The sequence below is a fragment of the Drosophila albomicans genome, chromosome 3 (assembly GCF_009650485.2).
Source record: "Drosophila albomicans strain 15112-1751.03 chromosome 3, ASM965048v2, whole genome shotgun sequence".
NCBI lineage: Eukaryota > Metazoa > Arthropoda > Insecta > Diptera > Drosophilidae > Drosophila > Drosophila albomicans.
Window position 1 is genome coordinate 14,522,195 of NC_047629.2, and position 113,806 is coordinate 14,636,000.

Genomic DNA, 113,806 nt, shown 5'->3' on the forward strand with positions numbered 1-113,806 from the left:
CCTGCTTTCCTGTTTCCCTCCCAACAAAAATCCACTCGTCATTTGTGAGTTTTCACACGCAAACAAACGTGCGTGCGTGTGTGTGTGTGTGTGTGGGCGTAGGAGTGTGCGTGTGTGTAAATTTGAAGTATAAAATAAGCAGACACGTGGCAAACGAAACCTATTGAATGATAAGCATGCAACTAAAAAGCTGCCATTCGAATGCTACACGGATCCGGATGCGCTACATGGCCGAATTAGGCGACGAGCGGTGAATGTGAAAGGCAATCCAGAGAAAGGAATGCGGATGGGAGACAGGAAGAGTCCCAAAAACGAGGAAAAAAAAAAAAAGAAAAACCGAAAAAGATGTACAAAAATCGAATTTCAAATATCAGAGAAACGAAATTTAAATATGCGAATACGAAAGGGATAAGCGCAACTTTTTATGCAAAATAGGAAAAACATTTTTGTGCAAGGGGCTTATAGCGGATTTATTTTGCCAACACACACACACACACACATAGTGCCCTCACTCTCTATCTCTCTCATTCTCCGTCCCTTTATCTCTGGCACTGTCTGTGCTTTGGCAAACCAATTCTGCACAGGAAACACAACCAGAAAACAAATACAAATACACGCAAACCAAATATTAACGTGCAGACTCTCAAATAGCAGATACAAATTCGCAAAAATACAAAAATACTCGTTGTGAGTTAGGACATCGGGATTCGGGATTTGGATATGGTTTGGTTGTGGTGCTGGGCACGTTAGACAGGAAGAGGGAATGTGATTGGATTGAAGGATGCGTGGCTCGATTGACAGGCTTAGACATGCACGGCAACAGCAACATAGCCACAGCCAGAGCAACAGCGACTCAACATCAAATACGCTGTGAGTCCTAAGCTGACATGGAAATGGGAACGCCAATGGGATTTCCATAGGACATCCAAATAGTTCCAGAAAACAGTACGAGGCATAAGTAAACTTTTTATGAAAGCAGCAACTTTAAAGAGGCAAGCGGAGTTTATAATTAATATAGATTTGATTCAAAAAACAAGTAAGAAAGCTACAGTCGAGTGTACTCGACTGTGAGATACTCGCTACCCATTTTGAATAAAAGCATTATATTTTGCGGTATTTTTCTCAAAATATACCGATTATACTACAAAAATACTAAAAATATACCAAATGGTATATTTGGTATATCGATATAGCACCGCATTCAAAATATACCATAGGCGGCACAATATACCAGATTGTTAGCCAAAGCAACAAGATACAAAAGTATTTCTTTAATAACTTCGACAATTTTTATCTGATCGCAACCCAATTTTCAGGTATTCATAACTACTATAGTAATTATTGTATATACCAAAATTCGAAACTTTAGCTTTAAAATTACGCTTGTGATTAGATTTTTTTGATTTGTGGGGGCGGAAGTGAGCGTGGCAAAAATTTGAAACAAACTTGATCTGCGTGCAAACATAACAAATGCTGTCAAAATTTATAGCTCTATCTCTTATAGTCTCTGAGATCCAGTGTTTCATACGGACAGACGGACAGACGGACATGGCTATATCGTCTCGGCTGTTGACGCTGATCAAGAATATATGTATATATTTTATAGGGTCGGAGATGCCTCCCTCTACCTGTTACATACATTTCCTGTCGGCACAAAGTTATAATACCCTTCTACCCTATGGGTAGCGGGTATATTTCCCAAAATATTCCGAAATAATATACAGCAAAATACTGAAATATACCAACGGCTATATTTGGTATTTTAACATACTGCGACATTTAAAATATAATATACCATGGCGTACAAAATATACCAGATTCCAGTCATTTTCACCCAGACAAAAGTATTTCTTTAATAACTTCGACAATTTTTATCTGATCGCAACCAAATTTCCAAGAATCACAAATACTATAGTTATTATTAACGAGTGTAGCAGAATGTAAAAAGCTAAAACAACTGGAATCACGTTTTGTTAAGAAAAACGTAATTAGTTTAATAAAGCCGTCGAAATAGAAGTTGGAATGCGAGCAAATCAAGAACCCAAGTAAAAAGATTACGCAACAAGTTTTGCAATGCACAACCGACAACTTTATTGTGTTTAGTCATTTTTACTTAGTGGTATCATTGAAAATATGCAGTGGTGAATTTTTTTGATATGCTGATAAGTTTCGGGAAGAATTTCTTTGACAAAATCCACGTAACATTGCGGATATTTCTTCTTGGAATTTTCATTCAATTCTATGAGAGCATCTTGAATATTCCCGCCATTTAATGGAAACATGAACGTATATATTCGTAGTGAAACGTCTGAACAAAGTAAACCCCTTTTGGCATTGCAACCCAGACTTAAACTTTCTGCCCATAAATATGTCATCAGTGGATATAAGTCATATACCAAATCTTCAACGTCGTTCTGAATAACGCATTTCAGGTGCTTCAGCCCTATTAGAAGTATTGTTCTTTTAAGATCCTCCGTTCTATTTAGCAGACATTCTTTGGGTCTGCCATGCTCTTGAAAATCCTTTAGCAAGCACTCAGGCGTGGGACGATTATAGCACTCTCTATCAAAGGCGTTTACAACAGTACTCCATAGAAGAACCGAAACAACACCGATTAACAATTTAATCCACATTTTAAAACTGGCAACTAGAATTAGATTTTTGAAATCTACTGTATTTATAGTCGTCTGGTTATACAATTCAATTTAGTTTCTTTACTGCATCAAATCTTATTAAGATTTTACGGATTAACACACATCGAATCACTTATTTGATTATTCACGTTATTATTCATTATTATTTACTCTAACATTTTATGGTTAAAAGAATTCAATTAGAATATATACAATAAAAAAATACAAATAGAATTTGGTCTTATTAAAATATAAACATTTGTTTGTGATTTACAAATGGTTTTCATCTATAAGTAAATATACTTTTTTTTAATTTATGTAAAATAAAATGAAATGCAGAAGAAACGATTTCTAAAGAAAATTCATGGTTAAAATTTCCAAAAAAAAAATATTTAAAATAATGTGAAATATTAAAGTACATAAACGATAAAAAAGATTATATTTACTCATCGTACTGTCTGCCTTAAAAAAAAAACTAGTAAGAAATCTACAGTCAAGTGCGCTCGACTGTGAGATACCCGCTTTTGAAAAAAATCCAAACAAAAATAGTTGTCAGCCAAAGCAACTAAGACCCCTAGGAATAGTAGTTTTTTTTCCATAGAATAGAATTTCTTAAAAAACTTCTAAAATTTTTATCAAAATTTTCTGGTATCATAAAAGTTATAGTTATATTTTGAAATTACAAAATAATAAATAAGAAATAATAATTTTATCGCAAAATATTTTATATTATATAAAATAATAAACATATCCAATTTAATATATTCCTACATCGAGTTTAATTTTAAAATCGGCAAAAGAAATCGTCATCTGCAACAACTTAAAGATTTCTCTTTCTGGTTTACCCCTTTTTGCTTTTTCTTCGAGCCTATTTGAACAGTTTAGTTAAGGACTTGACTGTTATGATTGTGATGTTGATGAAGTGCCACACAACAACAGGAAGCAACAACGAAAAAAGAAATGAAAATGAAAATGGTATGAATGTTTGAATGAGTGAGTGAGTCAGTGAGTGATGTGGCTGATGGATGGCAGACTTACTACTCCACTACGACTACTACACTATATATGGGGAGGTTACTCTATTTTCCCAATCGTAGGTGCTGTCTGCCACTCTCCCCATTTCCCATTTCCCACTCCCGCCCTTGGCATGTTCGATAAGTGTGCGGCCTCAGAGAAATTACACGCACACTTGCGCGTTTTGCTCCTCATGAAGTTGATGGATTGCCCTGGCGCGCGGCGGTCAACTGCCGACTGACCATAACTGGCAGTTAGTTCAGCCCACCCACAAGAGTTCTGCGCTCGCCCCTCCCCGCCCATTTCTGTCAGGCAGTTGGAGCAGTTTGGAACAGCGCCCATTGCTATGCACTTGATAAATGGTGGAACCATAATGAATGGTTGTCCTTTCATTCCTTGCCCAAATGTTTCAAATGTTTTCCAGCCAGATTAAAGTACATGAATATTTATGTATAAAATATGGTTAAGTTGCTTCACAACATCTATGGGGTATATACGGTGGATAAATAGTTACATTTCAAGTTTCGAAAATGATTCAAAATAATTTATAATTAAGAATATTCAGAAGTTGTTTTAAAAATCTTCGAGGCACATGCTATAATTTTATATTTTTTGAATTGCATATTTTGAATAATTCTGTTATAAAATTTACAATATAATACAATATTTGGAAAAGTCTTTGAATTCAGGGTATTGACAAATAAGTTATTTACATTTCTTTGAATATTCCATATTTCACGCGATGTATTACAGTTAATTTGATCACTAAGTTACATAAATATATTTGTTCTGATGAACATTTTACAACTAATTAAAAATTTCTACCAAGAGATAAAATTTTGACATTGTCTTATACTTCTTTTTGACATTTGGAATTGTTTTGCTTCATGAACGCCAATCAAATCTTCGGATATTAACTCATAATATACAGTAAAAAGAATTTTCAAAAAAAAATTTTCGGACAATATTTTTAATTAATTCATGTCATTAAAATTGTTGGTTGTGTAAATTTCTTAATGGGGAAAATAATTTAATTGAAAACCAAAAAAATGCTTCCATTTTAACTATGTATTTACTCTTAAGCTTATTTATGACATTTAAAAATTTGGTTAAATATGTTTTCGTTATGAAACCCAAAGAAATTCATTAAGCATTAACTCATAATGCAGAGCAAACTAGAAATTTCAGCTTGATTTATTCAAACACTTAGTGAGAGTCTTCTTCATTATAAGATACAATATCTTTGAGCTTCATGTGCTTGAACTTATTTGGTGGGAACAATTACATTAATGCTGTGCTCCACCACATGGCCCCCATGTTGCATCCCTTTCCCCTTTGCTTGTCCCCTTGTGGCACTTGTTGAGGGACTCGGCTACAAGTTGCAGCCAATGAATCGAATGCATTTTCATATTTTCGGTGCGCGGACGAGGCATGCAACATAATCGTAATTACTTAATGCGTCGAACAATGTTTTGCCACTAAATTTAAGTCGAAATGCATCATTAAATGGAACAGACGCTGCCCCAATATGCCCCCGTCTCGCATATTGTTGTTATTGTTGTTGTTTCCGAGCAAACATAGCAATGATTATGCTCTAAGTGAAAACATATGGATCGCAGATCGGTTCAGTTCAGTTCAGTTCGAAACAGAAAACGGGGACAGACAGAGAGAGAGAGAGAGAGAGAGAGAGAGAGAGAAACTCTCTCTCTCTCTCTCTCTCTGTGCGTTGCGTGACTCATAAGGCTGCCAGATGGTACAGCTGCCACGCCTGATCGCCGCTTGGCAACACGCACCATCGCCAGACTTGCCCCAAAACTCAAAAACAGCCCCAGCGAACTTAAAGTGTGGACAGAAGCGTCTCGAATGCACATGTCTAATTGATAGACTCTGCTCAGGTTATCCAATTACAATTGCGAATCTACACGTACAATTTCTTTCAATTCTCCATGCTAAATATAGTTTAGACAGCTGTATGAAATCTGTTATAAATCACTGAATTTTATTAGAAATTTAAAGGTGGCAGAACAAGCCCCTCCAGTCAGAATCTATAATATTGTCTAACTAACCCGTTTTGTGAGCTGTCAACAAAATATTGACACATAATTCGCTTACCTCTGCTGGTTATACTAGGTAAGCACATAATTTTCATAACATATAGATTACAGAGTTTCTAAGAAATGAGTTAAAAAATATATATTCAAATTTCAATTTCAAATAGTTCTAGGTTTTTATGTATATTGGTATCTATTCAAAGAAATTAATTGACACTTTTATAGAAAGTGTTAGAAAACATTTAAATATTTCTTATATTAGACAATTATGCATTTAAAAGATATATTTAGACTGTCAACTAATACTTTTATTTATACATATATTTAGTCTACATATAAACCAACAAAAACAAATGAGAATTAATTGCTAAGTATTCAAATGGAAGCTTTACTAATTGAACTTATCTAACTTTATTTAACAACCTCAGTCAAAACTTTCGTTTAACCAAGCTGAGTGTTGTGTTTATCTAAAATACATGCATAAACGAATAAACTTTAAATACTTTTTTTATGCTTTTTTGGTAAATGAGAATCTTAAATTCATGCTGAAGACAGTAGCCAAGATAAGTGGAAATTAATTGCACATGTTATTATTATCAAGAGCCGGAATAATTATGCAATTATGCCAGCCATTGGGTATGCACAACACCACACACCTATCGGGCTTTAGTGTGCGTGTGTGTGTGTGTGTATGTGTGTGTATCTTAGGTATTCATTCGAATATGTTATTAAAAATCCAAATTGGCTGTTATAAACGCGAGTCATGTGTGTGTATGGATATTACTATTATTATATTGTACCCAAAATGTGTATCTATAGACATCCAACTAAATGTTGACTATTCCATGCTTCTATTCCTAATTAATGGTAATGGTAAACAGAGCCAAACCCCACACAAAATTATGCAAATGCGATCCATTAGAGTGCCGCTCTTTATATGCAAATGAAAGCCGTGGAAATTTATATCTTTTTGTTGAAAATAATTAGGTTCATGTGTGAAGCGGCCACAATTAAGTGACCAGAGATGATGGCTACAACTGAAATCTATTATTAAAATTATATATAATTTCAACAAAATACAAAAGTGAAACAAAAAACAATGAAGAGACAAAATGCCCATCAATACAAATTACACAATGAAAAAAAAATAAAAATAAGAACTAACAGAAATTTAAATACTCTAAAACTAAACGCGTTAGCTTTGGAAATTTCCTTAGATATTTTTTATATTTGAAATATTCCCACAGCAAGAACTCTGCTATATTCTTATAGCCATAATAAATTCAGCGAATGTATAAAACGATTCGAGGCACGTTCTCAGCATGTTCTGGGACTAAATATTCCTCTTTTTTTTGCTTCATGTGATAGAGGTAATATAAATACCCCATTGAGAACTCCACCTTGCGACGTGTTAATTATATAATTGACAAATTAATTCGATTTTCGACTGGCGGCAACACAAACGTCTGTTGTGTATTAATTTGACGTGCAAATAACAATTCGATAAATTAAAAAGTAATTATCAATGAAAGGCCATCTAAGTGACTGTATAAAATGCCACGTGGAATATCACAAATGTTATTAGAAATTTAATTAAATGAAGAATTTTCAATGAACACATTTTCAGTTGACAAATTTATCAGATGGAATTTGTGTTTCGGTTTAATTTTAACGTGCAAATAGATAAGTAAATCTGTGTTCTGTTTGATCCAAATTAATTGTAATTGTGCAATCAATATGTTGATTATGATGTAAGATGTGAACCTAAAAAATTTGTTTAAATAATAATAACAAATTATATGATATATGATACTTACGTTTCATTTAATTATAAATTCAAAAGATAGAAAAATAAATTGTAATACAATACTAATTATTACTATAGTTTCGTGCATATCAGTTTCCATAACTGAGCTACTTATCTTATTTATTCTAAATATTTAAGAATGGGCAAAACAAATTTAAACTTTTATTATTTCTTTATTACAAAAATTATTTTATTACAAACTCAATCAGATATTAAATTGTAGTTTAGAAGCGTATTATAATTTTGTGCCTGCAGGAAATGCTATCAAATAGAAATGGTAGCAGTTATTAAAAAAATACTTTTGTATGAAAAAAAAACAACAACTTATTTGTTTTGGCTGAAAATCTGGTATATTTGAGTACTCTATGGTATACTTTGAATGTAGTACTATATCAATAAACCAATTTTATTTTTTATTTATATTTCCCAATAATTAATAAAATAAACAATGAAATATAATTCTTAAATTTCGTTATATTCACTTAATTATTATTCATAGATATTTATCACATTCTTAATATATTATTTAATTATCATTGTTCGTGTACTATTTCCCCAATTTTTGTATAGTATTTGTTATCGTATCGAAATTGTTGACGTCATTTAATTGATTTCGGCTAGTTAATTTCACTTAAGTAGCTTCACTTTAGAGCTGTCACATCTATCGCATTTGTCCCCTTCCCCGTCACTCTCCTCACACTCTCGGCTGCATTGCAAATCGAAAATATGAGAAGCGCTCGATTGCGGACCCATGGGGAAATCTGTTAAGCTGCGCCCAGTTTGCCACGCCCCCTCATCTGGCCCCATCCATGCTTTTATTGAGTTGCAGATGAAAATTGTGGGAACAAGCAACGAGGGAGTATAGGGGTAACATGGGGCATCTATTCGGTGATGGGAGAGGGATCGGAAAGGGGGAGGGGGAGAGTTGCAGACATAGAGGGTCTGCCAAATGGTGTTGCTGCTGCTGTTGCGGCTGTTGTTGTTGTTGTTGTTGGGATTAGTGTAGTGGGGTTTGCCATGCGATGCAATAAATTAAAATAATGTTTGCTCATTTAAAACTTAGGGGCTGCTGTTGCTTTAGAATTGCGGCATCGCAGATGGGGGAAGGGGACGAGGGGAATGAGGGGCTGCAGAGGGAACAAGTGTTTGCTTGTGCGCCGTTAATTTGTTTTTACGACACTTGTTGGTGTTTATTATTTCTGTTTGCAGCTCCCGCGGTGGCGGTTAGTCATTGGGGCGGATTGGGGCAGCATCAGAAACAACAACAACAATAACAACAACAACAGCAACAACAGCAGCGGGAGCAGCGGGAACTGCGATGGCAGAACAACAACTCCCAGGAGGCAAATGTGGTAGGGAGCTAGCTGCGTGGTCCGCATAAGTAGTAGAAACAACAGACAATTAGATAATAACAAATTTCAGTTCCATTGTTGACACTCATGAAATGTGAAACAAGAGATAAAAACTCAAAAGCCATTTAAGGTGGCACCAAGCACCAGCTAAGCATTATTTCCAGCAAACGCCATCGATGCCAACAGAGACTATGCTACGGATCTAGATATAACTTATGTTGCAAATGGGTTTTTCTATTTGTTTGAAATTGATTTTACTTCTCGAAAAGAACGAAGAAATATTCTAAATGTTCCTCGCCGTTTATTACAATGATGTTTTTGGTATTATAGCGATCGTAAATTATGATAGAAAAGTATACGAATTTTTATTGTCGAAAAATTTCATTCAAATATTATTATTTTATTGATCATTTGTTAAATATATTCGATATTTTATTAATTTCTTAAGAATATACTTCTGTTGTCAACATATAACTAAAATATTATTATTTTATGTTGCTTTCTTCTTACTTATATTATGTATTTTATTTCTTTTGTAATTATATAATTTAATCTGTTATTTCCAAAGATTATTTCTAGCAAAACACAGTTGATCAGAAAAAAATCACGATTTCACTTATGTTGCATCAGAGTAAAAAATGTTTTTAATGCTCTTCGCTTCTTATTACAATAATTTCTTAGTATGCTACGTCTTAGCAATTCTATTAATAATTATTATTATTTGCAGTATCTACATTAAGTATTCATTAGCAAACAATAGTCACTATAAGAAAATGTATATAATATTAATATTAACTAATATATTATAATCTTGAAGTCAAATTAAAGTCATATTCTTTTTTACTATTTACTTTTGTTTAATTTACATATTTTAATTCTGATATTTTATATTTTCATTTTATTTCAAACATAAATTTATTTTTTATTGTTTATCACCATATTATTTTTCAACGTTACTTTTTATTGCAGTAGTTGTGATCTAAGTGCAACTCTCTAATCGATTTCTTCATATTCCCGGTGGCATATTGAATACGTTCATTTATTGGTAGAATTTTAATTTGATAAAAGTTTGTGCAATTAAAAATTCACGCACGTCTATGTGAGAAAACAATTCCAATGTTTAATGTTTTCTCCGAGTGTATGGAAGTGGCAAAGAAGAAACTCATATATATACAATACAATACAATACAATACAATATAATGGGAATCCATCATCAACTGAAACTGGCTGTGGACTGACTAGTTAACTTGGCACTGGCCAAAGCCCAGCCACAGATTAACCCATCATGAATCTTAATTAGCAAAAGGAGAAAACAAAACAACAAAGCGACACACAGAGGGATAGAGAGAGAGAGAGGGGCAGAAAAAGAGGAAAAAAACAGAAAAGTAGAAAAACAGAAGGGCAACTTTGTCCCTGGTTGATCCCTTGATGGGGTTCTCAGCAATTGGGTAACTAGTTGATAGACAAAGCGGCACTCAAACTTATTACGCAAAAGCCCAGAGCATAGAATGCAGAGAGGCCAGAGTGGGCAACTGAATCCGTAGCCGAATCTGAATCTGAATCCGAATCCGAGACTGAACCTGAACTCTATCCCAAATCATACATACATATGTGTACAAAGCACAACAACATCAACAACTACAACAGCGACAACGAATAGAAGAATTAAAGAAAGAATAAAAGAACGAACGAACCAAAAAAAAATTGTTTTGCTTTTGTGGCACAAAGAACAACAACAATGGCAACTTGAAATAATAAAGCAAAGCCTAGCTAAAGGTCTCTTTTGGTCCGCAAGAGAGTGGAAGTGGAAGTGTGAGACGGAGACGGAGACCGACATGGAGATGGAGAGAGAGAGAGGGTTAAACCAGCAAACGCGACAGAGAGAAAGAGCGAGGGGAAGACAAAGACCAAACATTTAAAGACCGAACCGTGTACAAACAAACAAGGGCATCCAGTTTTTTTTATTTTTTTTTTTTATTTTTTGTATGTTTTTTTTTCCAGCCCAACCTTTTTGAAAAATCAAAACAAACGAGCGTGGAATGGAGGAAACAACGCTAAACGTAAACAACATAGAGCACACCCCGCAGCGGCAACAACAGCAACAGCGACAGCGGCAACAACAACAAGAGCAAAAGCTGTTGTTGTTGTTGAAGCTTAATCCAAGTCCACAACTCGCCAGCGGGAGTAGGTGTAACTCCGGTAGTTGCCTGGTCTGGCCTGACTTGACTTGACTTAGCTTTGCTTGGCCTGCTCTGCTCTGGCTCTGGCTCTGGCTATGACTCTGGCCTGGCCTCAAATATTCCTCAAAAGACAACGAGGAGAACCAGTTGGGCCAGTTCCAACTTGCCCACTTACCCTCTCTCTCACTCTCTCTCTCTCTCTCTTCCTCTCTTTGAGTCTTTTTGTGTTTTTTTGCTTTTTTGCATTTTTCATCATCATCATAATAATAATAATAATAAAAGAGCTTAAAGATCAACATGTGGCGATATCGCCGCACAAAATACGAGTATTCCTCCTCAACAACGACAACAATAGTAATGTTGCAATTTAGTTGTTGCTGTTGTGGCAAAGTTAACTGCACCGTCGATAAGCAACATCCACCTGGTTGTTGACTAGAAGAGCAGGTAAACATAACATCCACCACGGATGAGTCATGATTATGATCGTTTTGCTAGTTCGTGATCGTTCCGGAACTGCAAATAGTGCCCATAAATTGGCGCTAGTTTGATTTAGTATAAACAAGAACTGCGAATTTATAATTAAGATCTTAATTAAGCATAAACCATGAAACGCAGATCTTGTTTACTTTGACTTATGGAAACTTTTTTGGGCAACTATCAGCGGGAGTGGAGAAGAGAATGGTTAAAAGAGAACTACATAATAGATTTGCCGATTAGCTGTAATATTAATAAATCTCATACAAAGAGGTTGTTTTTATTTCAGAGATAATCACTCTTGTCATGCTGTCCAATCACTAGTTCAAACTAGTTATAAACTAGTGGGCAGCAGTTAGTAGTAATAGTTAATAATAGAGATAATTAAGAGAGTGCTTAATTTACATGTGAAATAACTAGTTTATTATTAGACACATGTTACTTTCATCACTAGATAAATATGAACACTATTGTAGGTAGTCTGAATTGATTAAATGAAAGCTTCCTTAATCACAGCACTTTAAACATTATAAAGTACGCTTGAAGAGAGTAGTAAACAAAACATTTGTGCGATATTTTATTAATTTCGGTCTTACATAATAATATTTACACTAAATTTAAGACCGTACTAAGATTTCTCCATTTGCAGCATAGTAAAATAGAATAAACCTAAAATCATGACTAATGCTTTCGAAATGCCGATTAGAATCTCACAAATGAAATAAGCCCAAAAACAACGAAGGATTCTTGAGTTGAAAAGGTCGAGGATAAGCCGAGATAAACATGGTAAGCTTAGGGAACAAACACCAATCACAATTATTGAGCGACTCGGCTCTCGCATAGTGCCAATATATCATTTAAGCAACAGAATGACCAACAGCGTTGTCAGCCGGGAAAATAGCAAGGCATGGAGAATCGAAGGGAAAGAGGAAAAGCGACAAAGCGGGAAAATTGGAATGGAAAAAATATCAAGCCCATGACCTCAGCTCGGTTAGCAACAGCGTCAAGCGGTCAAAGAGGCCTCAACGTCTCTGACGAGGGGTAACTGAGCGAAGCCCTACTACAGAATGTGTGTACGGTGGATAGGGGACAGGGGGACATCAGGGGGAGGTTGAGAATACATTGTAAGAATAACGAAAGCCGAAATGAAAATATTTCATCAAATGAAAGTTAATCATAGAAACGCATTCAGTAGATTTTACTGAGAAGCCCCACAATGCTATCAAAATAAGTAAAGCAAAAGACACCCACATCTTTGAAGCACTCCTCCCCCCCACCCCTCTCCCCACTTCGCACTGTTGTTGGTTTCTCTGCCATTCTATTCTTTAAACAATTTAACAAATGCCACAACGTCAATTGGAAGGCGTTCGAAGCACGTTCGTTAATTAAATTAATTGAAGCGTCGTTCCTAAGCGCGGGCGAAGCAACAACTTATGATGAGCCTCCCCACAAAGATCCAAAAGTGAAAAAGAAACAGAGAGAGAATGGAAGAGAGAGAGAGAGCGAGAGGGCTAGCTGAGTACTGACCTACAAGAGTCCGCCACATAGCAATGCACTCGCCTTTAAGCATTTTGTATCGAAAGCAATCGACAGAATCGTAACTGTCATCGTCATCGTTATTCGTTGATTTGCTCTAATGTTCGCCTAATGTTTGTCATAAAAAAGATAACAGCAGCGCCAATACAACTTCTTGGCAACATAAGGAGGATTAAATACCCTACAAATTTCAAGATTCATAATGTACGCAAATTGCCAGCAACTTTATTGAGTTTAAAGTTATAGATGCCTTTAGTAAAAGTTTATAAAAAACGAAAATATTTTTCCATTGTTAGTTTATAATTATTGTTGACATATGCTTTTATTCTATTTAAAAATTTTTATATTTTCCAAGACTCAATTTTCGAGATTTGTATTAAAAACTAATACTCTTGCTAGCAAAAATATCTGTAAATTTTTCATAATTATAATGCACAAATCCTAAAAATTGCATTTAAGATAAAAAATTAATTTCAAAGTTTTAAAATAAATACTTTAATTGACTAAATATTATTCTTTTGAATGTCATTAATAAATTAAGATTTGTCCTTTCTTTATTTTTTAACACGTTGCACCCTCTGTGTCAAGTTGTGCATACTCTTTGTTAGGGTATCTGAAGTAGCACAGTGCCAGTGCCAGATGACAGCTTCGTTGTTGCAAGCTGATGCTGAACGTTGATGTTGATGTTGAACGTTGATGTCGATGGCAATGTTGTTGTCGATGGCAGCATAAATTAGGCACAAACTAATTAAATGCGTTTCAATTGAAGTTGCAACTGACAGCAGACGCTGCCACATTTGCTGCCATCGGTGTTATTGCAGCTAAAGCTGTTATTGTCGGGCTTGAAATAATGAGCTGCGTACTCGCATGTATGTATCTGTATCTAGCAGATACACGTACTCAACGTCGCGACGGTCCAAACACGTTCAGGTTCTTGTCAATAAACTACAATTCGCCAGCCGCGCGAAGCACTCTTTCTTCCAGCCAATGAAAGATCGAGAATAAGCGAGGCAAAAGGTCTGAAAACTGTTTGTAATTATACCCTGTAAACATTAAAAAAGCGTCAATTAATGGGTGCTTAATAGCATAAGCTTTATCGATTTGCAAAACGCACATTATTAGTGGCCATTATTATTATTAAAGTAGAAATACACATGGCTTTAATGTTGATTAAACGCACTTGGAAAATATAAAAATAGATGTTTTGAATTGTTAAAAAATTACTTAAATATGCAAGAGTGGAAAATATATGAGTACATATTTAATAGATTGTGATTTATTGAAGCTCAAATACATCCCTATTTATAGTATGTATTCAAAGCGAAGATATTTGCTATCTCAGCAATTCTTAATCTCTTAGAAGTGCGAGATTACGAGCTGAAAACACTGCTCAAGTTTCATTTAATGATGCTGAATCACTTAACAATAAATTGATAGAATTAAAAGTATTCTCTAAAACATTTCTCTACTTAAACAACTAGGTTAAATACAATCGGATTGCAAGTCTTAATGCTCACTTAAGAGTAGATGTATTAGGTTTTTCCATATCTAGCTGTGTTTTTTTTGTTTTTGGGGAGGGAATTTATTAGTTAATTTCATTTGGCTGATTGTAAATTTTCCAAATGACTATTTCATTGCCTACTTTTCACTTGCAAAACTTTTCCGCTTTTGGCAACAATTAAAAGCGCTGACTCAGCCGTTGCAGTTGGTCTGCTACGAATTGCTTGGCAACAGTAGCAAGAGCAGCAGGGCCAAAGCGTCAAATCAAATATGGCCAAAACGGAAAGTCAGCCAAATGTCTCAGCCGGCTTGAGGGCCAACAAACTTTTACCCTAGAGCCGGCAAGTCTAGCAAGTCTCTCAAGTCTCTGCCTCTCATGCTCTCTCATTTATCTATCTCTGTCTCTGTTTATCTCTGTGTGTTTTGTGTGGATCATAATGACACACATATCGTCGGAGTGTACTCAAACGAGTAGAGACATAATTACCGAACCCAAAGCTGAACCCAAGCGACCAAAAATGATCTCCGGCTGACAGCTGACGCTGTTAGCCAGACCGTTGACTGATTTATGAAAGACACTTTTGCAAGTCGCCCAACTTGATTTTCGAGAAACCGTTACGGGCCTCTGCGCTCAAAACAAGTGTCTCCGTCTGTCCGTCTGTCCGTCCGTCTGTCTATCTGTCTGTCTCTCTATCTATCTATCTCTTTGCCTATCCGTCTAACTGTCCAACTGTCAGCAAATCTTTTGTCTGTCTGCATGCTCTTTCCTAGGCTATTTGCACAGTGCTGTCATAAGTATTTTGACAGCTATTCATATAGAAATACTATAATGATCTATTGTTTGTTTGCAAATTTAATGCAACTGCCTTTGCCATTTTTCTTTTTGTTATATTTTTCTTTATTTCAACTAAAGTTTGCGTTGTGCTTGAAATGTGTTAGAGTATTCAAAGTGCGATGTCCGTTGTTGGCTTCGCTTAGTTAAAGGTTTTTCTCAATTTGGTCTATTACACGACGACGAATTGAAGTGTTTTGTTGTCTTTTTGAGCCATGTTTGTTGCCAAGCGCACAAATGGCTCATACACAGACACAAGACTCAAGACTCAGAGTATCTGTGTATACGCTTACTTATACATCCGCCTCAACTCGCCTTCTCTTACGTCTGAGCTTGGGCTTTAGCTTTTGCTGGTGTCTGGCCAGACCGGTCGTCTCTCTGGCTGGCTGGCTGGCTGATTGTTCAGTTGCTCAGTTTGTTTGGTAATCACGATCGCCTGATCTTTCAGCTGCTTTCAAAGAGTGGCCCAGTTGCTGCCTCTTGTTGCCGCTTGTTCGCCGTTGGCTGCCGGCTTTCCGCGCAAGTCTAAACTTAATTGTCGGCCTAATGGCAATCTCTGTCTCTGTCTCTCTCTTGCTTTTGCTCTTTCCCTCCTTTGGCCCCCCTCGAGAAAACAGCTGATGACTGTTGCCTGATGACTGCTGTCTGATAATGATGAGTAAGCGCTTTTAATGCCAGCAAAGTAACGCTTTGAAAGACCAGAAAACAACCGCAGACACTATTTGAATTCATGTGGCGTTTCTTTACCAAAGCATATAATTATTTGCAGACAGAGCGACTATCACATCTAATAGACTCTATAAAACTCTCGCAATAGAACTCTCGACACTGGCAGTCAAATCTTTAATATTTCAAAACTGTTTGGAATACCTGATTCGCTTTGAGTTTACGGTTTATTCTGACTAATGCTGACATCAATTAGAAAGCATATAAGCATTGTTCAACAACTAAAACAAAACAACTAATTTCCTTATATGTATTAATTATTAATGTTCAATATCTTTATAGAGAATTATTCCATGTAAAGTTTTGCAAGTATATTTTAACGAATCGGAATTTTAATATCAAAAGTTTTCTCATCTGTATCAGCAACTAACCACTGAAGTCCAAAGTATTGAAAAGTAATAGCTTCATTCTAGCTTCAGAATGTTTTTTAGACAGATGAATAAAAAAACACTCAACTTATGAAGCTAAAACTCTGATTTAGAATAAACAAAATACTGCCAGTGTTTGAGACTTTACATTTATTTTGAAAAAAAACTCAACTTGCTAAATTAATTGCCCAACTTTTATTTAACCAAACTAAATTGAAATTGACTGTGGCAATTTATTTTCCACTATGCAAAGAGGCGCTTGGCCAAAAAAGCCAATGACAACGTCCAGCACTCTGCATCCTGGCGATGCTGCTGACGCAAAGAATCCTAAAAAATGTGGAATCCTGCAAAGCACACGTTGTCGCTCCTACAGAGAGCAGCTGCGGAGCACGCAGCGAATGAATATTATACATGGTTTCTTGGTCCTCGCGGCAGCAGCGACAGTGTTGGGAGTGCTATTCTTTCACGGCATGGAGCCGGCATTCGGCAGTGAGATGACTCAGTTGCCACTTGAAGGTGTCACGCTGCAGTCGCTGTGGCTTGGAGTTGTTGGTTTGCTGGGACTGAGTGGCAAGCTGGAGTCTGAGCAGGAAGATACAATGCGTGCCTTCTACTGCGAGCAGCAGCTAGACACGAAAAGAATCTTTCGCCAGATTGCCAGGCAGGTGCTCAACCAGGAGCATGCTCTGGCTCGCTTGGAGCGACTCGTCCAGAGTCCAAGGAACTTTAAGGCTGTGGCGCTGCTTGGGCCACCGGGAGTGGGCAAGAGTTTGACGGCCATGGGACTGCGACAACAGTTCCCCTGGCAGGAGAACGTCCACACCTATTCGTGGAGTACGTATGTGCCAGATGGAGTCAAGAAATTTCACATGATTCGCAACTTTATGGATCTTCTAAAAGATTGTGGACAAAACCTGATCATCATCGACAATCTGTCCGCCTGCGATTATGGCATCGTGCCCATTTACAACAAGGTGTTGCAGAAACGAGAGGGCGATCTCAATGCGGCAGCTAATCAGACTGTGCTTGTCGTCTACATCTTCGATCTGGAGATGGAATTCTACTGGCAACAGTATGAGCTGCTGCATCAGCTGCCCGTTGATGTGACCATTGTAAACTATCAACCCTTTGGACGCCAAGAGTTATCGGATTGCCTGCACCAAGAGATGCGCCTCGAGCAGCGTACTTTAGATAAGCGAAGAGTCTTCCAAATCCTAGATGATGCTATGATGAATGTCCAGTGCAATGGCTGCAAGGGACTGCGTGAAAGTGTCCTTCAATATGGTCAACACAACGAAACATGACTTTGGATGTTGCTCTTGATTTCTCCTTGTTTCAAAAATCAACTGAGTGTTATTAATCAACATACTCTACAGATAGATAATTGATAATAGATAGTATATAATAGATAATAGATAATAGATAATAGATAATAGATAATAAATAATAGATAATAGATAATAGATAATAGATAATAGATAATAGATAATAGATAATATATAATATATAATAGATAATAGATAATAGATAATAGATAATAGAAAATAGAAAATAGAAAATAGAAAATAGAAAATAGAAAATAGATAATAGATAATAGATAATAGATAATAGATAATAGATAATAGATAATAGATAATAGATAATAGATAATAGATAATAGATAATAGATACTAGATACTAGATACTAGATAATAGATAATAGATAATAGATAATAGATAATAGATAATAGATAATATATAATAGATAATAGATAATAGATAATAGATAATAGAAAATAGATAATAGATAATAGATAATAGATAATAGATAATAGATAATACATGGTCTATCCATTTGAATGGATTAATCTAATTCAAGGAAAAGTATACTCATATTTGCGGTCTGTACACCTTTCGTCTTTCGTCTCTAGAATAAACGATGCATGCTTCGGCCTTAATGAAGTTTCTGCTTCTTCTTCTTCCACACTCTTATTCAGCTTATTCCGATGGCTCGGATCTTGAGTGAAGAGCAACGCAGCTGTTGGGCGAACTGAAGTGGCAAAGTGAAGTGTGGCCCATGCAAATGACAAGAAACGAGCACTGTGTGATCTGAGAGGGGATTGCTGGGTGCAGGGTATTCTGAAAGGGTGTGCAGAGCGCTTACATTACGCACAGTTCAAGTACTGAAGCTGCTTAGAAATATTTGTCTATCACTCGAAATTCGGAGGTTGCTTCATCATCATCATCAACAGCAGCAGCAGCAGCAGTACATCACGGTTTCAAGTGCAGGAAAAGTGCCTTGGTTTTGTTTTGGTTTGTAACAAAAGTGAGACATCGTTCGATGATAATGATAATGATGACGATGACGATGTCGATAATGATGAGCATAATAATAGTGATTACTTATACTACATATTATATGAATTGTAAGGTCGTCTGCTTATCAACTATCGAACAGCTGTGAGTACTTTAGAAACCTCTTCACAAAATATATTATGGATAAAAACACAACTCAAAGTTGCTGTAATGAAAAGCAAAAGTCAACAATTGAATGTGCTAATTGAATGCAGTTTAATTTCAGCAATACATATTTTCACTCCTTTATTTAGCACAATTGTAATTAAATTCAAGTGGAAGTCGAATTGAATTGAATTGAATGAATACAACGTAGTGCTAATATGATAATTTTGATTGATTTGAAATTAAATTAGAATTGAATTGAATGAAAACGACGCATAGAAAAGTAGCAAAAAATAAGAAAAAATCAACTATATGTATATTTTTTCGATTAAATAGTTAAAAATAATGGTCAAGAAATTACAAATGAATCGATAATTGAATAACAAATTAAATACGTTTAAAATTAAAAATAAATATATGTTTTAAAATTTTAGTAATTTATATTTCTCAATTTAAATGCCATTCATTTAGCAGTCAATAATTTACGCTATAAATAATTAAAATTCTATGAAAATAAATTAAACAGATTTCATTAGCCATAAATTCAATGGTTGCACATACAAAAAAAAGTCACTGTAAAGAGTTGATCAGCTTGCGACAAAGCTCCCCAACAGATGCCCTCTATATGTCATTTTGTATCTGTGTATCTATTGCAATTGCACTGAGAGTATCTGCAAGTTGCGTACGTATCTTGAAGAGTAAGGCAAAGTGCATACACGTTTTTTTGGGCGCAGTGCTGTGCGTTGTGTTGTGTTGTGTTTGTGCATCCGTCAGATATGGCAAAGCCCAAGAGCCAACAACCGCATCGAGGACAGACCCCACCGTACCGCCGTCCCCCTCCCTCCTTCAGTCGACTGCCAATTTGCAGTCGAATGCAAAGCGAAAACGCAGCCAGCGGCGTTTGTAGTTCATGAACGGCCAGCGAACTCAGCGCGAGTGCAGCGCAAGTTGATAATAAGATACAACTATACGACTACGAATACGAATACGTACCATATAAACGAATACGAATGCGAATACGAATAGTTTGTTGTGGATGAGACGATTGCGGGGACTGCGCCTATCGACAGCTTGCAACATGCACCGGTAATTTTTATACCCTGCACGCATTAAGTGGCCTCAATTGGGTATGCCACAATCGCGATCATTTAATCAAATTGATCACTTTAAAAAGATAAAATTTGGATTGAAAAGATCATTGCAAAATTGAAGTGTTGTCTTCTGTTATAATTACAGGGTATCTTTTCCATCATCCAATGCCCTGTTCATTTCTTGTTTTTTAGTTTTCATTTTATTTTTGTTTTTGGTTTTGTTTGCGATTTTTTTACTGACTGAGATTGAGTCGTTCGGCTGGTCACGTAAGCACCGATTCCAACTGCGATTTGCCCAATGTTGTTTTTGTTGTGCACTTTTTGTTTTTCGGTTGTTTGTTGTTGCTGCTGTTGCTGGGCCAGTTGCATAAGCCCCTCAATTTGATTTTGGCAACGCGGAAGATACGAGAGCCTGAGCCTCAGCTTCAGCGACAGCCTCAGCCTCAGCCTCAGCCTCTGCCTCAGCCGCAACCAAAGCCAAAGCCAGAGAGTTAGCATCTAAACGATTTTGAAACCATTTTGCGTTTTGCTTTGCCATTCGGTTTAACAATGCAATTGCACGCTGCCTTTCAGGAAAATGGAAAATGCCAGTCTGTCGGAGGCCTACAGGGATCTCCACGCGAAACGTAATTTTCGTTGTAATATTTGTTAGAACTATTGAACGAATAAACAACCTTAACTAGCAAACATTTTAGCATTCCTAAAAGTTTAGTAAGTAGGTAATGTTCGAATAAAACGATGTAGTAGTTTCATAGTCATGGTAGATAACCTGAGATAAGAATCTGAACTGCTATTTAAGTGTTTTCAATGCAAGTGTAGGTCAGATCATCAAAATGGGTTGAATGCTTATACTATATAGTGTTGTCTTATTTTTATTTGTTTCATCTTTATTTACTCAACTCGAGTTTCTCAACAGGTAATAATCCATATTGGTTTATTGAAAATAATCTGTATTTATTATGGAGCAGTCAATCGATTTTGAGACTTATTTATTTTTTCATTTCCAGTCTTATTAATAACACCATTAAGTTCAATGAACTTTCAATATTTCATTAAATAAATTTACACCATATTTATTCTTCATTTTTTAGTACATTCGTAAATTGTATATTTTTTAAAGTAACATATAACATTTGTTTATAGTAATAAATTTTAATTTTTTTTTATAATTACTCTCTTAATAAAATTTTTGATTAGAACCATTTTTGCTGACAATGTGATATACATATTTTGTACTCTATAGTATATTTCAAGTGTAGTACAATGTAAATATACCAAATATAGCCTTTGTGATATTTTGGTATATTTGGCTATATAAATTTGGTATATTTTAATAATAATAACGCACTTTATTTGGTTTTATTTAAAATCAGAAGCGGGTATCTATTTCCTACTTATGAAATACATATTTAAGTTACTTTTAGTTACATATAAAATTTAATTTTAATTTTCTCAAACATATCTAAGACATAATTATTGGCTAATTTTGAAGATAACTTGAAATAAATTTCGAATTTATTTAAAAAGACTACAGATACTTTCCTTATTATGTAGATCTCTTCTTATTCTTCTTTGGAGCTAGTTAAAAAATACACAATTGACAAATAGTTCATTTCATGTTTATCATTGATTGGTTATCAGAGAAACAAATGCAGCTTAGCGATAGACTTTGTCATCTAGCGAAGTATAGCGAGGCATAGCTAAAGCGAAGCCGTTGTTTTCCCATAGAATTACCACCAAATGGAAGTCACTTTTAGCATATAAAATACATCAATTGTGGCCTCTGTGTGCCACTATTAACTTGTCTTCGGAGGGGGACTTTCAATATCTGCTAAACTGCCGCTTGGCGTGCAGATCTCTTAACTTATTTTCAATGCTTGCTGCAAATGTTGCGACTGCAACTGCGACAGCGATTGTGACTGCGAATGCGAGTGCGAGTGGAAAGTGGAGCAAACGGTTTCCTTTATGGACGAGCATATAAAATTTTATGAACCATTTATGGCAAAGCGAAAAGGAAAGAAATAATAGACAGAAAGAGAGAGGGAGCAGAGCAGAGCAGAGCAGAGCAGAGCACATACAAAATGAAATCAAAGAAACACATAATAGTAAAGTAGCAAAAGGAAAAGAGCAGAAGACGTCGAAGCGGAATAATAATGCGATGACAACAGACTCGGAGTCAGAGTCAGAGTCAAAGCTTTGGAGTGAGAGTCACAATAAGAGACTGAGTCCAAGGCAGCGGCAGAGAAGTCTCAGAGTCATAGTTAGAGTCATCCAGTCATGCCGTCTCCAGTCTACAGTCGAATCGACCAAATGGACGCAGCATTGCAAAAATATTATTATGATTGCAACTGCAGTTCCATCTGGATTGAGAAGACAAAACACGAGACCGGAGAGAGAGAGAGAGAGAGAGGGGAGGGGGGATAAAATGGTAAAATGGGGGCTTCGGTCAGCATAAACAATCACACGCTGAGTGCGTCGATGTTGCCGCTCCACAAAATGCCATAAATAATGAAAGGAAGCTGCAACGCAGCAAGCGCTGGGTTGCGCCACGAACCCGGGGGCAAGTATAGTTTTCGAATGATTTGAAATGAATGAAATAAATTGGTTGCCACGCTGCCATGTTGCCACGTTGCAAGTTACTAGTTGCAAGTGTGCACAGAGCGACAGTAAATGCCACATACACTTGCTGCCACAATTCTCTGCTCTGCTGTGCTGTGCTCTGTGCCACAAGCTGCCGCAACACCAGAATGTGTGGCATGACTCTTCCTAATGCCTAGTCATTGGCCACAAATCAAAGTAGCAAGCTGTCGCACTCAAAGCGCTGCGTATTTGCATGCCAAAGTATGCTTATAGTCGACGAGTAGATACTCTGTAAGCGTTCGGCAACAAAAAGCTATGTTATAAATTATTCATTTCATTAAATATGGAATAATTGTTAATTATGTAAGGCATTATTGAAAACTAAAGCTCACTTTATACCAGCTTAATATCAAAGGGTAATTTTAAGGTTAATGTTATTTACTGTAAAAGTTGCAAATGAAAAAGTTGCTGATGAATGTTTTTTCACTTTATAAGTCAAAAAGCATAAAAAGAAAATGTTTCAAATTTTGCAACTAAACTGAATTTATTTGAAAATACATTTCCCCTTTATTAGTATGCATCTCATCAGCCTCATTTAAAATTATGTTGTGAGACAATGTACAAAATTAAATGTTACAATATTCATTTAAAACATAAAAATGGATTATTGTTAAATATTTTCTACATAGTTTCTTTATTTAAAATATGCTACCTTCTTAGTAACTTCCTTAATACTTATTTTCTTCACATCATTATATTATATTTTTAATATATTAAAATATCACTCTACATCAAGTAATCAACAGATTTATAATTGGGAACTTAAACAGTTTTTCTTTTTTTTACATTAAGAATTACAAAAGTAAATAACAAAATACTTATGAATATATAAATGTACTTCAAATTGAGCGCTTATTATGTCAAACAATGAAATTACTTGACCACAGTCAAGAAGAACTAACGAAACATAAGAAAATATAAACTTACAGATACTTAATAAAAATTCATTCTGAGCTATGTCTTTGTTTCTCGCACAAAGCTTTGAAAAGACACCAAACGATAGTTGTGCATTACAGTCAAGGAACAAGCGGAGTTATTTATGTGATTGTTGAAAACTTACAACCAATTTGGGTTACTGTAACACACACACACACACACACACATAGCCAAAGCGACAGAAAGTAAGAGAGATACTGTAATAAAGAGAAGGGGTAAACTGAGGAAGGGGAGTTTAAATTTAAGGGCACGCTGCAGTCGTAAAGCAACAGAGCATATGTGGAGTTGGTAATTGTGCAACGGCTGCAACAGTTGTAGCATTAATGAGGAGCCAAACAAGGCAACAACCACACACACACACACACACACACACACACACACACACACACACACACACACACACACACACACACACACACACACACACACACACACAAATAGACGTACGTATTCGTAGATACACACATGGCGACAAAAAAGATACATTTGTATCTACAAGCTGGTATGTCGCATGTGGCTGTGTTGGCTGGGTGAAAAGCGAATCAATCGCAACTCAAATAAATTAAAAGAAATGCAAGGCAACCCACATTGTGGCACTGTGTGTATTCGACTGACTTTGAGTCTTTGGCTTTGATGCAAGCAGCAAACCAGCAGCAAACGTGCAACGTGCAACATACATTGAGCGGCGGCGACTCTTGCAACTCGCATGAGGAGACAAAATAAATTAAAGCGACGACAAGTCACAAGGCAGCAAGGCATCAAGGCAGAAGGCAGAAGGTAGATGGTAGATGGTAGAAAGCAAAGGCAAAGGCACTTTCAGAAATTAATGGCACGACCAGGCAATTGATTTAAAACCAACGACAAAACAGAACGAACCAAACGAAACCCAGCCAGCGATCTACTAACCAAGCAAACCGAACGAAGCAACTCTCTGATAGATATTAAAGTGCAGATAGCTGAAAACAACAACAGCAACAACAACAACAGATACGCATTACTCAGTGGTGTGACCCAAGAGGAGTATCTCAGTTGCCCTAAATAGAACGCAAAAGAGTAACGAATAAAAGCATGAAAATCACCGAAAAACATAAAGAAGAAAAATCATGAAACATAACGAATCTTTTTACTGAAAACAAAATACAAAAAAAAAAACACAAATAAGACTAGCTTAACTTTCTCTTAAAGCAAATCTAGTATTTGTTCTGAAGATGAATAAAATTAAATCAACATTTGAGCGCTCCCCTTGAATGTCGATGCCACTGCGTCGCAACAAATATTCTGCACAAGGAGGCTGGGAAAATGATTGGCAAAGACTATGAAAGAAAGCTGCGTCAGTTGTTGTTGTTATTCTCGTTGATGCTGTTGGAGTTGGTGTTATTGCTGATGTCGTTGCTGCTGCTGCTGATGCTGCTTGGCTGCCTCGCATCCGTATCCATGAGATACTCGCACATTCAGCCAGCTATTTAGTCGCACAAATGTTTCTAATCTGTGCCGCCAACTGCCAACTGGCCGATAAACACATCCCATACCCAATGCCATTCCCACTGCCAATCTCATTCCCATTCCCATTCTCATACCCCAATCGAGCATACCCCATTGCTCCTCCAAGCCACCAACAACCATTCGTATTCGTATTCGTAGTCGTATTCGCATTCGCATTCACATTCTCATTCACATTCGTACCTCGTATAGTGTCAGAGCTTTGTGCGTGTTGCCTAGATTAAATTTCAATTAACACCGCAGATACACTCGCACAGCCATTACAACAACAACCACAACAACAACATGAGGCCGGAAAAATATGGCAACGGCGTGCGTATCTGTTTTTCAATTAGATTTCGCATTAATTAAAAGACGCTGCCCAGACAAACAATATTACTAAACTCGATTGCAGCACTACAAAGTCCAATCATAGCCACATTATTAGCTATATTACGATATTCATTGCCATTGTATCGTTACGATATGTGGATGAAATTCAAATAATAAGAGTTCGTTTTATAAAGAAAAAGTATTATATTAAAATTGTAGTAAAATGTATTTTTCTATTCACTTTTAAAATTTGTAGCCGATAAAAAGTTATTAAATATTATCATAAGGCGCTGAAATAACTCTTAATATTTATAATTAATTTCACATTCAAGTAATTAATTTCAATAAATATTATTAACAAATTTCGTAATTGAGTAAGAACAATAGAAAGTCAGACGCTTAAAGCCACAACTAAGCAATCTTTTTCCATTTACTTTAGTTGTTGGATAAAAAAAAAATACCAAGCTATACAAATATATCAAATTCATATACCTCAAAAATACTAAAAATGTACCAAAAGGCATATTTGTTACATTGATTTAGTACCGTATACAAAGTAGGTATTTATCGATTTGTAGAGGCGTGCATATGTAAAAAGTTCTGTCAATACAAATTTTATCTATTTCTCTTATAGTCTCTGAGATCTAGATGGACGGACAGACAGACAGACGGACATAGCTATATCGTCTCAGCTGTTGACGCTGATTAAGACTCTTTATAGCATCGGAGATGCCTCCTTCTGCCTTTTACATATATTTCCTGGATAATAACAGTTGTAATAAGTTATAATGTAACTGAGCTCTTTAAAATTTCTCCAAATAGATGCAAATTAATTTTAGTATCCATTATAATTATAATTTATTCAATAAAAATTTATATTCTTATTTAGACCAACAACTTATGAACAAAAACGAATTTTCTTGATTGTTTTCAGTTCGTTTAAAAAGAATAAATCATTTACTTCTTTTACAAAAATGCTTTTCTAATAACTCCAGTTTCTAAATAATTTATTTTCGCTTTAAAGGCATCTGGCAGTTGATCACTTTCGATTCTTGAACGCTGACTTTGATTGTCGCACAACAAATCAAAATATATCAATTAGTTCATACGTTCGCTTAAGCAAATTTGTGCTCGCCTGATATCAATATTATGGTACAATATTTGCATTGCTGGTATTTTGCGGTATTTTTTAAATACCAAATATTTGTTAAAGCGCAAGCTGAAACCACAGCTCCCTATCTACATACATATCTCTGCCCACAGAATTTATTTGGGGGGGAGTCTCTGCATTTTGCTGATAGAGCAATCGCTTGCTACGATCTGGGAAGGGGAAAAGGTGAATGCTTTGGGGGTGGGAATAGGGAAAGAGGAAGGGGAAAGGAGCGAGGAAGGTGTTTGTATGGTGGCTTTACTCACAAATTGGGCAACTCACGCATAACTGAAATTTGTTGGGCGTTCACATTAATTTTTGAACAACTGCGGAATATTTGTTGTGTGTGTAAGTGTGTTTTCGTTTTGGGTCTGTCAAACAAGTTGACAACTCGCGATGTTTTGTATGTGTATATATAAATTTACCGTTACGCTGCCAACACACCCATACACACGCACACACATAACTTATATGGCCAAGGCGGGTTGGTGGCTTGGTGAAAGGGGGCAGAAATTTTGCCATTAAGGCATAAAAACCCAAACGAGTCGCGCTACGGGACAAGTCAGGGAGATAGCAAAGGGATATAGAGCAAGAGAGAAAACGAAAGAGAGAGAGAGAGAGAGAGAAGAAAAAAGTAAAAATCATTAAATTAACATGACAAATGACAAAGGACCGATAAAAGTACATGCATGCATACGCCAACAGTCTATATATATGTATGTACGTATGTGTCTATATGGAGGTGTGGCACCACACGGCCAACAACTGCAGTTTAAGACTCGACGTGGCACGACGCGACGCAGGAAGCGGGGGGCAGGGGGAGGCAGCGCCAACGACAGTCAACACTATAATAAATCCGTAAATATAATGGCAAAGGATACTTTGGTAATTGGACGAGCTTATGCTTAACGGCGCTTTAATTTATGCCAAGTGCCCAGAGTTGCCCACCCAAAAATAAAAGAATATATAAACCGAGCGAACCGCTGCTGCTCCCGGTCCTGATTCTGGAACCCGGCACCCAAAGCCCCGCCCCTCCCCTCACGCTGCACGTTGCCCGCCTCTTCTCAGCTATAAAATGTCGCGCTCCTCGTTGTCGTTGCTTGTTTATGGTTATGGTTATGTCTGTGTCTGTGTGAGCCAGTCTATGTATTTGTATATGTGTAAGTGTGTGTGTGTGTGTGTGTTTGACTGAAAAGTGTAGGCGTGGCATGGCATGTGGTCTGCACTACGTGTATGCGCCCGAAATTTAACGGGTATATAAAAATACCAGCCTGGACATCACTCCAACAGTGGACACAGCGCACAGTGTCAAAAAGATCAGTTGGTTTGAAAACGTAATCAAAATTGTTGCAGGAAATTTTTATAATTAGTTTAAATCTAATTCAAATATTGTAAAGCGTTTAAATATCTATAAGTGAAAGCACAAAATAATCGAAAAAGTTGTAAATATGTAAATAATATTAAAAGTTCGTCAAATAAAGTAAACATTTTTAGAAACTTTTTAACACTGGAAAGCACAAAATATTTTGATAGCATTAATGATAGGAATTCACCAACTATTCACTGTATTATATATAATTAATTTCGGATTAAAATACTATAAATCGCTTAAATATCTAATAGTGAAAGCACAAACAAACTATCAAAACAATATTGAAAGCCCAAAAAAATAAAGGGAAAATTCAGAAAATTTTTGATAACACTGGAAAAATGTTTTGATAGCTTTAATAGCCTTGAAATTTACAATGTCTTATTCTTGAATAAAACTGCATATTAAATTTCCATTTTTTTCTTTTAAATTGGTTAAAGACATTTTTATTTATGTTAATAGTTTTGTTTGTAGAGTATTAACCACAAGTTTTGGCAATCTTTAGAAAATTGTATTTAGAAAACTTTGCTTCGTTTGGTTATGCGTCTAAAAGTTGTGAAATTTATAGCACACATTGTACTATTTTAGCCATTGTACGCGACATCGGCACACCAGCACAGCGGAAGCGGAAGTTGCTACACATTGTTGTTGTTGTTGTTATTATTATTATTTTTGTTGTTGTTGTTTGTTAGGTACTCGTGTTTTTATTACAATATTTGCGGGCATTGTTGCTGTTGCGCTTTTTATGATTATTTTGCATATCATAAAATTAAATGTACGAAAAATGTTTACATATTTTTCTTTTTTCCTTCTTGCGACTTTTATTATTATATATTTTTGTTATTTTTATTATTTTGGGTTTTGCATATTTTGTTGACTTTATAATTAATTTTTGTGAATAGGAAATAAAAGTACCTGGTCTCCGGTCGAAAAGCTCGTAAACATTGATTAAAGACTTATCTGAAATTGGGTATAACGTATATCGAATTGCTCAAATCTATTCATTATAAACGTTTTCAGATTTCTCAATCCAATTAGAGTAATTATCATACAGGTGTTTAAAGTTTCAATAAATTAACTACAACAGCAAATCCAATCTGTTATTGAGCTCATCTTTAATTCCCGGATTGAGAAACACTTAAATTGGCTTCGATTGCTTGATTACCTTGTGTACACAGACAAACACGGGGAAACCGAACGTTCTAAGAGATACTTTGTAACGGAGCTTTGTTGTTTCGTGCTCATACATAAATTATGTTAATGCCATCAAAGGAGAGTAACTAGCCATAAAAGCACTAAATGGTTAACCATAAAGGCCAACTGAAATAGAATCCGCAAAGAGCCATCAACTCTTGATGGAGATGGAGATGACGATGACGATGGCTCGCACTGCAGATAGAGATACTCTAGATGGAGATAGAGATGGAGATGGGCAAACAGAGTGGTCAACAACAAAGGCGGTCCAATAAATGACCTAACGGATGACTTTATGTGACCATTAAAAGATACTGCACATAAAACTTTCAAAGCAAATTAAGTGTAGCATACTTATGTGGGCCGAACAACCCACTCAATATAAGGTGCTTTAATGTAAGCTATCTATCTATATCTATATCTATATCTATATCTATATCTATATCTATATCTATATCTATATCTATATCTATATCTATATCTATATCTATATCTATATCTATATCTATATCTATATCTATATCTATATCTATATCTATATCTATATCTATATCTATATCTATATCTATATCTATATCTATATCTATATCTATATCTATATCTATATCTATATCTATATCTATATCTATATCTATATCTATATCTATATCTATATCTATATCTATATCTATATCTATATCTATATCTATATCTATATCTATATCTATATCTATATCTATATCTATATCTATATCTATATCTATATCTATATCTATATCTATATCTATATCTATATCTATATCTATATCTATATCTATATCTATATCTATATCTATATCTATATCTATATCTATATCTATATCTATATCTATATCTATATCTATATCTATATCTATATCTATATCTATATCTATATCTATATCTATATCTATATCTATATCTATATCTGTATCTATATCTATATCTATATCTATATCTATATCTATATCTATATCTATATCTATATCTATATCTATATCTATATCTATATCTATATCTATATCTATATCTGTATCTATATCTATATCTATATCTATATCTATATCTATATCTATATCTATATCTATATCTATATCTATATCTATATCTATATCTATATCTATATCTATGTCTATATCTATATCTATATCTATATCTATATCTATATCTATATCTATATCTATATCTATATCTATATCTATATCTATATCTACATCTATATCGGAAAGTACATTCATTTTTTATATTTACATTCAAATCTTTTTTTAGCAACTTTTCTCCTTTTTATTGTCTTTATTGTTGGCTTAATTTAGGACTTGAAAAATTTTACTTTAATGCTTTTAAATGCGTTTCCTTTAGCTTCGCCCATATCTGAGTTTCCTCTTGCTCTTTCCTTTTGTCTTCTTTCATTTTACTTTTCTTTTCTTCGTCATTTTTTTTTTTGCGTAACTTTTTCGCCAATACCTTCATCAATCATTTCTTGTGTCACGCGCTGGGGACTTTGGGTCTGCATCCTCCGGATTGGACTCCAGTTTGGCGGGTCGCGACTGCAGTGCCAGTGGATTAGACGGCGCCCTTTCCGGGTTAACAAATGAATTTCGCGCGCCTTTTTCTCCCTTCTTGCCCCATATCACTACCCACTCCCCAAGGTTTTCCGCTTCCTGCTCGCTTGCTGCTCTTGGAATGAGCTCATACCACACAGACTTGAAAAGATTTCAACACATCGAAAGGAGGTTAAGTCAGGGGCTGAGTTTTTGGCGACAAAATCGAAAAACGCTGCGTAAAAGGGTAAACAATGACTTTTTTCAGCTTTTCTCCACCTCCCTCTTCCTCCTTCTCCCTCTCTCTCAGGGTTTGCCGGCTGTCCCCCATCTCTTTTTGGCCGTCGAGCTGTGAAAACGCAACGAAGCACAAAAATAATAACAAAACGAGGCACATAGCATCGCATACTATATGGAAAACAAAGAATGAGGAATGTTTTTCTTTACTTTTCGTTCGTTCTTTCCTTTATTTTGTCTCTTTTGATGATGTAATGAGCGTAATAATCAGAAAAACATGCGAAACGCTTCTGATTTAGATGTTGTTGTTGCTGTTTTTGCTGTTGGTGGTGTCACCAACAGATTGGATAAAACTTGATTGAAATGTCCAAAACCTGAACCCATAAATTACAAACTGACAAGCTAAACAAGACTTTGGAATTTGGGGGATTTTCTTTCTCTTTACAAATAAGATTTTAAGTGTGTTAGCAAAAAGCGTTAAAAAGAGACCCATTTCCCGCATTCCCGGTTCCCTCCACCCACTTTAAAATGATTTTTATGAGCAGAAAAAAAAAATAGCACACCCTTAAAAAATAAATGAAAATTTACAGAGCATTAAAGAATTTTCTATTTGCAACATTTTGTTGTCTAAGAAAGTTAACTCTTCATTAAAGGTATTGAATTTTTTTGGTGAGAGCAAAATGGTAGATTTTTTACTCCTTAACGCTTTAACATTTTAAATACTATATCACATTTTATTCGACTGCATTTCCGCAACACTTGCAATATAATTAATTAAAGTTAAGCCCCCTGAAAATTATTTTAACAAGTATCTTACCATACGAAATGAACTTTATAAAATTAAAAAAGAGCTCATACTCTATGTGTATGAAATATATTTGTATCCTTAGTCGAAGTGACTGCCTAGGAAAAGGAGTCTCTGGCAGGCGTACAGTGTGGAATTCTTGGAGCTGTCGTAAAGTAAACTTTATAATATGCAACAGTTTATGGCCTGAACGTAGCTAACGATGTTATGGCCACTCATGGAGCCTAGCTTCGGGGGCTTGGCTGCTGTGCGCCGATAAATAAGAATAATGTGTGGAAAAGTTCAACTCAAAAAATGGCTGAAGAACTTGGATAAAGAAGGCAGAAAGAAGAGCTTCACATAATGACCATGGACGAGCAGTTTATGGTTAAACAGCAGACTTCAGACCTCAACTCAACTCATCTCCACTATGGAGCATGCAGAATGGGGCAGCTCCAAAACAGGCGACATGTCGCGACGTGTCGGCAACTGCCTCTCCAGAGCACACACAGCGGGATATATTCCCCTTCGTTATGCAAAGTAATGCAAAATGGCAACGGCAACGGCAACGACAACGGCAACGGCAACGGCGACTGCAATTGGTAAACCCATCGCCCAGTTTTCTCTCCCCATTCACTCCACGTTTTGCCACAATGTCCTGTGTGTGTCCTTGTTGTCTTTCCAGCTGTGCGGCCCAGCTGTGTATAGTGTCTCTGTGTGTGTGTGTACGAGTGTGTTGGTCTGGAGAGAAAGAGAGTTTCTCTTTTTATATTGGCCTGGCTTGATAACGCATATTTTTGGCTTATTTTGCAGCTTACTGCTGTGGCAGCAATTTTGTGGGGCTACTACTGCTCTGTGTGCACTATACCCTGTTTACTACTGCCCGAGGGCATATTGAAAGGCTCTTGCTATCAAAAATTTCTTTTATTTAAAATGTTAATATATATAAACAAAAAAATATTTCAGAAATATATTCAACTTAACATAGATTTGCGAAAATATTGAAAATATGATGAATGTGTCTTAATCCAAACTGTCTTTACTTCAAATTTATTTTAAATCAATTAACTAACACTCAACGTTAAAAATAACTTCAAAATAAATTTTCTGAAATGTTGGGTTAATCTTTTGGCTGGGCGCCTAAACTTAATGTTGGTTATATTGATTACCTTTGATTATTTGATATATGCATAATTGATAATATGTATAATAGTACAGATTGAATAAACTTAAAAAATACTCCTTCTTTCTGACGACTACTTTTATAACGTCTGACGACTGCTGCTGCTTCTGTTCTTCTTTTGCTGATTGATGTTCTCGTTAGCTTAGTACCAACTGAATTGCTAATGCCAACCAATACCGATAGAATTTATCGATTAGCCTCTACCTCTGTTACATTTATGCGGTCAACTTTCTGACGCTTTTTAAAATTGGATGTCGTATTTTATTTAAAAGTTTATTGTAATTCATATAACTAATATTTGTTCAATAGAAATAAGAAGAATATTTCTTAATCAAATAAATAAACCATTATAATTTATTGAATTAACATTAACATTAACATTAACATTAAAATATTCTTCAGATACATAGCTCTTATTGAATCTAATTGTAATTATAACCTATCAAAATACTTAATAATTTCGAATTATATTCTTTAAAAGTTTCATTTTTTGTTGAAATTTAAAAAAAAAACTTTATCAAATATATTAAACACTTTCACTTGGCAATTTTCGGTTTATATTATTCTAGTAATATATTCTAATTTACAATATCCAACTACATTGAATTGCTTTTCTTTATATTATGTTTAACAAATATTCAACTTGTATAGCATATCACAACAGTCTATCAGTCTATATGCGCAGATCGAACTGGTTTTTTCAGTGACTGCGGTTTGCCCTTCGCTGCTGGCTGTGCCAGCCGCCTGCCGATAATCACGCCGTTGCCCATCAACCGGAAACGGGCGCAACGCCATCTTGTTTCTGCGCATCTGTATGTGTGTGTTTGTGTGTGTGTGTGTGAGAGTGTATGGAAAATATGCGTGCAACTGCCATAAAGTGGCAGCGCTGTCGAAATTGCAGTTGCTGCAAGTGCTCCTCTCTTCTGCCTCCTCCTCATCCTCATGCCCAACTCTCCGATCTCTCGACTCTCGTCTCGTTGCTGGTCTCTGCCAATCTGCGGCCCGGCTGCATGCCAAAGTGCACGACGTATATTGGATTTGCCAATCATAAACTGAAGCCAACTGCATAATCTATGCACTTCACATGCAGAACCAGCAACAGACTACATTCACCGCCACCCATCCACACAATTGAGAGAGATGAACACGGAGCGAGAGAGAGGGAGAGAGAGAGTGAATGGGACAGTTGCGAAAGACCAATGGAATATATTAAAGTTGGTTCTTTTGGTTTAAATGCAAAGTGGCGTTGCATGAAATTGAAAACTCAAATTGTCTAGTTGCAGCCCAAATGAACTTAACTACAGCTATAATATATCAGCTGCTCGATTGACAGCGCTTTAACAACGAAACACACTCAAATGGGGTATATCCATCTAAAGTTTTGTATACTATACAAAAATTCAGATCAATAACAAGATTTTACTAAATTATTATTTCGATATTTACAAAAATGTATATCGATATTTTAATTTTTATTATTTATACAATTTTTAATTTATTCAAATGTAGTATTCAAAATAACAAGTAACCAATAATAAAATACTTCTTTACTGAATTTTTGCTTAAGTTTTATAAACCACTTTTTATCAAGTACATTTTTTATTCAAAAATAACAGCATATAGGATACAGGGTATTTACAAGCACATGCCTTTAATTCATAATTAAACTAGCAAAGAGAATAAAATACGCAGCGTCATCGAATGAAAGCTAACTGCTTAGATTGAAAAATAATGAAAACATTATCGAGTGAAAAGATTACTGAACTCTTTAAGTTTAATGCAGAACAACATTTTCGAATTTGAGATCTTTTCGATCAATTTCGATGAATGAAGATTCAAATCTTATCAATAATTTTCCAATCTAGATTTTATGCTTCAAGAAATTTTTTGTAAGTCCAAAAAGTTTTTAAGCTTTTGTCCTTTGCTCTTCTGTCTTCTTTTTGTGTAACTAAAGTCTTTCTAAAACGTTGTTTCTAGCAAACATCATTTATTTATGTTAAGAAAGTCAAAAAATCCTTCTATGAATTCTACAATATCTTCTAAATCAAAACTGCTCAATATTCCAACCAAGTACACTAGTCGGCATAATTATTTTGACGAAAAAAAATGATTCAAATTTTTAAGTAACTTTGCAATGGTTTAATATAACTTAATGAATTTTTTTGCTGCTTTACTTAGTGCTAATACAAACTTAAAAATAATGAATTCAACATTTTATCATATGAACTTGAAAAAATATAAGCTTATGTAATTTTCAAGCGGTGGCATAAGTATTTTGACAAGTGTATTTTAATATGAATAACAAAGTTAAAACTTAAACAAAACTAAACGGGAAAAAGGTATTTAGTAAAATATATAATTTCCTTTAGTTTCAATAACTTTTTCCAGGCGTTCCGGTACTGAATCGATTAAATTTCGGATGATCTCTGGAGATATCTCTTCCCAAAGGGAAGTGACCTCAGAAATTGTCTCCTCTCTGGTTTTATTTAACGATACTGTTCTTTTACGTTTCATAAGAGACCAGATGTTTTCAATTATATCTAAATCTGGACTTTGAGGCGGCCAGTCCAAAGTGGTAACACCAACATCTTTCAAAAATGTTGTAATCATCTTAGCTTTGTGGCATGGGGCGTTATCCTGTTGCAGAATGAAGGATTGACCAATAAGCCTGTCTCCAGAAGTAAATGCATTATCATTTAAAATCCGTAAATATTGGCCTTGGTTCATCGAACCAGTGACAGGAACGAAGTCACCCAGTCCATTAAACGCTATACATCCCCAGAACATCACAGAGCCTCCACCATGGCTTACTTTTTGGCAAACGGGCCGCCTTTTCTGCCTTTGTGCCCTTGGTAATCTTACAAAAATTTTATTTTTTGATGAATTATACTCAAAGGAGCTTTCATCTGTCCATAGAACGCTCCTCTAGAACTCCTTTGGATTATTGACATATTCCTTTGCAAATGACAGTCTTTTGAGCTTGTTTGCTTTTGTTATATATGGGACTTCTTTGACTTTATAAGTCTTAAAATCATATTCTTTTAATCGTCTACGAACTGTGCGCTCACTAATTGGTGTCTTAGCTGACAAATTAAATTGATCTGCTGCGGATTGGGGCTTTAGTAAAACATGTTTTTTAAATTCCCGTAATAGAACTCGGTCATCGCTGAGATCTGTTTTGCGCTTAGCACCTGATCTTCTTAAATTACGCATGTCATTATGCTTTTTAAACTTTTTGATTTGGTAGTGCACAGTTTGACGCGACACATTATACTCATTGGCAATATCTTTGACTGATATTCCAGCGTTAAACTTTACTACCATTGAAGATCTGGTAACCAAACTTAGCTCAGCTGTTTTACCCATGTTATTTAATAATTGTTAATAACTTTCTATTTTAATAACAAGGTTTAATATTGCTCAAAGTTAAACACAGAAGTGCTTTAATTCTCGCGTGCTTAAAAGTGTAAAAATATTTCCATAAAGATGCTGTCAAAATACTTGTGCCACGCAAAAAGCCGTTGTCTGCATGTATTCTTATCAGTAGAAAGAGAATGCAAAAGGTAAACGAAATAAAATTTGGCATGCACATAGCTTAAAATAGATTCTTTGTTTTGCGCCTAATTTTCGCACCGTTATTTGACGAATTCAAGCAAAGCTAAGTTCAATAGTCAAAAAGAGATTCGTCAAAATAATTGTGCCGACTAGTGTATATTCCTTTCATTCTCCATCACACTACAAAATCTCTTGACACTACAAAATGTTCTACTTAAGTTGCTAATGTTCTTGCATAATCTTTGGCACTCTAATTATATTCAGTGCTGTGTGTGAATGGTTCTTCATTATTTCCCCAAAACAGTAGTTGCTTATCTCATGAATGGCTGGGTTCTTATGTCTCCATATAAGCCATTATATCGAATGGATTTCGAGTCATATTCATAAGAAACTCCAATCATAACTATTCGTACTTATCGTTTCCGCAAATTTCTTTACCAACTGATATACAAAAAGAAGAGAATTTAAATTTGAATCAAGTTTTGGCTTGCACTCGTAGTTGCTACATATATGCCACATGCCACACGCCCCTTTGCCATGCCCCTTGCCGCATGGCGTGTGGTGCGCTGTGGCTGTGGCTCAAAACAACCGCCAATAATAACAATAACTATTCTTTAGATCTGCTTAACAGCCAATGTAGTTAAAAAGCAAATGTTTTTCTCAATTGCCACGCTCCTTGTTGCTTTTGTTATTGCAGCTAGTAACTGCGCTAGTATGCGTGTGTGTGTGTGAGCGTGTCTGTGTTTTTGTTGCAAATGGGCCGCAGAGACAACAACGTCGCTTGCCAAAAACAATTCCCACTGAATTTTTACAGTCGAAATAATTTTTAATTTACATAAATGGCGGCCTGTTACATGACTCTATGTGTGTATGCGTGTGTGTGTGTCTCTATCTCAGTGTGAATGTGTGTGCCTTTGTAACCGCCTTGAAGCTTCTCTAACTCTGTCTGCCTCTTGGCTTTGAGTGGCGCCTCCCATTCCCACATTGAGTTTGCCGCATTTGCGACGCATAATTTCGGGTTTTGCATTCTTCGACTTTTGCAACAGTCAGCAAAAATACACAAAAATTCAAACATAATGCGTGCACAACTAGAGAATACCCTTTTACATGAAATTTAATAAAGTTTAAAGGCAAACTTAATAAGAAGTTTCACTCAGTTGCTTAATAAGAAGAATTATTTCATCTCGTATACTTATTGAATACTTTTGCTATGCTACCCTTTAGCACTTCTCCGTGGTTTACAGGGTATGCAGGACAGTTGCATAGCCGGAAGTACTTTCTATTCGCTTGTCTCTTTCGCATATCAAATGCTTGGACACTTATCGATTTCTTTTGCCCAGCCAGAAATTATCGTCATCGCTCATACGCCGCGTGGTGCCGGTGGAAATTGTATGAAAATTGTCACTTAAATTCCACACGAAAAGCTTTGTGGCTGCTGCTACTGTTGCTGTTGTGGTGTTTTTGCCATGATAAATGACCAGCAAACATTCCTTGTTCCGTGTCTTCTCCTCGGCCACCGCTCAATGCTATGCATAACATTTACGCTAACTGCTTGGCAGACGCCTTCCCTTTGACCCCCCTCCGTTCAGTGTATGCCACAAAATATACATAAATACGAATATTTTTATACAAGTTTGTAAGTTGTTACATTTATTTCGAGTCTCTCTGGTCTGACTTTGGAATTAATCATGACACAATTATGCTAAGCACACAATCCCAACGGAAGCTCCTCACTTCAAAAAGTTGCAACTTGAACTGGTTCGGCGGAGCTTTTAAGCAGGAACTTGAATTGCTTTTGAAGTTGCGAGTATGCTTTCATCTATGTTCATTAGCATTTTAATAGATCTGCCTATTTTTGGAAGATCTTTGACTGAAGTCTATTTACTAGAGTTTTTGCCTTTGAAGTTGGAAATAAGGTGTTAAACTTAGTCAAATTACCATAAATATACACAGAGAGACAATATTGACGATATAAACACACGAATTAAAATCTAGAGTATGGGAATTTTTCAATCATAAAAAAATTTTGAATCAAAAATTCAAAATTTATGTATTGATATATTCAATATACAAGATTTAAATCTATATTTATCGGTTGTTCTACTTTAAATAAACCAAATTTAAAAGCGCTTTAAGAAGACCTAATCATTTTTTTCTGGATTCAATTTTGACATTTTTACATTCTTGAAATAAAGAATGATTAATTTATTATTATTTGTCTTCCGTTTTCTGTATTGACATCATATTATGACTGATTTTTTCACTTTCCCAGTTTTTTTCTTTTGAGTTGTAGAAAAGGTAAGCAGCTTTTTAAACAGTTATTTATTAGGTAGTAATTAGAAATATTTGTAAATAGTTCTTTGTTTACTACCTCTTGAATAGCAGTTAATTCAAACTTGTGATAGCTGAAGCTACTTTACAGAAAATATAATCCGAAATGTTTTGCCAAAAACTCTTACAATTTAAATATTCAACTAATCATGCAGCTGAACCACTTTTACACAAGTTTAATTTGAGAATATTTACAATGGCGGCTCAACTAAAATGTTGGCCATATGATCAAAGCCAAATTTGGTGCACTTATGAGCTGCCATGCGATTGGCAAAGCTGGCGGCAATCGTGGCAGTTCGCTCTCGCACATACAACGCATAGATGAAGGCACCTACAAAGGCTTCCCCAGCACCGAGAGCATCCACAACCCGAGCGATCTTATGCGCACGCACCCGCAGATAGTTGCCAACGTTGTCGAGGAGACCGACGCCACGCTTGCCCCACATGAAGAGGACATAGGGACGCTTATTGGTCAAGCGAAATCCCATCATCTCATCCAAGCATCGACAGGCATCTCTGGGCCTCTGCCAGCCATATTGGAATGCCAACTGCTTCGAGAAGAAGGCATAGTCACAACACTCCAGCATAGGCCAAAGATTATCCAGATCCGACACAACTTCCATGGATACGAAGATCTTTTCTTTGTGCATGGCATTGTGCGCAGCCACATGTTTCATCATTGCCTCATCCGATGGACGTCCGCGAAAATGTATCCAACCGTAATTGTTGAGATCCAGTTTCTTGAAGTCCTCCAGCGTGACATAGGGAAACTTTGAGGTGCAGTTGGTAATGGTGCAGGTCTTTGTGTCCCTAGTGAGGAATACTAAGGAGAAGGGCGGATTGCTCTCATGCCGCGGACAATTGTCAATGCCAATGCCTCGCAGCCGCAAATCATCCAAAAGCAATCGAAACATTGGATTAGTGCTCAGCATCACAAAGATCTCCACGTTCATGCCGAGATTGCGCAACACAGTTGCCGTATTTGCCGCTTTCCCCCCGCGCTGCCAGATGCCTTTGACACAGCGTTCGGGCTTCATCACCTTGGGAAATTTATTGACAATCGATATGCAATCGACAACAGCGTTGCCCACACAGAGCACCTTCTTCTTGCCAGCCGCATAGCTCAGCCTTCGATCGCACCTGTCCATATTTAAAAAATCTCTTTTTTCCTGAACTTTTTAACATTGAATTTTAAAATTAATTCTAATAAAAGTACTGCCAATAACTGACAACTAAACAAAGACTAGAATAGGATTTTAAGAAATGTGACATTTCAATGCTTATTTGATCTTTTATTTCATGCTCATTTCCTTCACATGTCACCACAGTCCTCAATAACAATCTTTTTTGACGTCTTGCCCGAATTGGAGCCCAACGTTTCGACCTTGCGTATGATATCCATGCCCTCAACTATCTTGCCAAACACAACATGTTTATTGTCCAACCATTCGGTCTTCTCAGTGCATATAAAAAACTGCGATCCATTCGTATTTGGTCCAGCATTCCATATATAATGTGCCCCGTCCGGTGGGTTTTAGCTGGAAGTTTTCATCGGGAAACTTATTGCCATAAATTGACTTTCCGGAGGAACGCCAGCTCTGCAATTAAATAGTAAAAATAGTGAATCAAAAAAAAATAAATAAGTTTGATTACAAATTTTTACCGATTTAAAAAAAAGAACAAATTTTTTATGTGACGTTCAAGTTCAAAGCCTAAGCTGTAATGATGAACACTGTTGAGTGCAGCAACATCAAATTGAATAGTAGATAAATCAAGGCCTACTCAAATTTAAACTAGCCGGTTCAATAGACATACGAGTAGATTGTAAGAAATGGATGGGAATGAAGTGGAGTCACAATACTTACAGTTATGTGGTATTTATACGGAGAGCGGAAAACGTTTCATAGGATAAGTGTACAGTGGCGTGCCAGTCTGAGTACATGTTTGCAACTACTGACTTTGGGTTCGCATAAAAAAATTTATTAGTAAATGCGCCCAAATTTTTTGTATTTATTCTTTGAATATTTATTAACTAAATCTTATACAAAATATAACAAAAAAAACTAATTGGTCTTATTAAGAAACATAAAACAAAAAAAACTCGCATGTACTCAGTTATGCTCATTTTGAACACTTTTCAACAAACGCTTTTCTTTTAATACTTGGTCCAAAGACCCTTATTTGTAATTATGATATTTATTCATTCTGGTATATTTTCTACCAAATTTTGAATTCTTTCTTTTAGAATAGCTCTCCATTCTTGCTGGACTCGTAGCTGCATCTCGCGTTAGTTTGCTGGTACTGATTCGTAGAGTCCCAATCATCTTTTCATTATCAACCACAAATTTTCGATCGAATTAGGATCAGGACTCTGTGCTGTCCACTCCTTTACCTTAAAATGTTGTTTTGCGATCCATACTTTGAAGATTTTGAACGAGTGTTTTGGATCTCTATCTTGTTGAAATGTGATGTCTCTCTCCTTATATGCACATTTGTCAACAAAATCGCAAAGATGGGTCTGCAAAATATCTAGAAAGTCTTCGTTTTGCATAGTTCCATCTGTTTTCTTAATTGGTCGAATGCTCCACCAAGTAAAACAGCTCTAGACCATGACATTTCCTTCTCAGTGTTTCGGAGTTTTCCTATCTGCAACGACTCTTCAGGCTTCTTCCAACAATATTGTTTACCATCCGACTGGAATCGATTCAATTTCGTTTCATCAGACCATATAAATATTACATTCACTAAACCTCATGAGCCAAAGTAGAATAGAACAATGCACAAAATGTGACACGATTCGATGCGTGTGATGCATTTATTTTTAGTCTCACGCACGCACGCAGTATATCGATATATCGAACGGTATTATTATTTTTATACCCGCTACCCATAGGGTAGAAGGGTATTATAACTTTGTGCCAGCAGGAAATGTATGTAATAGATAGAAGGAGGCATCTCCGACCCCATAAAGTATATATATTCATGATCAGCGTCTACAGCCGAGACGATATAGCCATATCCGTATGTCCGTCTGTCCGTCTGAGTGTCTGTCCGTATGAACACCTACATCTCAGAGGCTATAAGGGATAGAGCTATTATTTTTTTCCGGCAGCATGTTTGCACGCAGATCAAGTTTGTTTCAATGAAATACCTTTGTATGGGCAAAAACACCTACTTACTAGGGGTCTTAGTTGCTGGTATATTGGTATATTCTGGTATATTGTGCCGTCTATGGTATATTTTGAATGCGGTACTATATCGATATACCATATATACCATTTGGTATATTTTTAGTATTTTTTGTAGTATAATTGGTATATTTTGAGGATAATACCGCAAAATATATTGCTTTTATTCAAAATGGGTAGCGGGTATCTCACAGTCGAGCACACTCGACTGTAGCTTTCTTACTTGTTTAAGATATGTTTGGTTTTTTGAAAATGGGTGACGGGTATCTCAGAGTCGAGCATACTCGTAACAGTATATCTATATATATATATACCCTTCGATATATCTTTTATTTATTGCTTTTATTGAAAATAGGTTGCGGATATCTCAGAAAGCACACTCGTAATTGTTAATTTTGCATCTTTACTTAGACAAGAACTCATGCAAAAGGTTCGGTGGATCAACATACATATATATGAATAAGAAATTAAATAATATAAAATATAATATATATTTTGTGTGCTCGAAAATGTTTTCGTCTGTACGTAGCGCACATTTCGACTTTGAAGAATGAATTTTGCTTATTTTCAACATTTTAATAATTGGTGCAGGTCAGCGAATTATGATTTTGTTGAAGCGTTCTCCCAAAAAGACGTCATTCTGACAATTGTTGCCAAGCTGCTGGGCAGTTTTAAGGCAAAGGCCAGCAATGCGATGATAAGCAACTGAGAGTGAAGAGAGAAACAAGTGCAGGCATGATGTCTAAATGACATATGTTATGTAGGGGCATTATACTGGACAAATAGTTCGAAATAAATTAAAACAGAACGATTGCTCGACTACAATATACCATGAATTTCAATGTTTATTTAATGAATTTAATTAATTGGCAATACTAATAGTATTTATTAATATGTTCAAAATTGTTTTTGCCCTTAAAACTCGAAATTAATTTATCAAGCAAAATTAATATATTTGCTTGGATTTTGATATCTAATTTTATGTGCTTCAACTATTTTAAGTTTCAAGTACATTAAAACATCTTGAATGCAATAGAACAGAAAAACCAACCATAATAAAGGGTATTACTCTTTAAATAAGTATTGAATTACTTTTAGATGCAAGCTCAATTCGAAAATAGAATAATTTTGTCACACCATCTTCAGCTGAACAGACTTTGAGCTTCTTTTAATGATGATACCCCACTCTAAAAACGTAATACCCCAAAATACAGCGTTCAATGTCTAAGTCATGTTGATCTGACATTATGACATACATTTAATGAATTGGCAACATATAGAACGTTCAGTATATGAGACTTAAAATACACTTCACCCAGCAGAATAAAGCTTGATAGTAAGGAGTCGGTAGTCCATATTGAGTAATAATTGCAAAGTCAGGTTGTTCTTTCTGGTGATTTGCATTACTCATTTTAAGATTGCATTTGCACATATTAAATATATATTTAACTCAGATATAGAATTTTAATAAGTTGAGTGAGGTTGATAAACCCCAAAACAAAAAGTAAATTATTTGTTGTGTTTTATATACAGTGAATTAAAACATATAAAATACGCATCAATTGGTACGCATCTGCGTCAGCATTGCGGAGATAAGCCAGAGAATCTCACTGATTGAAATAGTGACGTAGATGAGAGACAGAGAGAGCGAAAGAGAGAGAGAGCTGATCATGATAAGTTATGTCTATTTGAGATCATCAATATCTTGGCTCATTGATCCTGACTTCAATACAATGTCCCTGTGATACGTATGTATATATGTATATTACATTGCAATTTTACACTACACTGTTTTATAATTTTAGGTTTAATCAAAATTTGGGTAAATAAATCACTTAAAAGCTTTCGCCACTTCTAGTTTCATTATCAACAGGCGACGGAAAGTTGACATTGTCTCGACATTGACACAATTTGCTATCGCCTTCACATCCGCTACGAACTTTTGAGCTGAACCCACATCCGTTGATCACGTGTTAATTCCAAAATCATACAGCACTCCGAGCTATATTCTTCGTCGATTTAAATTAAACTTTTAGTTTCAAATTCATCTTGTCCGCGAGCAGTCGAAATATTCAAAATGTGTAAAATAAAAATCAACTCAGTTCTTTTCTTAATAGTACTTTAAATATTCTTGGTGACCATATCTGCCTTCGAAGAGGTGAGAACAATTGTATAAAACAATGTAATACAGTGAGTGCTAAAAATGTTTACATTTTCTTCTTATCAGACGTGCGAATCCGACCGATGCCTCAATCAGACCTATAAAACATTGAAACCTTTGCTAGATAGTTTAAAACAGGTTAAAAATGAGTTAAAAGAAAGTAAAATTAAGGAAAAGAAGTTAAATGAATTGAATTCCATTCTTATAGAAAAGTATCATGACATTGTAAGAATTCATGAAAAATTCATGAAGGAGGAAGCTCTTTTAGATAAGTATAAAAACAAAGTATTTAAAGGGGAAAACGATTTGCAATCGTGTCAAAATAAAGTTCATAAATTCGAATTTGAAATTAATTCAAAACAAAATATTATTCTTAAATTAGAAGGACAATTAACAGATAAATCTACCAACTTAGAAAATTGCGAACTTCAATTCAAAAATCTTAATTCTAGCTTAATTGAAAAAGATGAAAAAATAAAGAGATTTAGTGAGAATATTCAAAATAATACTTAACATCAGAAAACACTAGAGAAAAGTAAATCTAAATTAATAAAGCAAGATAAAGATATTCAGTTATGCCAATCTGAAATTGATACATTGAACAGGAAATCAGAAAATATCAGTGAACAACAGAAAAAAATTGAATTGCAATTCAAAGATAGTCAAACTAAGCTAATAGATAAAGTGAAAGAAAATCAGTTATATCAATCTGAACTTGATAAGTTAAGACCCACTTCTTGCATCCCTTTCGGAGATGCAGATGTTCATAAACTCAATGTTTTTGGCGTAGGATTCTTCGATGTTTTATGCCATAGTCAGTTAGCTGGACCTGGATGGATTGTAATACAACAACGAGCTGGGGGAAATGAGAGTTTCAATAGGGATTGGGCAACGTATCGCAAAGGTTTCGGTTCTTATAAGAGCGATTTCTTCCTCGGACTAGAGAAAATACATCGTATCACGAGTTTGCAGCGATTCGAACTTTATATACATTTGGTTGCTGTGAATGGAAGTGTTTTCAACGCTCGATATGACGACTTCAAAATATCTGATGAAGACAATGGATATAAACTGAGTTTGGGTAAATTCAGTGGAACTATTATAGAGGATGCGATGAGATAAGCTGAAAACCTTAAATTCACAACATTTGATCGCGAAAACGACACTGATGATGGTAATTGCGCAGTTCTTTACAAAAGTGGCTGGTGGCACATGAAATGTTATGATTGGTAAATATTGCAAATTGTTATTTTCGATAGAATAGACATAATTATTGAATTTGGTTTTTCTTATGCAGTAATTTAAATGCACCATATGGGCCACATCTAAATTGGTGGGTAAAAAAGAAAATCGAACTTGAAGAAACTAAGATGCTAATTCGCCCCAAAAAAGCGATCATGAAGTGATAAATTGAAGAGTTGGAATTCCTATATTTGACTGTATTATGTAATCTTTTATATATATTTCTTGAATGTCGAATTTGCTTTCGTAATAATTATACGATCGACTATTGAATGCAGCGATTTATTTTGTACTTAAAATATATTCGGTTTTAGTGTATTTTATGTTTTGATGTAGGAAATTGTAAATCTCTGGAACAGAGATGCAAATACTTAAAAGTAAGTAAACTTATGAATTTTCTGTATATATGTACATTTTCAAGTGAACCATATTACCTAAACATACAATAAACAAATTAAATTTCTAAACGCGTTTAAGTGGCATCATCTAATCCCTTTAATTAAATTTGCATTAAATTGAGATTATACGACAATATTTTCTCTTCTGTTTACCCGATGAGAGAGTCTATCTCTCTTTAGTGAAACATTCAATTGCTTTTACACAGTTTAAATGTTAAGAGCAGATTTATTTGTAGATTTAAGTACATTATTCAGTTTCATATTGATCTTGTTTGAATGCAGTCATAAGAATCGAAATGAGCAGATTAATAATCAACGCAGTTTTGTTACTGATAGTGCATGAAATATATTCTGTAGCCACAGCTACCGATCAAGAGGTGAGAGCACAGACGTCATACAGTGTGATTAAGAGGATGTTAAAAGTCGAGTATTTTCTTCTTATCAGACATGTGAATCCGATCGACTTATGGAAGAACAATGCCGGATTCATAATTATAAAACTGTGAAACCTCTACTTGACTATTTTAGGCAAGTTCAAAATGAGTTAGAAGACAAAGAAATTAAGGAAAAGAAGTTAAATGAATTGAATTCTGATCTTATAGAAAAGTATCATGACATTGTAAGAATTCATGAAAAATTCATGAAGGAGGAAGCTCTATTAGATGAGTATAAAAACAAAGTACTTAAAGGGGAAAGCGATTTACAATTGAGTCAAAATAAAGTTGAGAAATTACAATCTGAAATTAATTCAAAACAAAATATTATTGTGAAATTAAAAGGACAATTAGCAGATAAATCCACCAACTTAGAAAATTGCGAACTTCAATTCAAAAATCTTAATTCTAGCATAATTGAAAAAGATGAAAAAATAAAGAGATTTAGTGAGAATATTCAAAATAATACTGAACATCAGAAAACACTTGAAATGCAATTAGAGAACAGTAAAACTAAATTAATGAAGCAAGATAAAGATATTCAGTTATGCCAATCTGAAATTGATACATTAAATCGGACATCAGAAAACATCAGGAAACAACAGAAAAAAATTGAAATGGAATTCAAAGATAGTCAAACTAAGCTAATAGATAAAGTGAAAGAAAATCATTTATGTCAAGCTGAAGTTGATACATTGAATAAGACTTTACTCAATTCTATTATCCCATCAAGTTGCTCTCCTTTTGGAGATTCAGATGTTCATCCACTCAATGTTTCTGGCATAGGTTTCTTCGATGTTTTATGCAATAGTCAGTTAGCTGGACCTGGATGGATTGTAATACAACAAAGAGTTGGGGGAAATGAGAGTTTCAATAGGGATTGGGCAACGTATCGCAAAGGTTTCGGTGAAATGGATAGCGATTTCTTCCTCGGACTAGAGAAAATTCATCGTATCACGAGTTTGCAGAGATTCGAACTTTATATACATTTGGTTGCTGTGAATGGAAGTGTTTTCAACGCTCGATATGACGACTTCAAAATATCTGATGAAGACAATGGATACGCACTGAGTTTGGGTAAATTCGATGAAACTGTTATTGGGGATGCGATGAGAGACGGCGAAAACATGAAATTCACAACATTTGATCGCGACAACGACTCTGATGATGGTAATTGCGCAGTTGGACACAAAAGTGGCTGGTGGTACACGGATTGTTATTATTGGTAAATATTCAAAACTGTTATTTTTGATGGAATACACATAATTATTGATTTTTGTTTTTCCTTATGCAGTAATTTAAATGCACCATATGGGGAATATCTAATTTGCTACCTACGAAATCCATTGAAAGAAGCTAAGATGCTAATTCGCCCCAAAAGAAGCGATGAAGAAGTTAGCAACTGAAGAGCTGAAATTCCAATATTTGACTCAATTATGTAATCATTTGTATTTAATTGGTGCATTAAGAAATTGCGTTCTGAATAATAAAACGATCGACTATTTAAGTCATCGATTTATTTTTTGAATAGAAATATATCAGTTTTTATTGTTTTTTATGTTTTAATGTGGCAAGTTGTAAGTCTCTAAATGATTTCAATAGAGGTGCCAATACTTAAAAGTAAGTAAACTTATTATTATACCTATGTATATATATAAAATATTGTATTGCCTACAATTTTGCTCTATTCTAAAATTTCGTATTTAAATCAAAGTAATTTAAAAAGGTTTTTATTACGGTTTGGCTAACAATCTAGTATATTTTTGTTTACAGTATATTTTGAAAGCAGTACTATATCAATATACCAAATAAAGCCTTCGCTATATACCGAATAAGCATTTTTGCTGGGATAAAACTTGAGAACTGGACGACTGAAAAATAGTTATATGGTATGATGAAACGAAATTGAATCGATTCCAGTCGGATGGTAAACAATATTGTTGGAAGAAGCCTGAAGAGTCGCTGGAGATAGGCCATGTACAAGAAACTGCGAAACACTGAGGAGGAAATGTCATGATCTGGTCATGATTTTACTTGGTGGAGTATTGGACCAATTAAGAAAATAGATGGAACTATGCAAAAGCAAGACTTTCTAGATATTTTGCAGACCCATCCTTGCGGTTTTGTTGACAAATGTGCATATAAGGAGAGAGACATCACATTTCCACAAGATGGAATTCCAAAACACACGTTCAAAATCTTCAAAGTATGGATCGCAAAACAAAATTTTAAGGTAAAGGAGTGGCCAGCACTGAGTCCTGATCCTAATCCGATCGAAAATTTGTGATCGATAATGAAAAGATGATTGGGACTCTACGAATCAGTACCACCAAGCTAGCGCGAGATGCAGCAACGAGTCCAGCAAGAATGGAGAGCTATTCTAAAAGAAAGAATACAAAATTTGGTAGAAAATATACCAGAATGAATAAATATCATAATTACAAATAAGGGTCTTTGGACCAAGTATTAAAAGAAAAGCGTTTGTTGAAAAGTGTTCAAAATGAACATAACTGAGTACATGCGAGTTTTTTTTGTTTTTTATTTCTTAATCAGACCAATTAGTTTTTTTTTTGTTATATTTTGTATAAGATTTAGTTAATAAATATTCAAAGAATAAATACAAAAAATTTTGGGCGCATTTACTAATAACTTTTTTTATGCGAACTCAAAGTCAGTAGTTGCAAACATGTATTCAGACTTGCACGGCACTGTAATTAGCATATTAAGAATATAAAATATTTGATGAAAACATAAATATCAGACGAATTCTAGACAAAGTCATAAATTTAGTTTTTATTTGAGATGAATTTTTTCTAAGCTCAGAGTCAGAAAGTTTGAAGTTAAAATTTTCTATTAGAAAATATTCTTACATGTAGTAATGGTAGCGGTTATTTCACAGTCGAGCTCCCTCGACCATAGCTTTCTTACTTTTTTTAAATGTTCTTTTGTTAAGGATAATCTTCTGTAAGGTTAAAATATGCAGAATTTTAAGACTTATTATATCAGGAATAAAATTATTACTTTAAAAATGCAATTCTTATTTCGAAAAAATTAAAGTTTTTTTACTTAATTAAACTTAAACTTTGTTATTAGAGTTATTAGAGTATAGTTTTTTCTAAAGACTTTCCACGGTAAAATTAAAGTAAGAATATATAAAAAGAGCGTTAATTTGAACGTAATAAATATTCACAATCCCGTGACCCTTACACAAGTAATTGTTTATATATTTATGAATCTCTTCAAACGAGATTAAATAGAATTGCTAATTACTCAAATATGCTCATAACAGCTTTCGGATTTACATATAATATATTGTATTATAGATATTGAATGTTTTACATTCAAACTCATTTCGGCATCCAACCCTTTTAAATTATGTCAAATAAATAGTTCTGATTTAAAGGAGTTTCTCAAGCAATCACCATCGCCATGAATCATTATTGCGCACTGAGCATGACCAAGCCCGTGCTATGCGTTGGCAATCTGTCCATGGATATAATCACCATATGCAAAGAGCAGCCAGAGAAGGGCAAAGAAAATTGCAGCCTCGAAACGCATTGGCAACGCGGTGGACACGCGAGCATTGTCAGCTTTGTGCTGAGTCTGCTGAATGCGCAATCCGAGTTCCTGGGCATGCTCAGTCGATCGCCGATCCTGAGTGCCATCATCACCGAAATGCAGGGCAAAGGCATCGAGATGATGCATTGCCCTAAAACCGATGAGGATCCCGCATTCAGTACTATCATTGTGAGCAAAAAGCCCCATAGTAGCAGCGTCATCCATTGCAATCGAGAGTTTCCGTATTGTCGCTACAAGGACTTTAAACAGCTGGATCTCAGCCGATTTGGATGGGTACACTTCGAGGCACGCAACGTCATTGAAACGGTGCAAATGGTGCGTGCTGTGCTCGACTACAACAATGGCAAGAAGGAACGTATACTCACATCGTTGCGGGTGAATTCGGGATATCACGAGAATAAGCATCTCATCGACATGTGCGACTTTGTGCTCTTCTCTCGCCAGCTGGCCATGCAGCAGGGCTGGCAATCGGCCCGACAAACTTGCCGGCAGCTGGACTTTGATCTGCGTTTGCCACGCCTTATCCACATGAAGCGACCCTGCTTCATTTGCTCGTGGGGTCCCAAGGGGGCGGGCTGTCTCACCGGGGAAGGTGTCTACCACGAGATGCCACCATATAAGCCGCAACACATTGTCGACACTCACGGTGCTGGGGCATGCTTCACGGCCGGCTTCATCTATGCCACGTATATACGATCCATGAGTCTGTCGGATGCCGTGGAGTTTGCCAATCGTGTTGCGGGCCATAAGATAACCGACTTTGGCTACAATCACATTGCCAAGCTCAACATTTATCCCATCGATGTGACGAAAGCCGCCGATGTCGATGTGCCATCGGCTCAATACTCTGAGGACAGCGAAGCTGAGGCGGTCATCTGCAGAAAGTATCTGAATCGCAAAATTAACTATTCGGATGGCAAATATGCTTCGCAATTGCTGGAGAATCCATTTCTCAATCAATATGCCAAGCCCGATGCTGATGAATCATCTGAAAAGAATATTTATCCAGCCTACAAATCCAGTATGGCGACAATGAAGTCATCACTTGTATCCAAAAGCGTGCAAATCAAATTGAAGCGAAACGTTTCGACACCAAACTGAAAAAGATCTTTCAGTTTAATTTTATTTGTATTTTTTTTTTTTGTCGTTTCGATACTTAATAAATAATACAATTTTCCAAATATTTTATTTGTTGTATAAAATTTATTATACAACATTATTTAATAATGTTAAATTTTGTTGAACAATTTAAATCAAATCGTCCAGATGTATTCCCATAAATAAAATTAATGTTCGCAGAACAATAACTTGGCTTTTTAGAAAATTTATTGTCAATTTTGAGAAATTCAAAACAGATTGTCGATAAATTAAATATGTATTGATTAAATAACCTCTTAGCTTTAGAGAAAGAAATTTCGACGATATAAGAAATATATCCAGTGAATTTCAGTATTTTTTGCATATTAATTCGGTAAATTTTATTACTGTTAAAATTTGTTTCTGTATTGTTTGGAAATTAATTCGGTAAATTTAAACAGTAATATCGCATGACCAAATTGAAGTTTTAGATTTTTCACCTGTTTTTATTGAGATTTATATTATAAACCCTATAAACTCTTTCTATTGGAAGGTAAGAGAATACATATCTATAATTTTTATCCTGACCACAATCTTGTACTTGTAAACTTGTGAAGTTTTCAAAAAATTATTTGTATTGTTATTTGTGTTGGAAATATATAAATAAATATAATATATTTTATATATAATATTTAGTTCACAGCTTTAACTATTTATTTATTGTTAATTTATTGTTTGTAATTTGGCTACAAATATAATAGGATACATTCTCTCTTTTTAAGCATCGCCACAATCATCGATGAGCACTTTCTTTGAGGTGGCACCGCTATTCGAGCCCATCAACTCAATCTTTCGCACCACATCCATGCCATCGACAACCTTGCCAAATACGACGTGCTTATTGTCCAGCCAAGTGGTCTTTGAGGTGCAGATAAAGAACTGCGATCCATTTGTATTCGGTCCAGCATTGGCCATCGATAAAATACCCGGACCGGTGTGTTTTAACTCAAAGTTTTCATCGGGAAACTTGTTGCCATAAATCGATCTTCCACCTGTGCCATTCTGATTGGTAAAATCACCTCCCTGGCACATGAAATTTGGAATAATCCGATGGAATGGCGATCCCTTGTAGCCATAGCCCTTCTCCCCGGTGCACAAGGCACGAAAATTTTCTGCTGTCTTAGGAACTATATCGGAACGCAGCTCAATGGTTATGCGGCCAATTTTCTCGCCATCAGCACTAAGCTCAATAAATACACGCGGTAAGCTCATTTTGGGCTGGAAGAAAAGACCAAAAGATTAATATAAATTATAAATTTTCTAATCTACACAATTTACCAATTGCCAGTTTAAGTTGACAAGAGAAAAGTAATCAAATATTTTGTTACAACCTGCTGAGTTTCGATTTTTCAATGATTTAATGCATTAAGGGTGCTCGGACAATGCAAATAGAAGTCGCTTTAAGCTTTTAAGAAAGAGATTAAATGAAATGAGAGCAATGAAAATGGTTTCCCTTGCGACACTTAAAGGTCAAAGCCATAAATTTTTGGCAAAAGAATTGCATAAATGTGAAATGGAAAATGGAAAATGGGAAATGGTGAATGGAAGATGTGGCAATGGTTAAAAGAGAGAGAGAAACGCAAAATCGGGGATGATGGCGTTGCTTGAAAAAATGTCACATAACCTTAAACCGTTTAAACCGGCCATTCATTACGTATGCGCCACGTTGGCCAAGAGATAATAATTACCTTGCCAGTATTGCCCAGCAACCGGCTCTCGTCCATTGCAAAATGTAAAAGCAATAAATTATCAGCTATACATGTACATATATCTATACACACACACACACACACACAGACACAGCCACAGAGAGAAACACCCGCAACACATTCAATTGATTGCAAATGGCTGCTGCATCAACATTTTATTTTCTTGTTGAAAAGGGTTAACATTTTTCGAAGCATTTCGTAATGCCTTTTTTGTCGCCAACTTCTGTGGCAATTTGAATTATTGCTAGATTATTTAAATAAATTTCCAATATCATTGAACAGATTTTCCGCCCACGAATTTAACAGAGACACGAGCGCACCTGAGAGAAATAACTGAAATACCAATATACATGACAAACGGTAAGAACTGTAACATAATTTTTATTTAATAAATTTTACTAAATTTCATAATGCTGTACCCTTTGTAATTTATTACAATTTCCCTTCTAATTAAATATTTTAGATCCCACATTATATTTAATACCACAGTTTTTTGTTGTTGGCATCACCCAAAATAAATAAAAAATAATTCTTCAACATTTAAAATCTTTACAGGCTACATATGACATCCACTACACACACTACGCTAAATATAATATAAATACTTCGTATGAAATATAAATACTGTGAGAGGCTTGCAGTGCTGGAAGGATAATAGCATGGTAAAGCTATCGATATTAAAACATTAACTTAACTAGATATATGTATAACATAAGTAGAATTAAGTATTATTAAACAATGTGTAATAAGATGCGAAGAGTAGTATCGGTCAGTCTGTGTTCACGAGAGAAATAAACAGGACGTACGCCCATAATACTGCGTGTTTATTTATTTGGACGTTGACGTACTAACGGCTGTACCATCAAGTGGCCCAGCAATACCAAGCAAGGGCTTGTTGACGCGCGGACAAAACAAAATAAATTTGTGAACAGCATGCATTATTAGAAAACCGCGAATAAATATTAAAATATGCTGGACAGCTAATTAAGTTAACTTAAAATATGTTAGGATATACATATGTATGTATAAGAAGATGAAAAGCAATTAAATACTCGATAAATATGCTAATAATGAGGTTTTGAGCAGAGGAATAGATTTACTAGACCTATTGTAAACCTAATGCTTACTATTCATACAGTGCGTATTCCTCATACGCTTTATGCATATTGTATACTTCATGTATTGACTATGCTAAATGTGATGTAAATACTGCGTATACTAAATATACCACAACTACTGCGTATACTTTATACACTGCGTATGCTTCATATATAACATAACTACGTATACTTCATATACCCATTGTACTGCGTATACTAAATATACTAAAGAGAACTGCGTATACTTTATATACTCCAAATACTGCGTATACTAAATATACTAAAGAGTACTACGTATACTTTATATACTCAAAATACTGCGTATACTTAACTGCCTAACTAAGTATACTACTATTTTACATATTTTTATGTTAGTAATTTTGAGAAAGTTTTTCTAAGGCATATTATATAATATAATATATTATATAATATAATAAATCAATAATAATCATAATTAATAAAAATAAGTATGTACATATAGCAAACTACGACGTAGCCAACTACTGTCGTAAAGCTTGCTACATAGTATATATTTCATGCAAAACAGTATAAAAAATTTGATGCTTTGTATGGAAAAGTAGAAAGCAATTCTGAAAATATGCATACTAAATTAAAAGTATCGTTTGGTCCAACCAACTTGCAAACAATAACAAAAAGTTTAGAATAATATTGAAAATTTCAATATTTATGAGAGAACCAGCAGATAGTCTAGTGAAAACATTAAAAATTAGATAAAAAATAACATCGTTGTACCATAATTTCTCCGAAATCTCCCACAAATATCTTTTGCCCAGAACCTTCTTAAAATTCCACTCGAAGCTGCATAAAGATAAGCACTTGTGTTGATAGTTAAACTTGAGATTAGAGGCAGGCTTTATATATTGTACTCCCCATGAATAGCTCACATAATTACAGTCAAGGGAACAATGGGGGTGCTAAATGAAAGACATTCCTTATCATCTTATTTGCATTTTGGTGAGAAAAAAAAATAAATAAATTTGAAGAAATTAAAATGCCTAAATGCCCTAAATGTGCAGAATTTTGATTTATGTAAGTAGATGCCACACACACCCCCAGCTATCCCCATCCACATCGCGACTCTCTCCAATTCCGACTCCAACTCCGACTCCAACCCCAACTCCATGCCTCGAGTCCAAGTGTCCGTATTTAATTTTTATTCCAACGCAGTTCATTTTTAGTGGGAAATGCAGAGCAACGAGGGTGACGTTGGTCCTTCTTGCTGCTTGAGACAAGTGGGGACAATAAACACACCTACAAACAATAGTCAGAGATAAGAGCAAGTGGCGTGTACAGAATATATACGACTGTACTATACACTGTTAAGCAAAAACATTGACAATTTTGTGATTCTAAAAGTCGCTTAAATAAAAAAGGTTTTTTTTTCTTAAGCCCATTCTGTGATTGTAAATATTTATACAAATTTCGAATATTGTGTTCTACATTAAATCGTAATATTCTTTTGAAAACTTTTAAATAAGTTAAGATATCTGTTATTGTGAATAAAAGAAAATAGGGCTTTAAATAAAGACTGTCATCTCTCGAGAAATGTGTAAATATTAAAAGGAGGTTATCATGAATAGATTCTGGCAAAATACAAAATGTTACTCTGTCGATATCTTAAAAATAAAAGCATATTCTGATAAATTTAAATGTCTTTCAACAATATATTATTAAGTCGTACAATTTGTTACTGTCTGTAAAAAGTAGATATTATAGTTAATACACAATTACGTACGTATGTACGTCATCTATTTTGTAATAATAAAATAATAGAAAGTGTAAAGAATTCCTTGTATATATTATTTATTTTACTAATGGTTGGACAATGCTAAGAAATATTAGTCTTCATATTATTAGAAATTGATTTAAAAAGTTTATTATTTAATATTTTTATAAATAATGCAACGAATTTAAAAAAATTTATTACATTTTTCTAAAATTAAAAGACATAATGAAAATGTTAAATATTACAAATTATTATTTAATATTGTAATTAAAAATTATTATTAAAAAAAATTATAATACATAACTAAAATATCTATAGTACAAATTAAATAGAACTTTTTATTTTTGTCTATTAAAGTTACACTTTTCATATTAAATTTTAGTGCCTTCATTAAATTGTCACAGTTGGCCAGCAAGTCAGGCATACCGCTGATAAAGAAAGGTATTGGTCATTAACATTGACTTGAGCCGCTGGCACTGAAATGAGCTGTGGCTAAGGATGGGCAACGGCCAGAGCATGGCTTTGGTTTTGCTGTCACTTTTTGTGGGGTGGTTCTTGTTTCGCTGACTTGTGTGTATGGAAAAATGGCAAAGCAACAATAGACAAGAAATATGCGATGCTGGATAATTTTTGTAGTCGCTGATTTTACAGCTGGAAATGCTGTCTGTGTGTGTGTGTGTGTGTCTCGGTGTTTGTGTGTGCAGCATGATGACCTCATTAATTTTCAATCTGAGCAGGATTACATGGCGCTGCCCAGCTGACTGCCACGCCCACGACAACGGCAGGCGCATGATGAATCTTTTCCTTGATTTCATGCCACATTCCGTAACCCCTCAAGCCCAGCCAAGTCCATGCCCCAACCCTGCTCTAATTTATGATGATAAATGAGTTTCAATCAAGCGGCAGAAGTGAAGCCAACGTCGGCCAGTTTCCGTCGCAGTCGCAGCTCCTTGGCTTGGTCCGGCCTGATCCTGCAACAGAAACAGGAGTAACAGCACCGACACCAACAACAACAATAGCAGTCCACTGGAAATTGTATGTATAAATTATCCATAATTTGATTTGACTTCGCTCATCCTGACGCTGATTTGTTCAGCCCTCTCGGCGTGAGGATTTTCATTTGAATATTTATGAATTAATTTTTATACATTCCCCACTTATTTTTTTTTAGCATTTTTGAACTTTTTTTTATTTTGTTTACTTGTCCGGCGGTTCAAGTATTTTCGATGCACTTTTGGCAGTAAACAATCTTTCACAAGTGTCCAAAAAATTTCAACATCAAATTAGAAGCGCATTTCATGGGTTGAGTGAGCTCGAAAAGTTTTCAATTTTCGGTTTTTAATTACTTAAGCAACTCCCTGCCATTTTATTTTTCAATATTAATAATTGTCGATACAATTTGCATTTGTTTTCTTTATTTAGATTAATATTATGCAAATTCCTTGCTGCATATTCTGATATCTGACGGTATTGACGAAAGTTCAATGTGCAAAACACTAAAGTCGTTCAGACTAATTTAATTTAGTTGGATTTTATACATTTGTGCTTTTTTCGTTTATCTAATAGTATATTTAGGTGTACATAATTTAACTCTACTGGTAAAAGGAATAACTATATATATGTTGTATATTTAACCATAGCCTTTCCTTGGTAACAATTTGATAATTAGCATTTAGTTAAAGCTTTTTCGATTTTCATAGAAAGTTTTTACAATCGTATGAAAACATACATGTGTCTATATAAGTATAAAATATTTTAAGTATAAAATCTAGCAAAAGATATCTTGAAGATACGACTTCAAACACAGTTGGCGACAAATTTTTATTGTGTGCTTTATATGGCCCTAAAAATCGATTTGAATTAAAATAAATATTACACATAAAAATAACTTAATAAGCTCTGAATTTACAACTCTAGAAAAATAGACTAACTCCATTTAGTGGCAAAACAGTAGGCGTGAAATATATGGCTTGTTTTCGTCTAACCAATTATCAACCGAAATAAAAAATGAGCATAGAAGTACTGAATAGTTTATAATATATTAAATTACTAGATATACTGACAACATTACTTCAAGTAAATGAGAACACGATTAAGCAAGCAATAGCCAAGTGAAATGTGCCGATTTACTTAGACGAAAGTGAGCATATCAAATATTAGAAACAATCTGCGTACAAACACAACAAGTAGTGTTGAAACCAATTCTAACTGTATTTCTTATAGTCTATAAGATCAAAGTGTTCATACAGAGAGACATGTCTATATCATCTGGGCTATTGACGCTGATCAAGAACAGATATTCTTTATAAGGTCAGATATACCTTCTTCTGCCTGTCACACACTTTTCCTTCAGTCACAAGGTTAAATTACCTTTCTACCCTATGGGTACCGGGTATAACAATGATATGGAATAAAGTTAAATGCACATCTCAAATTGGTTCTTTAAGCTTGCCATCCATAGCGTACTACATAACACCGATTTCGCATTTGCTCTGTAAATATTTAAATTCTACCCACAGTCAGGGGAAGCTGTCTCGCTCCAACTCCGCCTTCTCGTTGCCGTGTCGATTACCCAACCAATTTGTCTAGTATCCGCGCGGACGTCTCTGTGCACTGCGCTTACAATATATTTTAATATCCGCTATCCATAAAGTAAAAGGGTATATTTGTTATGCTAATTTGATTGTTGTTTTAAATCTTTTATTTTTTATGGTGTCTTGCCCATACATCTTTATAGTCTCTAGGTCCAGGAAATTGACAATAAACGTCACTAACGGCGCACAACCCCAGTAAAACAAACTATAATGAAATAAAATAGTTAGTGACAACAGCAATAATTAAAATATTAATCTTACCAATAGTTTCATTTTCAAGGCGTTTTTCGAATGGTTAAAATCGCTTCATTTGAGCTGACTTTTATTGACCAACTGTATCGATAATATAATTAGCATTTAATTGTAATTCAGCATACTTAACATAAGTAACCCAAAGCAGAATCGATTTCATGTTAGTGTATATATAAGTTGAAAATAATAAATGAAAATAGAAATGGAATTTTAACGAAAAGTTGCAAATCAATTTCGAAATCGGGTATTTCAAAGTCGAGCACACGTTCATCTCCGACTTGTTTAAATTTGATTTTATTTTATATGAGTTTTTTTCAGCGCTTTTGCGTTGCTGTTGCTCGTGCAAGTTGCGCTTCATTGGGCAATTACGCAAGCAGCGCTTTGATTATGCTGCAGCGCGCAATTGTTTTGACATTTAATCAAAGCGAGGAAGCAACAACAAAGTGAGTTCCTGGACCCTCGCACTGAAGTGCGAGCAGCAGGATGTACACAATGTTCAGCCATAAAATGCCAAGCATATTCAAGCGTCAAACGGAAAAGCACAAAACGAGTCTCTCTCTCTCCCTCTCTCACTCTCTCAATCGCTGCTCTCACTCTGATAAGCTCGACTGGACACTTGGGTAATTGAGTAAGTTGCTCGCCATCGTCAACGCCGTCTCCCGGGCACAATGCTTATCTACGAGCTGGGCTCCTGTCTCCTGTCCCGGTTCAATGTCCTCAGAATGTTCAATGTGTTTCTTCCTCTTCGCAGCGAGCCTGACATCTGGAGCTATGAATCCTGGCGGCGGCAGATCAAAGCGCGTTCGTTTCATTTTGTCGTTGTCGTTGTTGTGTTTTTTTTTTTTTTTTTCATTTTAGTTTTTCGGGGACAGTTGTCTTGTGTTGTGTTGTTTACGTAGCCCGCATGGTCGCTGGGGACAAAAGTGCTTTTATTTCTTTTGATAATACGATATCCTGTATTTCTGCATCTTTCTCGCTCGCTGCAAACTGAAGACCTGACAGCAACAACATCCTACCAGCCACATCCTTCGATAATGTCAAACAAAAAGGCAGCACAATTTCAGTTTGAAGTGCGACCTTGCGCTCTATTCCTTTTCCTCTTCATTTTTTACCAGCTGAACTATGCAACTACACACATACACACACACACACACACACATATCCACATAGTATATGAATTCTGTGTCATCACTTCAATTGTATTTTCTGCAACATTTTCTTTCATGCTCGGCGAACTTTTGCCATTTTCTTGTTATTCTCATTTTCATTTCAATTTCTATATAATACAAAAATTGACTTCCGCTTCCGTTGGCTCCGCTTGAATATTATCAAAAAACTTTCATATACATATGCACGCACTCTGGTCTCTCGGCTGCGTTTAGTTTGTTGCTGGAAAATATTGTTTATGTAAACTATATTGCAAATACTCTACAAAATGTATTGATGTAAGCTGAGTGCTGACATTATAAAATATATACGGCATTAAAATACGAATATCTTAAGTGAATTTTAACTATCAATTAAATAAAACTTTTAACCCATTAATAGTATTTATGCAATACATCCCAATTTCTTTATGAAAATGTAACAAATTAAAAAGTTGGATAAAGAACAGTCTTTTTTTTATAATTTTATAACTTTGTGCCTGCAGAAAATTTACGTAATAGGCAGAAGAAGGCATCTGTGACCCCAGAAAGTATATATATTCTTAATCAGCGTTGGTAATCTGGTATATTTTGCACTTTGTGGCATATGTATGTATGTACTATATCAGTATACCGAATAAAACGTTTTCTATATTTGTAGTATTTTTTATTCTAAGAAATTAAATGATAATATATGATAAATAAAACGATTATTTATTAAACAGAAAAAAATAATCTAAACTGAAAAGTAGATTACAAGTTCTTCATTTAAGAACTTTACAATAGTAAAATAAAATCTTGGTACAAGAGTTTTAGGAAAAAAAATTAATTTTATGAAATCTTATTTTTAAATTAAGATCTTGATTCAAGAATAATTTAGCTTGATACAATATTTTTAGGTTCAAAATATTAAGTCAAAATTTCGTTCTTCAAATATTATAAGTAAAAGTATTCTTATTATAAATATAGTTCTATAATTGAACAAACATAAAAATGTAAATCTATTTGCGAGAGTCTAAAACTTATTTTACCTTGCAGAGCATTCAAATATCAGTATTATAGAATAATCGTAAACATTAAATGTGGAAAATATAGAGAGCTATATTCATAGTGTATGTATAGCAACTATTAGATTAATATTTGCAATCAGAAGTGATTGACACTTCAGTAAATGGTAAGGATGATATCAATACCAGTTCTCTATGTAGAATTCTTGTCTGAATGTGTCTGGCAAGCATATTATTCAACTATGCTTATGTAGTTTTATCAGTGCACAGAAATCCCAGCCAAATCCAGCTTCATTTCCATAACACATTTGCATACACACACACACCGATACACACAACTCGCATCAGAGATGCTTCCTTATATAACGAGCAATTTATCGATTTGCTTACTTAATTAAAATGTACCCTGGGCATTCAAAAAGTCACAGGGCTTGCTCATCATTTTAATTTACTCCAACCCCCATCCATACCTGCATGTGACTCGGGCGCCCAGTTAAACGGACCATCGAAAGCCAAAACTCATCCCACATTCGTTTCTCCTGCACGTAATTTGCTGAAACTGACGACGACGACGTCGACGACGAATGGCAACAATCGTTGTGGATGTGAATGTGTGGATGGCAATGGGCAACGTTGCGTATGCGTAATTAATGCCCTGTGGCTCTTGATAAACACGGATGTGCCACACACACACACACACACACAAACGCACACCACACACGCAGTCAGCTCTCAGCACTCACCTCTTATCTGCTATCACCGCATCCCCTTTTTAGCATATTTGCTTTACCGTTGCCTTTGGTCAAGATTTCATGCATTCAGTCATCCATTGTGGTGTTATTGTTGTTTGGTTGTTTCCTTGCTTGTTTGTTTGTTTGTGTGTTTGTTTATCTGTTTGCAGAGTAAAAGAGTGAGACAGAGCGAAACAGAGAGAGAGATGTGTGTTTCATTTAGCTCCTTGAAGACTTGAGAATTGGCTTTGGAGCAACATTTTGCTTAATATGTATGTGCACGCGTCTGCAAAGTTTTGTAACTTTATTTAAATTATCATCTTTGGGAGTTTGTTCGGTTTGTTCTGTTTGTTTTCTCTAGCTCGCAGGCTAGAAAACTAATTTGAGCTATGCGCAAAATGCCACGGCAAACCAGGCCATGAGGAGGAAGGAAAACGAAGGAAGAAAGCTGACAAGTCAATTTCATTTCGAATGAATGCAAAAGGCCTAAAACACTCGTGCTTAGTTCATCCAGAGGAACTTTTGCACAAACTTTCGAGTAATTGAATGAAAAACTGATTTTAAATATACATTTTATAAGCGAATCATTTTCCCAAGCACAAAATGCTAGCGAACTTTGACTGCATTAGGGGATGCGATCCCCTCTCTATATACGAAGTATTACAGACAATTGCATATTACGATATTGACATTTCAATTGTCTCTCATTATTGTCGCAACCTTTGGGGAACCTTATTTAAATTACGTGGAGGAAAATAAAACGAAACGGAAAGGAAAGGAAAACAATGAGTGGAAAAAGACAACACACGCATGCAATGAAAAGGAAAATTTGCATAATAATAGCAATTGCACACGCTTCAGGTATTAAACACTCCACTCGACCCATCCCCTGACCGTAACCGTCCCCGTCCCCTCCCCCGCTCCTGCCCCTTACGTCTGCTGCTCCTGCCTCAACTCAATTTGCCTCAACATGAAAATGAGCAGAAAAAAAATATACAAAAAAATACAAGAGAATGGGAAAAAGAGACAAAAGCAAAATAAAAAAATAATACAACAAAAAGAACAAAATGTATAGAATCCAATTTTCACTTAATTTTCATCGCAGCGTTGCTTTCTTGGAATTTTTGCCCCCGCTGTTCGCTCTCCCAATTTGATGTTGGGTCCTATTGCTACCAACGTTACGCTGCAGCTGGAAAAGTAGTCGAAATTTGGCTGGCAGCAATTTTCATTTGGTTTGTTATTTTGTCTCTCGGAAAGTATCAATTTGTGTATCATTAAAATAATTTGATTTCCACTCGCACATTCGACCCGACCTCCGACCTCCAACCCCTGAACCTGAACCTCAAGCTGAACGTGAAATCGAGCACGAACCTTAGCAGACTTCAACATCCTTCGATTCGAAATCTGCTCAAAACTCCTCGGGCTCTAATTATGCCCGAAACCGAAACGAAACCGAAATGAAACGAGAGGAATCGCGTGCAAAAGTAACCTAATTAAGCATCGCCGTCGGCTTTTGCCATAAATTCACATATTAAATTTCATTCCTTAACATCAATTCCTTGCAATATTGTCAGGCAAATTGCCTTAAGGTCTAGAGTGCCTTAAAATAGGTACATTTTCAATAGCAATATTACGTAATCTTTTCAGCTAGTTGATGCGAGTTTAAAATAGAAATGAATTTCGTTGCGAAGGTTGTGGAAGAGAATCGAAAGTTTACTGCACTATTTTATTTATCTCATGATTGACTCAAATTTAATTTATTATAGTTTAACTTAAATGTGAAATATATTACGCTTTTTATATAGTTTAAATATTATTCTAAGCTCTGACTATTTTTAATTGACCTTAATCAAGATATGAATAAACAAATATGTATTTAAATCGGATAATCTTAAACTAATCATTCATATAATTTTTTATTAAATATTAGTTGGCAACAAGACAAACTTAAGCTTATATTTATAATCTTATACTTATATTTCATATAATTTTTTTATAACTAATCAGTTGGCAACAAGACAAGCTAACACTTATATTTTAAACAACAAATAAATACAAAAATATAATGAAATATATTCTACCAAATATTCATTTAAATTGAATTTATGTATATATATTTTATCCATCACATAAAACTCTTTGAATAATATCTTTGTGTGTAACATAACTCTTCACTATTCTCAGATACCCCAACTTAGCTGGCAGAGTATAGCGTGTTAACACACATTTCGCTTGTGGAATACCATTAATCAATTGGCTCTAAAGCTTGCTCGTAAGCAGAACAAAATATAACCATCACAAATCAGCGATTTCGCGACGGAATGGCATCTGAGAGAATCGTGAATTGTGAATGAGGGGCGAGTGAGGGAAACATTCGAGGGAATGGGGAATGGAATGCGACAAATGTGAATGCGAATGCGACTAGGACAGCTGACGGGCAGAGCAGGCAGAATGTCCTTGCCGCTAACAACTTGTCGGCATTGAGGCGTTCATTAAAGCAATCAACCACTCAATATGCCCCCCGGCTGCCATATCCTTATGCTTCTTATGCTCCATCTGCTGCTCTTTTCCAGCTGCCAGCGACAAGCGGAAAGAAATTTCAGCTGTTTCTCAAATGCCGCAGCATTGCCGCTTCCGCTTCCGAATGCATTTGCTGGCATTTTGTGCGTCGTCGCATAAAACGCTTCCTTCTTCCTCCGAGCGATTGCGATTGCGGACAATCGTTTTTCTTCGTCTCTTCCAACTGTCCGCAGCATAGATAAGACGCACAGAACACATTCTATGTATACATACACTGTGTAGGTGCTTAGAAAGTCAGAATGAATAATTGATTTTAAATATAAAAATTATTATATCGAAAAATATTATCTACACATAAAGAGAAAAAATATAATACATATCTTTTAAAATGTTCAACATTAAACAATTTTGAATTCAAGGTTGAAATGTGATTGAATCATGTTGTCGCTATTTTATATTCCTTCTAAGATTAAGAAAATATTATTAAAGACAACTTGCTTCAAAAACTTTTCAATATGAACATCTTTAAAAAAGATATATATTTTTGTAAATAATTTGATATCAGATTTGCTAGCCTTGAACCTTTGTTAAGTACTTTTCCTTAGTATAGAATATCGAATTCATTTATTTTGTCCTTAATATACGATGGATATATTACATATTACCTGTCTGGGGGCTTATCATAATGGGTTTATTAAATAAAAAATTGTTAAGAAGTTTCACTTTAGCTTTACATATTCTACTATTAATTGAATCATCTGTGAAATTCAAAACCAGTTCTATTTCTTAAAAAAGCTGATCATAATCATAATCATCAGCACTTCGCTTATGCTAAATTGTTTACAGCAGACTAACGTAAGATAGCCATCTGCGATTAGAAGCTTTCGTCTAATAAGATCAATGGAACTAGCTAAAGTGCTGACCATTCTGCAGATTGTTTGTCACAATGAGAAAACTTAATACATTAGAGTTTATTTGTGTTTTATGTTGTGCTTTAAATACCATTCTATTGAGTTGTAGTTGGAGATGTTGTGAGAGTGAACTGCCACAATATTGGAGCTCATTACATTAGCTTTCAAAATCGGAGACTATAACGCGGCCAAAGAGAGTGTTGAGAAATAACATTAACGCACACACATGGCAAACAATCAGAGGAGAATGGGCGAGGGAGGAAGACCGAAAAGAATTTTGTATGAAAGACAAACAAAACGGAAAAAAAGAAGAATAAATTTATGCACACTCGGCGATGGCGACCGAAAATCAACAAGATGGCGTAACAGAGTGAGAGAGCAAAAGAGAAAGAGAACTCGGGTAGGGGGCTGCCAACTTGGTAACAAAACTAAAGCAGGAGGCATGAGAAAGATATTGACAGTAAGTTGACAGTTCATCAGTGCGGCCAGTTAGTAGTACAACGAGCAGAGTACTCATCGTGGTAGACTCGTACATCGCCGCGACATTATGTCTGACTGACATGACGTGACGTGACGTGACGCGTTGTAATATGGCGACGTATGGCTTAATGTGACCACGACGAATATCAACATCAACTCATAAACAAGTGGGTGGGCAGGTCAAAGTACACACATACATGCACTGAGAGAAATGATATGATAAGAAACGAGAACTTGAATCTAAGAATGTTTTAGTAAAGTTTCGATCAACGCAGCAAATCTAGACTTAAAACACATTACAACATTTTTAATTTTTATAATTGTTGCTTATTATTCATTTATATTGAATATAATGTATTTTAATTTATTTATTATTGCTAAATTAGAATTAAAGTTAGAAGATTTCTACAAAAAAGAGTTTTTTAATACATTTTGTCTTAAATACTTTTAAAGTATTAGGATATTTAAACTGTAGTTTAGTCAAATAGTTTATTTTATAACATGACTTGACCCACATTATTTTTTACGAGATTTCTGGTCACAATGCTTATCGATTCTTGAGCAAAATTTAAATGTGTTATATATAAAGAATTATTTCTAAATTGCAGTTAACAAAATTGCACAAAATTTGAAAATGTATATTTTTTCAACTCAGTTATAGATTGTCCTTTTTCTGTCTGTGTATTTAGTTTAGTGTATGGAAATTGATTGTTGCAAAGAGACGACCGAGACGGATTTGGAGGTGGAGATGAAGACGGCAGGCGCATTGACATGGGTTTTGGGCAAGCAAACAAAACGAAAACCAAAGCTAAACTCGAAACCAGACCTAACCAGACCACACCAGAGTCGAGTCGAGTCGAGTCGAGCTGAGCAAACCCTGGGCAATGGGCAATGGGCAATGGGCAATGACGTGACAGCAGCCCATTTACTGGCGACAGGTTGGTCATTTGGGTTATGTGGTGCGTAGGAAATTAACCTCGCTTCGGGTTATACCACATGCATGCATACATCGCATACATTATTATTATCATTATTATTATTATTATCATCATCATTATAAAGTTCACTTTACAGCGATTATAACGATGATCTTACCACGGACTTAATCATCTGCTATTCCTGGCAGGCAATTCGACAATTCCAGCAACTTTGACAGTTCTGTTACACCTACCAAAAAGAAGAAAAAAAAAGAAACTAAAAATAAAATAAATAAGGAAGCGACTGAAATGACTAAAGAGGAAGGAAAACAGGAGAGGCAAAAAGAAAAAAAACGAACCAACGAATGAACGAAAAAAAAGTTGCCTTCACTTGTGCCTCAAGTGCAGAAGGACATCAGGACAGCAGGAATTGTGGTAAGCCAAGGAGGAAAAGAAATTGGCGGCGGATGGGGCAGGCGGGGAGGTAAAAAAAGAAAATACAAGTAAATATCCTGAGCGAACACAATTCAATTTAACTTTCTTCATTTCTTTGCCGTGCTGTGTTATTTTTATTTATGTAAAGGCACAGTCTCTCGCTATCTCAGTCTCTCTTTCGCACATGCTCTGTCTCTTTCGCTGTGTGTGTGATACGATATTATGGCAATTTCCATTGGAGTCAGTCCCTTTCAAAATTAAAATGTTTCTTATGCACGAGAGATTTCTGATGGGCAAACGGTATAAAAGGTAACGGCCTGGAAGTTACCGAGAATGTACGAAACACGATAATAACTGGAGCCGTTCTCCCTCTCTCCCTCTTCTCCTTCTCTATAGGTCTCCCTCTACATCTCACATTTTACTTTTTTTGTTGGGTGGCAAAAGCGTATGTAGACTGAGTGAGTATATAATGGCATTTTTATAAAATGTGTTGAAAACTCATGTCTATGCATGTTGACTACAAATAACAGTACTGCTAGTATAAATACATAGCATGCCATATTCCAGTATATAGAGCCCAATATATGGGACTTGTTTTGCTTGTTAACTGATTTGCCTTCACCAAAAACCACATTTCGTTTCGTTTGTCGTTCCAATTAATTACTAATAGCAACATTATCTGACATTTATATTGGCTTCTGGCATGTACACACATACGTATATATGTATTTAGTAGGCTGGCTCGTGTTTCTTCCCCTGCATTCCCCCCTATGTTGATTTTCTATTCAAATTGTATACATTTTACCATATTTCAGTGGAAATTCAACGCTCCATAATATACATTTTCAAAGCTATGTTTACTGATGTTTTGCTTAATTTCGATTACTTTTCGTTTATTCTGAATTCCATTTATTTACTTTTATCAAGGCATAAACAAAACTGTAAGAGACCAAATATTTGTTATAAATTGTAATATCAATTACCCATATATTCAAATTTATTTGTTTTCATTTATACTAAGCTTATGAATTCTAGTATTTTTGTGAAATTTCATATAGGTTTTGTTATTAATATATGATTTGCTTGTTGAAGGCTATTTTTTCTAAATTTGCATTAAATAAATGAAACTGTTTTATATATATGTATATGAGGTAAAATTTTACGAATTTCCGATCCTAATTGAGTTCCATTCGTCCCTTCCTACAAGCAATATCTTATTCTGGTTCATTCCTCTAAAAGATACTTCGTTGCTAGGACTTCTGATCCAAATTGTGTTTCATTCCTTCATTCCTAGTTTTCTCCTTATTTTGTTCCATTCCGCTGTGTCAAATATAAAGTCTAGTCACTTAAATTTAGTTGTTGATCATGTTCCATTCCAGTGGCGCATAAATCAATCTAACAGCAACATGTTCGTACATGTTTTGCGAGCATATGCTAGTGTGAAGTGCTCCCAAATGATTGTTCGGTTGCGATTGTCTGATAATATGCCACCTTCGCAATTGGATATAGGGGAAGGGGAGCAGGCGGAGGAGAAGGAAACCGAAACCTAAAACCCAAAAACACGAAATGAATAACAAGACGTAAAACTTTAAGCAAATCCCAACATGTCCAAGTTGTAGCACAAGAATAAATATATCGCCAAGTTAAGGCAACGCAACGAATTGAGTCAAAAGAGAAGCAAAACGAACAATAGACACACACACACACACTCGCACACACACACACATACGTAACATACACAGCGAAAACGAGATGGAGGTGAGAGAGTAAACAAGAAGAACAAGAGTAAAACGTCTCATTTGATTCGCATGCAGGCGAAGCCCATAAATCTAACCTAAACTAGCGCTCAGTGAGTACGAATCGATGTGAGGAGAAGAATGGGGAGAAGCGGAGAATGCGAGAGAGTGAAGAACAAGAACATGAAATCACATTCGCAAAAATAATTAATATTTATTACCCGAGAATGAAGTATTATCAAATTGCATAATTGCTGTGTTTCTCATTCGACACGACAGAATGGTCGACTGGTCGACTGCCCGACTAAACTGGAGCTGAACCTGAAACTGGCTGAAGCGGCAGCGGGAGCTGGAGCTGGAGCGGGAGCGGCTGACCAAGCCACCCGCGCCCTTTTGTGGGGCGCCTTTACAAACGAAACCTGGGACCTATAAAGTGTGTACAATATATATTACTCCAAGTTGGAGCTTGAAGCTTGCAACTTGCGCGTAAATTGCTACTCTTGAGCCAAGCCAAGCCAAGCCAAGTCTGGAACGGGACGGTCCGACAAACTTTTTGATATATGAATTAAGTTTTCTTCGGCCTCACAGCGAATGTGGGTATGTGTGTGTGTGTGCTGTTGAGACATTTTGGATTTACGTTGTAATTACAGAATTTTGGATTTTCGTCTTTTATGTGTGTGTGTGTGTGTGTGAGTGCTCAGAGTGCAGTGAGCCCCAAGTTCCGGCCACCGCCAAGCAACCGTCCCTGTGCCTGAACTCTGCTGTGCTGTGCTGTGGTCGTGTCCATTTCGCTGGGTCGCTTGAAGGTTATTTATTATGACATGTTATTTAGGTTTCATTTCAAAAACTTGATTGGACACTTTAGACTGGCGGGGCAGAAGCACAAGCACAAACACAAGACCAGAGCCAGGACAAGGACCAGGCCCAAACGGAGGCTCTATGCTTCCACGTCTTTCACTCTTCTTTCATTCTTTTTTGCTACTCTCTCTCGCTTTGGTTCTTGGCGGAAACATTGCGTGCGCTTGTGTTATTCTGCAAAAGGTTACAAGTCGCCACAATGGGTGTGAGTGTGAGTGTGATTGTTGCTGTTGCTGTTGTTGTTGTTGTTGTGTGTGTGCCTGGGTGTGAATGTGAATTTCGTAGCGAGTTCAAGTGGACACACACGCAAACAACAACAAAACAACAACAATGAGAATACACCCAAGTCCAAGTCATGGGGTCAACAGTTGAATACAAACGGAAAGGCTGCGTGAAAAAGTTCTGTAATCCTTTGTTATCGTCGCCAGCTCATATAATTCGCTAATACCTTCGGCTCGATTGCATTTACAATCCGTTACCAGGGCCCTATTAACGCCCCGAAACTGTCCTTGCTAAAGAGCTTAGATAGCCTCTGGCCTCTGGCTATGCACACAACATACAAAAGCCCATAAATCAAGCCTTAAAGAGCCGCACATTTGCTTCAAAATGTTCGCAATAATTCTTTACATGCTAATTTTGCTAAGCCGCCCCCCAAACTCTTTTCATATAATCTTTTTCTAATATCAAAATACCCAATATAGTTTTTTTGAAATCAAATTTTGACTTTAAGAACTTATGGTAAGAATTCTAGATACATATATTTTAATATTTCCCAATCTATTCTTTTTCTATTTCAAAACATATAAAATTTGCAACTAATACTAAATGGATAATCACTTATATTCATTCAGAAGCTACTGTTAAGTGTTTCTTAAAATAATATAATAAATAACATAATATAATAATCAGTTGTATTCATACTACTTTTAAATGCTTTCTTAATATTTGTAAATATTGTTTTCCTTTATATTATTTTATACATAATATTATATCTAAGTCTTTTAAAATACTTCAGCACTTATTACCATAATTTTTTTTTATATATTCCAATCATTTGTATCTTATAATTTGTATTCAACATATTTAGTTCAATTAAAACCCCAATTCATTTTTATTTTATATTATTCCAACAATTTTTAGATTTATTAAATAAATTAAGTCTGCAACTGATACTTAAACCTAATGAGTCTGATATGTATATCCGCCTTCGACTCTATTAAAAATACATTTAATCATTATTTCAGCAAATTAGTGCGCTTCTTTCTAAGCATTTCTTTCGACATTTAATTGCTATTTTTTTTACGTTTACAAATTGGCTTTATTAGCATTGTATCAAATATCATTTTCAGCGCTTTAATGGAGCATTCGATATACTCTGTATGTATAACCTTAAGCTTGAACTTTATGCTCAGATTATTTCTTTACATTTTTTTCTGTATTTTTCTCGCTCTCTCTCTATGTTGAATGATTGTTGAAAATCGCTTGAAGGGGGCATCATTAAATTCTTGATGATGTGCATGAATTGCAGCTTCTCATACACACAGAGCACAGCACAGCATAGAGGAAAAGTTGAATGTAAATGTGGATTCATTTAAATAATTAAACCATGATTTGAGCATAAACTGATCCTAACAGCATGCGAGTTAATAGCACTCGAATTATAACAACTTGACAACGTTAGAAAGACCTTAAAAGATTGAAAATGACAAGATACAGCAAAGAGTGAGAGTGAGAAGAAGAGGGAGAAGCATGGAAGAGAGAAGAAGAACAGAGCGTGTGAGGAGGAGGAGGAGGAGGAGGAGAAAATAATTAAAACGAACGAAATTAATTTGTTCCACTTGAGCCACCCGCCTAACAATGATATGAGGTTTTAGTTTTACTTTATGCTGATTGTTCGTCCACCTCACATCACATCACATCACAGCAAAGACGTCTACGTTTGCGTCTGGGCCAACACACAAACACACACACATAGTCTACACACGGTCTAAACGTCTTGGCCATGACACATAACTTATGGCCAAAATGGTTGAGAATTCAACATGAAAAGAACATTTGGTAGAAAATTAAAAGACTTTTGTCAGCACAGTCAAAATGAAACACCATGTTCAAGAGCACTTGGTCTTGGCTTCAAAACGAATTTCAAATGCTCTATAGATAATAGTATTACATTTTATTTGATGGTTTTTATTTATTTCTCTTTAAGTTGCCTTCTAAACATGAAATTCATTTTAGAACTTTAAAAAAGAAAAAATTGAAATAAGTTTTTCAAACAATTATAATTAAAATAATTTTGAAGAAAATTTGATTATTTTAAAAGTATCTAGCTTAAAATAATTATGAGTGTCTAGTATAAAAACTGAATTTATTTTAAATGAAATGACAATAAGTTCTTCGAAGCGAATATAATTTTTTGTATTACTAAGTATTTTGTTTATAAAAGTTTTTAAATTAAAATAAGTTTATAGAAGTCTATATATCAATTTTTGTATTACTATATACACTATATTTGATACAAATTTTGTAGAAATTGTTAAATTTTTTTTAAATTTTTCTAAAAAAAAAACGTTTTTTATTATATTTTTGACATATTCCAGTATGAAAACTGAAGACGTTGCAAAGACAATAATAAAAATATAGTACCCGCAACTTGGATATAATTACGGCTAATTTATCTAATATGTGTTCCGTCGGTCAGCGGTGCGGGCAGTTACCATGACACGGCATTAAATGTAAAACCGAATTACGAAAAAAAAGTAGAAAAACAACTCACACACACACACACACATAGAGAGAGGAAACACACAAAAAACAGCAAAACGGCGCAACGTTTGGTGGCAGCAACCGGAGGCAAGTCGTGAGTTTGAGACGCTGCTTTATTTCGACGGCTTATCGCCAACAAATGTGCAACAATAACTCAGCTAGTATTTATGTGTGGACTCTATCTTCCTCACCCTCAACAGCTTTTCCTCTCTTTCTCTTTCTCTCTCTTTTGCTATCTCCAGCAAGGTGCAGACGACGTCGGCGAGTTCAGAGTTCACCCTAATCAATGTCAACAACTTCACGCTTCGCTGTTCGAGTTATGTTGACAAGCCGTGCGATAAGGACATTTCTCCTTCTCGTTTTCGTTCTCGTTCTTGTTCTCCCTCAACCTCGTATCTCTTCTTCTTCTTTTTTCTCTCCCTCATTTCACCTGTGGTCACCTGAGTCCCATGCTGAGTGCCACCTGTGCTCCGCATTGCGTTTGACCAAAGCCCCTAATCCTCTGCAGCTCATAAAGTAGCTGAGTTATGTGCTTAGTTGTCTTTCCCAAAACCAGACTCCCAGCTATGGATATTACCTATTACCTGGCACACTCAAAAAAAAGCAAAAAGACTGATGGAAATTTTAAAGTTTATCAAGCGGGAGACTAAAAAGAAATTGCACGTGTCTCAGACAAGACGGAACAACATATTTCAATTAAAATAATTTTTTTTTTAGAAGAAGAAAACTTCAAATTAAGTTTATTAATTTCAAATTTAAATATATAACATCCCTGCAGTTCTGGAGGTGTCGATTGCCCTGGGTAAGTGCTTACCTCGCCGATCACTACATGGGTACTTACTAGATTAACCCTATAGTAATCGAACGTCGAACCACCTAGTTAATAAATATATGCGCATTAAAGCATAAGTACAAAATAACGGCAAGCATCGCTTTTGTTTTTGTTATTTTGAGGAAAAAGTATACACAAGTTTAAAGAGAAAACTTCGATTATGCTTTACATCGCTGTTTGTTTACGCGTCTTTGTTTAATTTTGTGCTACTCTTTTACTCAAACGCAGCTGTGTTTCCTAGATGATGAAATTATTGCAAGCATTTGAGTTGAGAAGTGCAAAGCGGATCCGCGATCAATTATTAGGTGAGTTACTTAAAAAATAATTTATGTATGCATTATATGTTTAATGTGTAAAATATTAAATAAACAGATAATAAAAGAATATCAAGCAGTTAGTATAATGCATAGTTCTACAGTGGGAAGCGACAATGTGCCTAAAGAAGAGGAAGTGGAAATTCTGACAGAAAATCTACGTTATGGAAGTAATGACAGGGGAATGCGGCCTAAAAAAGAAGACAATTTCTTTGGTGTTATGATCGGTGAGTATTTTAAAAGATAATTATTTAAAAATCATTATCCACTTTAATCTATTAAGACTTTTTAATCCTTTATTTCCAGATTCAATAACTGAGGACCAGTTGAGAAAGGCCTTGCAGCTCCAAAAAAAAAAAAAAAAACGATATTTTAAAACTCAAGTTGCCTTAAAGTAATAAAAGTATCCGACTTATTAAAATAAAGAAAAATTCAAATTAAATAAAAACTGTAATTGTAATTGTAAATTTTTTTTTAAATTTATAATGGCCGACCCTTCCATGGGGTCCGATGTAAGCACTTATTTTACTGACCCTTCAATGGGGTCCCATGTAAGCACTTATTTTACCGGCCGTTCTATGGGGTCCCATGTAAGCACTTATTTTACCGGTCGTTCCATGGGGTCTAATGTAAGCACTTATTTTACTGACCCTAATATGTTGCACTATTTCACTAGTTCGTGGTAATCGAGGCGGTGGCGATTGACCCTATTTGCGGACATTTCATACAAAAACGGAAATTAAGAAACGCATGGCTAGACGCCACTTTGTAAGTAGTGAGTGGCTCCTGGTAAGCGCTTATTTCACCAGCAACGAACTAGCGCTCAGAACTGCAGGGATATTACAATTCAAAAATGAAATTGTTTGGGAGGAATTATATTGATTAAAATAATAAAATAAATTGAAGTTTATGAATTTCAAATTGAAATATTTGATTTAGACACAATATACATGTGTATATAATTTTCTTTGTTAAGCGTATTTTGCTGCATTCAATTTATAGAAATAAAAAAAAAAAATTAACCAATGTTTAATGTCATTAATATAATATTTAAAAATATACATAAAAACAAAATACTAATAGTATAAACACCAAATATTTATACAAATTTGATTTTTTAGCAGGTGACTTTTTTAAGTATTTATTTGTAAAATAAAAATATACATTAAAGTATTTTTATTTTTTTAAGCATGCTATTTATTTGCATTAATAAAATTTAAATAACATATACCAAATGCTCTACTAATTTCAATTCTATTTTAAAATATAATTTAAATACTATTTTTAAATTAAATTTTCATAAGTTTAATATTTTAAATTTTATACTCCATTATATTTTATTCATAAAATTACACATCTTTGCTTATTAGATGAAATGTTTTCTCCCTAAATCTTTCAGTTTAATCAGATCCATTTTCTAATGCAATTTTTAATAGTTTAACATTTGAATTTTATACTCAATTGTTTTAAATTTATTAAAGTATACTTGAGTATTCGTTGCTTATTAAATGGAATATTATCTTACTAAATCTTTCACTTCATTCAGCCCCATTTGAATTGCTATTAGTTTTAATCGCATATTATTAATTCATAATATATGACTAATGTGTTCTTGGCTTTATTTTTAGATACGCCTGATTCAATCATTGCATAATTCTCAGCATTTCCAGTCAATTTGCCGCGAAATAAACATTTCAAGCCAAGTCATGGCCTAACAGCAGGAGTCATCTCAAAATGTGTACCAAATGTCCGACCCTGTCTGAGAGACCAAAGCATATGTATGTGTATGCGTATACATGTGTATGTGTGTGTGTTTGTGTGTGTGTGTAAGTATGGAAACAAATCCAGTTTCATTAATCTAATGCATTTTTAAGACGTCCATTAGGCCGAAATTGTTCTAATATACGGGCTGTATAAATTACTTAATGCTGGACTGTGAAAAATATACGAAAAATAAAAACAAAAACAAAAACGCAATCGTCAGCAGAAAACGAAGACGAAGAAGAGGGCAACAAAAAAAAAAAAAAAAAAAAATCCGACGAGTTGGAAATTAAAGTGCGATATATACAGAAATGGAATGACTGACTGAATGAAATGGCATCGCATAAAAATGCGAGAAAATTGCTACGCCCAAAAATTAAAAGGGAAAACCCAAAACGAAGAAATGATAGAAACGACCACGACGACGACGTCGACGATGGCGAGGACAGTTAAAAGCAGAGCAAATATCAAACTGCGACCAGGAGCAGGACCCCGTTGGCTTGGAGGTCTAATAGACAATAAGAGAATAAATACGATAAAAAGGGAATATATATACGGGAGAGCATTTTGTTGGACAGACGGACGGACGCAGAGAAATCATGAATAGATTTCTGCTTCTGCCGGTTGGTTTGTGTGTCAGTAATGCGTCGTCAAACTGTAAAAGACCGTAAAAAAACAACAGCAGCAAGCAGGGGCCATAAAAAATGAGTAGTCTTCAAAGAAGAAGAAGAAGAAGCAGCAGCAACGGCAGCACCACAAATGAGTGAACGAAGCGAGGCGAGTAAATCATTTTACAATGGGAGCCAGAAGTTGTAGAGCCCACGGGCCTAAGGCCTATTGGATGGGTCTTTGCGTTTTTGGAGCTGTCAGCGGGTTTATGGCTTTTCATGAAGGACAATCAAGTAATAGCCGACGGTTTTACGATGACACAAAACTACATAATAAAAGATATATCAACGCGTTCTCCTCTCCACTTCTACAAAGCTCTCCAACTCCAAAACGCTCTGTCTCTGATCTGATATCAACAAGCAGCGTGTTACGCCCCCACAGAAAGCAAAAAAAAAAAACTAAATGTACTAGCTAAATCGTTAGATTTGGCACGCCAATGTATGCGATGCATGTTGGCAATCATTCTTCGGCCTAACAATTTTCAATTTCTCCACACCGCAACCTGCCTGCCCCTAGCTGTCCGTCCCCTCCCTCTCTGCCTCCGTCTCTGTCTCTTTCTCTCAACTACCAAATGTATGCGTGACACGCAAGCTACTCAACTCGAACTCCAGCTGTGGCGGCGATGGCGCGAAATTACTGTCACCTGAGTGGCCAAACAGTCTGTCAACTTGTCCCAGCAGCGACAACCCTGTTTGCCTGCTCTGGCAACCCTACCCCATAGCCTGTGGCAAATCGGGTTTTTATAGCACCTCTTGGCCATAGTGACAAGTGCAAGCAAGTCAATGCTTTAACAAAAAAAATATTCCTCATTCACTTTTCTGCTACTTTGACTTAATCAGATCTAAAGACAAACACAACCTGACAATCCTTTTATAAACTGTTTTTGTTTCCAGGGTATATATACTATATACGCTGCTGCTGTTGCTGCTGGCAGAGCAGGGCTTTAATGTTTTTGATTTCATTCCAGGATTTTGCCTCCTCTTGATTGACAGTAATGGCATTTTCGCGACTCGTCGAGCGGAAAATGCTGAAAAGCTGCGCGCTGACACGACAACGCGAGTCAATAATAAAAATTGCATGTTGAGAGCACATTTGGGAATCCCAAGCTTACACACACACACACAATACCACACTCACACACACACACACAGAGTGAGTCGACAGTTGACACCCTGAAAAGAGCGAGAGGGAGAGAGAGAGAGAAGAGAAAGCGTAAATGAAAACCCTTTTGGCCGCATTTTCCAGTTAATTTATTTTTGGTTAATTTCCTTCGTTTGTTATTTTACTGCCTCCACTTGGTTGGTACAACCCATACCCAAAGAAAACCCCCCGAGCGATTCCCTTACAGAACCCAGAACCCATAGCATATCCCACAGAGAGAGAAAGAGACCCCCCACACCAGCATTTATTGCACTTTGACAGGAACGAGGAACGCACTGAGCCAGTTTACGAAGCGAAAAAGGTTAATGGAAGCATATGAAGACGACGACGAATTATGCAGGTCAAGGAGCTCCCGCTGCCTTCGGCTTTATGTCCATAAGGACAAAGCAGAGGTTAAGTCAAGCAAAGAGCTTAGAAACTTTAAATTATTCAAGCGCTTAAATCAAAGACAGATATTGTAACTTTATGCCATAGATTTAATTAATCAGTACCGTGGGTCGGAATAAACAATACAACGAAATAAACTGACATTTTCTTAAAATATTGAATGCCTTAAACTCAATAAGGTTGTACTCAAAATACTAAAAAAAAAAAAATACTATTTTGACAATACTAAAACTTGTTGACAATTTGTCGAAACAAAAGAAAAGAATGATTACCTAAAATAAAAAAAAATGTTTAATATCAAAAACTAATAATAAATTACGGCTCGGATTGCCTTACTTAAGGAAACCTTGATACCGAGCGCATTAATAAAGTAGATTCTAAAAAATGTATGAATTTTCCGTTTGATTATGTTTTACTAACAAACATTTATATACTACTACTAAATATGTTTATATAAATTAAACGAATTTACAGAATATTTTTAATAAATAAACTAATTTTTAATTACAAAATAAGTTAGAAGCAATAACATATTTAAATACTCTAGAATAAAAAGATATAATTTACTAATGCAATATATAACATATTATTTTCGCATTTTAGCAAAAATATTCTTTCACTTTCTTGAATTTTCAATAAAATTTCAAATTTATGTGCTTCTTGGAAAAGAAAGTACAATAAATTAATGCACAAATCTGATATTATTAAAAAATGTTAATAAAGATGTAAAAACGAATATTTTAATATACATTATAAAAAAAAAATTATTATTATTTTGTTGAAATAACAATTACAATTCCTTCTTGCAATGAGATGCGCATCAGCAACTAAAAATTAAAAAAATGAAAACATAATTATTATAGATTCTTAAACTTTTTAAGATAGATTCAAAGTAAAATAAAATATACTGCAATACTAAAGCTGAATATATGTGTTGTATTCAAGACATTTATAGGCTATTTATGCGAAAAGCATAAGCAGTAAAAAACAATTGGATGTATGAGGAAATATGTGCTTTACAATTCAGTAGGATAGTTCCATTAGTTGGATTAATTCCACAGCCAACTACTTTATGTTAACAGCTTTTTGAGCTGCATTTAAAGAGCAGCATTCCGAGCAGCGAGTGCAAAATAAATAAATAGTAAAACTTATGGCAGCGACTGTAAAGTGCAATAAAAAAAAACGCCAAAGGAAAGGCAAACATCGTGCACTGGTTTGCTGGATAGGCTGAGATAGCCAAGAAAATAGCTTATATAGTATAGTACATGTATAAAGATGGGAGACGATGCTCGTCGAGTCGAGTATACTTATATATATATTAGCAATAATTTGAAGCATCAATTTTTTATTGCTGCTCGCAATCATTTAATCATCTCGAGTCATCAGTTGTCCTCTCTTTATCGCTGGGTGTCGAGTGAGAAGTGAAGAGGAGATGAGAGGAGAGACGGGAATGAGACGAGTTTCATGGCGAATTTTGCCAGGCGTTGCCTTTGGTCGCGCCATCAGGCCATTTGACACATGTGTCAGTTGCAAGAAGCGTTTCGTGCAACGCGACAGAGAGACAGAGAGAGAGAGAGAGAAAGAGACGACAGAGAGCCTTCGGTTGACAGCTGTCAGTGTCAGTTTACATAATTTATAGATTTCAACGCATAAAAAAGTCATAAAATTTACAATGTTGCCTTCAACAAAAACACATTTCTGCGCCTGAAGCGAGAACTGTGACTTCGTCTCCAGCTCTCAGCTCTCAACTCGCAGCTACTCTTCATTCTCATCCCCTTCCACGCTCTATGGCCCATAGACGATTCTTTTGATGCCTTATTTTTATGAGCGAAGACATCAATTTTCGCACAACTACAACAACAACTAGATACACACACATTCGCATTTATATATAGTACTATATATATATGTATGTTTGTATTGTAGTACAGAGACGTATTTCTCTTTCAATTCGTTCAATTTCTGGCCATTGGAAATGCTTTTGATTTATTTGTATTTATGTGATTCTTTTCTCATATTCAGCTTCAGCGATAAATCCTCGCACTCAACAAAATACATAAACGATTTATAGTTGCACAATCGCAACAACAACAACAGTAACAACAACAATAAGAACAGTAACAATATCTAGCAACAACAATAGCATCAGCTAGAACAGTAGCTGTAGCTGTGCTTGCTTTGCTTTGCTTTGCTGGCTGCCAGGAGCAAGTTTTCCTGTTATACCAAATCCCAGTGCAACATAAATCTTTTATGGGAATATGTATCTTGGCACCAAAATGCGGCACAGCAACTAAGTGAGCCAGGCACAAACTCTGCGAGGGCTGTTCAAAACGTTTCGTAAGTAATTTCTAAGAAATAATAATTAATAGCAACTCTTGATGAAACTTATATATCTTAAATATATTATAATATTATATTTTAATTCATGTAATGTTGTATTTTGAATGCCTTTATTTGTTTATGAATTTGTCTTGTATTTAATAACATATATTCAAAATATTTGTATCCATAGTAATGCAAAAAGTGTATTAGTATGTTAATGCGCATTTATTATATTTTTATTGTTCTTACATACTTTATATGACTTACTTATTATTATGTAATAATATATAATTTTTTTGTAATTTCACCAAATTAAAATTTTATAAAGTGAACACGACAAGAAAATTTGCCTCCGTTTGAATTGTAATTGTAATAAAATTGCATTCTTAAAAACAAATTTTATATTATATTCTATATTATATTATTATATATAATTTTGTAACAATCTATAATAATGTAATAACATTTGGCAACTTTTGGTAATTTTATGAAATTGATGTAACAAAACTCAAAATTTATAAATATATAAACTATTAAACATAAGAACAATTCGGGGAGATTAAAATAACAACGCTTTGTCTGCGTTTGAATTATAATTGTTCAACTACAAGCTACTCGAAAATCAGTTAATTTAATTGTAACCTCTAAACTCAAATGTAAATTTAAATATTAATTTATATTAGCTGGCAAATTAACTTTTCTAGTTTGCTCGTCATGAAATTTCATCATGACTTATTCAAGGTACAAACAATTGAAATTAAAATGCATAAATATCGATTTATATCGATGTATTAAAAAGGGTATTAACTTCGTCTGATTTGCTTATCAAAAATTTAACACTTTTCAAGTCCGGAATAGCTGTCCATTTTCCATTTTTCAATAGCTTCGAATTACGTACGTATATCGATATTTCATCACAAGCAAAAAGCAATGAAAGCGCACTTTTCAAATACATCTGCCAAAAAGCATAACTAAAAACATCAACTCTGGCCAGTTTTAACTATTCATAACGACACAAACTGTGAGTTGGCAAATCAATTTGACGAGTCAGTTCCCAACTGAAATCAACTTAGTCGACAAACAAACGTCGAAGGATTGAGAGTATTTTGTTTTTGTTTGGTGTGAATTTGGAAAACGTTTGTCAGTTCTTCCCCATCGTAAGCGATGAGCAGTGAACCAGGAGCCGAAAACGAGGATGATAAACCGCCGTATGCCTTCTTCTTTGGCGGAATGGGAGCTGCCTCAGCCATCATCTTCTCATCATTAGGCGCCTCTTATGGCACCGCGAAATCGGGCACAGGAATCGCTGCGATGGCTGTAATGCGACCCGAATTGATTATGAAGTCCATCATACCCGTGGTGATGGCTGGCATTATAGCCATCTATGGATTGGTTGTCTCTGTGCTAATTGCCGGCTCCTTATCGCCGAGTTATACCATTCGAAAGGGTTACATTCATCTGGCCGCTGGACTGTCGGTGGGATTCGCTGGACTGTCTGCGGGATTTGCGATTGGCATTGTGGGAGATGCCGGAGTGAGGGGCACAGCACAGCAACCGCGTCTATTTGTGGGTATGATTCTGATCTTGATCTTTGCTGAGGTCCTGGGTCTGTACGGTCTCATTGTGGCCATCTACTTGTATACGAAGTAATCATGTTGATTGCTCCTTCAGTGTGTGTTTCATTAAATAGTCATGATACCAATGTGTGAGTGTGTGTGTTTATGTATTGAACAGGAAAGGAAGAGGAAGTGAGGAACGTAGGAAAGTCACTTAAAAGTATCGAGGAAAATTCATCTAGCTTATGGCGCAAACGGACCGAAAGCTATAAATTCCCAGGCGCAACAAATCTGTGGCACCTTGTGCCAACTTAACAATCACATCAGTTGCGTGCTTTCATTTCTCTCCCTCCCCCCCTCCATCCAACGAGATCCCTTTAAACAGAAGCGAACGAAAGTAATAAAACTCTGCGCTTCCCCTTGGCTGCCTCTTTGTGCTCCACCCACGCAAAATATTCAAAATGCAAAACATTTCTCGAGCTCAAATAAAAATGTCATGAAGCTGCTATATCAGAGCACGCGGCGTGTGCAGGGATTGAGCAGTTGTTGTTGTTGTCAAATGAAGACAGACCTCCCCTCACCCCTCGACATCCCTTTGAACTGCTCCCAGCGGTGGCAAATTTCCATTTTCCATTTTCGTGTTGTGTGTGTGTGTGTGTGTGTGTGCGAGGAGGAAAATGTCGCCAGCTAAACCGCTCTGCGCATTTTGCTGGCTCAACCGCAGCCTAGGGTTCATATTTTCCAATTTGTTTAATTGAAACAAGTGCGAAAAAGTAAAGAAAATGTTCAAATAAAACCGCAACTTCGATTTTCAATAATCAAAATTCGCTTTGCGGTTTTTGTTTACTCTTTCGGCACTTCGAGGTTAACACGCCAAAAACAACAACAACAGCAACAACATTGCAAAAACCCGAAAGCTGCAAAACCGAAAAACCGCCAACATTGCGACAAGGGACAGGGGCCATAAATTTGCACATTTTTGCTGGATAGCCGGAAAATTTAACGGCACATAAAGATAAACCTCGTTAGCAGCAACAAAGCAAAACAGCAACAAGACCTAAGCCAGCTTTAAGCCTTGTCAAAGACCAACAGATACCCTGTAAGCTAGGATATACCAATAAGTTTTTTAAGCGAGGCAGTCAAAGTTTTTACAATCGAAAGTTATTCATCGCTTACTATCGATAATATTAAATTTAGTTTAGGAATGCCATCTACAAATATTAAAGTAAAAGTTAATAATTTATCTTTATTTTGCAACAAAAAAAAAAAAAAAAATCATATAATATACATTTAAGCGTTAGCTCATGCGTTCGTTAAAACTTAGAAACTATCGATAGCTCGCAAAGGAATTATTGCTTTGGTAATTCATTCAACAATTTATATATAGGATAAATTACTCAACTATCTTTCTATCTAATCTTCACTTTAACATGAAATTAAATAGTTTTTTACAATTGCCTAAAATCTATCTATTAATTATAGTTTATTTTATAAAAATAAAGTATCGTAATAAATACTATCGATAATTCTAAACGAAATTTATGATAAGACAATTCATTAAGTAGTTTTTTTTAAAAGAATATATTTATCCGCTCTTCAGTTTTAATATATCTAGTTTTGCTCTTCACTCATCATACCCCACTTGCCGCATTTTATTGTTTACAGGGTATACGAGTGCATACAGATGCTATTAACGGTATTTGCTATCTAGCATGGGTAAATACTTATATCAGCCGTCGCATAAATATTAGAATTATCATAAAAAATTGGAAACCCCATATGGAAATTAGTTGCACTCGATTGGCTGCAAACTTCGCGCTACGTCCGAAGTAACGAAAAACTCTACCCAAATTTCGTTGATCTCAGCATTCCTAATTCCGTCTAGATTTAAATAACTATTAAGCAAAATAAAAAATTTCAAAAATATTCTCATTATTTGCTTGGAATTCGTAAAGAACTTTGTGGGAAATGTCGAGCACACACGATGAAAAGAGTCCCCAACATGCTGTTTTCGTTGGTGGACTTGGAGCAGCAGCCGCCATAATATTCTCATGCCTGGGAGCATCTTACGGCACTGCGGTGTCCGGTGTTGGCATTGCCAGCATGGCCATCAGCAAGCCGGAGTTGATTATGAAATCCATTATTCCTGTGGTCATGTCGGGCATTATTGCTATCTATGGCCTGGTTGTGGCTGTCCTCATATCGGGATCTATCGGCCATAATTATACCGTTCAGAAGTCATATATTCATCTTGGCGCTGGCCTTTCGGTGGGCTTAGCTGGCTTGTCGGCTGGTGTTGCCATTGGCATCGTGGGAGATGCCGGAGTACGGGGAACAGCTCAGCAGCCGCGTCTCTATGTGGGCATGATTCTGATCTTGATCTTTGCCGAAGTGCTGGGTCTATATGGGCTGATAGTAGCTATCTATTTGTATGCCAAGATTTAGATATGTATTAAAATATTTTATTTACTTCAACATTGACTCACTATATTGATTCATTTCCTATGCAACTTTTTGCCTGCTTCTTTCCCCATGTTTTTTGTTTCATTGCAAGCATTCCATTGGAGCGCTTTCAATATTAACATTTCCTTCCGCTGTTAATTTGGTTTTAAACTGAAGCAGTTAAGAATCTTTTTTCTCTTTTATACTCATTGAATCACTTTGTTGTAAGGATGTTTAACAAGCATTCTCAATCTTTACTAATTTTGTTTTATTCCTTTACTTGCTCGATGTTTTCCTAGTTTTTGCTGTTCCATTGCCAGCATTTCATCTTAGAGCTAACATTTAAAAGGAACATTTTCAATGTCAGCGCTACTCAGCGCAATCTCCAATCCCTTTTCTATCTATTTCAAACACCTGCAGTTCCATTCTTAACATTCCTTCACACTGTTAGCTCAAAATGTTTGCAAGTTTAGCAAATTATGGCATTAACAGTCAATTCATTTACCGTTCCATTAGTAGCATTATCAAAAAACATTTTCAATGCCATCGTTTTCTTGCTCATTCAATTTCATCTTAAGCTAAAGCAGTTAAAATACTTCCCTTCACGTTTATACCCTTTGAAATGCCTTGCTGTTTCATTCTTAGCATTCCATCGCAGCGTTAACTTGACATGTAAAGATGTTTGGCAAATTAATTAACATTTGAAGCCTCGTTTGTGCTTTTCCAGGTATTTAGGCATCGATGGGCCAACCTTATTGTTAATCGCATTCTGCATTTTAGGTCTATTTAATTTGATAAATGAGCCGGCAGCCATTAACATCATCAATACGAATGGCCATAATCGCACTTAATGCTAAACAGTCGAAGGGAGGGAGAGAAGTTGCCATGCGAATTGCTTGTTTATACAATTCCTCAAGTTGATGGCTGTCAGGCAGCTGTATTTGAGATTATATATATATAACATACATACATACATATATATGTACATATGCACCTGGGATTCTGGAATTGTGGGGTGGATATGGAATAGGTCTCAACAGTCGGCGCGTGTGTCATTTTTGGCAAAACTCAATGGCAATTGGCATTAGCGTTGAGTGTGTTTGCATAATAAATTCGATAACATAAAATATCGATTCGATTTAACCACAAATCTTGTGGGTGAGAGGATGAGAGTATTGAATGCTGGGGTGTGGAGAGAATGTTGAGGGTGACGGTTGCTGGGTGGCTGTTGACACAGAAAGTAATAAACGAAATTTGCAATTTACTTTTGGATTCGAGGATTTATGTTTCACCTTCCTGCAGATAATTGTTTTCACTTCCTTTGCCACTCGAATGAACTTTTAATGCTGAAATAACAGTAAAATGCGTGTGGACGAGAGTTTAGCCACCATCACCACCACCATCACCGCCACCACCACCACCATCGACATCAGCATTGCCTGCCCCTCCCTCGCATTCCCACGTTCTTCTTCTTTCCCTCCTCTCGTTGCTTTCCGATCTATATTGTATTCTGGTCGGAGCGTTAAGCACAAACGGAAGCAGTTGAATTTGCAAAATGTTTTACCCCCCTGCTACCCTTCTTCCTTCTTCTTGGCATCCCTTCAATTCCCTCCACAGTTGGCAGTCGGCACTCACAGGCTGACAAAGTGCTTAGCGAAATGGGTTTATTAAGAGCAAACATTTTATTCAAATGCCCAAAATAAATACATGCTTATGTATTTATGCATTTTAACGACGCCTCTTTAGCTCGCCGACAGTGAAGGATTAAGAAGCAAAAGTTAACGAGCGACTGCCTTGATAATAAATTTAATATAATTATAAGAACATAACATAAACTTATTGAAAATTAATTGTTTTTTTATTATAATACATTTTTAGTAAATAATACTGTAACTTAATTATTTAAATATGTTATTTTATTGTTTACAGAATAATCCACATGTTTCTTCATTTTTTAAGACACCATTTTGCATTTTTAAGAAAGAAGCAGCAGTGAACGATATGCTGCCTTGATTTTAAATTTAATATACTTTTAAGAACATGTTAGATATCAAACTAATGATACTGTCATTATATACTTAATTTTATTTTTGAAGTAAACGCTGTATTAATATTATTTAAGTATACATTTCTAAACACGATTAATTTATAAAAATATATTTAAAATGTACATGTTAGGAGTTAATTCTCTAATATCATTTTTTTTTATCGTGCATACACATTAATAATTTGGGTTAATTTTATATAAATATTATAGTATTTAAATGTTATTAGAATTTTAATATTATTTTTTTTTCTTTTTTACTTTACTTTGTCTTTGGCAAACTTTATATGTTAATATACATTTATAATTACAAAGTTTATCTATAATTTAATCTATTAAAGTATCACTAGTTAAATTGTGCTGTAATTCCTTTAGAAGTTAAATTTCTTTTGCACAGGAAAAAACGCTAACTTAGTACAAAGCTTTGTTGCTTTGGCTAACAATCTGGTATATTTCGCACTATATTTTGCATATTATACTTGGGTATATTTTAATATTTTTTCGGTATAATAAAATTGTTTCTTTTAATAATAATTCATATATTGATCATATTGTGTTACTTTTACACTTTTTTATAATATTTACTTCATTTGGCTATAAACCACTTAAATGATTACATTTCTTATTAATACCGATTTCTTAGAAATCAATTTTCTAATTTAATTACATGTTTCAATTTTCCTTTGTAATTTTAGTTTCCTTAACATTTTTATTGAATCATATTTGTTCTCCATATTTCTTGGAAGTCCGTTCCGCATCTCTGAAGAAGAAAAAGAAGGAACAAAGTCCCAGGAGAGTATTGTTGTAAGGCCCCGACCCGAAATGTATTCGATAGCCCGTTTAAAACGTGCCTCATTCGTAATTGGCGAAATGTTGTTGGCCGCATCGATTGAGGCAGCAGTCACAAAAGGCCAAAAAATATTTGACTTTTATTTTGAATGTGGCCAGCTAGCAGACGAGTTGCCCCTCCACTTAGAAATCAGTCAGTTAGTCAGTCAGTCATTCAGTCAGTTAGTCAGTCACAGTCGTGGCTGCTGTCTGGTTCTCTTTTGGCCAATCATTGAAGCGAGCATTTGTCGATGTCTGAAAGCCATCATAATCATCAATGTCATATGATTTTTGGGTTTAGTTCATTTTGTACTTAATTTCATTTTCTGTATTTTCTGCGGCTGGGATAACCAATGACCTGGAAACAATTTATACTCGTCTATTCTATGCTATGTGTGTGTGTGTGTGTGTGTGTGTATGTGTGTGTGTGTTTGTGAGTATGTTTGTGTGGGTGCTTTGACAGGCTGTGCGACAAGGACATTTATTTCTTGCTGATTTCATTCGATTGCCACCCCCTCAGAATCGCCGTTGCTGTCGACTGTCCTCAATAAATGCGAAATAAACACTAAATGTGTAGTTGCTTACCTACCACACCACACCACACCCCTCCCCCTCTCCCTCTCCATACTGCCTTGCAACATCGCCTCGAGAAGCTCCCAACAACCACCGCACTTCCCTTTTCCTTTGGCATTTTCTTTTTTCTGCTGATTTGAAGCTTTTCCTGTTGGCAACACCTCTGAGAGTCGCCTGACTTTTGTCCTTGCCTTTGGCATGTTTGTCCTTTGGTTGCCCCTCCCCACCCGCCTTCTCGTCCTTCACCGTTCTACCCCCACTCACTCATTTGCCTCCTCGACTTTTGCCTGAGCAATGAATTATCCTTATGCGAGGGTTGCCAGTTGTCGATTTGTATCAAAACTTTTGTCATAATTTGAAAATTTCCTTTTTCCCAACTTTTAAAGTTACCTTAACTTTAGCTACAATCTTTAACTGTCTTACAGAGCTGTGTGTTCAGCATTCGGTTTTATTTTTGTATAGTATACACTTTTATTTATGTATGCATATTTAGTTTATATGTCTGAAAAGTTTCTTGCCTTCCTTTCATAAACAGTTTATCTTGATTGCAATCTTCTTGCGGAAAAAGAATACAAAATGCCAAGGCTATAAGCAATATTTTTAGTTTTCAACCAACATTTAGGGCTTTCGTTTCTTTTGTACGTAATTTTTAATTTGATTTCTTAAGAAATCCAATAATGCAAGTTCTAAATCAATCTTAGTGTTTTGGATTAAATAACCTATGTGTTTTTATATACTTCATTGATTTACATTTATCAATATTTGGAATTTTTAAGAATTATTTATTTACAATTCATATAAAATAAAATATGTATGATTTTTAAAATATATAATTGAATTAAGTTAAATTAAATCTTAATTTTATTTTGAATAATGTATAAAATATTTATTAAATTTATGAAAGTCTTTTCAATATATTTTTTCCATACATTGTTTTTCTTTAAACGACATTAATATTATTTTTTTTAATATCACAATCTAAATAAACATATTAATCTTGTTATATTTTTATGAAAGTTGTAGAAATTATTTCATATAAAAGTTAGGAACAAATTTATTATTTTCTAGTTTATTTATTAAACAGATTTTTTAACTATCAAACAAAGAAAATTAAATTGATGAACTTTGAGGGTTTAATCTTTCCAAAAAGTACTGCAAAGTAATACATCAAAAGACATTCAGAAAATATGGTAACAATAGAAAGTTCTGATCTCTTTGTTCATCATTAAACTTGCGACTTACTTATTGAATTAGCAACCCTCGCAATATGCGGGCTTTCTATAAATATGTCAATTAGTCGAGTCGACGCGAGTGTCCTTTGAGCTCTGAGTTATGTGTTGTACCACAAAGGGAATCGAGTAAATTGATTCCAATTTGAGTCGATGGTAAAATTGTTCTATGCTCTATATAAATTATTCATTTTGTCTTTTCACAAATTCGTTTTTAGTCAACGCTTTTTTGTCGATTGTGTCGACTGTGTCGAGTGTCGACTATCTATCTATGTTACTTGTCTAGTGTCTAGTGTCTGGTGTCTAGTGTTGTATAATGACGAACTGAAATTACATTGTCGGAATTATTATGACTTCAATACGGTTTCAATTTCCTCATTTTCGACGGCTGCCAGGTCAATGCACAGAGTTGCGAAATGGCGGAAAAAGCGTCGAGCTCAGCAAAAAAAAAAATGAAAAGGAGAACAGAAAGCGAGCAAGCGATCCCCTAGAGTTAACTACAATTGTGTGATAGTCTCTTGTGGGAGAGGAGGTGGGTGGCAATCCCTCAACAAAATGTCAGAATTGTCTGACTGTCTGTCAGTCAACGAGTCAGTCACTCAGTCAGTCAGTGCATCAATCTACGAAAGAATTTTGCACAAAATCAAATTTATTTGCCAACCACACCGAAATTATGACGATAAAGAGAAATGGAATGAGCGTTCACTGATGGACGGAATGGAAGGGAATGACGGCATGATGGCAAAGGAATGGAATAGAAGGAATGAAGAGAACACGAGTCGAGGACAAGCGGAACGATTGGAAACACATGTGCGTTTTATTGCATTCGCAGAAATATGCGTTCCAATTGGATGGTATTACTTCTAGTATGTACAGTTCGGTGTCCCCTTCCTCCCCCGTTCCTTTGCGCACCACACTGTGCCACACCCATAACTATTAACGTTGTCAACGCCTTCTTTTGGGGGAGTGCGAGTGGGAGATGGAAAAGAGGAGGAAAGGGAAAGGGCATTGTCTGCTGGGCGCTGCCTTTTGTACGTTCGAGTATTTTTATTCATTCTACTATTTCTAAGGTTTTTATTTTATTTATTTATTTCGTTCGCCCCTCCGCCAAGCAGCAAAACGCATAGGAAGCGAAACAGCGAACAGAAGGGAATACTCCATACTATATGGCAGGAAGAGAAAGGCAGGCAACAGCAAAGAGATTTTTATTTTATGCTCTCAGTATGTTGTAAATCTTGTCGCTGCTGCTGATGAAATGAAACGAAATTAAGAAATTTTTTTCTATTTTTTGTTGTCGCTGCTGTTGTTGTATTTTTGCCTTCGCAATTTCTTGTAATGAAAGAAATGCCACCAAATACGAGTGTATTCCCTTGCTTCGTTCTCTATGTCTCTCTCCCTCTCTCTCTCTCTCTCTCCTCTCCTCTTCTCGCTTTGGCTGCTGCTCAGCTTTATAGTATAGTATGTCCTGTTGTCCTGCCGTCCTGACTTCCTCCCTGGTCCCTGCTGATAGACGGTTGTTCGGCAATAAATGTCTGCCTGACATTCATAATGAAATCATTTGGTATTTATTATTTCGTTTATGTGGTTCCCATTTGAGATATTGCCTTCATTTGGTCTGTTGTTAACGGCGACAGTTGCTAAAGCCCAAAACGCTCAAACTAAAATGCTCATAAGCAAAAGCTTGCTTCTTCTTACAGTTCCAGCTTTGAAATTACTTCAATTACGGTTGTTAAATATCTTTAACCGATCTACAATAAAGAAGTTAAGCATAGTCAGCAAAAAGGTCTTGAGAAGATTTTGAAAATAAACAGCTTCTAATAATCCTTACTCCAATTATTAATGATAATTATACGGAAATCAAGTATCAAGGAAATCAAGTAAGTACGCGGAAAACCCTTAGAATTTAAACTCAATGTTTCTCCTATAGAGTAGATTATATAACAGCAACGAAATAAGGTTCCTTAGAAATAAAATGAAATGGATGAAATGAACGTTTCTTAATAAACGTATAAAAAAACATAAGTTTTATACACTAACCTTTACCAAAATAAACAAATAAAAATCTTTCTAGTCTCATCCACAAAATTTTTCTCCAGTGAAGAACTTAATATAATATATAGATGTATGATCAATTATATAATTTTACTAAGCAAACCAAGACAACAAATAAATAAATTATCAAGAGACTACAATTTATAATAAATTTGTTCTTTTATAATAAATTTAAAGGGACTACATGAGATTAATAATTGAAGCTAATTCTTATAAAATAATTAAAACTATTTGAAGATGGGTAATAGAACTGTCAACCAAATTTTTTATTTATTTTATTATATTAAATCTAAATATAGTATTTAATACTACATTTAATAGAGAATACTGTCAAAAATTATTAACAAATTTCAATTAAAAAAAGAAAATCGAATACTTCAATTTTTTTTTAAGTAAAGAGTCTACAAAATCAAGTAGACCTTTATTGACTTTTCTTTAAAGGAAACTTTTTCTCAATTCCATTTAAGTTAAAATTTGATTGACAACCTAAGCTGTGAAAGGGTATTTAAAAGTCGCACAGCTTTTATTTCATTTCGAATCTGCTTTAGTTTTCCTTCGTCGGCTTCACTGAATTTCTTTAGAAATCCTTTGGCTGGACATATGAGTTATCTTAGTAATGTGCTCTGCTTACTCTGCTTATAACACTCTCCATGTCTCCTCCTCTCGCTCAGTCCTGCGTTGCTCGGTCTCTTTCGCACACTGCATTAACCCACATTTTGGTGGATTTACTCAGCATTTCACCCTCCTCCACCTCAGTTAAAGCGCCTATCTCCGGATCAGTCTAAATGTTTTTATGTAAACACGATGTGTCCTCCACTTCTCCCCGTCCACTTTACTATCCGCCTCCGCCACCGCCCCCGCCCCCGCCGCCGCTCCCCTCTCGACAGCCTTCATCCACTTACAGTGCGCTGTAATTGTGTGCGCCTTTGTTGGCGTTGCAGCTTTTGCACTTTACTTTTGCACTTCCTTTCTTGCGCTTTGTTTTTCAGCTACGTCTCCGGAACCAACTGAATAGCTGACTGACTGACTGACTGACTGAACGACAGACTCTGTGGGCACAAAGGGGGAGACTTTTTGCTTAGATGTCGGCTTGAATGGCGGACAGCTTTAGCAAGTGTATACGAGCGTGTGTTTGTGTGTGTATGTGTGTGTTGTTGCCTTATACAATGACTTAAGCTGAAATGTCAATTGGATGTGCAAGGAGCAAAGGCACCAGGCGAAGCCCACGAAAAACGAAACGAAAATGATGAAAATACACCCCAGGGTAAATGGCGAAACGTAACGGTCCTCAGACCCTGTACACCCCCTCCCTTCCCACCTCCCTCACCACCTCCCGCATCCACGAAGACTGAGCACGGACACGGGTCCTTCGGCCTGGGGGCTCGGAACAGATCTGAAGCTAGAGCGGCTTGGGGAACAGCAATGGAAACGGCAGCTGAAGGCATTGCCAAAGATACGGCCACGCTGCAAAAGTGCTTATGACAGCAAACGGCTCCCCCTCTCCCTGTCCCTGTCCATCCCCTTCCCCTTCTTCATCTTCTTGTGCTCGTTGCCAACAGCCAAATCCTTTCTCCGGCTAATAGAATTCAAACGCATGAAGCCTCTGAATAGGTTCGTTGTCGAAGCAGTTCCCTGTCCTCCTCATCCTTCCCTGTTCTTATCCCTGCTTCTGTCCTCTGTCCATGCCTATGCTGTGGACTGAGGCTGGCGAAAGCAGAAAAGTGAAAGTACGTGACATTACGCTGCATTGTGCGTTCTCAGAACGAGGGTTGCTCAGCCAGTTCAAGTTATGGAACAAGCTTAACAAGCCACTGCTAAAAGGCGATTAGTCTACCACATTGGCAATTACTTGAACTGAATTCGTCTGATTGATTGCAGCTGATTAATTATAAACATTATAGAATTGAAACATGGCTCACATGTCGTATACTTAATGCACTTTTGATTATTTTAAGGTGCAAGAATTATGAGAAATAAATTGATATAAGTAATATAAGTAATATGTAATTGAAAAACTATAATATAATCTATTTTTATCTTAGTATATAAATACTGGATAATACAAATATCCATAAAAAATAATAATGCAAAATATGTATGATAAATAATAATGTACAATATCACTCAGTAACATCAATATTTAATTTAATAAATAAATACTGTACATACTTTATGTACATAAAAAACCAACAATATTAATATATGTACATACTATAATAAAAAGGAAGGAATGTTTTTTTTCGCAATTTTCATTACATTATGGAACAAAAAATTATTTTTTAATGAAGATTGTCTCGTTAATACAAATCTTTCTGCATCTAGTTTGAAATCTAAACCTTACTGTAAACAAGCATATGATATTTTAGAATCAGAATCAGGAAGAAAGTACTGTTGAATTCTATTCATCTCTTATTATATTTTTCATTTTATCAGCTAACAATTTTATAACTTAATTAAATAAATATATAAAAAGTATACATTGAAGTATTTAGTATTTATTATAGCATCAAAAATGTATTTTTGAATATTTGAATTAAAATTTTTTTACTCTCATTGAAATGATATAGGAGTAAAATACAAAAAAAAAAAAAAAGAAAATACAATATCTATTTTTGTTTCTGTCGCAATGCTATTTCAAAGTTTACAGCTGTATATTTGAATTTTGTATCTCATTGAAATGATAAAGAAGTAATTTCTATCACACTGCTATTTTAATGTTCACAGCTGTATAGTTGATTTTTGTATATCATTAAACCCTATTCAGTAATTTGTCAAGCTAACCTCCTGCTGGCTACGCAGTTCGAGTAGCTTTTGCCCGCACCGCCAGCTTTTCAAGTCACTGACGACTTTGACGTGCTCAGCGCACAGGTCGCTTGCCAGGACTTGGACCAGAATGAGAAGCAGGAGCAGGAGCAAGAGTAGGAGCAGAAGCGGGAACAGGAGCTGAGGCTGAGGCTGAAGCTGGTGTACTCATGGTGTGGCTTGAGCTGAAGTTGAATGTTGGAAAGCCTGGCAACTTGGTAGCTGGACAGTTTGGGCAGTTGGCAGTTGCGATAGCTGTGGCAATGGGGAAGAGGAAAGAGGGAATGGGGAAGGTCGTCTATGTCAGGAACGGTGTAGTTTGTTTCGTAAGTTTTTGCAAAAACCATTAACGACGCACCGTGGCTACTTTTTGGGCCCAGTCAGTGGGGTTTTCTTTGCTTAAATTGAAAAGAAGAAAAAAGCAGCTAAACAAGAAGAAGCTGAAAAAGCGAAAAAAAAGTGAAAAGCTGTAAACTTTTAAAAGTTTGAATCTTTGTTGCCGTTGCTGATGTTGCTGCTGTTGCTGTTGTTGCTGGACCCGCCCCATTGGAAAGTTGGCCACTTTGGAGCTGAAGGCTGCCGCTCATTTGGTCAGCTTGTAAGGGCAGCTCTGAAGCTGTGCGTGGGAGGAGTGGGGGAGGAGAGGAGAGACAAGCAGGGGGCAGGTGCTTTGCCTTGGCTTGGCCACTTCTTGACGTGACGCGGCCCAAGCAAGGAAATTCATTTTGTCGCTTCGTCTAATGGCTGCGTAAATGACAAAGTGAATTTTCAGTGGATGGCAGCACAAAATTTCTTGTATTTTCATTTGGCTTTTTCGTTTTTTTTTTTTTTTTTTGTTCCTACGTTGTTTTTTAAGCTGCTCGCCGAGGTCGGAGAGGTCACTAATAGCATTATATAGCTAAGGTTCGGTTGGGTTCGGTTCGGTTCTACTTGAATACAACATTAAATTTAAGCAACAATATAAGTGGCCTTATTAGAGTCTGCTAACACACATTAGCTAAATGGAATTAAATGAATGGAAAGCTGATAACGCTGCCTTCCTTCCCTCTTTCCTTCCTCTCTTCCTTCCTTCCACCCCTACTTCCTTCCTCTTTAGTTGATTTCATCAGTGTTTTTTATACCCTGCAATTTATGCAAATAGTTTTTAGGCTTAAAAATGTTTTTGACGTTAAGAAAGCAAATGAAAGAAGTTCCTAATTGTAATAGATTTTTTTATTATAAGCGAAAATTAAAAATAAAAAAGAAATTATGCTAATAAAGAAAATACACTCTTCTATACTAATAATATGACTTATATTTTTTATATATAATATATTATGTATTCATTTTTAAAGCTTTCCTGTAACAAAAAACTGTTGGTATTTCAAAATTGTTCGTTATAGTTTAGAAAATACGTTTTTATAATTTGCATCTTTCCTTAATAGCAGCATTTAAATTTTTAAAATTATGTAAATATTTTAAAATATTTCTGTAAATAAACTTTTTGCTAATTATAAACACACAATTTAATTCAAAATCTAAATTTGTAAAAAGCATAATTCTAATATATGTATTTCGCTTTTTAAAGTTGTGTAAATTTTGCTGTAAGTTCAAGTTATTTTGTATAAAATTTATAGGCAAAAGATATCACAGAAAAAAAACACAAGATATTTACAATTTTTTAAATTCCATAGTTTATTTCTAAATGCTTTAAAATGACTAAGTAAGTAGAAGATATTTCCTATACATAAATAATATCAACACAATTTATTTTTGTGAAATCAAAGTAATTTCTGACTAAAAATATAAAAATTGGTATAAAAATACATTCTTAATATTCCCAATTATTTAACTATTCTATAAATATAACTTGTTTTCTTATTGTGGCCAGAGTAATACTTTTTTATATGTAAACTAACTATTTTATATGTTCCACTATTAGATATAATATTAATGATAATTCTAATGTAAATACCCAATTCGTTTTAATCTATTTACTATAATTGGAATAATTGTGTGTACAAAACATTGTCAATCAACTCGATTCTATTTCTCATTCCCATTTCCCATTTCCCATTGACTGTTTATTAAACAAAGTGATTTGCTGGCGAAAGTGAAATGAGGAACACTTTGCCCCCGCAGGTTGTCATTGTCAATAACTGTCATGCAGAAATACAGAAATACAAAAATACTATATAAGTAGATATAATCATCTACATACGTCTGGTTGCAAGTCCCATGGATAATTTGAGTTGTTTATAGCATTCAGCACGTCTAAATTATTAAGCAGTCTTCTGGGTGCAGTTGTTGCTAACATCTGAGACGGAGAGAGCGAAAGAGAGAGAGAGAGAAAGAGAGGGAGAGCTGTCATATGAGCGTTTCCTTTGTTGACTTTTGCCAACTATAATTTTATTGTCATTTACTTTAGTTGCAATAATAAGCTGTGCTCAGTGACAGCTGTGGGAACTTTGACAAAGTGGGTTACGCACGTTGAAAAAGGGGCGTGGCTCAAAGTAAACCCAACCGAACTGAGTAACGAACCGCAAACCGAGAACCAGAGAACTGAGAATCGAGTTGCAAACCAAAACACAGAACTGAGACAAGTGGGCGTTGTTACATTGCATTGCAATTCTCGAGCTTTGAGAACTGGTTGGACATTTCGTTCGTTGCATTATTCAAACTTGAGTGCAGCATTATTAAATGGGCGTTGCTTAAGTCTATTCCTAGTCCCATATTCTATTGTCACATTCATTTCAGACTTTTCATATTTTCTTCTTTTTTCTTTTTTTTCTGCTTTTGCTTGGACTATCGATTGCAATTGTAATCGTGGCAAATTGCGTGAGTCATTATTCGCAATTGCTCTGGAATTATTGTAATAATGCAACCAATAGCTGCTTGGCTTGTTATTTCCACTTTTCAACTAATATATTTACACAATTATTGGCTGAAATTAACACTAAAGTTGAGTATAGTTCATGCAATTTATTTAAAATAGAATCATTATATAAAAATAAATTTGAAGAGTTTTATAAATTAGAAACAATATCCAATTAGTATTGTACAAAAAAACAAATTTGAGATCAACGCAAAATGCTATGCATTAAAATATTTTGAAACACGAACAAATTTTGTTTGATTTAATTACAATTTCCTAAAAAATTAAAATTTTATGTTTTAAAAAGTTATATCTAAAATTTCTTCAGTAACATAAATTAGTATAAATTGTAAAGAAATAAATGAATACATTTGTACAAATTAAAAACAAGTAAGAAAGCTATTTTGCAAAAAACCGTATTATTTTTAAAATATACTAAATTAATGCAAAAATGCTTTTTCGCTATATGGAGAAGGCTTCATTTGTTATATTGATATAGTACTGCTTTCGAAATATACTGTAAACAAAAGTATACTAGATTGTTAGCCAAACCGTAATAAAAACCTTTTTAAATTGCTTTGATATAAATACGAAATTTTGGAACAGAACAAAGTTGTAGGCAATAAAATATGTTATACGTATAATAATAAGTTTACTTACTTTTATGTATTTGCACCTCTATTGAAATTATTTAGAGACTTACGACTTGCTACATTAAAACATAAAAAACAATAAAAACTGATATATTTCTATTCAAAAAATAAATCGATGACTTAAATAGTCGATCGTTTTATTATTCAAAACGCAATTTCTTAATGCACCAATTATATATAAATAGTTACATAATTGAGTCAAATAGTGGAATTTCAGCTCTTCAGTTGCTCACTTTTTCATCGCTTCTTTTGGGGCGAATTAGCATCTTAGCTTCTTTAAGTTCGATTTTTTTGTTCACCCACCAATTTAGATTGTGTCCATATGGTGCATTTAAATTACTGCATAAGAAAAAACAAAATTCAATAATTATGTGTATTCCATCAAAAATAACAGTTTTGAATATTTACCAATAATAACAATCCGTGTACCACCAGCCACTTTTGTATCGAACTCCGCAATTACCATTATCACCAATGTCGTTGTCGCGATCGAATGTTGTGAATTTAATGTTTTCGTGGTATCTCATCGCATCCTCTATAATAGTTCCACTGACTTTACCCAAACTCAGTTTATATCCACTGTCTTCATCAGATATTTTGAAGTCGTCATATCGAGCGTTGAAAACACTTCCATTCACAGCAACCAAATTTATGTAAAGTTCGTGACGCTCCAAGCTGGTGATACGATGTATTTTTTCTAGTCCAAGGAAGAAGTCGCTATCCATTTCACCAAAACCTTTGCGATACGTTGCCCAATCCCTATTGAAACTCTCATTACCCCCAACTCGTTGTTGTATTACAATCCATCCAGGTCCAGCTAATTGACTATTGCATAAAACATCGAAGAAACCTATCCCAGAAACATTGAGTTTATGAACATCTGAATCTCCGAAAGGGATGCAAGAAGTGGGTCTTAACTTATCAAGTTCAGATTGACATAACTGATTTTCTTTCACTTTATCTATTAGCTTAGTTTGACTTTCTTTGAATTGCAATTCAATTTTTTTCTGTTGTTCACTGATATTTTCTGATTTCCTGTTCAATGTATCAACTTCAGATTGGCATAGCTGATTATCTTTGTCTTTCTTTATTAACATATTTTGACTTTCATCCAATTTCAACTTAAGTGTTTGCTCTTGCTCTATAATTTTTTCGATATTTGCATTAAGTCTCCTAATATTTTCATCCTTTTCAAATAGCCTAGATTTAAGTTGCTTTAATTGAACTTCAGAAGATTCTAAGCTGCTGGATTTTTCTGCTACTTTTATTTTACATTCATCATAAAGTTTAGAAATTGGTGTTAATTTGTCAATAATTTGTTTTTGTGATTTAATCTTAGATTCTAATTTCTCAACTTTATTTTGACTCAATTGCAAATCCTTTTCCCCTTTTCGTACTTTGTTTTTATAATCATCTAATAGATCTGCCTCATTCATGAATTTTTCATGAATTCTTACAATGTCATGATACTTTTTTATAAGATCCGAATTTAATTCATTTAACTTATTTTCCTTAATTTCTTTGTCTTCTAACTCATTTCGAACTTGCCTAAAATAGTCAAGCAAAGGTTTCACTGTTTTATAATTATGCAAGCGGCACTGTTTTTCCATTTCTCGGTCCGATTCGCACGTCTGATAAGAAGAAAATGTAAACATTCTTAGCACTCACTGTATTACATTGTTTTATACAATTGTTCTCACCTCTTCGAAGGCAGCTGTGGTCACAAAGAATATTTCAAGTACTATTAAGAAAATAACTGTTTTGATTTTTATATTGCACATTTTGAATATTTCGACTGCTCGCGGAAAAGATGAATTTGAAACTAAAAGTTTAATTTAAATCGACGAAGACTACAGTTCTGAGTGCTGTATGATTTTGGAATTAACACGTGATCAACGGATGTGGGTTCAGCTCAAAAGTTCGTAGCGGAAATGAAGGCGATAGCAAATTGTGTCAATGTCGAGACAATGTCAACTTTCCGTCGCCTGTCTAAGAGAGGCTTCTTGATAATGAACCTAGAAGTTGCGAGAGCTTTGGAGTGATTTATTTAGCCGAAATTTGATTATATTTAAAATTAGAAAACAGTGTAGTGTAAAATTTTAATGTAATATACATATATACATATGTATCACAGGGACATTGAATTGAAGTCAGGATCAATGAGTCAAGATATTGATAATCTCACATAGACATAACTTATCATGATCAGCTCTCTCTCTCTTTCGCTCTCTCTGTCTCTCATCTACGTCACTATTTCAATCAGTGAGATTCTCTGGCTTATCTCCGTAATGCTGACGCAGATGCGTACCAATTGATGAGGCGACACACTCATGCGTATTTTATTTGTTTTAATTCACTTTTTGTAAAACACAACAAACAATTTACTTTTTGTTTTGGGGTTCATCAACCTCACTCACTGCAATAAAATTACTAGATCTGAGTTAAATTTATATAAAATTTGTGCAAATGCAATCTTAAAATTAGTAACGCAAATCACAAGAAAGAACCACCTGACTTTGCAATTATTACTCAATATGGACTACCGACTCCTTACTATCAAACTTTATTCTGCAGGGTGAAGTGTATTTTAAGTCTGATATACTGAACGTTCTATATGTTGCCAATTCATTGAATGTATGTCATAATGTCAGATCAACATGACTTTGATCAGCTGAAGATGGTGTGACAAAATTATTCAATTTTCGAATCGAGCTTGCATGTAAAAGTAATTCAATACTTATTTAAAGAGTAATACCCTTTATTATGGTTGGTTTTTCTGTTCTGTTGCATTCAAGATGTTTTAATGTACTTGAAATTTAAAATAGTTGAAGCACATAAAATTAGATATATATTTAGATAGAATAGAGAAATTAGATATATATTACAGATATATATATTAATTTTGCTTGATAAATTAATTCCGAGTTTTAAGGGCAAATGATCATATTGAAAACAATTTTGAACATATTAATAAATTCATTCAATAAACATTGAAATTCAGGGTATCTTGTAGTCGCGCAATCGTTCTGTTTTAATTTATTTCGAACTATTTGTCCAGTAACTACATATATATAATTGCTCTTATGTCTTTCACGCATCATGCCTACACGTGTTTCTCTCTTCACTTTCAGTTGCTTATCATCGCATAGCTGGCCTTTGCCTTAAGATTGCCCAGCAGCTTGGCAACAATTGTCAGAATGACGTCTTTTTGGGAGAACGCTTCATTCTTCGAAGTCGAAATGTGCGCTACGTACAGACGACACACACTCGCATAATACTCGCACATTTCAAATGACTTCGATTTGATGGACGTAACACATTTGTTTACCAACTATTTGTGCATAGCATAGTGACAACATATAAATGACAGCGACTTGAAAATACCCTGTAAAAACATACACACGAAGCAATATATTTTGCGGTATTATTCTCAAAATATACCGAATATACTACAACAATACTAAAAATATACCAAATGGTATATATGGTATATCGATATAGTACCGCATTCAAAATATACAATTGACGGCACAATATACCAGAATATACCAATATACCAGCAACTAAGACCCCTAGTAAGTAGGTGTTTTTGCCCATATTTCATTGAAACAAACTTGATCTGCGCGCAAACATAACAAAATTATAGCTCTATTCCTTATAGTCTCTGAGATATAAGTGTTCATACGGACAGACACACAGACACACAGACAGACAGACGGACATGGCTATATCGTCTGTTGACGCTGATCATGAATATATATACTTTATGGGGTCGGAGATGCCTCCTTCTATCTATTACATACATTTCCTGCCGGCACAAAGTTATAATACCCTTCTACCCTATGGGTAGCGGGTATAAAAATAATAATACCGATCGATATACATCGCGCGTGCGTGAGACTAAAAATAAATGCATCACACGCATCGAGTCGTGTCACATTTTGTGCAATGTTCTATTCTACTTTGGCTCATGGGGCTTAGTGAATGTAATAGTTATATGGTCTGATGAAACGAATTTGAATCGATTCCAGTCGGATGAAGCCTGAAGAGTCGCTGCAGATAGGTCGTGTACAAGAAACTCCGAAACACTGAGAACGAAATGTCAAGGTCTAGAGCTGTTTTACTTGGTGGAACATTGGACCAATTAAGAAAATAGATGGAACTATGCAAAGGGAAGATTTTCTAGATATTTTGCAGACCCATCTTTGCGATTTTGTTGACAAATGTGCATATAAGGAGAGAGATATCACATTTCAACAAGATTGAATTCCAAAACACACGTTCAAAATATTCAAAGTATGGATCGCAAAACAACATTTTAAGGTAGATGGGTGGCCAGCACTGAGTCCTGATCCTAATCCGATCGAAAATTTGTGGTCGTTATGAAAAGACGATTGGGACTCTACGAATCAGTACCAGCAAGCTAACGCGAGATGCAGCAACGAGTCTAGCAAGAATGGAGAGCTATTCTAAAAGAAAGAATACAAAATTTGGTAGAAAATATACCAGAATGAATAAATATCATAATTACAAATAAGGGTCCTTGGACCAAGTATTAAAAGAAAAGCGGTTGTTTAAAAGTGTTCAAAATTAACTTAACTGAGTACATGCGAGTTTTCTTTGTTTTTTGTTTCTTATTAGACCAATTAGTTCTTTTTTGTTATATTTTGTAGAAGAATTAATTAATAAATATTCAAGGAATAAACACAAAAAATTTGGGTTCATTTACTTTACTAATAACTTTTTTATGCGAACCCAAAGTCAGTAGTTGCAAACATGTATTCAGACTGGCACGGCACTGTACACTCCTCTCTCCGTATAAATACCACATAACTGTAAGTAATGTGACTCCACTTCATTCCCATCCATATCTTACAATCTACTCGTATGTCTATTGAACCGGCTAGTTTAAAATTGAGTAGGCCTTGACTTATCTACTATTAAATTTGATGTTGCTGCACTCAACAGTGTTCATCATTACAGCTTAGGCTTTGAACTTGAACGTCACATAAAAAATTTGTTCTTTTTTTTTATCGGTAATCAAACTTATTTTATTTATTTATTTATTTATTTATTTTTTTTTTTTTTTGATTCACTATTTTTACTATTTAATTGCAGAGCTGGCTTTCCTCCGCACTTTTTGCAACGAAGTGAAAATGACTTTACCTCGTGTGTATTTTGACATCAACGCCGGTGGCGAGAAGCTGGGGCGCATCGTCATGGAGCTGCGTTCCGATGTGGTGCCAAAGACAGCGGAGAATTTCCGTGCGCTGTGCACCGGAGAGAAGGGGTATGGCTACAAGGGGTCGCCATTCCATCGGGTTATACCAAATTTCATGTGTCAAGGCGGTGATTTCACCAATCAAAATGGCACAGGTGGAAAATCGATCTATGGCAATAAGTTTCCCGATGAAAACTTCCAGCTAAAACACACCGGACCGGGCACATTATCTATGGCGAATGCTGGACCAAATACGAATGGATCGCAGTTTTTTATATGCACTGAGAAGACCGAATGGTTGGACAATAAACATGTCGTATTTGGCAAGGTAGTTGAGGGCATGGATATCATACGCAAGGTCGAAACGTTGGGCTCCAATTCGGGCAAGACATCAAAAAAGATTGTTATTGAGGACTGTGGTGACATGTGAAGGAAATCAGCATGAAATAAAAGATCAAATAAGCATTGAAATTCACATTTCACATTTCTTAAAATGCTATTCTAGTCTTTTTTTAGTTGTCAGTTATTGGCAGTACTTTTATTAGAATTAATTTTAAAATTCAATGTTAAAAAGTTCAGGAAAAAAGAGTTTTTTTTTAAATATGGACAGGTGCGATCGAAGACTGAGCTATGCGGCTGGCAAGGAGAAGGTGCTCTGTGTGGTACACCACAATTTGTTAGCCTGAAGTCCTTGTAGGAATTCGAAAAACGAACAAGAAAAGATTGATCATTCTGCACCATGACAAAGTGAACTCTCACACACCAGCTCAAACCCGCGCCTTTTTTTCCGGTCAAAACGTGGAATTTATGGGTCATCCGCCGTACAGCCCTGACTTGGCACCCAATGACTTCTTTTTATTCCCGCACATCAAGGAAAAAAGGCGTGGTCATCGATTTTCGATGTCAGAAGATGCTGTGAAAGCGTTCAAAAACCATGTTTTGGAGGTGCATCAGAGTGGAAAAAGTGCTTCAACAATTGGTTTGAGCGCATTCAAAAGTATATAAATCTTGCTGGAGAATACTGTGTCAAACAATAAATCCATTTTTTTTATAAATATTCGCATTTTCATTATTAGGCCAGAAATATAAATAACAACCCTCGTATTAAAAAAAAAGCTTTTGTTGAAAAGTGTTTAAAATGAGCATAACTGAGTACATGCGAGATTTTTGTTTTTTGTTTCTTAATTAGACCAATTAGTTTTTTTGTTATGTTTTGTATAAGGTTTTGTTAATAAATATTCAAAGAACAAGCACAAAAAATTTGGGTTCATTTACTTTACTAATAACTTTTTTATGCTAACCCAAAGTCAGTAGTTGCAAACAAGTACTCAGACTTGCACGCCACTGTACATATGTACGTATCACATATCACAAATAAGTAATAGAATTAATTTAAGAGGAAATATAAATTTTTTGAATAAAACTAAATTTAAAGCATTCACATATTTTATAACTTTTAATAAATGCTTTTTAAAAATGGCAATAATATAAATAATTTACAATGTTATTTAAGGTTTTCTTTATATCTTTAAAATTCCCATTATTACAAGAATAATTATTTTAAATAATTGAGATAGTCCGATCGTTATTTTATAATTTTAATTTGGTGATACAATTTATTGGTACATATCTTATAAAAAAAAGGTATGTATAAAATGTATTGGGTCCACTACTTAATTCGTGTGCATCTGTTTCAAAATATGTCATTCATTTGAAGCGTAAACAACATTATTTTTGATACACTTAAATATGTCGAAGTTTGGGCCTGGAAAAGTGTTTTTGCTGGAAGTTCTTCTTCATTACTTCAATATGAAGAAATCATCTGCTGCCAAAAGTCATCTTATTTTGGTGAAAGTTTATGGTGAACATGATCTAACTGAGCGAACGTGCCAAAAGTGGTTCGCAGGTCTTAAAAGTGGCCATTTTGACTTGGAAGACGCAGAACGTCCTGTGCAGCCATTTGGTGGGATCAGAAGGGTGTGCTGTATTATGAGCTGCTCAAATCGGGCGAAACTATCAATAGAGAACGCTACCGAACACAGCTAATCAGTTTGAAAAGAGCAATAGCTGAAAAACGCCCGGAATATGCGACAAAGCACGATGCAATTATTTTCGAGCATGACAAAGCACGGTCCCATGTTGTCATTCCGGCTAAAAACTATTTGGAAAACAATAGATGGGAAGGGTTACCCCGCCCGCCTTATAGCCCAGACCGTGCCCCCTCTGATTATAATTTTTTCGGTCGATGCAGAACGCCCTCACTGGAATACGGTTCACATCAAAACAGGGTATCAGAAATTGGCTTGATTCGTTCTTGGCCATCAAACCGGCGCAGTTCTTTCGGGATGGAATCCACAAATTGCTAGAAAGATGGGAAAAAGTCATACTGTACATGTTATTCTTAAATAAACGTTCAAGTTATAGACCTAATATTATATATTGATATAATACTGCTTTCGAAATATACTGTAAAGTATTAAACATACCAGATTGTTAGCCAAACCGTAATAAAAACATTTTTAAATTACTTTGATATAACATAAATACGAAATTTCAGAGTAGAGCAAAGTTGTTGGCAATAAAATATTTTATATATATACGTACAAAAATAAGTTTACTTACTTTTAAGAATTTGCACCTATATTGAAATCATTTAGAGACTTACGACTTGCTACATTAAAACATAAAATACAATAAAAGCTGATATATTTCTATTCAATAAATAAATCGATGCATTAAATAATCGATTGTTTTATTATTCAAAACGCAATTTCTTAATGCACCAAATATATATAAGTGATTACACAATTGAGTCAAATATTGGAATTTCAGCTCTTCAGTTGCTCACTTCTTCGTCGCTTCTTTTGGGGCGAATGAGCATCTTAGCTTCTTTTATTTCGATTTCATCTTTCACCCCCCAACTTAGATCTGGCCCATATGGTGCATTTAAATTACTGCATAAGGAAAAACAAAAATCAATAATTATGTGTATTCCATCAAAAATAACAGTGTACCAGTAACAGTGTCCGTGTACCACCAGCCACCTTTGTATCCAACTGCGCAATTATCATAATCACCAATGTCGTTGTCGCGATCAAATGTTGTAAATTTCATGTTTTCGCCTTCTCTCATCGCATCCTCAATAATAGTTTCATCGAATTTGCCCAAACTCAGTGCGTATCCATTGTCTTCATCAGATATTTTGAAGTCGTCATAACGAGCGTTGAAAACACTTCCATTCAGAGCAACCAAATGTATGTAAAGTTCGAATCTCTGCAAACTCGTGATACGATGTATTTTCTCTAGGCCAAGGAAGAAGTCGCTATCCATTTCACCGAAACCTTTGCGATACGTTGCCCAATCCCTATTGAAACTCTCATTTCCCCCAACTCGTTGTTGTATTACAATCCATCCAGGTCCAGCTAACTGACTATTACATAAAACATCGAAGAAACCTATCCCAGAAACATTGAGTTTATGAACATCTGAATCTCCGAAAGGGATGCAAGAAGTGGGTCTTAACTTATCAAGTTCAGATTGACATAGCTGATTTTCTTTCACTTTATCTATTAGCTTAGCTTGACTATCTTTGAATTGCAATTCAATTTTTTTCTGTTGTTCACTGATATTTTCTGATGTCCTGTTCAATGTATCAACTTCAGATTGGCATAGCTGATTATCTTTGTCTTTCTTTATTAATATATTTTGACTTTCATCCAATTTAAACTTAAGTGTTTGCTCTTGCTCTGTAATTTTTTCGATATTTGCATTAAGTCTCCTGATATTTTCATCCTTTTCAAATAGCCTAGATTTAAGTTGTTTTAATTGAACTTCAGAAGATTCTAAGCTGCTGGATTTTTGTGCTACTTCCTCTTTACATTTATCGTAAAGTTTAGAAATTGGTGTTAATTTGTCAATAATCATTTAACTTCTTTTCCTTAATTTCACTGTCTTCTAATTCATTTCGAACTTGCCTAAAATAATCAAGCAATGGTTTCACAGTCTTATAGTTATGCAAGCGGCACTGTTTTTCCATTTCTCGGTCCGATTCGCACGTCTGATAAGAAGAAAATGTAAACATTCTTAGCACTCACTGTATTACACTGTTTTATACAATTGTTCTCACCTCTTCGAAGGCAGCTGTGGCCACAATGAATATTTCAAGTACTATTAAGAAAAGAACTGTTTTGATTTTTAATTTGCACATTTTGAATATTTCGACTGCTCGCGGAAAAGATGAATTTTAAACTAAAAGTTTAATTTAAATCGACGAAGAATATAGCTCTGAGTGCTGTATGATTTTGGAATTAACACGTGATCAACGGATGTGGGTTCAGCTCAAAAGTTCGTAGCGGAAATGAAGGCGATAGCAAATTGTGTCAATGTCGAGACAATGTCAACTTTCTGACGTCTGTCTAAAAGAGGCTTCTTGATAATGAACCTAGAAGTGGCGAGAGCTTTCGAGTGATCCAATTAGCCGAATTTTGATTATACTTAAAATTAGAAAACTGTGTAGTTTAAACTTGCAATGTATTATATTTACATATGTGTCACATATCACATATATTATACATATATACATTTAAAACTTGAACATTAATGATTTAATTAGTTATATTTAAAATTCGTTATTTAAATAATAAAAAAAATTGTATACAAATTGATGGAGAAAGCTTTTAAAATAAGTAATAAAATTAATTCACATATTTTAATTTGCTTTTAAAAAATGACAATAATATAAACAATTCACAATGTTATTTAAGGTTTATTTATATCTTTAAAATTCCCATTATTACAGGTATAATTATGTTAAATAATTGAGATAGTACGATCGTTATTTTATAATTTTAATTTGGTGATGCGATTTATTGATACATATCTTATGAAAAAAACGTATGTATAAAATGTAATATTTGTATTTGTTTTTGCATTTATTTATTTTGTGTTATTATTATTTTTTATTTATGTATAGTATGTATCTATTATTTAAATAAATTTAGTTTGATTGCTTATATTTACATTCATATATCCAAAGTAATTTATAAGATATTTTAAAAATGAACATAAATTAACATTTATCGGACATACAAAAAATGTATAAAAATTCACTGTTTCAATAAACACAAATTTTATAAAGACTTAACATTAAATTACAGTTGATTTAATAAAGACAATTTATGTTAAATTTAGGCATATAAAAATATGTACATATATATTTACATATATTTGACAATGTCTTGGGAAATAGGCTGAGATTCTCATGCGAAAAAAGCGTTGCCTAAATTTCGCGACTTTTGCAAACATTTTCCTATAGACACGTATAATATATTTAAATGCGGGGTTTGTCAGGAGGTCGTTTTTTTTTTGTTTTGTTTGGTTTTGGTTATTTTTTTCGGTTTACTTTTTTTTGGTGTGGCCAAATATTAAAATAAATTTGTAATTCAAAAGAGCGTGCAATAAATTTCGACACCCCGCCAAAAGCAAAAGGAGGAAAATATAAATAGGTTGACGCTGTGCGGTTAGCCAGGAAGGGGGAGAGTTTGAAGAGGGCGTGGGTGGAGAAAAGAGAGGTGGAGGAGATTTTGCTGATGTGTGCTTGTCGTTGGCATGGCAAAGTACTTGAAGAATTACACACAATGCATGCATTATTCATGCTTACTTCAGAATTTGCGTTACAAAGTAAAAAATGTTGTAAGGACACTTCTGCCTAGCAGGCACACCAAAGTGTATGTGTGTGGGTGTCTGGGTGTGTGTGTGTGTGTGAGTGTATTTTCGTGACAGCGAAAAACACGAATAAGGAAGTGTGAATGAAAGTCCGACTAAAGAAAAGTGCAGCATAGTCAAGAAAACCCGCTGATAGATTCGAGTTTTTCCGCGCTCTTTCTCTCCCTCTCTCTCTCTTTCTTCTTCTCTCTTGTGGCATGCAAATTGCCGCAACAACAAATGTACATAATCATGTCAAATGTCAGCCAGCGACGGTCACCGACTGTGGCAGGCATTTCAATTGGCATCGCGGCCAAATGCCAAAGCAAATTGAAGCAACTTCGAGATGGGGAGAAGGGAAAGAGAGAAAGCGCCGAAGAATTGTGGTTAAATTGATGAGACCATCAAATATTGACAATTGCATATCTAATTCGCTTTGAAGGACTCCAACTCCAATTCGGATTCCGACAAGTACCTTCTGCTCTTGGCATAAATCAACAGCTAGCACATCAAGGACTTTGTCTTACAATCTATCCCAACTATCCCCTGAGATCTGACATCTCCACGTCAGACATTTCCACTTAGCGAGCGGGGAGTTCTCTTCGCCCCTGACAGCTTTAAGTAGCTGTATGCTTTAAAGACATTTTCACTGAAGATATCTAGGCAAGAGATTTATGGAGAAGCTTTGCAAAATTGCCAGAAATTTAAGAAAGTAAGAAAGCTAAAGTCGAGTGAACTCGACTGTGAGATACCCGCTACCCATTTTGAATAAAAGCAATATATTTTGCGGTATTATTCTCAAAATATACCGAATATACTGCAAAAATACTAAAATTATACCAAATGGTATATATGGTATATCGATATAGTACCGCATTCAAAATACACCATAGACGGCACAATATACCAGATTGTCAGCCAAAGCAACTAAGACCCCTAGTAAGTAGGCGTTTTTGCCCATACAAAAGTATTTCTTTAATAACTTCCACAATTTTTATCTGATCGCAACCAAATTTTCAGGAATCATTACTACTACAGTTATTATTGCACATACCAAAACTCTACGCAACTCTACGCTTGTTATTTGATTTTTATGATTTTCGAGGGCGGAAGTGGGCGTGGCAAAAATTTGAAACAAACTTGATCTGCGTGCAAACATAACAAATGCTGTCGAAAAAAAATTATAGCTCTATCTCTTATAGTTTCTGAGATGTAGGTGTTCATACGGACAGACGGACAGATGGACGGACGGACAGACGGACATGGCTATATCGTCTCGGCTGTTGACGCTGATCAAGAATATATATACTTTATAGGGTCGGAGATGCCTCCTTCTACCTGATACATACATTTCCTGTCGGCACAAAGTTATAATACCCTTCTACCCTATGGGTAGCGGGTATAAAAAGACATTGATATTATAGTAAGTTAGTATTTAAAGAAAAGTTAGGAAATATTTATCCTACAATATTTATTATTACCATTAAATTATAATACAAGCGAATGGTTTTGTTTGACTAATTAACAAAATAAATCATAAAATTTTAAAAAGCTTAAAAAAAATGTTATGTGAACGCCAAATAAATATCCCAATCAACACATTCAGTATTCATCAATCATTAATCGTGAAAAAATATCGTACGTAAATAGTTTAATAGTTTATAAAAATGTTAAATGTAAATTAAAGCAAACAAATGTGTAAATTCGTGAATTTATTTTATATTATTGATTTTTTTGAAGATATTCCTAATACTTTTTAAATAAGCTTAGCTATAATTTAATGTGAAATTTAAAAAAGGCAAAGTCAAAAAGTGACAAATAATAAAATGTACTTTTAAGGTGCTTCAAAAATTATAACTATGACTAGAAATGGGTCTAATGTTGTTTCCTTAGTTTTAATTATTTTTCTAAATTCAAGGAACCTTCAAATATTTGTAAATAATGAAGAAGACTGAATCTCTCTTTGCGCTTCAATTATTCAAACAACTACCAACTTGGTTTTTGGGCTTAAATATACTTAGCGAATGCCGAATACTGTCGCAGTGCGCCGACATTAAGTATACGCATATTTGAACGCACTTTAATAACGTATACGCCCAGTTGAGTACGCTTGACTTTTGCCTAGTTTTTCTCGCCGATTTTTGAGAGAAACTTTAAGGAAAAGGCATTGCAAACGGATCCCTACAAAATTGAACTGAATTCCCAAGTCTTATCAAACCGCACACGCTCCCATCATCAACAGCAGCACGAACAGCAACAACAGCAACAGCAACAACAACAAGGACAACAACGTTGTGGTCCTGTGAAGAGCAAAAAAAAAAAAAAAAAAAACTTACTACATCATAAACTAGAAACATGTGGGAAATGGCCGGGTTTAGTGTGTGCAGTCGATGGGCTGGATGTGAATGTTGTAGATGTGGATGTGGATGTGAATGTGGATGTGAATGTGGATGTGGAAGTGGATGTGGGTTTGGTGGAAATTATGTTGATAACCTCACATGATCCTGACATTAGAGCTGCTGCTGCTGTTTCTACTACTTCTCTCTCTCTCTCTCGCTCTCCCTCCTCTCTCTCTCTCTCTCCCTCTCCACTCTGAGCTGCGGTTGCCCATGAGATGGAAATGTGCACGTACTGGCTTAAGTATATTTAAGCATATGGAGAGAATCAAGTGAAAATCAATAAAAACCAAACACGTCTACACAAATCACATGAAAATCGATGTGGGTGGGCAAAACATCGAGAGGGGGGGGGGGAAAGGGAAGCAACGATTCCGTTGTAACCGAAACTTAAAGGATTGCGACTTGTACTGGCCCCTTGCCACCACTCTCTCCCCCTCCCTCCCGCCCCCTTCTCTTCCTCTCTCTGAAACTTGCCTCTGCCCCAGCCACACTTCTAGTTGTTGCTGTTGTCGTTGTTGTTGTTGTTTTATTGGTAAAACGTGCAACGCATTATAAAGCATCCAACACGAAATTCGATTTAGCGCCAGCACAACGAACGCCAAATACACTTTCTTTCGTATAGAATATGTCGGGGAATATTTGGTATACAAGTTTATGGTGTGACCATTGCTTGGTAGATACTAGATAAATACTAGATATAATGAGGTATCAGTTTGGTGAACTGAGACTGTGTAAGCTTTTCTACGTCTGGTCACACTTCTTTTTTAGCTCTCTCTCTCTCTCTTGAATTGTGGGTTCTCTCGATTTTTATTATGGAAAAACTCTGCTGTTGTCCATATAAAAATTAACGTTCTATATTGTATTAATTATTAATATATCATTATTATAATTATTATTATTTATTTTTGTACATATTTATGCATAATGATGCATTTAATTTTATTAATTACTGAAGTGACTTTTTATAACTATTTTTCTTTTCTCTTACTAAAAATATATATAACGTTGTAACGTATGTCATTACTTAACGAATTATTTTTGTCAAATTTTATTTTTTGTACATATATTATATAATTATAACTTAAATAGATTTATTATATAAATATATGTACAATACACATATATATATTTTTTTTTTAACATTGTATACTACAAAAATTTAAATTTAAACTCAAAATTAGTCAAAAACTTAAAGCTATGAGAATTATATTTTTTATACATTTTTAACTTTTAAGATTTTTCGAAAAATTAACAAAATTTCTCTATTAATTTTTGACTTCATATAATAAATATCGATATTATTGCAGTATTCTAACCACAAGTAAGATTTCATTTTTTAAATATTTCAATTAGAAATATATAAATTTCAAATCTAACGAAATTTACTGCCAGTCGCCTGATTAAAGTCTAAATTTTTCTAGATAAGATATAAAAATAAAAAATAATTGTGCTAACAAAAAGTTATATAAAATTATTTAAAAAAAAATGAATTGTCTCATCTTAAAAGTATGAAAGAATTCAAAAGCACGGAAAAATCGAGTTGACAAAATGAGTGCTGAATTCGTAACACCCTTTGTTAGGGTATTATTACAGCAGTAGCCGCGTTGGGGCACTTCACAAAGGCGCATTAAGTGGTCCATTCGCTGGGCTCGGTCAATCGAATCCTTCGCTGCTTCTTCGCCCAGAAATGAGAGTACCTCCATCTGCAAGTAGAGCTGACTTCCCTCTCACTCACACTTCCCCTCTCACTCACTCTTTCTGCATGCGAGTAGTTTCGAATTTTGATTTCTTTGCTGTTTTTTCACGCTTAGCTGTTGCTGTGGAAAGGATTGGGCCGATAGCTTAAGTGCCTTGGCCAAACAAACGCAGCTTTTAGCGGAATTTACTTCAGTGTGGGATTCTCCTTTGATGTTAACCCCAGCTACTCTCCGCCCCGTCCCTGCCACGCCCCCCAAACTGGCCCACTTTGAAGTGCATTTGTGTGTATTAGCCGAGGAGTCGGAAAACGTGTTCGCAATGTTATCAAAAACTTTTGCTTTCATAAGTTGAACACAAAGCAGCCGCATCAAAAGTTCACAATAAGCAGTAAACAGTCAGCCACCGTCTTTACACTTTAACACTCGTAATCCCCATTTCAATCCAGTATTCTGTTTACTCTTTACCGCTTACCAGCGTGCACCATCTTGCACTTGCGCTGAATTTCAAAGCAGCCAGGTGGAAGTTGTTTCGCATGCTTTATGCATATTTAAAATCGCACATTTGTTCAGATAACAACTTGGAATTTAATGCATTTTGAAGCTATATTTAATAATAACCAAAATAAATACAAAATAAAATATGTACAATTAAATGAAGTATTAGAAGTATCATTTAAAATACGGCACATAAAATAACGAAAGTTTTTTATAAAATGAACAATTAAGCAAAGTATTAAAAAATATAATTTAATATTTTATTTAGTTGTACATTTTATTGAAATTTGTTTTTTTTTTTTTGTATGTATTTTTTTTTTTAATTTTCTAGCATACAAACTAATACTTTATTTTCTTGTATATTTTAGGCTAGAAAATCATTAAAAATACACAAACAAAAAATTTCTTAATTTTTTAAACATGTAATTAAAAATAAATAATGAATTTATGTGTACGTGCACATTAAATTCTATTTATAATCGAAAGATTTAGTTTTTAGGTCAAACATTATTTATAAAAAAAACAACTTCAAAAAAATATTATGCTTTATAACAATAATTGTCTGTATACTATTTTTACTAGTTTGAAAAAAATGAAAAACCAACAAAAAAAGTAAAATGTAATTAAGGTATTGGAAAATAAATAAAGTAAATGCTGAATAATTAAAGTAAAAAATAATCATAGCAGATAATATTGACTAAGAAATTGTAATATTAAAATTCCTAAAAAAAAAAATGAAAATAAAGTGAACATTTCATATTAAATTTTTAATATTGAAAAAATGTTTGGCTTTAAAAAATGATTACCACTTTAATTTTTTTTTTTACATATTTACGAAAACATAAACGACGGAACGTAGTGCGCAGTGAATTATTTGACAAATTCAGTCATCAAATGACAAATAAATAAACAAATGGCATAGTTAATTATTACATTAACAGTCAAGATGAACAATTCAATTATCAAGCAATCTGAGTAGTAATCTTGGACTTATCGCAGTACCGCTGGCGCCATCTATCGTGCATTAGCAGTTGAGCTGCTGCGTTTGCACTTTCGTAGGTATTTATACATATGTGTAGATATTTTTATGTGTGTTTCTTTTATAACTGTTACAAACATACACATATGTATATCTGTCACTATACACATACTTTTACAGCATATATTCTAGTCTTTAAACATTTTCAAACATTTTTGCAGTAGTTTAAAGCTGCTTGTCTTTTTCATTTACTGCCGCTTCCGCTGTTGCTTCAAATATAGAGAGTTGACTATAGTTTTGCTGTGCGGCAGAGGGAGTAGGAAGAGGAGTGAGGAGGATGGCGCAAAAAAAAAAAACGTAGATTAAAACGCTGCTCGGCTCGAGCGCAGGAGCTGTCACTGTTTTAACGATTCATCTTAATACACAAATAAAAAATGGCGCCAATGCCGTTGGCCAGTCATTGTAATCCTCCACCCCACTCCCCCTCCACCCAACACACTCCTTCATACACTCACTAACACAGACACACACATACACGGAAATACGCCGCGCCAGCTTCCCACTCTTCCTCTTTCCACTCTCATTCGCTGTCTCCTTTTGGCGTGACTATTTGTCAGCGTTGCCAAGATGTTGAGCTGCAGGCGAATGTTTGTAGCGGGAAGGGGAAAGAGAGAGAGGGGCGACGGATCAGCGCAGCGCAAAGTTCTGCCACAAAAACTTGTCGCTTTGTTGCTTCTTTTACTTCTACTGCTTCGCTGTGTGTCTGTTCTAAGTGTGGAGTGTAGGCGGGGGATGGAAAGGGGGGTGGGGGGCTTACACATGTCAGTTAATGCTGAAAAAATGTTTACACAACACAATTGCCACGTCAACAGGGCGATGCCGGGTAGGGAGGTGGCACAGCGTGTGGCAGCACACAGATGCCAAAAGTTTTAAAGGGCAGCACCCGCCCCATGATAACCTCCCACTCCACCCAGCATTCGCGCAATGCAGCAAAACGTCGAAGAGGATAAAAGTCAGCAATGTGCAATTAATCAAATACATGATTTATATTTCGGA

The 113,806-nt window shown here is 35.0% G+C and overlaps 9 protein-coding genes and 1 pseudogene across 9 annotated transcripts; 6 read left to right on the forward strand and 4 right to left on the reverse strand.

Annotated features, from left to right (window-relative positions):
• Window positions 1–16,583: 16,583 nt before the first annotated feature.
• On the forward strand, window positions 16,584–17,983 carry LOC117568378 (uncharacterized). The gene has a single exon (XM_034248985.2). It carries the CDS (start codon window positions 16,720–16,722, stop codon window positions 17,776–17,778), a length of 1,059 nt encoding a protein of 352 aa, XP_034104876.1. The 5' UTR covers window positions 16,584–16,719; the 3' UTR covers window positions 17,779–17,983.
• Window positions 17,984–38,672: 20,689 nt separating this feature from the next.
• Window positions 38,673–39,967, reverse strand: LOC117571293 (ketohexokinase-like). Its single transcript, XM_034253363.2, has one exon. It carries the CDS (start codon window positions 39,879–39,881, stop codon window positions 38,925–38,927), a length of 957 nt encoding a protein of 318 aa, XP_034109254.1. The 5' UTR covers window positions 39,882–39,967; the 3' UTR covers window positions 38,673–38,924.
• Window positions 39,968–40,010: 43 nt separating this feature from the next.
• Window positions 40,011–40,675, reverse strand: LOC117566683 (peptidyl-prolyl cis-trans isomerase-like; annotated as a pseudogene).
• A 5,331-nt stretch (window positions 40,676–46,006) lies between these two features.
• On the forward strand, window positions 46,007–47,627 carry LOC117568937 (angiopoietin-related protein 7-like). Its single transcript, XM_034249865.2, has 3 exons — window positions 46,007–46,099; window positions 46,168–47,381; window positions 47,451–47,627. The coding sequence occupies exons 1-3, from the start codon at window positions 46,019–46,021 to the stop codon at window positions 47,560–47,562; spliced, it is 1,407 nt and encodes a 468-aa protein (XP_034105756.1). The 5' UTR covers window positions 46,007–46,018; the 3' UTR covers window positions 47,563–47,627.
• Window positions 47,628–49,487: 1,860 nt separating this feature from the next.
• LOC117568280 (ketohexokinase-like) lies at window positions 49,488–50,851 on the forward strand. Its single transcript, XM_034248792.2, has one exon. It carries the CDS (start codon window positions 49,586–49,588, stop codon window positions 50,834–50,836), a length of 1,251 nt encoding a protein of 416 aa, XP_034104683.1. The 5' UTR covers window positions 49,488–49,585; the 3' UTR covers window positions 50,837–50,851.
• A 652-nt stretch (window positions 50,852–51,503) lies between these two features.
• LOC117568418 (peptidyl-prolyl cis-trans isomerase-like) lies at window positions 51,504–52,237 on the reverse strand. Its single transcript, XM_034249063.2, has 2 exons — window positions 52,151–52,237; window positions 51,504–52,090 (listed from the first exon to the last, which is right to left on the reverse strand). Exon 2 carries the CDS (start codon window positions 52,082–52,084, stop codon window positions 51,590–51,592), a length of 495 nt encoding a protein of 164 aa, XP_034104954.1. The 5' UTR covers window positions 52,085–52,090; window positions 52,151–52,237; the 3' UTR covers window positions 51,504–51,589.
• Window positions 52,238–80,235: 27,998 nt separating this feature from the next.
• LOC117568293 (V-type proton ATPase 16 kDa proteolipid subunit c-like) lies at window positions 80,236–80,925 on the forward strand. Its single transcript, XM_034248813.2, has one exon. It carries the CDS (start codon window positions 80,388–80,390, stop codon window positions 80,871–80,873), a length of 486 nt encoding a protein of 161 aa, XP_034104704.1. The 5' UTR covers window positions 80,236–80,387; the 3' UTR covers window positions 80,874–80,925.
• A 1,705-nt stretch (window positions 80,926–82,630) lies between these two features.
• On the forward strand, window positions 82,631–83,248 carry LOC117568558 (V-type proton ATPase 16 kDa proteolipid subunit c-like). Its single transcript, XM_034249286.2, has one exon. The coding sequence runs from the start codon at window positions 82,748–82,750 to the stop codon at window positions 83,222–83,224; it is 477 nt and encodes a 158-aa protein (XP_034105177.1). The 5' UTR covers window positions 82,631–82,747; the 3' UTR covers window positions 83,225–83,248.
• A 17,946-nt stretch (window positions 83,249–101,194) lies between these two features.
• LOC117571010 (peptidyl-prolyl cis-trans isomerase) lies at window positions 101,195–101,952 on the forward strand. The gene is made up of 2 exons (XM_034252968.2): window positions 101,195–101,292; window positions 101,375–101,952. The coding sequence occupies exon 2, from the start codon at window positions 101,413–101,415 to the stop codon at window positions 101,905–101,907; it is 495 nt and encodes a 164-aa protein (XP_034108859.1). The 5' UTR covers window positions 101,195–101,292; window positions 101,375–101,412; the 3' UTR covers window positions 101,908–101,952.
• Window positions 101,953–104,304: 2,352 nt separating this feature from the next.
• Window positions 104,305–105,817, reverse strand: LOC117569723 (angiopoietin-related protein 7-like). Its single transcript, XM_034250990.2, has 3 exons — window positions 105,604–105,817; window positions 104,492–105,534; window positions 104,305–104,431 (listed from the first exon to the last, which is right to left on the reverse strand). Exons 2-3 carry the CDS (start codon window positions 105,399–105,401, stop codon window positions 104,424–104,426), a joined length of 918 nt encoding a protein of 305 aa, XP_034106881.2. The 5' UTR covers window positions 105,402–105,534; window positions 105,604–105,817; the 3' UTR covers window positions 104,305–104,423.
• Window positions 105,818–113,806: the final 7,989 nt, after the last annotated feature.

Coding starts and splice junctions, on each gene's coding strand:
- LOC117568378 (XM_034248985.2), top strand. CDS start 16,720: ATGCAAAGAGGCGCTTGGCCAAAAAAGCCAATGACAACGTCCAGCACT.
- LOC117571293 (XM_034253363.2), bottom strand. CDS start 39,881: ATGGACAGGTGCGATCGAAGGCTGAGCTATGCGGCTGGCAAGAAGAAG.
- LOC117568937 (XM_034249865.2), top strand. CDS start 46,019: ATGAGCAGATTAATAATCAACGCAGTTTTGTTACTGATAGTGCATGAA. Junction 46,100..46,167: donor CCACAGCTACCGATCAAGAG/GTGAGAGCACAG, acceptor TCTTCTTATCAG/ACATGTGAATCCGATCGACT. Junction 47,382..47,450: donor TACACGGATTGTTATTATTG/GTAAATATTCAA, acceptor TTCCTTATGCAG/TAATTTAAATGCACCATATG.
- LOC117568280 (XM_034248792.2), top strand. CDS start 49,586: ATGAATCATTATTGCGCACTGAGCATGACCAAGCCCGTGCTATGCGTT.
- LOC117568418 (XM_034249063.2), bottom strand. CDS start 52,084: ATGAGCTTACCGCGTGTATTTATTGAGCTTAGTGCTGATGGCGAGAAA.
- LOC117568293 (XM_034248813.2), top strand. CDS start 80,388: ATGAGCAGTGAACCAGGAGCCGAAAACGAGGATGATAAACCGCCGTAT.
- LOC117568558 (XM_034249286.2), top strand. CDS start 82,748: ATGTCGAGCACACACGATGAAAAGAGTCCCCAACATGCTGTTTTCGTT.
- LOC117571010 (XM_034252968.2), top strand. CDS start 101,413: ATGACTTTACCTCGTGTGTATTTTGACATCAACGCCGGTGGCGAGAAG.
- LOC117569723 (XM_034250990.2), bottom strand. CDS start 105,401: ATGATTATTGACAAATTAACACCAATTTCTAAACTTTACGATAAATGT.